Source organism: Crotalus tigris, unplaced genomic scaffold (assembly GCF_016545835.1).
Source record: "Crotalus tigris isolate CLP2741 ecotype Arizona unplaced genomic scaffold, ASM1654583v1 scf7180000017666.379230911805:20528666, whole genome shotgun sequence".
Taxonomy (NCBI): Eukaryota; Metazoa; Chordata; class Lepidosauria; order Squamata; family Viperidae; genus Crotalus; species Crotalus tigris.
Window position 1 is genome coordinate 5,826,991 of NW_024096552.1, and position 128,815 is coordinate 5,955,805.

Consider the following 128,815-nt stretch of genomic DNA (forward strand, 5'->3'; position numbering starts at 1 on the left):
CTAGAAAGATACAGAGAAGAGCAACAAAGATGATTAGGGGACTGGAGGCTAAAACATATAAGGAACGGTTGCTAGAATTGGGTATGTCTAGTTTAACGAAGAGAAGGACAAGGGGGGACATGATAGCAGTATTCCAATATCTCAGGGGCTGCCATAAAGAAGAGGGAATCAAGCTATTTTCCAAAGCACCTGAAGGCAGGACAAGAAGCAACGGGTGGAAACTAATCAAGGAGAGAAGCAACCTAGAACTAAGGAGAAACTTCCTGACAGTGAGAACAATTAATCAGTGGAACAGCTTGCCTCCAGAAGCAGTAAATGCTCCAACACTGGAAGTTTTTAAGAAGAGACTGGACAGCCATTTGTCCGAAATGGTGTAGGGTTTCCTGCCCGAGCAGGGGGTTGGACTAGATGACCTCCAAGGTCCCTTCCAACTTTACTACTATTACTATTACTATTTTTCCCCCTTTTCTTTGGCCACACCCCTGGCACCCAGTGTTGTATAAGTGGTTGGGGGTCACCACAACATGGGGAACTGTATTATGGGGTCGCGGCATTAGAAAGGTTGAGAACCACTGGTTTAAACATCATGCCTCGACACTAGTATTTTTCATACAATGGAATGAAACTGCTACCCTGCCCCCACCTCCAATGCTAATCACTTTAGTGAAAATGTGCAATCAGTTGCCTTCCATGTATAAACTGAATGTAGCTTCCATAATTCTGAATTGGCTAAGCCTTTTTTTCTTTTTTTGGACCTTACAGCAGGGGTCTTCAAAATTGGCCCTTTTATGACTCGTGCACTTCAACTCTCAGAATTCCTCAGCCAGGCACGCTGGGAGTTGAAGTCCACAAGTCATAAAAGGACCAAGTTTGAACAACCCTGCCTTACAGCATCATGTTTAACCTTTCTAACTAAAAGTACTAGACTAGCACGGGTGTCAAACTTGATTGTGTCACGTAATATATCGCGACTTTTTGCCTTTGCGGAGCTGGGATGGGCGTGGCCTGTGCACGAGTTTGACAACCTTACTTGACTAGAGCAGGGCTTTTCAACCTTTTCACCCATTGTACCACTTTTACGATATGGCAATATCCGAGTACTAGTCGCCTAGCAAGGTGTCAAAAACTTCACGATCAAAAAAAAAAAAAGGAAAAAAGTGATGAAGTATAGATAGTCCTCAACTTACAACAGTTCACTTAGTGACTGTTCAAAGTTACAACGGCACTGAAAAAGTGCCCCCCAAGCCACAGCCAAGCAAGACGCCTGCCTGCCTGGCCGCGCTCGTCCTCCTGTCTGACGTTTTCATTGTTGTGAGCATTTCTGTTGAGGATTGGCAGTGGGAATGGGATGGGGGGATGTTTGGTTTTTATTCCCCCATTCTGCTAAGTGGTTGCAGCAGGTTTTGGTCACTTCACATGACCCTGGGACACTGTGACCGTCATAAATATGAATCAGTTGCCAAGCATCTGAATGTAAATCACAAGAGCCTGGAGAGGCTGCAACATTCCAGCTGATCGGCATTTCTTCTGGGCTCAGCAGAAGTGCCAGGATCAGTGCTGCTTTCCAGTTGATCGGTGCGTCTTCTGGGCTCAGCAGAAGCGCCAGGATCAACGCCGAGCTGCAGCTGGAGCTTGCCGCTGATTCTGGTGCTTCCGCTGAGCCCTGACAGCCCTGCAGCTCCAGCCATCTCTTGCTCAGGCTTCTGCGGTGCTGCCACTGGTTCAGCTCATTCCCCTCCCCTGCTACTTTTCTAGGATGGTTGTATACCACCTGCCAGGTTCCAACGTACCACAGGTGGTACCCGTACCACTGGTTGAAAAGCCCTGGACTAGAGCTTATGATATATAAATAAAATGGTATATTCATTGGTAGTGGTTGTTGTATATATTGTGATTTCTGTGCAACTAAAATTATAACAGTTAAAAGGTACCTGCTTAAAAGGAAGGAAAATGAAACTAGTCAGAAGATTGTTTTATGTATATATTTAATTGATTTGCAATACTTTATATAAATTACTAATGCAAAAAAATGATTTTTATACACAACTTATAGAGTTGTACATCACAAATTTCTCAGACCAGAACGATTTCAATTTAAATTTAGAGAAATCCAGCAAAAGTTTTTACAGATAATTCATCCCTTCTTCTTGCCCCATCCCTCAATTTAATACTTAATTACATAATACCAATTCTTAAAACCTGCATCAAGTTATTTTCAGAATCAGTTTATTCATGAGAAACTTAAGGTGTCTTGTAAGATATACTGCATGTATTCAGAAATCAAAACTTCCTATGAACAAGTAAAAGACTAAGGTGGGAAGTATGATCCTTTTCTTCTATCTTCTCCCCACACACTAAATTTGGTGCTGATCTGTTCTGTTTTGGTATTGATACAAAAGCATGTGTTACTGTATAAATCAGTGGTTCTCAACCTTTTTAATGCCGCGACCCCAACCGGTCGTAAGTCGAGGACTACTCAACTGGTGCAGCACCGTTTGCAGAATGGGACTTTTGGCGGGCTCAGCAGGGCAGAGACAGCCTGGACAATTCCTATTGGCTTTTGAAAGCCAATAGAATTAGACTCTATTCAAGAGAGTCTATTCTATTGGCTTTCAAAAGCCAATAGAATAAAAGGGAGTAGCACAGCTAAGGAAAAGGGGAAAAAAATGGCGGACTGCGTTGTTTGGCGACCCCCGTGAAATGGTTGTTCGACCCCAAATGGGGTCCCGACCCACAGGTTGAGAACCACTGGTATAAATAAAAAGAGGCCTCAAATTGTTGAACTCCTTTCCTCCCCCAAGTACGGGTAGTCTTCATCTTACTACAGTAATTGAGCCCCGCATATACAGTACATAAGTCATGATGGTCATAAAATGAGTCACCATATACCAGACTTGGTATTTTTACTTTTTTTTTTGTTAAGCAAAGGTTGTAATTGTTAAGTGAATACCATAGTCATTAAGTGAATGCGGTGGTTTTTAATTGAATCCATGGTTTGCTCTGTTGGGGGGGGGGCTGGGTTTGCCGAAAAATAGAAGTAAATGGTGATTTCCAGCAAAAAATGTCTGCTGCAAATGGCCATAAATGTGGGCTGGTTGATGAGCAGCCAAAATGTGGTTACATGATTGCAAGGAAGGGGAGGATGGACATTGGAACTTTGAATCCAGGTTGTAAGTCCCATTTTTAGGGTCCATTGTAATTTCAGTCCTTAAATGACAGGTTATTAAGTCAAGGTCTACTACCTATAGGGCTGTTGACATAGGGGTCTTTCTTAATGCATTTCAAAATCTTTAGATGCTAGGTAGGAATTATCCACATTTTAAAAAATCAAGTTTATCAAAAAAAAACAAACAAAACCAAAAACGTCAAGGATTACCTGTAGTTTTGGCAGGTCTCACTCTTTGCTTCAGTCCAGCCCTAACGAAGGCTGCAAAAGATTTTCCCAAACTGGGTAATTTGATTAATTCAAAGTCTGCAAGGCCTCACTGCACCATTTGAGTCTTCCTACTCATTCCCGTAATGCAGGCCTGTTCCACAGTTCTGCACTGAATGCAACACAGCAGTTTTCATCAGCCATTGGAAATCCAGTATTGAAGAGATCTATACATGCTTTAAAGAGATTCAGAAGAGCTGGCTGCTTTAAGGATTTGACTCATTAAAATAGCGATGTTTGGTTTGCGGTTCACATGGAAACCTGACAGAAAGGGATGTGACTTATGTTAAAAAGTTACGATGCTTGTCTTCCTAAGCATTTGGAAAGTTCTTGCACACTCCTAGTCATCAGGTGTAAATTCCAAAGGGCGACTGGAGGCTGTTCCAACACAAATACTATGGCATCTGAGGCAGGACAGGAAGTATTAGAAAGCCATCTAAAAAAACCATGTGACCGTTTTGTCTCTTGGCTTTTTTTATGTCTAAAATAGTAAAGGGCAGTGGTGGCGAACCTCTGGCACACGTGCCAGAGACAGCACTCGGAGCCTTCTCTGTGGGCATATGTGCTGTTGCCCCAGCCACGACCCCCTCCTCACCAGCAGCCCCCCTGGAGGAGAGTCACCCCCGAGCGTGGCCCACACGGAGCAGCGCAGCCAAGGACATGGCAGCCAGGCTGCGTAGACAAAACTCTGCCCTCACGCCCCATCCCGCACAGTTGATGCTGCGGGGTGTGGGTAGAGGGCATGGCTGCCATGCGCTTCTGGGCTGCCTGGGCGATCTGCGGCGTGCCCTGGAGGCAGTGAGTAGCCCTGTGGGCAGACGGGGTGGGGGCAGGGCAGGGCCAGTTTTGGGCACTCCGTCTCTAAAAGGTTTGCCATCACTGGTATAGGGTTTCCTGCCTGAGCAGGAGGTTGGACTAGATGACCTCCAAGGTCCCTTCCAACTTTATTATTATTATGGTTGTTTTTGTTATTATTATTATTATTATTATCTTCCCCTGATGCTGCTTTCTCAAGCCAGATATTCAGGGAGGCTCTAAAGCAGGGGCCTTCAAACTTGGCCTTTTTATGACTTGTGGACTTCAACTCCCAGAATTCCTCAGTGAGCTCATGGCAACGCTCACACGACTGGGACTGCAAACATTCGCGGCAATGCTCTTGCGAGTGGGGCTGTGTGCACAGGTGCGCACCAGTCAGCCACTCGCATGGCCTGGTGGCCAGTAGCGGGCCGTGTCCTACAGCTGAGGACCCCTGCTTTAGAACAAGATGATGAATTGGAAGGTTCCCCAATACCTTCCTGTGCCAACTAGTTTCCTTCATAGAAAGTCACCTCCCCCCAAAAAAATTTAGTTCCAATTTAAACCAGGAAAAAGGCCATAGAAAGCACCAGTTCAATAGGACCCACGCAAGGACATTTACACACTTCATTGTTGCTAGCTTTGCTGCTGTTTTGAAACACTTGGGAGTTTGTTATTTCTGTATGATGAAAGATAAAAAACAGACAAGCTGATTAACCCAAAACGTTCTGGGAGGAACAACATATCAATACTACTTTACAATGCCTTGGTAAGGCCACACTTGGAACACTGCATCCAGTTTTGGTCACCACGATGTAAAAAAGATGTTGAGACTCTAGAAAGAGTACAGAGAAGAGCAACAAAGATTATTAGGGGACTGGAGGCTATAAGGAACGGCTGCTGGAATTTGATATGTCTAGTTTAATGAAGAGAAGGACAAGGGGGGACATGAAAGCAGTGTTCCAATATCTCAGGGGTTGCCCCAAAGAAGAGGGAGTCAAGCTATTCTCCAAAGCGCCTGAGGGCAGGACAAGAAGCAACAGATGGAAAATAATCAAGGAGAGAAGCACCCTAGAACTAAGGAGAAACTTCCTGACAGTTAGAACAATTAACCAATGGAACAACCTGCCTCCAGAAGTGGTGAATGCTCCAACACTGGAAGTTTTTAAGAAGAGACTGGACAGCCATTTGTCTGAAATGGTATAGGGTTTCCTGCCTGAGCAGGGGGTTGGACTGGATGACCTCCAAGGTCCCTTCCAACTTTTATTATTATTATTATTATTAAACATGGGCAACTGAGCCAATTGATCGTATAGTGCTAGCAGTAGCATTCAATCTGATATACCGCCCCATAGTGTTTCACCGCACTCTCTGGTTATACAATGTAAGCATTATTTGCATATTGGCCCCTACTATCTCGGTCCTTATTTTACTGACCTCAAAAGAATGGAAGGCTGAGTCAATCTTGACCCTTGTCAGGATCATATTCCTGGCTGTGGGTAGGGATAGCCTACAATATAGATAGTCCTCAACTTACAACAGTTTCCTTAGTGACCATTCAAAGTTACAATAGCACTGAAAAAAGTGAGGTGACCATTTTTCACAGTTATAACCGTTGCTGTATCCCCATGGTCATGTGATTTACATTTGGATGCTTGACAACTGGTTCATGTTTATGATGGTTACAGTGTCCCAGGGTCATGTGACCATCTTTTGTGACCTTCTGACAAGCAGTCAATGGGGAAGCCAGATTCACTTAACAACCGTACTAATTTAACAACTGCAGTGATTTGCTTAACAATTGTGGCGAGAAAAGTCATAAAACGGGACAAAACTCATTTAACACATTTCTCACTTAACAACATCAATTCTGGGCTCAGTTGTGGTCATAAGTCAAGGACTACCTGTATTGCACTTTAACCACTGAGCCACTAGGGCTCCACATGCTACTGCCATTAAAACTCAGTCCTTTCCCATGATCGAGTTGTACCTCAACATTATTTCTGTCATATCTGTCTTCTTCCATCGGCATCAAGGAAGCATTATTTTCCGGAACCTTTTCGTTTTAACTAAATATAAATTATTCAGAATGTATTTCATTTGAGCTCGCCGATCCACACTGAATAACATTTCTTGGCTCTTCAAAGCCATTGTCCCACTTAAGGTCATCACTAGGCTTAACTCTCGAATGAACTCGATGGTGCACGTGAAGATGGGAACGCCGCCTGAAGCATTTCCCACACACTAGGCATTTATAGGGTTTCTCTCCTGTGTGGATTCGCTGGTGTTTCACAAGATTGGATAGCTGAGCAAAACATTTCTTACACTCCAGGCACTTGTACGGCTTTTCTCCCGTGTGGACTCTTTGATGACTGACAAGAGCCGAACGTTGAGCAAAACACTTCCCACATTCCGGGCATTTGTGAGGCTTCTCTCCTGTATGGACCCTCTGGTGATTCACAACATCTGAACGGATCGCAAAAGATTTCCCACATTCTGGGCATTTGTAAGGTCTCTCCCCTGTGTGGATTCTCCTGTGTTTTACAAGATCAGATTGTTGGGCAAAACTTTTTCCACATTTCATGCATTTGTAGGGCTTCTCCCCTGTGTGAATTCTCTGATGGTTGACCAGGTTCGACTGATGAGCAAAGTGTTTGCCACACTCCTGACACTTGTAGGGCTTCTCTCCCGTGTGGACTCTTTGATGGCTCACCAGGACAGATTGACGGGCAAAACATTTGGTACACTGTAAGCACTGGTACGGTTTTTCTCCGGTGTGGACTCTCTGGTGATTGATGAGAACCGAGTGACGGGCAAAACACTTCCCACACTCCAGACATTTATAAGGTTTCTCTCCCGTGTGGACCCTTCGGTGTCGGATGAGCTGTGATCTCTGAGTAAAACATTTCACACACTCCAGGCACCGATAAGGTTTTTCTCCTGTGTGGATCCGGTGATGGTTGACAAGGACAGACTGCCGTGAAAAACATTTTCCACACTCGAAGCATTTAAAGGGTCTCTCTCCTGTATGGACGCGCTGGTGTTTCACAAGCTCGGAGTGATGAACAAAATATTTTGCACAGTCCAGGCATTTAAAAGGTTTCTCTCCCTTGTGAAGTAGTCGATGGATAGCCAGATCCGATTTCTGAAGGAAGCATTTTCCACACTTTCGACAGGAATTTTTTTTCTTCAGTGCCTCTGGGGAGAGAAAAACAAATCTTGATAATAGAAGGGACAACAGATTTTTGAGGATTCCCGAAGAAGCATTTATCTATTTCTCTGCCCGCCTGCCTGCCCCCCCCTCTCTCCACCTACCTACCTACCTACCTATCATTCTACCTTTCTATCTGAAAGCAATAGCCAAATTGATACTGATATTTTGTAATAAATATTACATACATTTAATATAGACAATAAGCTGGGTTGACAAGATCAGAAATGAGGAAGTAATAAGCCACCTGGGAAAGCCAAGGAAAATCATCAAAACAATTAAAAAACGAAAATTAGAATATTTCGGACATGTGATGCGACACCCAGAAAAATACAGCATACTCCATTTAATCCTCCAGGGAAATATTGAAGGCAAACGAGTTCCAGGCAGAAGAAGAACATTGTGGCTTCAAAATCTAAGGGACTGGTTTGGACAAAAGTCAGCAGCACTTTTTCGTGCGGCTGCTGATAAAAACAGGATCGCCAACATGATCACCAACGTCCAATAATGGATATGGCACAACAAGAAGAAGAATATAGACAATTGATTTGGGTTTGGGTTGTTGGTTTTTTACAGGCTTTACACAACCCGTAGCCTCGTTTGATCTGTATAGCTTTATAAATCTCAAAAATAAATAAAGGCATGAAGGCCTTTTTGATTAACTGAAGGCCTTGACAATATCGTATGAACCTTTGCCAGGAGTTTAACAGCATAGTTAATCCATAGGGAACTGGTTGATTCACTTAGGGTCAGCAGTGATTTGCTTAACAACTGTGGCAAAAATAATTGTAAAACGGGGCTCAGTCACGTGATGGCTTAACTGTGAATTTTCTGGCCCCCGGTGTGGTAAGTCGAGGACTACGTGTAATCAATTGGGTGTTTTTAAGCAAGAGTCAAGAATTAGAGGCTAAAGGACATGTTTATCGATAAGGAGCAGTTTGGAATCAAGAAAACCTCACAGAGTCGTAGGGGAGCCAAGGTGGCCTAGAAGCAGAGAAAGTGAGATGGGGTAAGATTCCCCCTGCGATTCACAACGGCTTCAATCAAAGCCAAGGAATGTTTTGGAACCAAATTCTTGTAGCAAGGAGAATTAACAGATTTGCCGTTCAGTCCTAAATTCCTCGCATCAAGGGCAAAACCACATCAAAAAAGACAGAAGAAAGAACTAAAGCAGGGGTAGTCAACCTTGGCTCTTTTATGACTCGTGGACTTCAATTCCCAGAATTCCTGAGCCAGCTAAGCTGGCTCAGGAATTCTGGGAGTTGAAGTCCATGAGTCATAAAAGAGCCCAGGTTGACTACCCCTGAACTAAAGGAAGCAAACACGGTTCAAATTTAAAACGGGAGTCTCGCACTAAGGGACTGGAGGCGAAAACATGCAAAGGACAGTTGCAGGAATTGGGTATGTCTAGTTTAATGAAGAGAAGGACGAGGGGGGACATGATAGCCATCTTCCAATATTTGGGGGGCTGCCACAAGGAAGAGAGGGTCAACTTATTCTCCAAAGCACCTGAAGGCAGGACAAGAAGCAACGGATGGAAACTCATCAAGGAGAGAAGCAACCTAGAACTAAGGAGAAATTTCCTGACAGTCAGGACAATTAACCAGTGGAACAACCTGCCTCCAGAAGTTGTGAATGCTCCAGCACTGGAAGTTTTAAAGAAGAGATTGGACAGCCATTTGTCTGAAATGGTATAGGTCTCCTGCTTGAGCAGGGGGTTGGACTAGATGACCTCCAAGGTCCCTTCCAACTCTGTTATTCTGTTACTCAGAGTTATGCCTCTTCAGAGATTTTAGCTGATACAGATTAACAGTTTGAAATCAAGAAAACCTCACAGAGTTATGCCTCTTCAGAGATTTCAGCTGATTACAGATCAACAAGAGCCAACCAAAGTAAAACATTTAAGGCAGGGGTCTTCAAACTTGGCCTTTTATGACTTGTGGACTTCAACTCCCAGAATTCTGGGAGTTGAAGTCCACGAGTCAAAAAAGAGCCAAGGTTGACTACCCCTGAACTAAAGGAAGCAAACACGATTCAAATTTAACCTCACAGAGTTATGCCTCTTCAGAGATTTCAGCTGATTACAGATCAACAAGAGCCAACCAAAGTAAAACATTTAAGGCAGGGGTCTTCAAACTTGGCCTTTTATGACTTGTGGACTTCAACTCCCAGAATTCCTCAGCCAGTGTGCCTGGCTGAGGAATTCTGGGAGTTGAAGTCCACAAGTCATAAAAGGGCCAAGTTTGAAGACCCCTGATTTAAGCTTTTATTACTTTTATCCTATGTTATTAAGTTTTCTTAGATGTATTTTAATCTGCTTCTACATTTCATGCTTTTTTCCACAACTTTGGAATTTACTGGTTTGAGATTTTTGTTTTAAAAGCCTAGAGTGGGCTCATGGACTCTATAATTGACAATATTTAATTTTTCCTTCCTGGCTGTTTAATTTGGCTTTTTGTGGCACAAAACTCTCTATACAACTCAGGGGATGTTTTGAATGGAAACTGAATTTTTTACATTTGTGCAAGAAACCCGAATGAGAAATTGTGATTGATTAGCAAGGGTTGAATCAATTAACCGTAGCATTTTCCTCCTTTCTGATTTTAAATAAGTGTGCAAATATTGCATCTGACTGTTCCTCCTTGATAGTAACCGAGCATAGAATTATTCTGCTAGTTTCGTTTGAGCTCATTTTACAGCTTCTACATATTAATTATGCTATGTCTAACTACATTTTTCCAGTATGGCAAGTTAATTTTGTCAAGTTCTATGAAGATATTATGCTTGTTACCATAAGAGGAAGCTCCTAAATAAGGAATCATCATTTGGGGCCATTTGGGGGGGGGGGATCTATGTGGTCATTAATGGTCAACACAGACTTGATGTCACATAATCAATCAATTAGAGGACATTAATTAGATGAATTTAAATGAATTTAAATGCAGAGAAACTAACTGAATTTCAATTGTGGCTCTACTTAGTTTTATTTAGTTTTATACATTAGGACCTATTTTAATGTTGCTGATTTTCTGCACTTTAACCTTTATATTTATTTTTTAATTTGTTCAGACTAGTGTAGTATAGTATTCATTCTTAATTGGCACTATTATCATTAGTTCCAACACAAAGAACTGAATGTTATTCTAAAACTGAATAACCTAAACATTGTTTTATTCAAACTTTATTATAAAACATGGTGTTTTAAGCACTTTCTTTATATTTAGTGTATATGATTTTAAAGAAATTGGTAGCATTGAATTCATCTTATGCTTAACATCATAACATTTTCTCAATACGTTTGATGACATTGAGGATCAAATTCTCATTTGTTAACAATGAGCAGCAGAAGGCAGAATAAAAATTTGATAAGGGGAGAAAACTAGTAACAATCAACAGAAGGTACTTCCTCTGTTCTATTACAAATTAGATATTTATTTACATGTGAATTGAATAAGTTTCAACAAAAACTTGATTTCAAATGTAAACATTCAGAATAGAACAGGATTAAGTTGATTCAAATACACACACACACACACACACACACACACACACACACACACACAGTATTTAAGGTTGACACCAGTGATAAATATGCTACAGTGTAGCCCCTAAGCTAGAATGGCAGGATAAATCTACTAAATATATCCCAAGATACAGTCAGAAATAAAAGGTGGAGATGATGCCTTAATTACACATAACAGAAACAGAATTGTGCTGAAACCAAGGTTGGAGAGACATCAGACAATCTGGGGATGGTTTAGAACAGTGGTTCTCAACCTGTGGGTCGGGACCCCATTTGGGGTCGAACGACCATTTCACAGGTGTCGCCAAACAACGCAGTCCGCCATTTTTTTCCCCTTTTCCTTAGCTGTGCTACTCCCTTTTATTCTATTGGCTTTTGAAAGCCAATAGAATAGACTCTCTTGAACAGAGTCTAATTCTATTGGCTTTCAAAAGCCAATAGGAATTGTCCAGGCTGTCTCTGCCATGCTGAGCCCGCCAAAAGTCCCATTCTGCAAATGGTGCTGCACCAGTTGAGTAGTCCTCGACTTACGACCGGTTGAGTAGTCCTCGACTTATGACCGGTTGGGGGTCACGGCATTAAAAAGGTTGAGAACCACTGGTTTAGAAAGAGAAAAGGAACATGTACTCAAATAAATAATATCTAGATCTAAGCAAAGATGAATTGTTACAAATTCAAAAAACCTACAGAATAACTCATGGACAGCATGTAGAAGAATCTTACCATGTGGTATACTCATTAAATTTACAGATTTAAAGCCAAGGGATGCAATAGTGTCATTATGAGAGCCAGTTTTGTCTAATGTTTAAGACACCAGACTAGAAACCAGGAAGCTGTGAGTTTTAGTCCTGCCTTAGCCATAAAAACAGACTGGGTGATTTTGGACCAGCCACGCTTTCTCAGCCCACAACGTCAGGCTCTGGAGACAACCTGGTTAGTCAGTTCTTGTTGCAACCAATGAAATCGGCCCTTGATTTAGCCGGGGGGCGGGGGGGGGAAGGCAGACCCTGAACTTGCAAGAAAACACTAGGAAGAAAAAAATTGTCATTAAAAAGATGTGACATTCCTTTAAAACGTGGAGGTACGACAAGTTGTTTCCTGTTCTGTTTCAGGAAAAGAGGCATTGAGACGAAGCAACGGGTTCCAACAGTTCTCCTTTATTGCAAACACCAACAGAACAGGTTTTAAAATGGTGCGGGGCCCCCTTTTATAGCCCCCCTGCACAATACCTTGCTTGCCAATCATTCCAAAGGATCTTTGGCCAATCATTCCAAAGGATCTTGTGTGCACGCAAGGCTGGGAGCAGCCTTTTTTGTCCCGGGCATCCACATGGTCTGCCCAGGCCAATCGCTGCAACCTGTGCCTGCGGGCCCAGGACATAACATTCCCCCCCCCCCTACACACACACAAACACAATAAACTTTGAAAGCAAAGAGACAGAACATTTGGACATCTCGTCTCTAAGAAAGGAAGATCAAACCCAGGTGGGGTACTTGGTTGCATTTTTAAGGATCTGCTCAAACAAAATACAGGTAGTCCTCAACTTGTAAGAGTTCATTTTGTGACTGTTCAAAGTTACAACGGCCCTGAAAAAAAGTGACCATGACAATTTTGCACACGTCAACTGTTGCAGCATCCCCATGGTCACCTGATCAAAATTCAGACGCTTGGCAACTGGATCATATTTATGACAGTTGCCGTGTCCAGGGATCATGTGATCCTCTTCGGCAACCTTCTGACGGGCAAAGTCAACGAGGAAGCCAGATTCCCTTAACGGCAGTGAATCGCTTAACAACGATGGCAAGAAAGGTCGTAAAATGGGGCAAAATTCATTTAACAAATGTCTCACTTAGCCACATAAATTTTGGGCTCTCCTTGTGGTCTTAAGTTGAGGACTATCTTCTGTGGAGACAAAAGAAGAGAGATTTCCGTGGCTTTATTTGCCAACTGGGATATTTTTTTTTCCATCTCTCACCTGAGCTGTTGGCATCCACCCCTGGAGAGTCTAACAGCCAAGGTTCTTCTCCTCGTTCCAGACGAGAGATGAGATTTGGCTTCGGAGCAGGAAACCCTTGACAGAAAATCAAATTAAAAATCACAGTCCTGAAAATACAAGGGAGAAGCAGAGATTGATCACAGTCCTTTGCATCCGTCTTTAGCTCAACGAAAGAAGGAAGAGACTCGTACCTAAGGAGGCCACGTTCTCATAATTCTCCACCATGACTTCTTTGTATAAAGCTCTCTGGGTTGGATCCAGCAGAGCCCCCTGGCCCTCCGTGAAATACACGGCCACATCTTTAAATGACACCAGCCTCTGAAAGGACAAAGAAAATGGATTCAGCCTCCCTGTCTCTCCAAACTTTCTTCCTGCATCAGTCCCTGGTAGATGCAATCCTTTTAGCCAGAGACCCGTGAAAGGCAAAAGAGAAAGTGGAAATTGACATGAAAGCAATGTTCCAGTATTTGAGGGGCTGCCACGAAGAAGAGGGGGTCAAATTATTCTCCAAAGCAGGGTTGTTAATTTTTGGATGGCATGCCTATCTAATTTTTAATAAAAAGGTTGATAGGGCTTTCAAATCTCATATTATGAGGACCTCCTTACTTCGGGTTTGGAGGAAATATTATAGAAATGATTTTAAAATTCCACTAATGGGCTATTCCATGGCATGCGATTGAAGGGATAAGAAGAGGGGTCAGGATGGATAGCGTTTCTTATGCACAATTACTCAGGTGGGATGGTAAAAATTGGCAGTTAAAATCTATGGAAGATTTAGCATAGGAAAATATTATATATTCATGGTTTCACTACAGACAAATAATGGATAGGTGGAAGATAGATCGGAATGTGGGTTTGCTTAGAGAAGATGAGAATCTGTTTAAACAAATAAAATATCAAAGGCGAACTCACATTAAGAGAATTTATGGGGTCTTAGTAGAATTGAACTCAGAAGCAGAGTTAGTCAAAGAATGTATGATTAAATGGGCACAAAACTTTGGTGAACCGGTACTATTAGATACCTGGGAAATTATTTGGGTGAGGAACGTTAAATTTACACAAGCCCAAAATTTAAGGGAGAACTTTTATAAAATGTTTTATAGATGGCATCTTGATCCACAAAAAATGTCTCGTATGTATCCTGATCTACAGCCTAAATGTTGGAGATGTGGAAGTTTGGATGCTACATATTATCATATTTGGTGGACGTGTAAAAATATAAAAGCTTTTGGGATTAAGATATGGTGGAATATTCAAAGAATTTTTAGAAGGAGGGTAAAATTTACCCCACAATTGTTTTTATTAGGTATTGTTACAGATTGTGATACTAAAGATATCACATTGATGTTAAATTTAATCACAGCTGCAAGGTTGTTAGTAGCACACTGTTGGAAGAAGGAATCTCTGCCTACCTTGCAAGAGTGGCTTTTTAAAGTTTCTTATCTGGCGGAAATGGCAAAGATTTCGGCTTTCCTGAAGGATCAATCTCAAGAGAAGTATGTTGTGGTATGGAGGAAATGGATAGATTTTATACAACACAAGATGGATATTAAAAAATATTATTTAGCTTTTTAATAATTTATATTGAAAAGCCAATTTTCTTGAAAAGCCAAACTTTTTTCCCTTTTTTTCTGTTTATTATTATTATTTTCTTCTTTCCTCTTTTCTATTTTTCTTTATATATATATATATATATATATTACCTTTAATTATTTTATAACTTGTTTAAGTAATGTATTTAGATTTGTTTATAGTTTTATAACTTATATTGAAAAGTTAATTTTTTTTCATTTTTTTATGTATTTTTTTTCCTTCCTTTTTGGTATTTATGTTTTTCTTTTTTTTACATATATATTGTTGTTAATTATTTAGTAATTTGTTTAAGTAATGTATCTAGATTTATTTATATTTTATACTTTTCTTAAGATTTTTTGAAGAAATTCTAATTAAGCCTATATCCAGTTCTGGGATAGTCGGGGGAGGGAAAGGGAGGGTTGGGGAGGGATGGGGAAAACTGTTTTGTTTTTGTATTGTAAAACCTTATAAATTTTCAATTAAAAAAAAAATTATTCTCCAAAGCTCCAGAGAGCAAGACAAGAAACAATGGTTGGAAACGGACCAAAGAGAGAAGCAACCTGGAATTAAGGAGAAGCTTCCTAGCAGTGAGAACAATTAACCCAGTGGAACAGCTTGCCTTCAGAAATCGTGGGCGCTCCATCACTGGAGGTTTCTAAGAAGAGACTGGACAGTCACTTGTCTGAAATGGTATCGGGCCGGGTGGCGAACCTATGGCACGTATGCCACAGGTGACACGCAGAGCTCTCTCTGTGGGCCTGCACGTCGTCGCCCCAGTCCTAGACTTTCAGCTGGGTTTTATAAAACCTTTTCGCTTTGGGCCTCCGCCACTGTGTGCAAAAAAAAAAAAAAAAGGGTTCAATCAATCAATCAATTTCAACTTCTTGTAGGAAAAAAAAGATCTCTCAAAGTTGGAATTGATTGATTGCACTTTTTAGTCCCACCCAGTCTGCTGTTACCAACACAGCCACACCCACCCAATATGGGCCACGCCCACCCAATGGGCCACGCCCACCCAGCACCCAACAATACATAAGTGGATTTTGGGTTGCAGTTTGGGCACTCGGTCTCTAAAAGGTTCGCCCTCACTGGTATAGATTCTCCTGCTTGAGCAAGGGGGCTGGACTAGAAGACCTCCAAGATCCCTTCCAGATTCTATTCTATTCTATTCTATTCTATTCTATTCTATTCTATTCTATATTGGTATCAACGATTGGTGCAGAATAAAACAAACACAGGCAGACCAACACCATTATGCCCAATAGGTTAAGTTTTTTCCAATATTATGTAGGTAGTCCTCAACTTACAGTGGCACTGAAAAGAGTGACTTATGACCATTTTTCACATTAACGACCGCTGCAGCATCCCCATAATCATGTGATCAAAATTTGAACGCTTGTTGGGTAGAATATCTACAATTAAGATGAATATTTTTCCAAGATTACTGTACCTGTTTCAGACAATTCCAATAAGAGTAGAAAAAATACTTTGAAGAATTAAATAAAACGATATTAAAATTTATACGGCAAGGCAAAAAAACGAGAATAAATGTAAAAATGTTACAAGATGCCAAAAATAGAGAGACTTTTAGCCTTCCGGATTGGGAGCTATATCATCAAACATCAGTATTTACGTGGGTAAAAGAATGGATTAATCTGAGAATATAAGATTGTTGACACTGGAGGGTCGTGATCTCCAATTGGGATGGCACGCGTTTTTATGTTATGGGAACAGCGAGCTACATTGCTACTTTCAAAGCTGCACTGGTTGCCTATTGGTCTCCGGGTCCAATTCAAGGTGTTGGTCATTACCTTTAAAGCCCTATATGGCTCAGGGCCAGGCTATTTGCGAGACCGCCTACTACCTCATAGTTCCCTACGTCCGGTTAGATCCCACAGGCTGGGCCTCCTTCGGGCCCCCTTGGCCAAGCAGTGCCATTTGGCAGGGCCGCGGAGGAGGGCCTTCTCTGTGATGGCGCCCACACTTTGGAATCAGCTCCCCCCGGAGATTAGGACCGCTCCCACCCTGTTGGTCTTCCGTAAGCTACTTAAGACCTGGCTTTTCCGGCAGGCCTGGGGTTTATAAAACCTTACCCCTGGATGATTGTTTTTGTATTGTTGTTTGTTATGTTTTATGTGTTTTTTATTGTTAGCCGCCCAGAGTCCTTCGGGAGTGGGGCGGCTTATAAATTTTAAAAACAACAATAATAATAATTATAGTAGGAATGCATTATTGTTAGTATGGACAAAGATTAAACAACAACAGTATTTGAAAATACTAGTCTGATTATCTACAATGGAGGCACCAATACATATATAAACTCCTCCTCCGATATGATATGAAGATAGAATAGGTTTTTTTAAAAAGCATGATAAAATGGATGCAGAACTTTAACGAAACAGTCACAACTCAACAGTGGGAAAAACTATGGACCAAACCCATTAAATTCACTCTAACTTATAATTGGTATAAAATCTTTTACAGATGGTTCCCACCTCCAATACAGATACATAATACAGTAACAAATGTTGGAAATGTCATGAAACAGAAGGGACATTTCACCACATACTGGAAAGATCTACCATGGCTCCATCAGAGAATTTTAGCGATTCAGTCTGAAATGAAATCACATTTTAACTTGGTATAAGTCCAAAATATGTTAATGAGGAAAAAGAACCTACTGAGATAAACGCTCACAGCTACAAGGACAAACTTTGCCAAGCACAGGGAGAAAGATACAGCACCAAAGATGGAAATTAATCAAGGAGAGAAGCAACCTAGAACAAAGGAGAAACTTCCTGATAGTTAGAACAATTAACCAGTGGAACAACCTGCCTCCAGAAGCGGTGAATGCTCCAACAGTGGAAGTTTTTAAGAAGAGACTGGACAGCCATTTGTCCGAAATGGTGTAGGGTTTCCTGCCTGAGCAGGGGGTTGGACTAGATGACCTCCAAGGTCCCTTCCAACTATTATTATTATTATTATTATTATTATTATTATTATATCTGAGTCTGAACTTAAACTTGAAGATTACAGGTAGTCCTTATGACCACAGTTGAACACAAAATTTATGTTGCAAAGTGAAGAATTTGTTAAATGAGTTTTACCCCATTTTACGACTTTTCTTACCACATTTGTTAAGTGAATCACTGCACTTGTTAAGTTAGTAACATGGTCGTTAAGTGAATCTGGCCTCCCTCCCCTTATCAGAAGGTCACAAAAGAGGATCACATGACCTCGGGACACTGCAACCGTCATAAATATGAACCAGTTGTCAAGCATCTGAATGTAAATCACGTTGACCATGGGGATGCTGCAATGGTCATAAGTGTGAAAAACGGTCATAAGTCATTTTTTTCAGTACCCTGGTAATTTTGTGTGGTCACTAAACGAACTGTTGTAAGTTGAGGACTGCCTGTACAAGCAATAATGGTAAAACTAACCACATGCAGGTAGTCCTCAATCTACAACCAGAATTGGGCTTGGAGAATCCATTGAGACTCTAGAACAGGAGTGTCAAATCCGCAACATCACATGATGTGTCATGATGTATCGTGACTTTTTCTCCATTGCCGGCAATGGGGTGGGAGGTGTTTCGCCATGATGCATCTGGCCTGCAGGCTGGCAGTTTGACACCCCTGCTCTAGAAAGAGTGCAGAGAAGAGCAACAAGGATGATCAGGGGACTGGAGGCTAAAACATATAAGGAACGGCTGCTGGAATTGGTACGTCTAGTTTAATGAAAAGAAGGACAAGGGGGGACATGATAGCCGTCTTCCAATATCTCAGGGGCTGCCATAAAGAAGAGGGAGTCAAGCTATTCTCCAAAGCACCTGAAGGCAGGACAAGAAGCAACGGATGGAAACTAATCAAGGAGAGAAGCAACCTAGAACTAAGGAGAAACTTCCTGACAGTTAGAACAATTATCCAGTGGAACCTTCTGCCTCCAGAAGCAGTGAATGCTCCAACACTGGAGGTTTTTAAGAAGAGACTGGACAGCCATTTGTCTGAAATGGTATAGGGTTTCCTGCCTGAGCAGGGGGTTGGACTAGATGACCTCCAAGGTCCCAAGGTCCCTTCCAACTTTATTATTATTGTTGTTGCTGTTATTGTTAAGCAGGTGTTCGTTAAGTCAAGTCTCACCTCACCGCACCCTACAACAGTGGTGGCGAACCTATAGCACATGTGCCAGAGGCGGCACTCAGAGCCCTCTCTGTAGGCATTTCTCTGAACTGCTGGTGGCGGGCTGCGGAGCCCGAGAGTCCGCCGGTCGAGGGGCCGGCAGGCTGTGGCTGCTGACACACACTGTCGGCCCCCATGCGCTCGCTGGCCTCTGTGTGCGGAGGCCAATGGTGTCAGGCAGCAGCGGCCCCGGCCCCTGACTTGCCTTGCCCTGAGATAATGGCACCCCACCCTGCCTCACCCCACCACGCAGGACGAGCCTCCTACCCACCACCTCACCTGCCAGAGACCGCTGGATCTCCCCCAACCCTGCCCGGCCCCCACAGGCGTCCCTCCCCACGAGCACCATCTTGGCCACACCCACCCAGTCTGTCATGACCACCACAGCCACGCCCACCCAGTGGGCCACGCCCACCTGGCACCCAGCAATAAATAAGTGGGTTTTGGGTTGCAGTTTGGGCACTCGGTCTCTAAAAGGTTCACCATCACTGCCCTACAACCTTTTTTTTGCCTTGGTTGTTAAACAAGAGATCACATGACTTTGATTTGCAAGCTTCTCCCAGCTTCCGCACTGAGTCTGCTTGTTGGAAGCCAGCTGGGAAGGCTGCAAGTGACCCCAGGATAAATGCAAATGTCATACATACTTGCTGGTTGCTAAGCACCCTGCATCAGGATCACGTGACTCTAGGGAACACTGCAATGGTCGTAAGTATGAGGACCGCTCATAGGTCACTTTTTTCACTGACACTGTAACTTTGAACAGTCGCTAAATGAATGCTCATAAATTGAAGACTATCTGTATATCCACAACAGAAGCTTAACTAAATATGGGCAAGAATGGCCTTGATGTACCCAGTACATCACTCAGCAAAGAAACTACAAACATTTACAGTATGGGAAGTCCTCGACTTATGACCACAATAAAGCCCAAAATTTCTGTTGCTAAGTGAGATAGTTGTTAAGTGAATTTTGCCCCATGTTATGATCTTTCTTGCCACAGGTGTTAAGTTAATCACTGCAGTTGTTAAGCCACAGGTTGTTAAGTGAATCTGGCTTCCCCACTGTCAGAAGGCCGCAAAAGATGGTCACATGACCCCGGGACACTGCAACTGTCATAAATATGAGGCAGTTACCAAGCGTCCGAATTTTGATCCCGTAACCATCAGGGTGTGCAATGGGTGTAAATGTGAAAAAACTTCATCATAAATCACTTTTGTCAGTGTCATTGTAACCTTGGTCACTAAATGCACTGTTGTAAGTCAAGGACTCTCTGTATAATTTAAGGTGATCTAAATATTTCTAAATACTGCAAATCAGTTGGACTATAGAGAAGAGGTAAATTAGAGACCAAAATTATTATTTGCTCTTCCAAATAGCTCTTTTTTCCCCCTTTCTCTTTCTTTTTTCCTTAACATTTATGAACAATAATAAACAACACAGATCTTAAACTTAACTCAAAGATACAAACCTTGATTACATTATAAAGTACTTACCATATTTTGCAACTGTCTATCAATACCATTCTTCACTTCAGTTGTACAAATCAAGTCACCTTATGTTCATTAACATTTAATGAATTATATTTAACATTGATATCGACTTTGTTTTCCTTATCTTTAAAGGTTTATCTGAACTTTCATAGGGTTAATAATGTATTGCTTATATTGATGATTGATACTCGCCTCTGTACCCAGCAAACATTTGCGTTTTATAATATAAGAAATAAAATAATTACTTAGGCAGGGGAAGAATAGAGAAGATGTTCCCTTTTTCAAATCCTACAGTGGTCGTTCTGGAGAAAAAGATTTAAAGTTTGGGGGGGAAAGAGGATAATAAAATTGGTTGGGGGAAGCACAAGAATATTATAAAAAAGTTTGTTGAAACTTAAGCTTTAAACTTGGGCAAGTTTCAGAAGACAATTCTTAGAATGCTGGCTGGTGAATTCTGGGAATTGAAGTTTACCTATTTTAAACTTGCCCAGGTTGAGAAACACTGTCTTTGAGCTGCTATTTTATTTTAGGCAAGGATAATCCCTTTGCAATTTGCACGCAAGTACAGTTAATCCACAACTTACAACCACGGTTGAGCCCAAAATTTCCATTGCTAAGCAAGATAGTTGTTAAATGAATTTTGCCCTATTTTATGACCTTTCTTGCTACAGTTGTTAAGTGAATCACTGCAGTTGTTAAGTTAGTAACATAGTTGTTAAGTGAATCTGACTTCCCCATTGACTTTGCTTGTCAGAAAGTTGCAAGATGTGATCATATGAACCCGGGACACTACAACCATCATAAATATGAGACAGTTGCCAAGTGTCCGTATTTGGATCACATGACCATGAGAATGCTGCAACAGTTGTAAGTGTAAAAAAAACAATCACGTCACCTTTTTGGGTGCTGTTTTAACTTCAAACGGTCACTAAATGAATGGTTGTAAATCAAGGACAACCTGTACCAAAAACAGCCAATGGGAGAAACTATCTTATGTTTCTTTGTTCTCAATGAGAATTCTGGTGCTCAAAATATTCCTCACTATGGCAACAGCCATAAGTCCCTCAAAATGGTTTCTAAAAACAACATCAGCTTTTATGAAAATGACTTGTATAGAAATAAATCAGAGACCCTTTCTGATTTGGCAATGCTAATGATCCTGTAATATTACATTGGATTAATTTTGCTATTTGAACCAACTTTATTTTAAATAAGTTAAATGTTTCCATAAACTTGCTTTTTAAAAAAATGCAGACAATACCTAACAGCTAAAGATTTAGAGATACATAAAGAGCAACGCCATAACATTTTCTCACCCGTAACAGCCCTATTTTTCTGAGCTCTTCTTTTTAAAACCAGCTTTTAAAAAGGAAACGGAAACGCCATTGGATGGAATAACTACAATTTACTTCTATGCTAAACCATGGCTTGTTCCAGGACAATGATGCAAGAGATGGAAGCAGGCTCGACACTGATTTAATGCAAATATAAAGCAACCCTTTGGAGGAGGGCATTCACAAGTGCAAACAGTGGTCTCTTAAGGCCCTGGCTTCTGTTTTCCTTCATCCGTTCCATAAGTTGAGATACCTGCAACTAAGTTCACCACCGGGGACATTTAATAATTGATATTCAACTCACATTGTCCTTGACTGAAAGAAGAACGGAGTATTATAAACCACAGATGTACAGAAAACCTTTCCGGAAATGGCACCAGGCTGCGTTTATTCTCCCGCACCAACCAAGGGTCCCCTTCGGCACCCCCTCACTTCAAAACGGGCAAGGGATTCGGGTTTGTCAATCTGCCAACTTCCTTAAGAGCAACTTTGCAGCCTGGAGGGGCGCCCCCAAATCTGCGGATCGGTCGATCGGACGATTCCCTGCAGCGAAAGGGCTCCTAACTTGGATCTCCCACGGAGGCCCCCCCCCCGCTTTTCCCCGTCGGAGAAAACAAAGGGGTGCCTGCCCCCCCCCAGTATCCGGCGCCCCTCGCTCGCCTGCTCCCCTTTAGGGCTTCTGCCTCTCTCCGAGGGGTCGGATCGCACAGATGGGTTGAGAAAAGCCCGGACAAAGGGCTGGACGGTCTGCCCAGCCTCTCCCCCTTTCTAGCGGGAGCCCCCGATCCCTCAATCCTGCCGCCGCTGCCGCCGCTGGCCCTCACCCGCATCGGCCAACAGCACCACCGCGGCTCCTCCGGGAGGGTTTCCCGCGGCTTTAGACCCTTCAGAGCGATTTCTCCGTCTCGCTCGCCGCGGAGATCCACGCCTCCTCCATGCCAGATCGCGCAATGTCAGCCGCCAGATCTCTGGCGCGGGGAGCACTCAGGAGCCACCTAGGCTGCTGGGACGTGTAGTCTTCCCGGTGTTTTGCTTGCCGTGCAAAATCCGACATTCCCCTCCAGTCTCTCTCTCTCTCTCTCTCTCTCACACACACACACGCACACACGGGATTCTGGGAGCTGTAGTTCCCCCCCCCCCCACACACAGAACCTTTAGGCATCATCATCATCAGTATTTTATCTGGTAGCCTAGAGTTAAGACACAAGCAAATGACAGTCGCCAGCATTAACCCTGTGACAGATTGTGCACCGGTACAAGAAGATCCAGACTCCGCAGTGTTTCTCAACCTTGACAATTTTAAGGCATGTGGACTTCAACTCCCAGAATTCCACAGCCAGCAATGCTGGCTGTGGAATTCTGAGAGTTGAAGTCCACATGCCTTAAAATTGTCAAGGTTGAGAAATACTAATCCAGAGAGACTCTGAATCCCAAAGCTGCTTTCATTTCTCAACCAAGAAGCTTCTTCAGCTCTGACTGGATGGTGGAGAAATGGAAGGATTTATATTTATATGGCCTCAACGACTCTCTTAAAAAATGCAAATGTCTGCAAGGAATATAAATCCTCCCATTCCCTGCCATATGGTCAGAGCTGAAGCAGCTTCTTGGATGGGAAGCGAAATGTCTTCAAAGAAAAACAAGAAACTTGCCTCATGAAAAAGCACCTCCTGTGGTTTCTTTGGGATTGTGGCGACAGGCAGACAACAACACATATGTATACCTGCCCTTTGTGTTCTGATCAGTGTACACTTGAGGACCTTTTGACAGTGCGACAGAACACAATGTTGCTAGTTTCTGGGCAAGATCAATTTAATTTGTATATTTTAAACTTGTATCTTGCATTTTAAATTTATGTCAGTATAGTATGCCTTATTTTAATTGTCTTGCTTCTGACATGAATAAACCCTGTGACGATTTGCAACTGAGTGTTGAATTTCCACTCCAATTACAAACATGTATAATCATCACCTTGAATTTCCCTCAATAGAATTGGTTCTCGCTACTATAAGCCAAATTTATTTCCAAATTGTCTCTAACATTTTGTCACCTAGGATATTTGAATTCTATACATTGGTTATGCAGTTAATTTCCCATTTTTCTAATGACTTAAAGCTGGTAGTTTGTGTACAGGTAATTCACAACTTACAACCAGAATCAGGACCAGAATTTTCACTGCTAATCAAGGCAATTATGTGAGGGGCATCCAATTTTATGATCTTTTTGTTAAGTGAATCACTGCAGTTGTTAAGTGAATCACATAGCCATTAAAGAAAATCCAGCTTCGTTCACTGACTTTCTTTGTTGGAAACTGATTGGGAAGTTGTAAATGGCAATCATGTGACACTGCAACAACCATTGCAAATACAGGCAGGTTGCCAAGTGCCCAAATTTTGATCACAGGACCATGGAGATGCTGCAACAATCGTAAGACCAAGGGGAGTTGTTAAGTCACTTTTTTCAGTGTCTTTATAACTTGGGTCACTAAATGAATGGTTGTAAGTCAAGGACTACCGGCATTGTGAAATACAGTACATGTCCGTGCATACGTTGTGTATGTATCCAAGATTCAGTCTCATTAGTGCACAGCATGTTTTTTCCCCCTTAATCCAACTCCATTTCATTGCTCTTCACAAAGAATTTTGTCTAAAACCTGACAAAACACCCACTGACATTTTCAGATGTTTGTTCCTGTTTTCCTTCTACAAATGACTACCTTATTTCACCAGTGAAATCCCAAAGCCGGTTTATAACTTTATATTGAGAAAAAAAATCAATGCAGTGACATATTCTCAATGATGGGTACAGTTAAGATAGCTCCTAATTTTGAAAAGAAAAATGCTTTCTGAATATTTAAGGTTTGAAATGTTTTAAACTTAAAGTACCAGAGTCAGGCTGATGTAAAAGCATGTAAGTTTTCCCAGGAGGAATTTTGAAACTGGAGCCGAGTCTTAATCTAGAATCATTATTGGGTCTTCTAACAAATATTTATTGCATGTGTAATGTTGCGGTGCTAATTCATAGCAAAAAAAACCCACCCACAAACACACAAAACACAGTGCTTTGCTTTTGGCTTGTGTCATTTTGCTGTTGGATTATTCGGTTTTGACATTAGAATAAAAAATGACGAGTTAAGTATGAAATTTATTTGTAGCTATTCTTTATTTTTTTTAAAAAAAACCACAATTAGGGAAAATACAAACACACACACACACACACACACAAAAGACCCAGAAGAGCAGGCCTAAGTGCCACCAGAGCAATTTTGAAGAGGACAACATACACACTTCAACATGCTCACCAACTCGCGCTCTCGTTTTTTCGGTCTTTCCCTTTGAGGAAAAGAGAACACTCATCCTTCTTACACTCTCACACTTTCCAGCTCGCACATAGTAGTTGTAGACACCTCTTGTGTCCGTCCCTTATTTCACCCAGCTCTATCTCGGCCTCCCCCACCCCAAGGAGGCCGCACACATGAGCCAGAGGTTTTTTGGGGGCAATGCTGGGGCCCAGGCCTCTGCAGCAGCAACAGCTCAGCACCCCTCCGTTGAGCCCTCTTGGAAGCGGCAGTGGGCGTGGACCAAGGAACATCTTGAGAAAGAGGCTTGAGGGGGTGGGGGAGGAGAGAGTAAAGGCCCCCATTTCTGCCCAATCAGCGTACGGTACATCCATCCGTCGCTTGGGCAGAAATGCCCCGAGGAGCGGGGATATCCAAGTCCCTAGTTGGAAGAATGTCACTTCCAGAATTTCTTCACTTTGTCCAGACTCCAACTAGCCTCCTCCATGCTCCCCAAAGTACAGGGTGCGATGGGAATGCCGCCGAGCTGTGGACAAAGTAGAGCGATGAGACCGCAAAGTTGTACGGGGAGTTTTCCCAGAAAAGGCAGGCGGGGACGGCTGGGTGTGGTTGTCGGACGGGGTGCCTTGGCGTCTCAGGAAAGGGGGCACCGTGGAGCTCTTGATGTGGATGACCCGGGTGTCCATGACCTCGCAGTCGACCTGCATCATGACTTCGTAGCCCAGGGTGGAGCCGTAGAGGCTCTCTGGAGAAAAGAAAAGAGAGGCTGACATGCAGCCGCCCTTGGAAGGAGGGCAGCCGCAGCCCAGCCTCTCCCAAGACTTTGGGTTTCTTTTACCGTTCAGAGCCATGGCGGGCATCACCAGGGACATTTTAGGGCGAGAGGTCTTGTTGTGGCTGATGGCAGGCAGCAGCAAGTGGTCCTAAGGGAACAGGAAACATGTGTCAGGTAAGCAGTGGCCCATCCTTTTGGGCACCAGGGATCGGTTCCATGGAGACAGATTTTTCCACAGACCGGAGGGGGCGTTGTTTCATGAGTTGCCTGCATCCCACAAATGGGGCTTCGCTTGTTTGCGTGGACCGATTTCTGGCATGCCACAGACGGCTGCCGGTCCACAGACTGGGGGTTGGGGACCCCTAAGGTAAGGAACCAGAATACTGATAATTGATCAGAGCAGTATGTTTATTGCTATTGGCCTGTTTACAGGAATCTCACAAGACTTAACTGCACACTCTAGAACAGTGGTTCTCAATCTTTTTATATGGCGACCCTGGTCATAAGGACACGCCGCGCATGCGTGGCGGCGGCCACATGCGCAGCGGAGGCCACATGCGCGGTGCCGCCAGCTAAGAAAAAAGATGGCGGATCGCATTGTTTGGCAACCCCCGTAAAATGGTCGTTCGACCCCAAATGGGGTTGCGACCCACAGGTTGAGAACCGCTGCTCTAGAACAACTAGATAAGTACCCCAAAGTTTATGAGATTCTCTGTCACTTCCTCCCCTTCGGGGATTCCAGGCTAGGCAATCTCTTAACAACTCCCCTCCCCCCACTTCAGCTGTGAGACTTAGCTTTATCATTGACCCAACACCACTGGTCTCCTTGCAGCAGGCAGCTTGTAAAATTGAAGCACGAGGAGACAATTGTGGTGCTTCCTAGAGACTGGAACCGCAACTTCTCCGATTTCCAGCAAGAAGGGGAGAGAAGGACCTAAACGCTAACCCAGATTCTTCACCACTAAACAGACTAGATTTTCTTAAAAGGAATCGTCACTTTTCATCGGCGACTCCAAATTTACCAATAGGCTTGCCTTACTTTCCTTCATTTAAGTTCTTGGCCTTATAAAGGACCTATAATTTATTTTTTACCTCGAGACCGAGACACGGGCAGATTCTCACACTTCAAAGGAATTCCCCGTTTGCTTCCTTCCCTCTGCGTGCTCCCCGTCATCTGTTTTTCAGCACAAGAGTTCTAACCTACTTATTCAGCACGTGAATGCCTCCTCTATTGCTATCTTAAGTTTTCCTTGCAAGGGTTTTTAGGAAAAGCTGGATTCCCACATTTGAACACACTGCCTTGGTCTTCATACAATCAACCCGTACACTTAATAAAACAGCTAGTGTTTACAAACCATTCTTTGCGGCTCAACAGCACAGCTGTAATGGCATGTGGGAATAACCTTGAGAAATGAAGGGAAGAGATACAGGAGGGGTCTCCAAACTGGGCAACTTTAAGACTTGTGGACTTCAACTCCCAGAATTCCTGTGCTGGCTGGGGAATCCTGGGAGCTGAAGTCCACAAGCCTTAAAGTTGTCAAGTTTGGAGACCTCTGGCTTAGAGAACGATCAGATAAAAAGGGGGGGGGAGCCCACAACTGATTAAGGGGCAGAGAAAGAAACTTGGACAAGAACCCACCCTAACTGATCAAGCGGTAAACAAAGACAGCGGGAGATTTGTACTTTCAGACTTGGCAAGATAGTTAATGTAGCTGTACAATTAAGTAGAATTAGCTCATTTTGGGTTTCCTGGTTTACTTGGGAGGCTGACAAATGCAGACAGCTCTTCACTCACCCGACGGAAAGACACAACGTAAAAAGTATCCTCTCGGCGGTCAATGGCATCCATAAAGTCATGCTCTGTATGGTCGGGATGTTGATACACCTGTAACTGTCTCAGAGAATCCCTAAGAGAGAAAAAAAAAAAAAACAAGATACAAAGCATTTTTTCCTGACACAAGCACTTCACCAAAGCCATGGGAACAATGGAGACTGAAATGAAGATGGGCTCAGTGATACGCAGATGAGAGAAGAGATTAACAGGAAACTATTGTAAGAGATGACCAGGCTGAAGGAGAAGTCTTCGTGGCCACAAGTCCAGCCCTCCTTAAATTATGTTGACTCTTGTCTACCATCTATTTACTCTGACTGTTAGTAGTTCAGATTCTTGTAGAGAGCTTAACCTTACAACGAACCTATATATTAATTTGAATGCCCGGACTACTGATTTTCTGCACTTGACAATTATTTCATACCGGAAGGTGTCACAGTAAAGGTTCAGGAGGCCACAGGTGCCATAGTCCAACTAAGCAGGAACCATAATTAAACCTCCTTGAAATAACTGGAAAAGAGGAGATAGGATCTCCCACGCAATGGATCACTGCAATCATTTTCTCGGCTTATGTACGTGAGGGGAACAAGCAACTATGATACTATCGTAAGAAACCTTGCCGGTTTCAACTTAAAGAAGGGGAAAACCCACAAGTGGTAAGAATAGAAGAAACCACAATTTTCCCATTCAGATGGAGAGTCCAAACGAAATTCCCAAAGAGAAGGTAAGAAGATCTGCCACATGAGCCACTTACCCCTCGGGGTATTTGGGGGGGCTGGCTGGAACGTAGCGGGAAGGGCTCGGAGGCTTCTTCTGCGGCTTCTCCTGAAATCCCAAAGACATGGGTTGTAAGTAAGGATGGGAGAGATGCCTGGGAGAGGCACCAGGATTTCTTACATTTTAATTAACCCTCCTTTTTTTTTTTCTTTCGCAAGCTACCAGATATTCCTTTCCCAGCTTTTGGGGGTCCTGCTCAGTGCCCATTTTCCTTCCCCTCAAGACGTTGTCGTGTCCCACCTGGCTGCTCTGAGCTGCTTTGCGAGCTTGTAAGGGTTTCCTCCGGTTGATCTGGTGCCGCCGGACCCAGCCGCTAAGCTCATCTGCCAACCTAGAGGTGGGAGAGAAGTGATGGAGGATTATCTATCGATTTGCAAGCCTCTAAGCCAGTGTTTCTCTACCCTGGCAACTTTGAAGACATATGGAGTTCAACATGCTGGCTGGGGAATTCTGGGGGTTGAAGTCCAGATGTCTTCAAGTTGCCGAGATTGAGAAACGTTGCTCTAAACTAATAGCTAAGGAGTATCAACAACTTCCTCCACAGGACCTACCGGAGCGATTCAGTGCGATTGAACTGCCGGCAATCTGAAGCGAGGAACAGCTCGTCCAGGTCCCTCAACATGAGGTCCTTCATATCTGAGAAGGGAGCTGACAAGTTCCTGAACATGGAAGAGGGAGAAAAAAACAGGTATGGTCAAAATTCTCAGCGACTGAACAAGTAAAGCTGTCCGGTTCGTCACACAGCCGCCATGGACACCTGGGAGATTTGCTCTCTCTCCCCCGTTCAATTTCGCATCGCTGGGGGGCCCTGAAAAGGGCCAAAAGTCGCCCCAAAGAGGCGACCAGCAAAGAGGAGCTTTCGCTGGATCGCAGGAGAGCAGCAACTCTCCCATTAGAGCTGGCAATCCCTCCAAACCGGGCAGACAAAAGGACCGGCCATATTATTGAAGATTTGGGTTCTTTTCCCCCCCCTTAAAATAGAGGGGGGAAAGAAAACTAAAAAGATCTAACTAACTCTGAGATGACATTTGGTGGCTAAATTTGAGACTGTAACCTGCTATTCTTTAAGAGACTTGTTGACATATTTGAAAATAGATCAGATATAAAGCAACCTTGAAGCACCATCTGTAAGAAACTCAGCTCAGCTCCTTACTTGGTGGACTTTCTGATTGTAAGGGTTTTTTTTTCAGTTTAATGTACTACAATGGAAAAAGAACAGGAATGGATTTCTCCTACAGAGGAAGTACAGGAACAAATTCTTTATATGTTAAAAGCAATTATCCAAACTCTCCGTATAAGTCTGGATATGCAAACTCAAACTATGACTTCAACCAAAGAATCATCTATACAGAATTCTATAAAGTGAAACAACCAAATGCTATGATAGAAGACTTAGAGATAGTCAACTAATACAGACAATGGAAAACACAAAAAAGAAACTGATAATAGAGAACAAGGAAAGGACTTTTCTTATAAACCAGAAGGAATTTGAAGCTAAAAAAGAAAAACAGATGAAAGAGAAGATAAATACTTTGGGACAACTGAATCGAATTGGAAAAACAAAGAGATGACCTGCTAAATCAGCTAGCCCTCTTAAGAAAACATCAACTGAACACCTTTATCAATATCAAACAATAGCCACAACAATACAAGGAGACCTTTTTGATGATTTAAAAGCAAAGATGACTTGGCAGAGAAAAAAAGCTAGAATAAGACTGAAAGGGATTGGGGTTTTGATTTACACATGAGATCTAAAATAGAATATATCTAAATGGATAGGATATGTATTCTGAACACAAGATATTGTAACGATTTGAGATAAAGAAAATTTTGGTTATATAAATCTAGAAATATAAATATTGAAATAAGAATATTATATTGTTTTATTAGTTTGTTAAGATAGATGGTAGAATTTATATATAAGGTGTGTATTTTAAATATTAGATTATATGAGGAATTGTAATAAAGGAATTGTGCTTAATTAAAAATTTGGGAAAAAAATAAATATTAAACATTAAATTAAAATATTAAGGGAAAATTAACCATCAGGTCACTGATTGGCTAAAGGTTTGAACGTTTACAAATAAGATTTGAATTTAAGATATTGTTATGAGTTGAGACAAAGGTTAAGTAAAACTTAGAAGTATAAATACTAATAATTAAATTTGTATATTGGTTCGTGGTACAAATGCTGATGGTTTATTTATTTATTTATTTTTTCCTCTGGAAAGGAAGGAAGGAAGGAAGTAGAAGGAAAAAAAAGAAAAAAATTATTAGTCCCAAATAGGAGATAGGAGACTTAGAAATTGGGATCATTTAAAATCCGGAAATGATAAAGATTAAACGTTAAATTTAAATATCAATGGGAAATTAAAGTTAAGAAAAACCTATTAGGTTATTGTCTAAAACAGTGGTTCTCAACCTGTAGGTCGGGACCCCATTTGGGGTCAAACGACCATTTCACGGGGGTCGCCAAACAACGCAGCCCGCCATTTTTTTCCCCCTTTTCCTTAGCTGTGCTACTCCCTTTTATTCTATTGGCTTTTCAAAGCCAATAGAATAGACTCTCTTGAATAGAGTCTAATTCTATTGGCTTTTAAAAGCCAATAGGAATTGTCCAGGCTGTCTCTGCCCTGCTGAGCCCGCCAAAAGTCTCATTCTGCAAACGGTGCTGCACCAGTTGAGTAGTCCTTGACTTACGACTGGTTGAGTAGTCCTCGACTTACGACCGGTTGGGGGGTCATGGCATTAAAAAGGTTGAGAACCACTGGTCTAAAAGATGGAATGTCAAATTAATTAAGACATGTATAGACTGAAGATTATTGATGAATACTAGAAAGATATTTTTTGTCTAATTGATAGAATAAGAACTGTATTGATCTGATTATGACAGTAGATATTATGGGAGAAAGAGAGGGAATTAGTTGTTGTAATACTTTTGAGATTTGCACTGACGATATTCAAATGTAATGGAATTACTGTGCTCAACCGCCACGCTACTTTTCAAATATGTAAATGTAATATTGGAAAATTAATAAAAACTTGGAAAACAAAAACAAGTAAAGCTGGGCAGAAAGAAACCCACACCCCTCGTTTACAAACAAGAACCACTTGCCACAAAGCATGACATCAGTAGCTCTTGAAGCATTCTGTTCTACTAATAAGTCATCGTTTTAAAAAATGTAGATATAAATGCATCACTGTCAGCCCTTCAAGGTAAGCCAGACAAGAAGCACCAACCTCGAGTATTAACACTAACCCTTATGGCAGTGTTTCTCAACCTTGACAATTTTAAGGCATGTGGACTTCAACTCCCAGAATTCCACAGCCAGCATTGCTGGCTGTGGAATTCTGGGAATTGAAGTCCACATGCCTTAAAATTGTCAAGGTTGAGAAACACTGCCTTATGGTAAGGTTACGAGGACAGAATCTTGCAAAATTGAAAGTACCTTTCCCCATTTTCTTATTTTTACTTTCCTCAAAACCAGAGAGGGCCACTTCTGGTGTTTTCTCCATCCTCAACCCTCCTTCCCACATAAAAGTAAAGGTAAAGGTGTCCAGTTGTGCCTGACCCTGGGGGACGGTGCTCATCTCAGTTGCTTAGCAAAGGGAGCCAGCACTGTCCGCAGACTCTTTCCACGACCAGCATGACTATATGCCGAGGGGGACAGAATGCTGTTACCTTCCCACCAAGTGATATTGATGTATCTACTCGCATTTGCAGGTTTTTGGATCTGCTAGGCAGGCAGGAGCTGGGGCAAGTAACACCCCCGTCGTACGGCGCTTGGGTCTCAAACCCAGGCTGTTAGCTTTCCATCTGACAAGCTCAGCATCTTTAACCGGCTGAGCCATCGCGCCCCTTTCCTCCCCACATATCATTACAATGACTTAGATGTCGTTCCTGTGGTTGAGCAGGAAGATACTGCAACTTAAAAAAAAAACCAAAAGAAAACAGGATCATTCCAGCAACAATAGTACTCTAAATCAGGGCTCTTCAACCAGTGGTACGGGTACCACGTGTGGTACATTGGCACCTGGCAGGTGGTATGCAACCATCCTAGAAAACTGATAGCAGGGGAGGGGAATGAGCTGAACCAGTGGTAGCACTGCACCAGCCTGAGTGAGAGATGGCTGGAGCTGCAGGGCTGTCAGGGCTAAGTGGAAGCGCCAGGATCAGCGCTTCTTTGGGGCTGTCGGGGCTCAGCAGAAGCGCCAGGATCAGCGCCAGGCTCCAGCTGGAGCTCGGCACTGATCCTGGTGCTTCTGCTGAGCCCTGAAGAAGCACCAATCAGCTGGAAAGCAGCACTGATCCTGGTGCTTCTGCTGAGCCCTGAAGAAGCGCCGATCAGCTGGAATGTTGCAGCATCTCCAGGGTCTTGTAATTTACTTTCAGATGCTTGGCAACTGATTCAAATTTATGATGGTCACAGTGTCCCAGGGTCATGTGAAGTGACCAAAACCTGCTGCAACCACCCAGCAGATGGGGGGAATAAAAACCAAACATCCCCCCACCCCACTCCCGCTGCGAATCCTCAACAGAAATGCTCACAACAATGAAAGCAGGTGTCTTGCTAAGTTGTGGCTTGGGGGGCACTTTTTTCAGTGCCACTGTAATTTCGAACAGTCACTAAGTGAACTGTTGTAAGTCGAGGACTACCTGTACCTGAACAGTCACTAAGCGAACTGTTGTAAGTCGAGGACTACCTGTACTTTATCACTTTTTTCCTTTTTTGGGGGGGGTCATCAAGTTTTTGACACCTTGCTAGGCGACTGGTGGTACTCGGATATTGCCATATCCTAAAAGTGGTACAATGGGTGAAAAGGTTGAAAAGCCCTGATCTAAATCAACTCTTTCTCCACCTCAGCAATTTTAAGATGGGTAGACTTCGACTCCCAGAAAATCTTTAAAGTTGCCGAAGTTCAGAAACAACGGAGGGAAATTGCGGCCAGCTACTTCTCGCGACACATTATTTCATTTCACACTTTCTGCCTCCAAATTACCGGACTTGAGGCTTGCCTGGCCTTGCCAGGGTCTCCTCTTGCGGTTCCTCTTGTTCCGCCTCTGGCATTTCAAGAGTCTCTGGTGTAATGCTTAGAAGATGCCTCTGGCCTGGGCCAGACTCCTGTTCTTGCTTGGGCTGAGACACATCTGCAACTTTGCGTTCGGTGATGCTGGAGAGATTAAAAAGATGGGTAGACTTCGACTCCCAGAAAATCTTTAAAGTTGCCGAAGTTCAGAAACAACGGAGGGAAATTGCGGCCAGCTACTTCTCGCGACACATTATTTCATTTCACACTTTCTGCCTCCAAATTACCGGAATTGAGGCTTGCCTGGCCTTGCCAGGGTCTCCTCTTGCGGTTCCTCTTGTTCCGCCTCTGGCATTTCAAGAGTCTCTGGTGTAATGCTTAGAAGATGCCTCTGGCCTGGGCCAGACTCCTGTTCTTGCTTGGGCTGAGACACATCTGCAACTTTGCGTTCGGTGATGCTGGAGAGATTAAAAAGTGGAATCAGGTCCCAGCCTCTTCAGATATTTTATACAGAATTATTTCTGGCCCACATAATCTAGTGAACTGATTCCAAACTACCATCCTTTTGCAAAACATCAAGTGCCATGTCCCCGTAACCCCCAAAGAGTGGGCTGGAGTAGATTCTTTCTGAATCTGTCCCAACTGGGGAGGGGGGGGAGATCACGTGAAGAAGATCCAAGATTGTCCAGTACTCTCATAACTATCAAGAAAGTAGCACAGCAGAGAAATAAAATCAATAGCTTTCAGCAGGAGGAGCTTTCAGCAAGGCTACAGAAGACAAAGCAAGCTCTCATAAAGCCACAAATAAAAGTCAGAAAATTATGTACCACTTTAAAGGCCGCACTTTTGGGGGACCAGGGTCCATTTGTCAGAGCATAAAGTGAGCAGAGGGAAGAAGTCAGAGAGAGGGACAATGACTTATTAACAACATGGCTAAGGCATGCTCTTTAAAATGCAGACTTTAAGTCTGCAGCAATGTTTTTCAAACCTGGCAACTTTAAAGATGCGTGGAGTTCAATTTCCAGAATTTCCTGGCGAGCATGCTGACTTGAAAGTCCACACATCTTAAAAGTTACCAACTTTGAAAAACGCTAGTCTACAGACTCCAAAGGCATGATCAGCAATTCAACACAGGATTCTCTAATATGAGAAAAATATTTTTTTAAAGCAAAAAAACTAAGCAGCTTTTAATTTAGAAAGCAAACGAAAACTAAAAAGCAAGCAAGCATTTTTTTAAAAACTCAGGAGTCATCAATATGCTGTAGGCTGTAGGAGATGAGCAGGGAAGGTTAAGCACGCCATCAGTTTAGAGTCCTTATGTTCCCACAAGAAATCTAAGTGTCAACCTCCAGCTCGAATATCAAATAAAGAACAAGATTACCTTCATTTTTGAAAATCTTACTGATCTGGCATAGGCGAAGGAAAACTAACTCTAAAATCCCAAGGCATCTAACCATAGAATATAACAATGATATTCCCAGCCAAAACCCCCAGATGTCCACATAGCTCATGTAAACAAATTCTCTTTGTTATGAGAACCGTCTGCTATCTTCTTCACACCTGCTTAATGTCCTTGAAAAGTTTCCAGACAGCCTTCCCTCAGCAAACCTCCGAAGAAGTGGAGGGGTTTCGTTTCTCTGACTAACCCAGTCGAAAGCATCATGGAGGAGATGCTTACTCTAATGCAGTGGTTCTCAACCTGTGGGTCGGGACCCCATTTGGGGTCAAACGACCATTTCATGGGGGTCACCAAACCAAGCTGTCCGCCATTTTTTTCCCTTTTCCCTAGCTGTCCTACTCCCTCTTATTGGTGGCCACACCCATTTGGGGGTCACCACAACATGGGGAACTGTATTATGGGGTCACGGCATTAGAAAGGTTGAGAACCACTGCTCTAATGGCAAGATGAAAACAAAGAGGCACGTAGCTGCCCAATTTTCACTCTTGACACTAAGTCCAGCTCTCTGTGAATTCCGTTGACTCTTTTACCTAGCCCTAATTTGGTTTGACCATTAATAGATCAGATTCTTGTGTATAGGTAACATGAAATAAACTTTTGCTGCTTTGAACTCTACTCCTGTTCCTGCGCCTGACATGAATGCGATCTACTAATGGTCGACCAAACTGGCACTAGATAAGGGTCAACAGAATTCACAGCGGGCTGGACTTAGATCTCTTGTGGGAACCTTAGAACTCTAAACTTTAACCCCACTCTCATGTCTACTTGCTCATCTCCTACCTAGGCTCCTACATACTCTGTAGAAGTGACTTCAACAGACAGGCAACATTCTTCTCAGAAGCAGGTCAACACAAAAAGAAATCCTTCTGAGCCATTTTACTGAACAAATACGAACAAGTCTGCCCACACACACGCACACCTACAGCAGATGAAGCTGACTATCCAAGCAATGTGACAGCTTCGAAGGGCTTCCAGATGGAGAATGAGGAGCGACACAATCTCACAACCCAAGCTGAGAATGGAGCCCCAAAAGAGCCAGGACATCTCACCTGACAGGCCCAAAATTGAAGGCTATGAAGAGCAGCACAACCATGACACAGATAACTTTTCGGTTCCCGGAGCCAAACTTCAGATCGCTGTTCTATATGGGAAGACAAGCGAGTTATCGGGCATCACGGCGCACCGCATTCAAAATTTACAGCTCCTTCTAATGGAATTGTCTGAGTCAATGTTGCAGCTTTTCCCAACTCCTTGCTACATACAACAACTAATCACTAAGTTATCCTGGCTGAATTTGCACCATCAAGTTGGTCTTGACTCTTAGTGACCATGTGCATAGATTTTCTCCAGGACAATCTATCCCCAGTCTGGTCTTTCAGATCTTTTAATAGTGCACCTAAATTATCAAACTAACACCTATCAGAATTGGAGAAATGAAACCTGCCAGAACAAGAAGGTCATAGTAGCATTTTCCATTGGACTGTAAGATCTCCCAAAATACAGGAAATATTTCAAAATATGAAATATTTTGCCAGCACCTGGCATTCAAGCTTACTAGGAACTGGCCTGTTCAACAGTGAAATAATATTACACTATACCAGGGGTAGGCAACCTTGGCTCTTTTATGACTCATGGACTTCAACTCCCAGAATTCCTGAGCCAGCTATGCTGGCTCAGGAATTCTGGGAGTTGAAGTCCATGAGTCATAAAAGAGCCAAGGTTGCCCACCCCTGCACTATACCCTATAACAGTAGAGGAAAAAATGAGGAATTAAGTAACCGGGCTCCTACTTAATATTAAACTATACCATGGTTTGTTTGGTTAATTTTGTAAATGGTGTTATATTCAAGAAGTCAAAAATACAGTAGTCCTCAACTTACGGCCAGTTGCTTAGGGATCATTTGAAAGCTTACAATGAACTGCAAAAGAGATACTTATGACCCGGATTTGAAGTTCTGGCAGTCAGGCCCCATCCCCATCCATTACCTGATCACATACTGGGCACTCAGCAACCAGTCCTACATTAAGGCCATTTGCAGTGTCCCATGGTCACATGACCACAATTTACCTCATAAATAATTTCCAGCAAAAAAATGTCCATTGTGGACAATAGGGTCACATAACAACGCTGTTGTAAATGATTGCAGATTCGCTTCACAAACACAACAAAAAATGCTGTAAAAAATTAACAAGGTAAGAGCCGAGGTGGCGCAGCAGTTAGAGTGCAGTACTGCAGGCCACTTTAGCTGACTGTGTTCAGCAGGTCAGCGGTTCAAATCTCACCGGCTCAAGGTTGACTCAGCCTTCCATCCTTCTGGGGTAGGTAAAATGAGGACCCAGGTTGTTGGGGGCAAATGTTAAATACTATATATATATATATATATATATATATATATATATATATATATATATATATACATATATATATATATATACATACATACATACATACATACATACATTGCTTACTGGTGTACACCGCTTAAAGAGTGCTTGCACTTAAAAAGCGGTATATAAGTCTCATAAATAAATAAAATAAATAAATAAACAACGCTTAACAACCAGCATGAGTTACAACTGTAATTCTGGGCTCACGTAGGGTCATAACTAGAGATCTACCTGTAAAGAAAGCTCCCCAGCTCAGGGGGAAAAAAAAGGTGGAGAACAAATCAACATGGATTGTCCCAGAGGTACAAGGTAGCTAGCTAATAGCAATATATTGCTTCACAGTGGTTGACAGCCCTCTCTAAGCGGTTTACAGAGTCCGCATATTGCCCCTCAACAACCTGGGTCCTCATTTTACCCACCGCGGAGGGATGGCAGGCTGAGTCAACTTGAGCTGGTGAGACTCGAACTGCCGAACTGCCGGCAGTCGGGAGTCAGCAGAAATAGCCTGCAGTACTGCATTCTAACCACTGCGCCACCAGGACTCTTAATGTTCTGAACTGCAGCATTTCAGTTGGGAGGTAGACGTAATCAATCACAGCGATCTTCTATTGGAGAGGTCCCCAACCTTTTGGACAACAGGGACCGGTGCCGTGGGAAAAGGTTTTTCCACGGACCAGAAGGAGTGTGGTTTTGTGTACTGCCTGCATCCCATGGATGGGGCTTTTTTTTGTTTGTGAGGCCCGGTTGTTTATTTATTTATTTATTTTTGAGACTTATATACCGCTTTAAGTGCAGGCACTCTCTAAGCGGTGTACACCAGTAAGCAATGTATATATATATATTTACATTGCCCCCAACAATCTGGGTCCTCAGTTTACCTACCCCGGAAGGATGGAAGGCTGAGTCAAACTTGAGCCAGTGAGATTTGAACCGCTGACCTGCTGTACACAGTCAGCTAAAGTGGCCTGCAGTACTGCACTCTAACTGCTGCGCCACCTCAGCTCTTGTTGGCATGTTACGGACCGGTGCCGGTCTACAGACCGGGGGTTGGGGACCCCTGTTCTATTGCATACCCCATTTGAAAATCAAACAGTTCTCAGCTAGTGTCCCCATGATTTGGGGGGTAATAATGACAATGTGCTTTCTTAATAAAAGCCACAAGTCTCATTCCTGCTGGAAAGGGCTCACCTCATCCAAGACACCGTCTAGCCGGCGTCGAAGGATAGCATTTTCCCGCCGCAGCCGCTCGTTCTCCGCTAAGGCCTCTCGCAGCCGAGATTCCAATCCTTGGAGGTATTCCTTCTTTTTTCGGCGCGACTGACAAGCCGATTCACGGTTCTTTATCATCCGCTGCTGTCTTTTCAGGACCTTGATCTTGAGCAAATTAGTAAGGAAAATAATATTCATATCCATGGTATACAAGAAAGAAGGGATGAAGTTCAGGATTCTTTGGCATCTACTGTGGAGAACCGATTGACACATATTTTTTTTTCTATACTTGTTTTCTGGAACTCAGTTCTCCATTTTGCATCAAAGGTAGGTCACACAGTTCTTTGCATCCTCCAGATCCTCCGCTGACTTTAGCTCAATATTCTGATTTGTTCACCAGGTAAAACTTACCTTGCTTATCTTATTTTCTCTTCTGCCACAACGATTAGCAGCAATTATAGACTATAAATTTGCAAACTGTTGCTATTGTACTTATTTCTCTTTTTGGAGATGGTTAAAATGTAGGAGATTAACAGAACAGCCTGGCTATTTCTGATGTGTCCTGTCCATGTGAAGTCCTTGGTGCTCCGTGGTTGTTTGCAGACATTTCAATACCTGACTAGGTAACATCATCAGCATTAGTGAGGGCAGGCTTTGCTTTCTGCTTCTGTTTTCTGTTTCAAGCAGAAAACAATGTCCTAATTGAGGAACTGCCAAGGGAAAAAAATACATACCTACCAACATGGGCAAGGCAAAACAATGTCTATAAACAGAAAACAAACTCCATTCCTTTCTAACACTGATGAGGTTACCTAACCGGGTAAGCAAACAACCAAGCCCGGGATTTGAAGTTGCTGGAAGAGAAAAGGCTCTGGAACTAAGGATTTCAAACTTACATCAATCTCTTGGTTGCAGGGTCCTATCTGCGCCGGTGCAGGGATGATAGTTTTAGCTTCTGGCTTGGGGATTGAGGGTGCTGGTTTAGGTGAGAGAACCTCCTTCACTGGAGACTGAACCTTGATCAAACCAGACACTGGGAGATGCAGTAGCTCAGATTGGGAAATCACAACACTCTGTGCTGGAACTGAGGCAAAAAAAAAAAAAAAGCCACAACACTTCTTCACATACACCATAGACTTCATATAGCAGTGGTTCTCAACCTGAGGGTCGGGACCCCATTTGGGGTCAAACAACCATTTCATGGGGGTCGCCAAGCAATGCAGTCTGCCATTTTTTCCCCTTTTCCTTAGCTGTGCTACTCCCTTTTATTCTTTTGGCTTTTGAAAGCCAATAGAATAGACTCTCTTGAATAGAGTCTAATTCTATTGGCTTTCAAAAGCCAATAGGAATTGTCCAGGCTGTCTCTGCCCTGCTGAGCCCGACAAAAGTCCCATTCTGCAAACGGTGCTGCACCAGTTGAGTAGTCCTCGACTTACGACCGGTTGAGTAGTCCTCGACTTATGACCGGTTGGGGGTCGCGGCATTAAAAAGGTTGAGAACCACTGTCATATAAGAAAAGTCCTTTCCTCAGAATGCCTCCCTTCCCCCCCCCCAAAGTAAATAAGCCTGCGTATCATCCCATATGACAGTGATGGCAAACCTTTTAGAGACCGAGTGCCCAAACTGCAACCCAAAACCCACTTATTTATCACTGGGTGCCAGGCGGGCATGGCTGTGGTCATGGCAGACTGGGTGGGTGTGGCCAAGGTGGGCATGGTCACCTCAATGTTGCTCATGGGGTGGGATGCCTGTGGGGGCTGGGCAGGGTTCGGGGAGATGCAGGGGGTCTCTGGCAGGTGGGGCAGTGGGCAGGAGGCTTGTCCTGCGGGGTGAGGTGAGGCAAGGGTGAGGTGAGGCTGGGGTGCCGGGGCAAGGCGAGGTAGGGGCCGGGGCGGCTGCTGCCTGACACCATCGGCCCCCGCACACAGAGGCCAGCGAGCGCATTTGGGCCAACAGTGTCCATCAGCCACAGCCTGCCGGCCCCTTGACCGGCGCACTCCGGGGCTCCGCAGCCCACCACCAGAAGTTAAGAGAAGCCACTTCTGAGCTGGACAGATGGCCGACAGCTGAGGAGGCGATGCATTGGGTCATGCCCGGGAAAAGAGCATGCGAGGCCAGGAGGGATGGGACGGGAGAGGGAAACCAGCCATGCTGGGATGCATCCGGCCACGTGGGACTTGGCGACTGGTTGAATAGGGACGGTTGCCATCTCTGGGGCATGGCGTGCGTGCCCACAGAGAGGGCTCCAAGTGCCATCTCTGGGACATGTCCCATAGGTTCGCCACCACTTCCATATGACATTTTCAGTCTGTACACATTCAGCTACGGAGTAGAGAGTTGGTCTCTGACAGAAGGCCACCTGAAGAGACTAGAAGCATTTGAAATGTGGATTTACAGGCGGCTGTTATGTATAAGCCGGGTTGACAAAATCAGAAATGAGGAGGGGATAAGCCGCCTGGGAAAGCCAAGGGAAATCATCAAAACAATTTAAAAACGAAAATTAGAATATTTCGGACATGTGACACCTAGACAAATATGGCATACTCCATTTAATCCTCCAGGGAAAGACTGAAGGCAAACGAGGTCCAGGCAGAAGAAGAACATCGTGGCTCCAAAATCTAAGGGACTGGTTTGGATAAAACTCAGCAGCACTTTTTTGTGCAGCTGCTGATAAAAACAGGATCGCCAACATGATCGCCAGCATCCGATAATGGATATGGCACAAGAAGAAGACGACACATTCAGCTACTGGAAACTGCTCCATTAACGTCCAAAAATAAGTCCCCAGGGTTGGCTTACCTGAGATTGCAGGGTTGACAGTCTGTGACTGGGTTACAGGTACTGGCTGTAACAAGATGGTCTTACTGGAAGAGGTTGCTGGCTGTCCTGGGACAGTGGTCACCACCACAGGTTTTGGTTGAATGGGGGGTTTCCGGCTCAGAATGCTCTCTGTTTTATTGGGAACGGCTGGTTTTCCTAAAGCAGAAGTTCAAACAACCTATAAGAATCTGTTACAGTTCTTAAGAGTCTTACTCAATTAATTGTACTGAAGAAGCCACCTTGATCTGGGAAGTCAGCTATTACCGTCTTGAAGAAGGAAAAAAAAAACAGAATAGGAAATAAATAAGAGATCATATATTTATTGCTCCCTTTCTTCATTGAGTTCAGTTCTGACACTATTTATGCCTGTATTATTTATCTACTTCAAATGAGGCCATTTGATACTTTTCCTTTTAACCAAAAAAAATGAAGAAAAAGAATACACAAACTTACAAAAGAAGAAACATTAAAAAGGAAAAAAAACACGTATCAAATGTAGATGTGCAAATATATATATATAACATTTATTCAATATGTTATCAGAAGTACTTAACACGGTAAGTAAAAAAAAATATAGTCTACACTGAAAATTAGATTCTTGCTAACAAATCATGAACATTCACTAACGATCTAACAACTACTGTGGATGAGGTGTCAACTCTTAGGATTTAAATTATAAAAGCTGATGTGCAAAATACAAAATGTTGGTTTGGTTCAGAAAACTAAATACATGACCAAGAACTGGAAGGGCAACACAGAGAATGTGAAAAATCTGCAGGGGATATCAAGGCTCACCTTGTACACTATGAAAAAACAGAACATGTGTTCTAATACCTATAAGGCAGTGGTTCTCAACCTTTTTAATGCCGCGACCCCCCAACCGGTCGTAAGTTGAGGACTACTCAACCGGTCGTAAGTCGAGGACTACTCAACTGGTGCAGCACCGTTTGCAGAATGGGACGTTTGGCGGGCTCAGCAGGGTAGAGACAGCCTGGACAATTCCTATTGGCTTTTGAAAGCCAATAGAATTAGACTCTATTCAAGAGAGTCTATTCTATTGGCTTTCAAAAGCCAATAGAATAAAAGGGAGTAGCACAGCTAAGGAAAAGGGGGAAAAAATGGCGGACTGCGTTGTTTGGCGACCCCCGTGAAATGGTTGTTCGACCCCAAATGGGGTCCCGACCCACAGGTTGAGAACCGCTGCTATAAGGTGTTTCTTTCTATTTAAAGAAAATACATTAACATTTGTGCTTGTTTGTATGTCACTTTCTTTCCAAAAATAAACTAAGAGAAGCTTTAAAAAATAATAATCTTGAACACAATTTCTTGGAACAACATGGAAAGTATTTTCCTTTGACTTTTTCTTGGATTTCCCCCCCCCTTTTTTTCCCCCCTGATGTGTTCTATAGATCTGGAATATTTTCTGGCAGTTTCTCTTGTTCGTGCAAATGCAATTAATCAAACTCCTTCTAAACTGTTGAGAATGAATGTCAGGGACATGGGCAGCTCACATACAAAGTGCCCATCAATAAAAACATCATCTCCTCAAAGGTCTCATCCCCACCCAGAAAGAAAAACTAAGGAGAAGAGGATATATAATATCTGGACACAACATGCTGAGAGACAAACAGAAAATGTCTGATTATTTCGTTATACTTAATTTACTTCCCAATCCATTCACCGACCCGATACTCAGGAAGATTTTTTTATTGCACAGGACACCACTGCTCCAGAAGGTGTATCTTCTTCATTGGTTATGAGCACCAATGCAAGCTCTGAAGTCATTCCACAGTTACTAAGTTCAGTGCAGAAGCAAGAAATAAATACTTGCTGCTACACGATTCTTCTACAGCATACCTGTCTCAGAAGCTGGGACTACATTTATGTGTACCGTTCCAAAGGGAGGTAAAAGGACGTCTCCAAACATGCACGGAGGGGTGGGAGGATGCTCTGTCTTCACTCCAATCACATCACCTAGTCCAGCAACCTGAAAGAAAAATGGAAAGCTCAACGGAGGAATTAAGTTTCTCCATTTTGATGCCTCTCAAGCATCTATATATATATATATATATAAAAGCCCACTTTTTTTTTAAACAAAGGCATTTATATGCTTTACAGGATGGTTTTTATTTACTATTTCTGGCAATTTTTGATGACAACTATTACATCTTACCGGTTATATGGAGTAAAGGAGGCGTTTCTTCACTATCATGGTGCCTTTGTAAAATAAATAGAGGTACTTTGATTTACTATTATTCGTTTGTCAACTATTGTTAGTGGTTACAGTGTACTGACAGGGTCATGAAATTAAAATCTGGGCACCTGGCAAACTGGCATGTGACCCTTCCTCTCCAGCAGCCCCCCTGAAGGAGAGTCGCCCCTGACCATGGCCCACAAGGAGCAGCGCAGCCAAGGACATGGCAGCCAGGCAGCGTAGACAAGATTCTGCCCCCACGCCCCATCATGCACAGTTGATGCTGCAGGGCGTGATCACCATAGCGCTGCTGGGCTGCCTGGGCGATCTGTGGCGGGCCCTGGAGGCGGTGAGTGGCCCTGCGGGCAGGTGGGGCAGGGGATGGGGGGTGGAGTGGGGGTGGGGCAGAGGGTGGAGTAGGGGCGAGGCCAGTTTTTGGGCACTCAGTCTCTAAAAGGTTCGCCATCACTGGTATAGGGTTTCCTGCCTGAACAGGGGGTTGGATTAGACGACCTCCAAGGTTCCTCCCAATAATAATAATAATAATAATAATAATAATAATAATAATAATAATAATAGTAGTAGTAGTAGTAGTAGTAGTAGTAGTAGTAGTAGTAGTAGTAATGGATCATCGCACAGTCAGCCAGATGTTCAGATTGGATTTGGCATTTTGTCTACCTATCAAGTACCCAGGACCTGGGATAGGCAGATGTGGATGTTTGATGGTATTACAGGTATCGTCACAGGATGGAAGCAGTTCCTAGTAAGGCCGCCTTTTGCAATTGACTAATAGCGAATTTGTCAATGCCAATGGTGTTCAAGTGGTGCTCCAGTTGTTTTTGGATTGCACCCAAGGAGCCTATCACTATTGGTACTATCCTTGCTTGCTTTTGCCACAGTCTTTCTATTTCTATTTGTAGGTCTTTGTATTTTGTTATCTTCTCCAGTTCTTTCTCATCTATTCTGCTGTCTCCAGGGACTGCCACGTCCACTATCCAGACTTTTTTGTCTTTCTTATCGACAGTTGTTAAATCTGGGGTGTTATGTTGCAGGTGCTTGTCTGTTTGAATTCTGAAGTCCCAGAGCACTTTAATTTTATCATTTTCTATGACTTTCTCTATTTTATGATCCCACCAGTTTTTGCTTATAGGCAAATGATATTTTTTGCAAATCTTCCAATGCACCATTGTTGCTACTTTGTCATGTTGTTGTTATCATTATCATTATCCTTATTATAGTTGCAGCATCCCCGGGTCATGTGATCACCGCTTGCAATCTTCCCAGCCAGCTTCCAACAAGCAAAGTCCATGGGGGAAAGTTAGATTCACTTAACGACCGCAGGATTCATTTGACCGCAGTGATCCGCTTAACCACCATGGCAAAAAAAAAAACTAACAACATAAAATCGGGTGCAACTCGCTTAGCCGCCTTGCTTGGCAACGGAAGTTCTGATCCCAACTGTGGTCTTTTTCTTCCAGGAGTACAGTTCCGACGCTATTTATGCCCAAGTATTATTTATCTATTTCAAATGAGGCCATTTTGAAGGACTACCTTTACGTGGATTAACGTTTGGGCACTGTGCTTTGTCTACAAAGGGATCTCTGAGGAGACCTACCTGCTCTGAGAGTTCGGCGGAAGAGGAGCCTGTCGCAGAAGAATCGGAGGAGGCCACCGACGAATCGGAGCAGTGAGACGAAGCAGGGGAGACTGGCTCAGATTTTACTTGCAACTCTAAAAAAGGGGGAAAAAAAATACTTAGGCACTTCCCCTGCCAGCCTGCTGATCCAAGACAAAAGGAAACTGTGTTTCCTCTCTGCCTCTCATACATATTATCCTTTCCCACCTACCTGTCCTCCCCACTTGCCATTTCTACAGTCAGCTCTAAGGGCTGAATCCCAAGGAAACCACCTTTATGGACTTCGCACCCCATTCAGCTTCAACTACCGTGCCACCAGTTCCCTCCAGCTGGGCCAACAGAAGAAGCAGATCTCTCATTCTTGCCCACCTGAAAGCTGTAACGCTCTGAAGGCATGATGAGGCAGCTATACTTTCCTGCCTATAACACCTAAAGGACAAACAAAACCCCCAACAGCAAGCCCAGAACCCTAGAGCTGAAGAGTTATCAGGTCCAAAAATTACCTTCTCCTCAACCCTAAGGCCATTTCCCCCCTCTTGAATGATAAAAGAATCTGATTATCCAATGCAGATTCACATTTCTTATGTCTTAATTCAAAAACCAAGGCATGGAAGAAATCAACAAGTAACCTTGTCATCAGAAGTTAACCACTCTGCAGAATTGCTCATACCACAGCTGCACACTGCTACTTGTAAATTTAACCTTTAAGACACAGGAGGATCTGGACAGACTTGAACACTGGGTGCTATCTAACAAAATGAAATTCAATGATGAAAAAAGGGAGGTTCTACATTTAGGCAAGAAAAACCAAATGCACAGGTATAGTATAGGTGGCACCATGCTCAATAGTAGTAACTGTGAGAGGGACCTTGGAGTCCTAGTGGACAATACTTAAATATAAGCCATCAGTGTGCTGCAGCTGCCAAAAAGGCCAACACAGTGCTAGGCTGCATTAACAGAGGGATAGAATCAAGATCACGTGAAGTGTTAATACCACTTTACAATGCCTTGGTAAGGCCACATTTGGAATACTGCATCCAGTTTTGGTCACCACGATGTAAAAAAGATGTTGAGACTCTAGAAAGAGTACAGAGAAGAGCAGCAAAGATGATTAGGGGACTGGAGACTAAAACATATAAGGAACGGTTGCTGGAATTGGATATGTCTAGTCTAATGAAGAGAGGGATGAGGGGGGACATAATAGCAGTATTCCAATATCTCAGGGGCTGCCACAAAGAAGAGGGAGTCAAGCTAGTCTCCATAGCACCTGAAGGCAGGACAAGAAGCAACGAATGGAAACTAATCAAAGGAGAGAAGCAACCTAGAACTAAGGAGAAACTTCCTGACAGTTAGAACAATTAACCTGCCTCCAGAAGCGGTGAATGCTCCAACACTGGAAGTGTTTAAGAAGAAACTGGACAGCCATTTGTCCAAAATGGTATAGGGTTGGACTAGATGACCTCCAAGGTCCCTTCCAACTTTATTATTATTATTATTAACCTTTAACTTTTTCAGACATACACTGCTACCTACCACAAATACTGTCTGCAATAGACCTTGCCCAACTAATCCTTTCCCAGAGCAGTTCCTATCACGCCTAAATATTTGATTTTGCAGTTTAACTATGCCACTTGAAGAACAGCTGGGAATGTGCCCCCATAGATTTGCAGTAATAATTAAATTTGCATAGGTACAGAATTCTAATTAAGAGGAAAGTGACTTGCAGTTCATGGACTTTTAATGGGTCCTGCAGCGCATCTACTCTTTAAGCAATATACCGCAGCCAAGATAATATCCAGACAACAGGACAAACTGTCAAGTCACAAGTTGCATGCAGCTTTCAGCCTCAATCAGGAAGGAAGTTAGACATGGGGAGGCGGGCAGAGGACAGGGAAGAGGAAAAAGTCTCTTATCTCCTCTGCTCTGCCTTCAAGGAGTTTAACTGTCAATCTGTTAGAAAAACTTGCTCCAGTTTTGTGATGCAAGACAGACACAACCTTATCTTTGCTCATTACAACTCTTACTGCACAAAAACTACTCCTAGGCAAATTATTGCACTGCCTAAACCAATTCTAGGAAGCAGAAATAAAAACTATTTTGCTGGATCAGATCAAAACCTCATGTGGGCAATGATCTAACGCGGTGCTTCTGGGAAGGCAGAAGGCCACAAAGACAAAATACATTTTTTCCCTCCCACTCAAAAGAATTTTGCTACTAAATATAGATACCTTGTCCAGCATTGTCTATTCCTGCTGGCAATGACTCACCAAAGTCTTCCTAAAGGTATATTTTTTAATAGGAGGTATCAGAGATAAAATCTAGGATTTCTAACATGTAAAATACTCGTCTCTGATCCTGTTTGCCAAATAGCAGTGAGTAGATAGGTATACATACATTTGTATTTAGCTGAGATGGTAGGATAGCCTAACATAAACCTCTTCCTTATGAATATCCTCCTACTCTTATCATTTCCAGAATGATACCATCTTTATTTTTTTTGCAGAAAATACAATCTTGCAACAATCATCTTAAAAATCAATGGCTCTTATAAAAACCTTTCTGAATTACAGCCTACTTAATCAGGTTCACCAGATCCCACAGAGCAGGGGTGTGAAACTGCCAGCCCAAGGGCTGATTGCATCATACGAATGCTGCGCCCACCCCAGCTCCGGAAATGCAAAAAAAAAAGTCGCGATACGTCATGACACGTCACGTGACGCGGTGAGTTTGACACCCATGCCACAGAGTATTCTCAGTTCTACAACAGGTTCTCAACAGCCTGCCTAGCCACAGCTTCATGAAAGTACTCACCTGGGAACAGAGATTCTTGCAAAGGATCCCAAAGTGGGTCTGGAGGCATAGTTTCCATGTCCAGATCAAACCCATCACCAAACTGCTGGTATAGAAAGGAAGATATAGAAAATAAAGCTTTTCATGTGTGGGAAACAATAAGCCTGATTCCTTTTAAAGAACAGAGTGTGATGGCAGTGAGTGGATATGTAACTGAGAAGGTATACAGGTAGTCCTCGACTTACAAGTTCATTTAGCGACTGTTCAAAGTTACATCGTCACTGAAAAAAGTGACTTATCACTATTTTTCACACTTAACTACCATTGCAGCACCCCCATGATCATCTGATGAAAATTCAGACAATTGGCAACTGACACATATTTATGACAACTGCAGTGTCCTGGGATCATGTGACCACCTTCTGCAACCTTCTGACCACCAAAGTCAATGGAAAAACCAGATTCACTTAACAACCATGTTACTAACGACAGCAATGATTCACTTAACAAAAGAAGCAAAGTTGTAAAATGGGGCAAAATTCACTTAACAAATGTCTCTCTTAGTAACATAAATTTCGGGCTCAATTGTGGTCATAAGTCGAGGACTTCCTGTAGTTTGGAGTTCCAGTTCAATCAGACTTTCAGGGCTAGAGATAATCTCCTTGGAAATGCAATCTAAAATTATACACATGGCATGCCAGTCATTGTAACTGGGAATATAATCCCCACAATATATTCTAATATGTAGGCCATATTGAGAACAAATAAAAAAACCCAAGTGACAGGGATGGGAGTGAACAAGAGGTTAAAGTATATTGAATTCAATTTTTTATAATGTTATAGAGGTGGGGATAGAAATAGAGACTTCAAATTGCTGAGAAGTGTATCCTACCATGGAGGCATACTGGAAAGCAAATAATATTCTTCTAAAAGCAAAGGTATTCTCACCGCAGAACAGGTACCATTATGGTCCATAATGCTGTGTTCAAGACAAGGGAAAAGTTCAGCTGCCACATCTCCATCATTATCCAAACAGCTGTAAAGACCTGCATCTGTAGGAAGAGCAGCACAGTGCAATTGGGTGAGGAATTAGCTGATTCAACCATGGGTTATCTCTAAATAATAATAATCAAACAATATCTGCTTATCCCAGGTCCTTGTGAAGGACCCAGTAGTGCAGGGGTCTTCAAACTTGGCCCTTTTATGACTTGTGGACTTCAACTCCCAGAATTCCTCAGCCAGTGTGCCTGGGAGTTGAAGTCCACAAGTCATAAAAGGGCCAAGTTTGAAGATCCCTGCAATAGTGGATAAAAATGTCAAATCCGGTTTAAACATCTAACCACAACCAGCGGTGCATTACACGGTTACATTTTTCCTCTCCCAATTTTATTTCCTTGTTCTTAGTTAAGCTGCCACCCAAGCCAGAACAAAACTGGAAATACAACTTATAGAAACCAGTTACAAAGAAGCATATGTTGCCATCTAATATAGTAACGCCACATAAAACGTGCACTTTCCAGGTGAATACCTTATAAGACCATGTGAATCTCTACTTGTTTTGCAGTGTATAAAATTGTTGCTATCATTTATACAATGCACCCTATTGTGTATAATAAAAACACAAAAAGACCACCTCCTCCTTCATCCATATGAGATCTCTTCCGTTTTGATAACCCTAGGCTAGTAAAAAAACAACAACATCTATACTGCAACACCTTAAAGATGAATAGCAATGCGCATTGAAAGAACATCCTGTTTAAAAAAGTTAATTTCTTATGCAATAATCTTTAACAGCCAAGAATCTGACAGACAGAAATGCAACAGGCGAAGCTCCTGCTTGGCGGAAAGTTATACCCCATTGCATACCGGCCTGATATCATCTGTTAAAGTCATAGAGTTTTCAACAGAGTATTTTTATATGTTAGCGGGGCCCCTCCGCAACCCCAGCCTTGAAACCCATGCATAGCCCAGGCCTATCGGCCCTGCCCCGTCCTTCGCCCCAGTATTGCCCCTCCTTCTTCTACTCACCCCAGTCCTCGCTGCTCAGCAGGTTATCTGCTCGGAAGCGGCTTGAATCGCTCAAAAGCAGCAACTCCGAAGCCAGCGCCGCCATCTTCCTTCCGCTTTTCCTATCCTATACCAACACCGACTTCCACCCAGTCGATTATTGCCATAGCAACACCGCGACCCAATAGAAATCCTCTTCTTTCCTCTTCTGCCCAACCATAAGAGAGATGAGGCGGGACCCGACCGGTATGCCCACCAACGGAACGGAATGGTATAGCGGAAGCGCATCGAAAAAGAAACGCGCATGCGTAAGTTCCGTCATGCGGCAAACTAGTGCCTCGAGGAGGAGTTTATAAGGGATTGTCAACGTTGAACGGAAGTGCGCGTGCGTAAACCAGACGGGGTTAGGCGCTTCTAGTGATGCCTTGAATTCTAGCACTACGGACAGATCTTGCTTCGCTGTGCGCCAACGAATTCTGTGAAGGTGGGGAACCAGGTAAGTCCGATCCCGACCACGCGCGATGGAGTATTTAAACGTGACGCGCGCATGCGTACGAAAAGCGTTTTCAAGGCTGAGAAGCGGCGCATGCGTCTGCTGCTTCTTTCGCTGTGATCCTGGGAATTGTAGTTTTTTGTTTTCACATTAAGATTTTTTTTTTTTTACAGTGTTGAGTGGGCTGTCTTAAAACCTATCTTTTTTAAATTCACGCCATTCAGAAAGAATACATTCTATTAGTGGTCAAATCAGTAATTTTAGTATTCTTATCTATAAAATTGAATTAATTAGCATTTTCTCTTAATTTCAATCCATTCAGTACTGTAACCAAATCTCACTGTGATTTACAGTGAATAAGCTGAGAATAAAAATGTAAACATTATAGATCTACCAGTTCCCCCATCCCCACTTTTGTGCTGTTGCAAAATCCAATTTTATGGATAATTAGGGTGTCGCTCTATTAAAGGATGGGTAAAATATTTGTGGAAATTCTCAATCATCCAGGTCATAGTTGTTTCAAAGGTGTTTTTTAAAAGGCAACTAGACTTTTTTCCCCCTGAGGAAGAAGTAGTTTCCTTTATCTACCTCCCCCCCCCACTCCACCTTGGGTTGCACAAAATAATGGAAGGCATAAAATGAATCTATCTGCCACCACATGCACAAGCATTTAAAAATGCACATAAACTTGCAGCTTTTGATTAAGATTCCAGCCAATTCAATTTTGCTGTACCTTAAAATAGTTCATCCAAAGAGATTCTTTCAGATTTCCTCATAAACCTGAAAAAAAATCATAGTGTGGCTGGTTTGTGGATCACTTCAAACAAAGGTCCAAAAGATTTTTGCTCAGTCCTAAAATGATCAGACTTTGTGAAAGTTAAAGCTTGATTTTTTTTAAATACTCTTACAATTCAGTGTCTAGATAATAGCAGAACCTTCATGGGTTCAGCACAGATCAAATTGTGTGTTAAAATTGTTTAAAGCAAATTAGAAATGGTATCTATGTGGAAAATCAACAGCTGCAGAATACAGGAATACATCTGTATCTGTTTGGGTCTTACATATTATTCTTCCATCTTTTTATGAATGAAATTCTTGCTTTTCTTTTCCTGGCTGCAATACTGTACAGTATTTGTCCTGTATTTATGTAACAAGCTTCTTTGGTTGGAGACTATTTTATTGTAGATACATGATTTTCTTAAAAAAATAAATGTTGCATAGTGGGTGAACATGTATTGCCTAACCGGAAAGATATAGTTTCTCAGTTTGTTGCAGCCATATTTTTATATTTACTTCCTTTTGTCAGGTGCTGAGTAGGTGGGATGTTGAATGATCCCTATATATTACTAAGCGCTTGATCCCACAACGAGAAAAAGCATTTTTTGGCTTAAGCATTCAAAAAAGAACACTCTAAAATGAAAAGAATCTGCCTAGTAACTGAATATTTTTGGATAGATAACATAATTCAAACACTAAAGATCTGGAAAATATTTTTAAAAAGAAAAACAGTAAACAGTTATGACAAAAATGCAACAAACCCTTGTTGCACTAAATAATGTATGTTCATGTGTATTTGTATAAATGTAAAAATAACAATATGCTATGAATAACAGATTATTAAATAACACAAGTAACAAAATAAGAAACGTAAGGTTCATGAAGATACAATTCACTATAACAATATAAAGCAGCATTTAAAACAAAACTGAATATGAAAACTTTAACAAACTTTATAATGTCAATCCACCAGTTTTTCCTCAAACCTGCTTGGTAAATCTCAAGTTATATTAAATAACAAATTAGATCCCTTAAACTTGTGATCCTTTTGCAAGACCAAATTTTTTTTATCTCCTGAGGGAGAGAAAACGTACAATTCCATTCCATTACAACAATTTGCCAAGTGAAATCTCTGTATCTACCAATCTCAGATTGCTCATTATTACTGTCAAAAAGAAATTAATGTGAATTCTACATTGCAAGATCAACCCCTCATCAGCAGCCAAAACACCTTTTGTAAACACTCTTTTTTTTTTTAATGCATGAAACACTTCTTTATTTAAGTTTGTTTTCATAGTGGAACAAGGAGAGAAGGACAGAATGGGGTTTTCTCGGGTCTGTTTCCTCCCTGCATCTGCAGGATTTTGTTAAACAAACCGTCATTCTCCGCTTTGCTGTCCTTTTTATTTTATTTCATCAAGATTTGGGTTCTTGAGTCCTATCTTTGGAAGCAGTCTCATGGGGTGGCTGGCTGGCTGAGGGAGGAATGGATGGAGACCCAACTGTTTTTTGGGGAATGCCTACAAGAAAAGACAGCAATGAGATACATCAGGGCCATCCAGCACCTAGCATAGCCTTTTCTTTTTTCTTTTTCATAGCTCTTCTGCAAAATTCCCATTATTCCCAACTCTTTTCACCTAAGCAGACTTTGCCAACTGACCGAGGTTGGCCATTGGAAAGGGAGTTATATCTATCTCACCAGTTTGTCATGTCTTGTTCTTGGAGGCCAACCTGCTCTCTGCCAGATCTCCATGGCGCAGGAACGATGCTATTCTGCTAGCCACATATCGGCAAGCTGAATTGGAAAGGAGAAAAAAAAAATTAAGAATGTCCTCCAAGATCTGGACCACCCGGACACCTTTTTGTAGTTGTTTTGGGGAATCTGATCTCTAGATGATGTTTGGGACAATCCTCCTCTTGTTCCTTCCAGCCTTAGAGATTCGTCTTCCCAGCTTTCTGCTTTTACCTGCCAGATTCCCTTCCTTTCCCCTCCCCCAGCCCCAACGTTGTGGCTTTCTGCCTTTTCCTTTCTGCAATCCTTCACCTACCACCAATTATGCGTCACACCATCCTTTTGAAGAAACGGGGTGCCGGTCAGCTAGGAAAGCTCCACTTTGTGCGGCAGAAATGGCTTTGACAAAAGGGAGGAGGCAGACGCGAAGGGTGGAGAGAAGCATTGTGGGAAATGTAGTTTTATTATCCCTGCAGGTTCAGGTCCAAAGATAGCACACTTTGATTAATGTCGGCAGCACTGCTGCTGTCTTTAATAATATCATGTGTTTGTGAGTGTGCGTGTGTGTGTAGTTATTTTTTTTTAAGGAGATAAAATTAACAACTAATATAAAGTGAAGAAAATAAAGGAAAAGTTCAACGTGCAAAAACCAGTTCTTCAAGTACGTACAACAAATCTTGATCTCATCTATAAGGTTTTAATTTTGCTCCTTCTTGGGATTAATTTTAAGACTGGAAAAAAAATCTGTGTTATTAATTTTCTGGCTTTCTCGTTCTATAGATTTTTCTCTCTAAATGTGTATGGTTTGTGCATGTAATTTATCCCACATTTCTGGATTTCTTTTTTTTCCCTCTCCCTCTAGTCTAGGATCCTCCAAAATGATCAACATTGAGTCACAAGGGTCGATGAGAGGATCCTTTAATATTAGGAATAGTAGTAATTGTATTTGTAGTACTCTTAGTTAAAATGGTATTTATTGAATTATTTTTTGTATAAAGTTTGGGGGATGATAAACAATTTGAAACTTCATGAAGGGTTTATTGAGCTGAAATTATTGTCATGCAAAGTTTGAACAGAGATCTGAGGCTTATCTCAAAATGAAAACGTCCTCCAAACTTGGTTGGGTTGCCATGTCTAGTTCACACAGATTTGAATATGGAATCATCAGTTAACTTTGTTTACATGCTAACCCAAAAGAACAGCGCTTAATCCAAAGGAAATTTTGGAGCATGGTTGAAAGGCAGTAAAATCAACTGTCTTTCATCAGAAATGGAAGGGACCTTGCATGTCATTTGCTCCAAGTACTGTTCAGGGCAAGATCTGCTACAGCATTTTGAACAGGTGTTTTAAAGCTTCCAGTGAAGGTGATTATACTGGTTCAGGAGGCAACCTACTGTATTCCATTGGTTGGTAAGTGTTACTGTCAGGAAATTCTTCCTCATATCCAACCTGAATCTGCTCCCTGTGGTCCCAACCCATGTTCTATTTCTGCCCTCTGTAGCCAAAAAAAGCAATTTTAGTCCCTCCTTTATATGACAACAACTCGTCACACAGTCTTCAATGCATTTACTTTTTTGCAGGTGCACTACACTGTTAGCACATATTCAACTCGTGATGTACTAGAACATCCAGATCTTTTATGAACCATAATTGAGGAAACATAATTCCTGAAAATAATACTGTAATAATAATAATAGCAATAATAAAAAAGTTGGAAGGAACCCCTGCTCAGGCAGGAAACCCTATACCATTTAAGACCAATGGTTGTCCAGTCTCTTCTAAAAAACGTCCAGTGTTGGAGATTCACCGCTTCTGGAGGCAGGTTGTTCCATTGGTTAATTGTTCTAACTGTCAGGAAGTTAGGTTGCTTTTCTCCTTGATTAGTTTCCACCCATTGCTTCTTCTCCTGCCTAACATTGCAACTGATCATAAGTCTCTTGCTAATTATTCTAATGTTGATGTTTGTACTCTTAACATAGAAACCATAGAACATAGGACAAGAACCTATATTTATGTAACAATTTTATTTAGTGGGAAACTGTATTTTATTATATATACATGAGGTTTTTTTTAAATGTGGTCTAATAGGTTAGCACGTATTGCCTAACAGGAAAGATATAAATAGTTTCTCAAATTATTGCCGCCATATTGATCTATTTACTTTCTTTCCTCAAGTGCCGAGTTGGTGGGATATTGAATGACTACTATACATTAATAAGCACTTGACCCCAGAGCAATAAGAAAAAAATCTTTTTTGGGGGGGCTTAAGCATTTAAAAATGAACATTTTAAAAGAAAAGATCTACCCAGTAAGAAGATTTTTGGATGCAAAGCAACATGTCAAACACTAATGTTTTGTAAATTTTTTAAAAAGAAAACAGTAACAAATTATGACAAAAATGCTGATGGAGTTTTGTTGTACTGCTTTTTTGTCCTTTTTCTCTTTGTTCTGGGGCATTAAAGTGATAGATGAACATATATGTATGTGTGTATATGTAAAAAAAGAATAAACTATTAATAAACAGATTAAATAATATAAGTAACATAAATAACTAAAATAACAAATGTAGGCTATCATGTAGATAAAATTCATTGTAATAGCATAAAGCAGCACTTAACAAAAATAAATATGAAATCTTTAAGAATCTTTAGTCTATGTCAATACATTTCTGTTTCTCATCCAACCTGCTTGGTAAATTTAAAGCTTTATTAAATAACAAACTAGATCCCTTAAACTTTGCTTCTTTTCTTGCAAGACAGAACTTCTTTATCTTCTGAGGGAGAGAAACTGAGGTAGAGTACTGTGTTTCCATTCCATCACCACAATTTGCAAACCCTTTCTCTGAAAGTGCCAATCTCAGATCGCTTCACATTGCCGTGGAAAAGAAATCAATGTGAATTCTACATTGGAAGATCAACCCCCTCATCAGCCACCAAATCACCTTTTGTAAACACTCACTCTGGTTGTTTTTTTTTTTTTAAAGCACGAAACACTTCTTTATTTAAGTTTATTTTCATAATGGAACAATGAGAGAAGGGACAGAATAAGGGATTCTCAGGTCTGTTAATTTCCTACAGCCGAAGGATTTTGTTAAACAAACCGTCATTTTCCGTTTTGCAGTCCTGTTTATTTTATTTCATCAGGAGTTTGGTTCCTGGGGTCTGACTTCAGAAGTAGCCACATGAGGATATTTTTTACTGGCTGAGCAAGGAGTGGATTGAGACCCTGCTGGCTTTTTGGGGATACCTGGCAAGAAAAAAATAGCAGTGAGATACATCAGGGTCATCTAGTTCCTAGCATAGTTTTTAACTCTTCCCCCCCCCCCCCCGCCCAGGAAACTTTGCCAACTGACTGGGGCTGGCCATTGGGAGAGAGGAGAGAGGGTAATCTCTATCTCACCAGCTACAGCTGTCCGGTTCTTGCAAGCCAACATGGTCTCTCCCACATCCTCAGGGCGCAGGAACGATGCTATTTTCCTAGCCACATAACGGCAGGCTGAATTGGAAAGGGGAAAAAAAAAATCAGGAATGTCTTTCAAGATCTGGACTATCTGGGCCCAGATTATTACCTTATGTAAGTTGGTTTGGGGAGTTTGATTTCCAAACGCTGTTTAAGTTAAACCCATTCCTTCCGAGATTTGTCTCCCCAGCTTTCTGTTTTCACCTACCAGGTTTCCCTGCTCCTCCCCCCTCCCCCCCCCCCCAGAAAGCAACTGCTGGCTCAGTTGCTTTCTTTTCCTTTTGAATTCTTCACCTACCGCCAATTACGAGTCACACCATCTTCTGGAAGAAATGCAGCCGCAATTAGCCTGGAAAACTCCACTTTGTACGGCAGAAATGGCTTTATCAAAAGGAAGGAAGGAGGAAGCAGATGGGCAGGATGGAGAGAAGCATTGTGGGAGACGTAGTTTTATTAACCATGCCGCTTCAGATCCACAGATGGCACACTTTGATTATTGTAGGCAGCAGCCACCAGGTCTGGTGCTGTTGTCTTTAATAACGTTGTATTAACTATTTATATTTTTTTTTTAAAAAAATTAAAAGTAGTTTAAAAACTAACGAGCCAGCTGGGGAATTCTGAGAGTTGCAGTCCACCCATCTGAAAACTGCCAAGGTGGAGGAACACGGAGCCACTATATTCCATTGGTTGACAGGTCTTACATCAGGAAATTCTTTCTCATATCCAACCTGAATTTGCTTCCCTGCAGTCCCAACCCATGTTCTATTCCTGCCCTCTGTGGCCAGAGAAAACAAATTTAATCCCTCCTTTATATGACATCAACTCTTCAAATATCTGAAGACAGCTTTGTCACAGTCTTCCATCAAAGCTTATTTATTTCTGCGAACTGCACTTCTATTCCTCTTAATACACCCCCAAATAGCATTTAACTTTTTGCAACTGCATTCCATTGTTGGTTTAATGTTCAGCTTGTGATCTGCTAGAACATCCAGATCTTTTACGAACCACAATTGAGGAAACATAATGCTTGTCTTAACACAAGGTTGCATCTGATCAATAGCCTCTTGCTAATTATTCTAACTTTGGTTGATATTTATACTCTAACATGGAAACCATAGCATTAGGACAAAAAGCTCCTAGACTTCAGGAACATTGTGACTTACAATAAGAAAGGAAATAAGATAGAAATCCGCATACTTTCCTCATTGTATTATTGATTTCAGAGTAACAGAGTTGGAAGGGACTTTAGAGGTTTTCTAGTCCAACCCCCTGCATGAGCAGGAGACCCTATACCAGGCGTGTCAAACTCAATTTCACTGAGGGCCGCATCAGCATTGCGGTTGCCCTTGGAGGACCGGGTGGGTGTGGCTAGAGAGGGTGCAGTCTACTGGGTGGGCATGGATGGAGTAGGTGTGGCCTACTGGGTGGGCGTGGCCAGTTCTACATCATTCGTGTCAAGGGTGCCTGTGGGGGCCTGGGCAGGAGTGGGACAGATCTGAAGGTCTCTGGCAGAAGGGGGTGGGACCGGGGCAAGTGCCAAGGCATGGTCCACCGGGGCAACTGCCAAGGTGGCCACCACAAAATTGTACATTGGCTCCCGGCTGGTCTGGGCCAGGGCCAGGGCCATGGCAATAGGGGCCGTTCCCTCACTGTTTCCAGGATGGCTTTGCGGGCCACATGAAACCACTTCACGGGCCGCATCTGGCCCCTGGGCCTTGTGTTTGACATGTCTGCCCTATACCATTCAAGACAAATGGCTGCCAGTCTCTTCTTAAAACCTCCAGTGATGGAGCGCTCACAATCTCTGAAAGCAAAGCTGTTCCACTGGTTAATTGTTCTCATTGTTAGGAAGTTTCTCCTTAATTCCAGGTTGTTTCTCTCCATGATTAGTTTCCATCATTAAACACATAATCATTAAACAGATTTATTAAACATGAATCGTTAAACAGAGGCATTGTCTCTCTTTAACATCCACAGTGAATCTATTATGACAAGATTAAGGAAGGATTGGAAGAGATGACCCATCAAATTTGAACTCATCAAGTTTGCAGACGACACCAAGCTGGCAGGAATGGCCAACACTCCAGAAGACAGGCTTAAGATACAGGAGGATCTGGACAGACTTGAACACTGGGCACTATCTAACAAAATGAAATTCAGTGGTGAAAAAAGTAAGGTTCTACATTTAGGCAAGAAAAACCAAATGTACAGGTATATTATAGGGGGGGGTACCTTTCTCAATAGTAGTAACTGTGAGAGGGATCTCGGAATCCTAGTGGACAATCACTTAAATATAAGCCAGCAGTTGCCAAAAGGGCCAACACAGTGCTAGGCTGCATTAACAGAGGAATAGAATCAAGATCACATGGAGTGTCAATACCACTTTACAATGCCTTGGTAATACTGCATCCAGTTTTGGTCACCACAGTGTAAAAAAGATGTTGAGACTCTAGAAAGAGTACAGAGAAGAGCAACAAAGATGATTAGGGGACTGGAGGGTAAAGCATATAAGGAACGGTTGCTGGAATTGGGTATGTCTAGTTTAATGAAGAGAAGGATGAGGGGGGACATGATAGCAGTGTTCCAATATCTCAGGGGCTGCCACAAAGAAAAGGGAGTCAGGCTATTCTCCAAAGCACCTGAAGGCAGGACAAGAAGCAACGGATGTAAAACAATCAAGGAGAGAAGCAACCTAGAACTAAGGAGAAACCTCCTGACAGTTAGAACAATTAACCAGTGGAACAACCTGCCTCCAGAAGCGGTGAATGCTCCAACACTGGAAGTTTTTAAGAAGAGACTGGACAGCCATTTGTCCGAAATGGCATAGGGTTTCCTGCCTGAGCAGGGGATTGGACTAGATGACCTCCAAGGTCCCTTCCAACTTTTTATTATTATTACTATTATTATTACTATTATTATTATTATTATTATCATCATCATCATCATCATCACTGAAATCATATTGAGGTTGACATGCTCCCATCTGAAAAGAGCAAACATAATCTCTTTGTTGGGTGAAAGTAGAGAAGGCTTAGCCTTAGGCTTACAAGACTTTCTCTTATAAAAAGGGAAAGAGAAAATAATAGAGGCAATTTTGTCCATTGTACTTGGTGAACTTCAGGTTGATGATGGTGAAAAAGGAAGGCCATTTTGATTTCTGGGGCTCAAATATAGATAAATCTGAACATATGCTGGAGGAATACAAACATTAAACCTAGAGAGGAAGGAAATGGCAAATTTAGGCAATAAGTACAGGTAGTCCTTGACTTGCAGGCACAACTGGGACCAGAATTTCCATTGTTAAGTGAGACAGTTGTTAAGTGAAGCACACTCTATATTACACCCTTTTTCTTACCCACAGTTGTTGCTATGGAAAATCACTGCGGTTAAGTCCATCACACAGTCATTAAACAAGTCCAGCCACTCCCTTTGATTTTGCTTCTTAGGAGCTGGCTAGGAAGATCACAAATGGTGATGCTACAGTTGTTGTAAATATATGCTGGTTGTCCAGTGCTTGAATTTTGATCATGTGACTGTGGGGATGTGACAGCCGTAAGTGTGAGGAATGGTCATAAATAATAAAAGGACTACTGGTATATTCCAGCCTTTATGGCAATTGTACATAAGAAGACCATTGACAACTATAACCCTGTGCTGTCAAATTTTTCTTGATATTATTTTGCACTCGCCTTGACAAAATTCTAGTACATAAGTATTCTAAGCATCTAAAAAAAAATACACAATAAGACTTTAGAGAGGACAAAAGCAACATTCAGTCTGAGACATTCTAATAGCTGTCAGCTGAGCTTTGGGAAGTGCTTGTTCTGAAAGAGGGCATGAAATTATTTAATTTCATTTTCAGCAGATAGGATACATCTAACAAACAAAAATAAAATATGTAATAGAGAATATATTGTAACTAGGAAGCAGCTGTCCCATCCCTATGAAAAATGAACATCAATTAATTGATTTAACCAGTTTGGGTTATGCAATATATTTACTTGAATATATTTATAAACATATGGGTATGCACATCTGCTGTATGTTCATACATGTTCATAAAGATAGGGAGGGAGGGAGGGAGGGAGGGAGGGAGAGAGGCTATTACTGGATGAAATAAAGATTGACAATTGTCTTAAGACCATAATCAGGAAGTTGAAATTCATATACTTTTTAAGCGTGGTATGAGTAGATGAAGGACTAGAAATATTGCTGTACTTGTCAAGGCTGAGTAAAAAAAAAAAAAGGATAATCAATAAAATGGATAGAGGAAAAGAGATGGCTGGAATGTCCTTGAAAGAGTTACAAATTATTACTGAAGATGGGTTGGAATTGTAAAGAAGTTCCTAGTTCAGACCTTAGATCAGTCCGAACCCCTAACAATAATAATAATAATAAAGTTGGAAGGGACCTTGGAGGTCATCTAGTCCAACCCCCTGCTCAGGCAGGAAACCCTATACCATTTTGGACAAATGGCTGCCCAGTCTCTTCTTAAAAACTTCCAGTGTTGGAGCATTCACGGCTTCTGGAGGCAGGTTGTTCCACTGGTTAATTGTTCTGACTGTCAGGAAGTTTCTCCTTAGTTCTAGGTTGCTTCTCTCCTTGATTAGTTTCCACCTGTTGCTTCTTGTCCTGTCTTCAGGTGCTTTGGAGAATAGCTTGACTCCCTCTTCTTTGTGGCAGCCCCTGAGATACTGGAACATGGCTATCATGTCCCCCCTCATCCTTCTCTTCATTAAACTAGACATTCTTACTTATCCACCAACTACTTAAGCTCTGTTATCTTCATCAGACCTTTCTCCTGGATAACAATGTCCCAGAATTTAAACAAATCACAAAATGATGGGAATCTCGGGGACTTTTTGAACTCATCTATCAGATCTTGCCTTCTTAAAAATAATTGCTAAACCTCAGTTGCTGGATGCCTTGACCAGAAGCTCCCTGTTGAGCCTTCAAGATCAAGAGAAGACCATAAATGATGGAGGATCCTCATACTCTTCTTATGAAGAGTATTATAGTCTCCTTATGACTATAACTTTATTGCTTGTATCTTACAATTTATATTGCTTTCAGTATCCTAGTATGATTTATGTTGTTTGCTGAGCTAGTATTCAATGACTATCACGAAGTGTTGCACCTTACGATGCGTGAAGTGTTGTATTTTATGATTTATGATTAATGTTTTGCTTTACGTTGTTTATGATCATGATTTATCACTCTGTACTTGTATGTACACCAAGAGCTTATGCACTGGAGACAGATTCCTTGTGTATCCAACCACACTTGGCCAATAAAGAATTCTATTCTATTCAAAATGAAGGAGGAGAGGGAGGATCAGAAAGCGTTTCCCTACTTTTTTCCAGGTTTTTCTTCCTGCCTGCCTCTAACCTGACTTCTTCTGAGGGATAGTCTAAACATACAATAGTTGCTAGGACAGGTGGTTGCTGAGGAAATGACGTTCCAGGGAGAAAGAAAGGGGGAAGGTGGATTGAAATTAGAGGACGTAATAGAGCCAGAAGCTAAATTGCACCATCTCTCCCCACAGCGGGTCTTCTCCATCCTGCGCCGAGAATGAAGCCTAAGAGAAAGGAGATGTGAGGTAAATCTTAATGGTGGATGGAAGATGGGTTTTAGGGTTTATCGGACTTTCACACACTCACTACTATGGGTGTAGGAGTGATCTGTTGGAAAAGCACATGCAAGGCAAGTGGACAGAGGATGAATGGGGACTGCCTGTTACTGGGTGTGTAAGATGTACATGTTAGTGTGTGTAATGTAGAAAAGACAGAGAAAATAAGCTAAAAATGCGCTCCCAGATACCAGTATTATGAAGCCACTGGTGAATGTGAGTATTATTGAAAGAGAATGATTTTTGTTTGTTTGTTTGTTTGCCTGCAGCAAATGTTAACAAACCCCACAGGGACAAATGCTTTAATAAAATGGAGAGGACAAGTAGAGAGCTCCATACAGTAACAACTGGATTAATTTATCCTTTTTAGGGTTTTTTATTTCTTCCTATAATCCATTCCGAGGCTTCATCGTCTTTGTTTTTCTTCATGACAATTGGTATGATTTAAAGCTGATGTTATTCCTGTTTTACAGGCATGGACTGAATGAGAAGCATTGTTTTATAGTTTTGAGATCACACAGTGAAACTTTACCTTAAGGCAGTGGTTCTCAACCTGTGGGTTGGGACCCCATTTGGGGTCGAACGACCATTTCATGGGGGTCGCCAAACAACGCAGTCCGCCATTTTTTCCCCCTTTTCCTTAACTGTGCTACTCCCTTTTATTCTATTGGCTTTTGAAAGCCAATAGAATAGACTCTCTTGCATAGAGTCTAATTCTATTGGCTTTCAAAAGCCAATAGGAATTGTCCAGGCTGTCTCTGCCCTGCTGAGCCCGCCAAAAGTCCCATTCTGCAAACGGTGCTGCACCAGTTGAGTAGTCCTCGATTTACGACGGGTTGAGTAGTCCTCGACTTACAACCGGTTGGTGGTCACGGCATTAAAAAGTTTGAGAACCACTGCCTTAAGGTGAGGTTTGGGGAAAAAAAGAAAAAGCAACTGGATTTGCATCCACCCCTCTAGCCACCAAATTATTTTGGTTTGATTCTCTCAGTTTATTTATACCGCTCCAATTTATAATGTGATTTGTTTGGTTCTGGTGTAATGCTGTGTAAATGCAACTTTGGCAATTCGTGAACCATGTTTTGTGGCTTACTATGTTTCACAAATCCAGTTGGCTTTTTTCAACAAACCATGGTTTAGTATGATACAAAGGGCTGAGTCAGAGAAGGATCTGGGTTGTTTGTAGGGTTGCAGGGAATAAAACTTCTATATGTCAACATCTGTATGTCAAATCCTGACATTGAGAACAATCAAATGGAATAACTTGCCTTTAGAAGCTATGGATCTCCATCACTGGAAGTTTTTAAGAAGAGATTAGACAACCATTTGTCCAGAATGGTATAGGATCTCCTGCTTGAGCAGGGGGTTGGACTAGAAGACCTCCAAGGTCCCTTCCAGCTCTATTATTCTGTATTCTATTCTGTATTCTTTAGAGAGAACTAACCTAGTACCAAGGAGAAATTTCCAGACAGAACAATTAACCAGTGGAACGACTTGCCTCCAGAGGTTGTAGGTGCTCCAACACTGGAGGTTTTTCCAAATAGATTGGACAACCATTGGTCTGGAATGATATAGGGTTTCCTACTTGAGCAGGGGGTTGGACTAGAAGACCTCCAAGGTCCCTTCCAGCTCTGTTATTGTGTTATTCTTTCCATGGTCTTCTTAATAATTCAACATTAGAATAAATCTCATTCTCTCTCTTGATGGGACCCAGGGCTTTCTCGTCACTCGACGTGGAACCTCCGGTTGAAGGAGAAAGGAATGGCAAGCTCAGAGAAAGCTTGTCTGAAGAGCCAGACTGCTGGAGAACAGGAAGCGGGCAAGAAGCCAGACCAGAGAATCCCCATCTGTGACGAAAGTATCCGAGGTGCATCCGTTGGGAATGAAAAAAAGGACCTTGGGTACCAGGTAAAAGAGAACCAACCGCTTCCTATCCAGTCCCAGCCAGGGATGTGCTGGGCTTGCCCAGATGGCACCTTTGTCAAGCTGATCCTAAAGGCTGGGACAGGTTTAGATAAACCAAAGGAAGGGTCCCTCTGCCAAGTCTTCATTGAGGCCAATCATGAAGGTCCCTTGAGCTACCCATCTTGCAGGTGGGCCGAAGTAGAGCTGGGTGGGGGTGACGCCGAATGGGACGGTGTGGTGGACCGTGGTTTGGAAACCATGCTGGCAGGGGAGCAGGCTGAACTGAGGTTGACAGCCGGCAGCACCATCACTGTCCAGTTGGCAAGCTTCACGGAAGCCAAAGACTCTTGGGAGATGAGCGCAAGTGAGAAGTGGGACTTGGTCCTCAGCAATAAAGAGCGCGGCAGTGAGCTGTACAGGGCGGGAGCCATTGAGGCAGCTGCCAGGCGCTACGCTAGGGCCTTGCGCCTGCTCGTGGTGGCTGCTCCTCCCCCGGATTATGACCAGATCAAGGCGGAGCTTCACACCAACTTGGCTGCCTGTCAGCTACGGTTGCACCAGCCGGCCAATGCCGCTCAAAACTGTTCCAAGACTCTTGTGCTCCAACCGGCCAACCCCAAGGCCTTGTTTCGTCGGGGCTTGGCCTACGATGCGATGAATGACCTGGAGGGGGCAGCGCAAGACCTAAAGGGCGTTTTGCGAGTTGAGCCAGGAAACCGAGCAGCTCGCCGGGAATTAGAAAGGGTTACTGAGCGGATCCGGGTGCGGGATGCTAGATTGGCTCAGGCCATGCAGAAAATGTTTGCTTGAATAAAATTATTTTACCACGTCAGTGTTGGGGGATTGCATTTTTCTTGTGATTCAGGTGAGCAACCGAAAAGAGGAACTGGTACTTGACATTATGAAGTTGATGGCTGGGCAGGATTAGCCTTTGGTGTCTTTGCACCAAACCGAACACCAGTTGCCTTTAACACACTTTCTTACTTATGGAAAAATCGACTGAATACAGATAGTATTCGACTTACGACCTACAAACTGACCCCAAAATGTATGTTGCTAAGTGAAACATTTGTTAAGTGAGTCTTGGCCCACTGTACGACTTTTCTTGCCACTGTTGTTAAATGAATCACCACAGTTATTAAGTTAGTAACACAGTAGTTAAGTGAATCTGGCTTCCCCATTCATTTTGCTAGTCAGAAGGTTGCAAAAGCGGGACTCTGCAACCGTCATAGATATGAACCAGTTGTCAAGCATTTTAATTTTGATCATGTGACCGTGGGGATGTGGCAACAGTCGTTAAGTGTGAAAAAACGGTCCTAAGTCCCTTTTTTCAGTGCTGTTGTAACTTTGAACGGTCTCTAAGTGAGCTGTTGTAAGTCAAGGACTACTTGTACATCACAGGATATCACACACAGGCTTGCTATGTAAATATGAAATTGGCTTTTGGCGTTCCAGTTCCTATAACTTTAAAAACAACACCTTTTTAACCCTAATGAGAAATATGTGAGTTGCACTTAATGGACTTTCAGCAATTCAAGTGATTTTTATAAGACGGTCACTTTTGAATCATGGCTTTTGTGTAGAACCATTAATCGTTTGCTTTGTGTGTATATGGTAGGAAATCAGGAGGGCGGAATGACAGGTGAGAAGGACCAGAGCAATTGGATCCTGTTTGTACCAGCATCCCGTGGCCAGGCACCCTGAGAAATATAAGATTACTCCCAAACATCTCAAGAGTTCTCAAAACATCTTGGCGAGCTCCGGTTGGCTGGAAGCGGATTGGTCACAGGGGGAGGGATGGGCTGTGGACAAACGTATAACTTTTTTTGTATCTAGAGAGCGCAGGGAGATTTCAGAGCTGGCTTTACTTTCCTGCAACCAGCATCCTTAGTAAAAGAACCCTTTGCTTTAACCGAATGGAGCTAGTGATGGCGAACCTTTTAGAGACCAAGTGCCCCAAAACTGGCCCCGCCCCCACTCCACCCCCTGCCCTGCCCCCGCTCTGCTCCACCCCGCCTGCCCGCAGGGTCACTCACTGCCTCCAGCGCCCACTGCAGATCACCTAGGCAGCCCAGCAGTGCCATGGCGGCCATGTCCTTTCCCCGCACCCTGCAGCATCAACTGTGCGTGATGGGGCATGAGAGCAGAGTCTTGTCTACGCTGCCTGGCTGCCATATCCTTCGCTCCGCTACTCTGCATGGGCCACGCTTGGGGGTAACTCTCCACTGGGGGGGGCTGCTGGTGAGGAGGGGGTCGCGGGGAGAGGCAAGGCTGGGGCAACAGCATGTATGCCCACAGAGAGGGCTCCGAGTGCTGCTTCTGGCACCTGTGCCATAGGTTCACCACCACTGGGCTAATCTTTCCTAAGGGATTGGACCATTAATAAGACCAATGGAATTTAAGTCAGGGAAGACAGATGACATTTCCCTTATTCCTTCCCTACACAACTCATGCTCAAAGCTTCACGCACAATACATTGTGACTCTAGGTTCAAGCTGCACAAGTACAAATGGGGAATTTTGGGGGAGACTTTGTATAGAAGCCACAGTCCTCAAAGTAGGAGCCTTTATAATAATACGGGGTTTTTTTCCCCCAGACAAATTTCTAACCGTTTCAGTTGTGAAGATTAACAAGAAAAAACTTTGCTTTGATAAAATTACAGGAAGAGCAGAAAAAAAAAAAGATCAGGCTTAAAAGTTTGATGGGGATTTGGGAACCTATCAGTTGGGCAAATTAGACTAAATTACTCCATTTTTAGCAAAGAAACAGCATTTTCAGAGCTGCTTTAAATCACCTTTTGTGGCCCATTAGAGCAGGGCTTTTTAACCTTTTCACCCACTATCACTTTTAGGATATTGCAATATCCGAGTACCACCAGTCGCCTAGCAAGATGTCAAAAACTTGATGACCAAAAAAAGGAAAAAAGTGATAAAGTACAGGTAGTTCTCGACTTACAACCGTTTGCTTAGTGACTGTTCGAAGTTACAATGGCACTGAAAAAAGTGCCCCCAAAGCCACAGCTGAGCAAGACACCTGCCTACTCACCCAGCCGCGCTCTTCCTCCTGTCTGAGGTTTTCATTGTTGTGAGCATTTCTGTTGAGGATTGGCAGCAAGGGTGGGGTAGGGGGGTATTTAGTTTTTATCCTCCCCGTCTGCTGGGTGGTTGCAGCAGGTTTTGGTCACTTCACATGACCCTGGGACACTGTGACCGTCATAAATATGAATCAGTTGCCAAGCATCTGAATGTAAATCACAAGAGCCTGGAGAGGCTGCAACATTCCAGCTGATCGGCGCTTCTTCTGGGCTCAGCAGAAGTGCCAGGATCAGTGCTGTTTTCCAGCTGATTGGTGCTTCTTCAGGGCTCAACAGAAGCACCAGGATCAGCGCAGAGCTCTAGCTGGAGCCTGGTGCTGATCCTGGTGCTTCCACTGAGCACTGACAGCCCCAAAGAAGTGCCGATCAGCTGGAAAGCAGCACTGATCCTGGCGCTTCCGCTGAGCCCTGACAGCCCTGCAGCTCCAGCCATCTCTCGCTCAGGCTTGTGCGGTGCTGCCACCGGTTCAGCTCATTCCCCTCCCCCGCTACCACTTTTTCTAGGATCATCACGTATCACCTGCCAGGTGCCAATGTACCACAGGTGGGACCCGTACCACTGGTTGAGAAGCCCTGCATTAGAGCACAGTCCTCGTATCATTTGGGGAAGGAGGAAGAAATGGTACAGGTAGTCCTTGACTTACAACACAGCTCATTTGGTGACTGAAGTTGCAGCAGCACTGAAAAAGGTGGCTTATGACTTTTTTACACTTAACCTGTTGCAACATCCCCATGGTCACATGATCAAAATTCAGATGCTTCACAACTGACTCATATTTATGACAGTTGCAGTGTCCTGGGGTCATGTGATCCCCTTTGGTGAACTTCTGACAAGCAAAGTCAATGGGGAGGCCAGGTTCACTTAACAACCACGTGACTAGCTTAACAACTGCAGTTATTTACTTAACCACTCTGGAAAGAAAGGTCACAAAATGGGGCAAAACTACTTAACAACTGTCTCACTTAGCAGCAGAAATTTTGTCAGAAGTCAAGGACTACCTGTATTTTGAAAACTTGCACGTTGGAAAGCAAAAGTAGCAAACTATATGCAAATTTATAACACAGGCAGAATTTTGGGTGGGGCACTTGTTTACATAGCAGTGAAGAAATCTGATTACAGAATTCATATTTAAAAAACAAACAAACAAACAAACAAACAAACTTGAAGATGTGATGCTCAGCTGGAGAGTCTGCTGTAATGGAGGAAAGTCAAAATCTCCCACCTTCCTTACTATTATCATAGTTTTTCCCAGTTTCCTCCTTGCTCTTCTGGGGCTGTTACATGCCCAGCGAATTGCTTTAAATCCATACATATCCCTTTTTGCTGTTTCTAAGCAACCATCTCCTAAGAGACCGCAGAACTTGGGGATGGTAAGCCAGTGGGGGGGGTGAGAAAAAAATTCACTGGAGTGAAAGAAAGGATATCGAACCTTCTCATTATAAATACAATTACATCAGATGCTGGGAATCAAATGTCTTTATTAACAGAGATTCTGTAACCATGTCACTTGCAAACAGAGATAGAGTATAGAGTCTAACATCCAAGGGGGGGGGAAGGGGAAATGAATGGGAAGTTCATATGACAATATGAGATTTGGCACAGAGACGACGGGAGGCCTTAAAAATGCAAAATAATGCAATTTTTTTTCTATACTGAAGCCTCCCCATGCCTGATCCCTGAAACGCACAATGTTGAGTGTCCATTAAATCATCCGACCAATTTTGGTCGATGCAACTTAGCAATGGTCTACTTATTAATCAGAATGAGGCACGTGTCAAAGTCTCAGTCGTCTCATGTCCATTTGTAAATTAAAGGAGCTGTTTCTGTAAATTGTTCTGTTTATATCAAACTACTTGCATGTAATAAACCAGCACCTCAAAAAGGACAGTATTGGTATTTCTTCTATGCTAATTTACTACCTGCAGGATCATTCATAGAAAAGAGTATTCAAAAATATCCCACATTCACTTCCAGATTGAAATAAGGTAAGATTCTGTCACCACATCTAGTGGGCATCATATAGAATATCTCCAGAATCAATTTGCACATCCCAAAAGGAGTGGATTAGAGACCATTGTCTGATTACGGACCATAGGTGTGGGTTGCAATTTTGAGTATTTTTCCCAAATCCTCCCTGAAAAACTAGTTAGTAGCAATAGCCGGAATAGTTCGGTCCTTCTCTTAGCTTACTACAGGTAATCCTGAAGTTATGACCGTAATGGACCCTACCCACCATGGCCATAAAGCAGGTCAGTCACACGACTAACCCAACTTTATGAACTTTTTTGTAAGCCGTAATTTGAGGACTATCTGAATTAAGCTGTTCTGTTGATTACGTTTTTTTAAAGTAAGCCTGAGGTAGGTTAGGGTGACAGATGATCAGACAACTAAATGTGGTAGCCAAATAAGGGTGTAAAAACTTTGTCTAACTCCAGTTATCTAACGTGCTACCTTGGCGCTACTTGCTGGTTAATATTTAAAGTTGGGGGATATATATGTATGTATGTATGTATGTATATGTATGTATGTATGTATATGTATGTATGTATGTATATGTATGTATGTATGTGTGTGTGTGTGTGTGTGTGTATGTGTATATATATATAGTATATATATATATATATATATATATATATATATATATATATATATAGGGAGGGGGGTTGCTAACAAAGAATTAAGAGAGACTGGAATAGCTATTTCAAGCTAATTAGTTCTCATCAGCCAGACATACCCTTCTGAGATTCGAACCTGGGCTGCTTGCACGTTAGGCAGTTGTTTGACCTCTAGGCCACAGGCTCTTTCTCAGTTTGTCAGCTGTGTGAGGGAGGGAAGAGACAGGGGAGGAGAATTACCTTGAAGGTTTTTTGATGCACCCTGTCGGCCCAAATATTTTTGATGCACCCTGTTGGCCCAAATATTCCTTTCTCCCGTATTTGGGCTGACAGGGTGCCACTTTCTGTAATGGTGCAGCCCATCCTATTGTCTCATCATCACATTCAGGACCAGACATCACTGTGTAATTTAGCATAGGATGCTATAAAAGCATCTTTTCTGAAATCCTCTGGATTTTCCTCTAGGTTGGACATTATCTGCTTCCTGGAAATGGCCACATTGGACCGCCCCGCCCCCCTCCACTGATGGACAGTTGGATTTTTTTGCTGCATCTTTCCTCTTCCAGTTACTTATCATCTCCTCACCCCCTCTGTCTTCTAGATCAGTTAGATCTTGCAATTTTTCTGATGCCATTGTGCTGGCTGCTCTCCAAAGTATTGATACGATCAAAGAATTGTCTAGCAGTTCTTATTACCCCCCCCACACACACACACACTTTCCCTATCTTTTTTTCTTCCTTGGCTTGAAGCTTAATGTAATGTATGCCTTTGCCTAAGCCAGCCTGGACATCAGCTAGTAGGAAAAGAGTTGGCTTGTTGAATACATGTCTAAAAGGCAACCAGACTCTCTAAGCCCATCTGTTAAGAATATTGTGAAGATATCGTAAGTATGTGGATTGCAGAATTTGGAGCCAGATGGGAAGAAATCAAACTAAGTACAAAGTTTTTTTTTTTTAAAAAAACCAAACGTTTCACAGTCCTCTCCAAGGAAGAAATGAAGAACGACAGTGTGAAATGAAAGGTATAAAAAGAACGATGCTTTAAGCTCTACGAAACGGAACTTTTAAAAAAAAAGCCTGTATTAAAAAAAAAGCACTTGCATGCTTACCAAATGCAACATCTCTAAACAGCGTATGAAAATATATGCCTTCCTAATTACAGATGGTGATTTGTTTCACTTAGCATGGAAGCAGCGGTTCCTTTGCACCGCAAATAAAACAGGGAAGTAGCCAATCAGGCTCTCCAAATGTTGGGTGCTTCTCCATCTATTGCAGTGGTTCTCAACCTTTCTAATGCCGCGACCCCATAATACAGTTCCCCATGTTGTGGTGACCCCCAACCACTTATACATCACCGGGTGCCAGGGGCGTGGCCAAAGAAAAGGGGAAAATGGCGGACAGCCTTGTTTGGCGACCCCCGTGAAATGGTCGTTCGACCCCAAATGGGGTCCCGACCCACAGGTTGAGAACCACTGATCTATTGCAAAGGTGGAGAAAGGGAAGCAGCTGATGAAAAAGAACAATGGGGGCAGAGAGACAGGGCTTTACTGAGACTGCACTGGCGCCCCGGGTCCATACAAGGGCAGCACTAGGCATGCAAACACAGCGGGAGGAAGATGGTTATTTCTTGGTTACAGAAGGCGGAGCCTACTCCTCAGGAAGGAAGGAAGCAAGCAACGTATTCTGGGAAAGGAACGAACAGAGAACAAGCATTTCGCTAGGAGCCTTAGCTTATGGAGCACGTCTGAATGGCGTCACTTGGAAGTCATTCTGCTGAGTCGGTGCAGCTAGCAAGGCCAACAACAGCCAAGGATGAAAGTGGGCGGAGAGTAGGGTGGAGAAGGGTTGCCAAGCATTCTGAGTGTCGTTGGCAAGGGTGAAGACAGAGGAGAAGGAGGGGTGGCTGTTGCCAAGGACCATCCCCGGGGGTGGCTGTTGCCAGGGCGGTTGTGACCAGTTGTCAGGGTGCAGGAGTAGGCCGAAGAGAGGCGATTGGTCACTAGCGGTCCCAGTCGTTGTCGTGGTGCTGAGCGGCAATGATGATCACCACCGTAAGGATGGTGCACAGGACCATGGCGGCGATGCCCACCGCCAGGCTAATGAAGGAGAAGTTGCGGGCCTCCCGGGAGGCAATTTCTGCCGATACAATGTCGCCACGGGCAACAGCAGTCCGCACCTGATGGAGAGAACAAAGCGTGGGAACAGGAGGAGAACACAGGCGCTGCAGCTGTAAAACACGTCCGGCACATGACACAATATATGCCTCCCCATTCACTGTATCTTAACACTCTCTTCAATAAACAGTAAAAGCTGGAGTATAAGAGATGAACAATCATTTATAGACTACAGGGAAAGGAATATATTCTTCTGTGCCTTCCTCTTAAGTGTGAGACCCTCTCCCTACTTATAAAAATTAATTTTTATTTTATTATTTATTTTTATAAATAACTCAAGGCAGCAAACATATCTAATACTCCTTCCTCCTCCTGTTGTACCTACAACAACAAATCTGTGAGGTGGGTCGGGCTGAGAGAGGATAACTGGCCCAAAGTCACCCAGCTGGCTTTCATGCCTAAAATAGGACTAGAATTCACAATCCCCCAGATTCTAGCCTGGTGCCTTAACCGCTACAGCAAACTGGTCTATTAATTTCAATTAATCATATGAATGAATCTTCTACTCTGGAAATTCTTGCTGCCATGTTAGTTTTCCTTATGGAAGCGCGTGAGGGAAGAGGACAGTCAGTTTCTTGATTATTATTATTATTATTAATAATAATAATAATAATAATAATAATAATAGTAAAGTTGGAAGGGACCTTGGAGGTCATCTAGTCCAACCCCCTGCTCGGGCAGGAAACCCTACACCATTTCGGACAAATGGCTGTCCAGTCTCTTCTTAAAAACTTCAAGGGTTGGAGCATTTACTGCTTCTGGAGGCAAGCTGTTCCACTGATTAATTGTTCTCACTGTCAGGAAGTTTCTCCTTAGTTCTAGGTTGCTTCTCTCCTTGATTAGTTTCACATTCCTCAGCATACATAACCCTCCCTCCTTTTTTTTTTTTTCCTACCGCAATCTTTTTCAACTAGGGTGACTTGAAGATATCTGGACTTCACATCCCAGAATTCCCCAGCTGGCATGCTGGCTTTGGGGATCCTGGGAGTTGAAGTCCAGACATCTTCATGCTGACAACATTGAGAAACACTGTTGTAAAATACGTTCAGCGGAAAGGGAAGGACCAAAACTTGGGTTTCCCTATTCCAGCACAAGCACCTTCATCACTGAGGATGAGGAGGGACTGGCCCAAAGCCCCTCAGGGAACGCTGATGGCTCTCCCCACTTCTAATCTAGCACTTTCATCGTTTTTTCAGCTCCAGGTGTGGGAGAAAGGGACTGGCTGAAAATCCCCAGGAAACATCCATGGCTCAAGAGGAATTAGAAACTGTGTCTTTCCAATCTTAGTCCTTCACCACTTCCTCACGCTCAGAGTTGTGTGAAAGTGCCCGTTGTCATATGGGTAGCCCAGAACTTTCTCTTAAGGCAGTGATGGCAAACCTTTTAGAAACTGAGTGCCCAAAAACCACCCTGCCCCCCACCGGGACACCCACTGCCTCCATGTCCTGCCGCAGATTACCCAGGTGGCCCTGCAGCACCATGGTGACCACACCCTTCACCCATAGCCCGCAACATCATCTGCGTGCGACGGGGGTGAGGGTGGAGTCTTGTCCCTGTTGCCCGGCTGCCATGTCCTTGGCTGCGCTGCTCCGCACAGGCCACGCATGGGGGCGACCCTCCAGGGGGGGCTGCTGGTGAAGAGGGGGCTACAGAAGGAGGCGGGGCTGGGACAATGGCACACATGGCCACAGGACTATGCGTGCCACCTCTGGCATGCATGCCATAGGTTCATCACCACTGTCTTAAAGCCTCAGTTCTATGCCTTTGTTATGAGAACCAGATATGTGGCGTTCAGTTGATGATTAGCTATGGGTACTCCTCAACTTACAATAGTTCATTTAGTGACTATTCGAAGTTCCAATGGTACTGAAAAAAGTGATAGGATCATTTTTCACATTTACAACTGTTGCAGCATCTTCATGGTCACGTGATCAAAATTCAGATGCTTTGGCAACTGGTTCACATTTATGAGTTGCGATGTCTTGGGGTCATGTGATCAGTTTTTGCGACCTTCTGACAAGCAAAGTCAATGGGGAAGTCACATTCACTTAACAACCATGTTACTAACGTAACAACTGCAGTGATTCACTTAACACTGGAACATCATTCCCTCAGAGATTAGATTGGCCCCCACTCTAACACTCTTTCGGAAGGCGCTGAAGACTTGGTTCTGCCAATGGGCCTGGTGAACTCAAAATGGGATAGAGCCCATCAAATGGCTAGTTCAGGGGTAGACAACCTTGGCTCTTTTATGACTCGTGGACTTCAACTCCCAGAATTCCTGGCTCAGGAATTCTGGGAGTTGAAGGCCACGAGTCATAAAAGAGCCAAGTTTGCCTACCCCTGGGCTAGTTGAATGTGTGTTGTCACTGGGATGGGGGGGGGTTTATTACATTATTTTATTATGTTTCGTCTTGTTACTATTATTTTTTTATAGGGTGTTTTTCTATTTATGGAAGCTGCCTTGAGTTGCCTGTGAAAGTAGGTGGCAATACAGATTTTCTAAATAAATAAATAAATAACATAAAATGGGTCAAAATTCACTTCACATTTTGGCCTCCATTGTAGTCGTAAGTTGAGGACAACCTGTGTGAAGGACTGCACGTTTAAGCGGGCAGCCTAAACCAGTCTGTCGCTTGCCGATGCCCTTTGAAATCGTTTTTCTTTTCCACCATTGCAATCCTCTGACACTCAAGTGTAATCTTTTTTAATGTTACTGTCTTTTCATGTGGCTTCTCCATGTCCCCTGAGCAAGTGTTCTCGGCAGCTGTCAAGCACCCGTTTGACATGTTACTCATCCTTTTTTGGCAGACAAACAAGAGGTGAGTGGAACACTTCAGATGGAGGCAGGCACATTACGGCCGTCTACTGTGACAAAATGGTTGCCTGGCTCCTCAGAGCCATGGATTATTTTCAGAACGAAGCTATTTGACTCTACAAAATGTGTACTGTGTACATGTGTGGGAGGTGAGGAATGCCAGCCAGACGTGAACAGGGAGTGCACGCGGCATCTGTTCAATCCAATTTCCTTTGCTGTGCCGTAGATTACTTCCATCTCGTGACGTTTCTAGATCTAGAAAGGGGGCTCCCTTCTCCAGAAGGATTTCCTCAATCACTCTGGTACTTTAAAGATGCTTGGATTCCAGTGCAGCTGCAACACAGTATTATTTTAGGTTGTAGTCCTGCTCACTGCACCATCCTCACAGGCAGCTACGGGACCAAAGCCTCAATCCAGAGATCAGCGTTTCTCAACCTTAGCCACATTATGATGCGTGGACTTCAACTCCCAGAATTCCCTAGTCAGTATGCTGGCTGAGGACTTCTGGGAGTTGAAGTCCATGCATCATAATGTGGCTAAGATTAAAAAAACACTGGTCCAGATGCTTGCAATGTAGAAAGCAGCAATGAGAAACCTGATTAGGGTCATATCTGGTTTCCATTCCTCTTTTTTGTGTCACCTAGCCCCGTCAAGATTGGAAATCTAGTTTTTAAAAATAACAACAGATTCCCAGAATTTGGCTACCTCTGTTGTAAGACTCAACCTTTGGCAAGTCTAGCAACAGCATCAGCTCCCTTCTGCCCCCAGCTGCAGCTCTACCTAGCAACACAACACATTTTCACTCCCCATTACGTCTCTGAGTCTTTGTTAATCTGCAGGAAATTAGCACTATGGAAAATGAAAAAGGCTGCTGTCAACGCTGCAAATATTGTATATTCTTGCTTTTGACAATATGCAGAATTGTCTGGTAAATATGGGGTTAATAAAGAGCAGAAGGGGCGTTGGGGGTAAAGCCCAGGAAAGAAAGAGGAAGAAAACATTTGACCTTCACACTAATTGGATAGTGTGAGATATGACGGCTAATTTAGGGAGGGAACATGCTGATAATTTAATTGCTCAGAGGAAGAGAACTTAGATCCTAGCATCCCTCCATTGTGCCTGTGCCGACATTTTGTAACAATAAAAGACTTTTAGGAAAATAAATGCCTGGAAGTTCTTTGGAATGTTTCATTAGCCGGAACCACATCAGCTGCCCACTGCTGCCATCCTCAATTTGGGGCCTGCAAGGTAGGACAGGGTGCATCTTAACACAAGCAACAATTGTTGTGATTCCCTGCCAGCCTGTGCTCCCAACAGCTGAGTCTGAGGAATCTGAGAAGGAGGTGGAGGAGGCATTTGAAGGGCCATCAGGGGCAGAGGGAGACTCTGATGAATTACAGGACTCAGGGTTTGATGAGGAGCCTGGGCCCTCCAGTCATGTTCCTGATGAAGCTCAGCTGTGTGAGGAGAATGAGTCAGACTCAGAGGACTCACACCTGATGGACATGCTAATTGATGCACGCACACGTCGTCAATTAGCGAGAGTAAATCAGCAGCAGTCAATATGGCAACTCCAGAGTAAAAGGAGAAGGCACTGAGAGGCAACGCCTTGGGACTGCTATATAAAAAGAGGAGGTGTGGGCAGTGCTGGTTGCTGAAGGCAACCGTTTGCAAAGTGCTTCTCTGAATCCTGGTCTGTTCGTCTTGCTTGTGACTACTCTTCTATTTGCATTGTGTTTTCCTGTGGACTAGTTCCTTCATTTGGATTGAGTTTTGCTGTTTGTGTTTTGGACTATTTGGCAGGTTTGTCACCCATATTAAAAGGGGTTTGTTTTGTTTTAAAGTCTCCAGTCTATGTTATCAACAGGAGTTTGGTCCTTGTGCCGTTAACAAAGACGGCTATAGGCTGGGATAGAACAACAATGGGGGGGGGAAACCTTTTCAGAGGGAGATCCAACCTGGAAATAAGGACAATTCTAACCGGGAGAACAATTAATCAGTGGAACAGCTTGTCTCCTGGAGTTGTGGGTGCTCCATCACTGGAGGTTTTTAAGAAAAGATCGGACAACCATTTGTCCGGGATGGTATAAGGAATCATGCCTTGGGCAGGGGCTGCTGTTGTTAAGTGAGGTTTTTTTTGCCATGGTTGTAAAGTGAATTATTACAGTCGTTAAGTGAATCATAGGGTCATTTAACGAATCCAGCTTCCCCCATAGATTTAGCTTGTTGGAAGCTGGCTGGGAAGGTCTAAGTTAGTGCAACTCTCATAAATACAGGCTGGTTGCCAAGTACCCAAATTTTGATAACGTGATTGTGGGGATGTGTGACAGTCATCAGTGCAAGTACCGATCGTAAGTTAATTTTTTCAGTGCTGTTGTAATTTTGAACAATCATTAAAATGAATGGTTATATAAGTCAAGGACTACTCATAAGAGGTACATGGAAGAAACCATATCTCTGCCCATAAACAAGGTTAGAAATTATTTGGGGGACGAATGTTAGGTTCACCACATTCCATGCTCCTCAAATTAGCTGTAGAAATTGGACTGAACGTAGAATAAATGTGCAAGAGTCACAGGAACACTCCAATTCCTGTATCTATTTATAGCAGCGGTCCCCAACCTTTCCACCTTGGTGGCCACGGTGGGGAGAGGGAGTGTGAGTGTAGACAAACGTGCATGTGCACAGTTCCATTGGTGCAAGCGGCGGCGCAGGTGCCCTTCATTCATATGAATGAGCTTCGTGCACAAGTACAAGCACTCTTCGCTCAAACGCTCTCCACTTGTGCGAGTGGAGCTTCGCGCATGAGCACAAGTGCCCACCACTCTCATGAGTGGAGCTTTGCATGCATGCTTGCCCTGTGCTCGTGTAGTCCAGTTTGAAACATGCTGTGACCTGGTAGTGGGCCGCAGCCTGGTGGTTGGGGGCCTCTGATTTATAGATGGAAAAATTCTGGCTCTTCAATTTGGACCTTAGCTCCGATACTTGTCCAACAAAACCAGCTATCAAAAAAAAAAAGAGATAGCTTCCAGAATCCCTACTACATTCAACTGGTGTCCTAGACAATGCACTTCCTGAAAAACAAACAGCTTTGAATGTCTAGCCTGACGAATAAATACAGTTGTTGTACTCAGAAAACCTTCTCCTGTACCTCACCTGCTGGATTGAGGCATACACCACTCACCTGCACAGCCTTGATGATAGCAATGATGCCAGTGGGCCAGAAACAGCAGATGGTGGTGAGGACAGCGATGGGAAGATAATCGTGTGGTGGGCGCCGGGGTTCCAAAATGGCAATGCCAGGCGTCATCTGTGTTGGGGAGAGAGCTGGTGGTGGAGGTTGGTTGGCCTGAGGGTAGGACTGGAAAAAAGAATCGAAAACCTAAAGAAACCATTCGTTCATTTGTTCATTCATTCATTCATTTAATTTAACATCAAGGAAAACAATTTTCAGCAAGTAGAAGAATACTTTATGGAATGTACCACTTGAAGCTGCAGGTGGAGTGTTGCAATCTTGAATATTTCCCCATCCCCCCCCCCAAAAAATAGTTCAGTGGTACATTCTGCAGGTAAAAGATTGCAGGTTCCAATTCTGATATCTCTAAGGTAGGGAAAGATATTAGAAATGGAATTCTCCGATCAGCCTGGGCAACAGTTGGAGAGTCTAGGAGTTGTAGTCCCAACACATTGGAAGAGCACAAGTTTGGGGAAAGTGGGGAAAGCAACTAAGATTAGATTATTATTTAAAAATAGTTTGCTGAATAGACCACAGTTGGCTGACCACAACTGGAGTGGATGCTCCAACACTGGAGGTTTTTAAGAAGAGATTGGACAACCATTTGTCTCAAATGGTGTAAGTTTTCCTGCTTTCCTCCGCTAAGCAAATCTTGTTCACATGACTGTGGGAAATGCTGCAATGGTCGTAAGTGCAAAGACCAGTCATACGTCAATGCCATTGTAATTCTGAACAGTACCTAAACAAATGGTTGTAAGTCAAGGATTACCTGTACTAATGTTTTTAATCTCTGTTCCCACAATCACTTGTACAAATTGGGTGGCCATTTGAATCGAATCAAATCAAATTAAATTGAATTTGAGGTTTTAAATATGGAGGCACTCAAAAAAAGAAATCCCAATTGAATGTCCTAATGATCAGAACCATGTTACAAATGTTTAACACTGCAGTAAATAAGTCAAATGGGAATAATTAATGGATATGAGAAGTAAGCAAGGAAAAATTGCAAAATTCTCTGTCTGCAGCTTCCGATCGTAGCAAGGATAGCGAAAAAGAACTCAAATGGTGCTTTGCTGCTAACGGCGAGAAACTCCATCGCCTTCTAAAATTCTGGTCAATGAAAGGCAAGCAATGAGTGGCATTTTAAATATTAGTAGTAAAAAATCATCCATCCACTTTTCAGTGCAATCCAGCTGCCTGCATTTATTCTCTGGGCTCCTCCTCCCCCACCCCACCCCCATTTCTGACTGTGGGCCTGATAAAAGAAGACAAATTAGCTGTTCTTTTAAGGAAGCTTGTTTGCTCTGCATGCAAAAAACGACAAAAACACCACCTACAAAGAGCACATAATTAATACGTGTCAGGAGTGATACAAAGGCCTAGCCGCATAAACAAGATTAACATGGTTTTCAGTTCTAAGGGTACATGAATTCTCAGATGAGAAGCTGAACTGGGTGCTCCCAAACAAACCCCAGCCTACAGGCCTGCTTATATCCATACATTGTTTTTAGCTGCAGTTTTTTAAAAAAAAAAATAGAAATAGGTGGATTCACATAGTCCACTCAGGCTGTTTTGACTTAACAGGATGTCTGCATCCAACTGCAGGGGTTTCTAAAGGAAACAGTAGCTTATGGTTTGGTGTTATGCATCAAACAAGTCCCTTTTAATTATAGCAGGGGTGTCAAACTTAATTTCATTGAGGGCCGCATCAGCATTGTGGTTGCCCTGGGAGGGGTGCGGCCTACTGGGTGGGCATGGATGGAGTGGGTGTAACCTACTGGGTGGGCGTGGCCAGCTCTACATCATTTGCATCAAGGGTGCCTGTGGGGGCCTGGGCAGGAGTGGGACAGATCTGAGGTCTCACAAAGGGTGACACCTCCCCAACATGCACCCAGGGGATGGGGCCGACGCGGCAGGGGCTGGTTCCTCGCTGGTTCCAGACAACCTTGTGGAGTTAAGACTGAATGCGTTTCAGCATACATGGCCACCACAAAATTGAACATTGTCTCCTGCCTGGCCTGGGCCAGGGCCAAGGCAGCGGGGGCCGTTCCCTCACTGTTTCCAGGATGGCTTCACGGGCCACATGAAACCACTTCGTGGGCCGCATCCAGCCCCCGGGCCTTGTGTTTGACGTGTCTGAATTATAGCAAAAGGAACACAATTGAAAGAAATAATGGTTTTGCATAAAGGACAAATTATAGTTTCTTTAAACTAACGTTAGTAAGAGGGTAAGGTTATTTCTCTAAAACATAATGGCTATATTTTAGAGGAAGCTTGTCCTTTACTAATCAAACTGCTGGGAAATATAAAAACAAAAAAAATCATATTGCCTTGGGTTGTTATATGCTCAAAGATTGGAAGAGGAATATTATGAAAGCTAATCAAGGAGACAATCCACCTAGAACTAAGGAGAAACTTCCTGACAGTGAGAAGAATTAACCAGTGGAACAGCTTTGCCTTCAGAAGTTGTGGATGCTCCATCCCTGGAGGTTTTTAAGAAGAGACTGGACAGCCACTTGTCTCAAATTGTATAGGGTCTCCTGCTTGAGCAAAGGGTTGGACTAGATGACCTCCAAGGCCCCTTCCAACTCTGTTATTCTGTAATTACGGTGGAAGAATGGATTTTGAAACTAACGAAGCAAGCCAAGATAGCAAGCCAAAATTGACCACTTTGCTTAGAGACAATAATTGGACTAAATTTCTTGCAACTTGAGGACCACGGTTTAATTTCTTAGAAGATAAAGAGAAAAAATCAACTTTGGAATTTGAAGATTAGTTTGGATTGGATTAGAGAACTATCACTGCTTTTTAAACATAAGGTTATTCAGATTTAACAATTTAATAATTGTTAGATTAAAGACAAGAATATTTTGTGAATACTGAATGCTGATTACTATTTAAATTTAGAGAAAGGTTGCTGTATGGTTATTTTCGTTGGAGTAAAAGAAAGTCGTAGTCTATCTTTATTATAAATATGTTTGTTATACTGTTTTTTTCCCTGTCACTTTTAATCTGTATCATTATTCCTTTTCCCTGTCTTTTCTAATAAAGGGCATATTACAGTCATACCTCTAGAAATCATGGTTCTCGTTACATCTGCACTAACTCATATCTGCAGGGTAAAGAGGCAGTCCTTGACTTGCAACCGTTCATTCAGTGGCTTTTCAAAGTTGCAAAGGCATTGGAAAAGGTCACTTACAGGCGGTCCTCACATTTACAACCATTGCAGCATCCACAGAGTCACCTAATCAAAATTCAGCTCCTTGGCAACTGGCACATCCAGGTAGTCCTCATCTTACAACAGTTCATTTAGTGACCATTCAAAGTTACAACGGCACTGAAAAAAGTGACTTAAGACTGTTTTTCACACTTATGACCATTGCAGCATCCCCATGGTCGTGTGATCGAAATTCACACACTTGGCAATTGACTCATATTTATGACGGTTTTGCAGTGTCCTGGGGAGGGTCATGTGATCCCCTTTTGCAACCTGCTGTCAATGGGGAAGCCAGGTTCGCTTAACAACCACATTACTAAGTTAAGAACTGCAGTGATTCACTTAACAACTGTGGCAAGAAAGGTCGTAAAATGGGGCAAAATTCACCAGTGTCTTGCTTAGCAACAGAAATGTGGGGCTCCATTGTGGTCGTAAGTCAAGGACTACCTGTATTTATGACAACTGCAATGTCCCTGGATCACGTGATTGCCATGTGTGACCTTCTCAACTGGCTCCTGACAGGCAAAGTCAATGGGGGAAGCCAGTTTCACTTAATGACATGATTCAATTAACAACTGCAGTGATTTGCCTAACCACTATAAACAGAAATTCTGATCCCAGCCGTGGTCTTAAGACAAGGACTACGAGTGAGAAAGTCCCAAACTAATACAGGTAGTCCTCGACCTACGACCACAACCGAACCCAAAATTTTGGTTGCTAAGTGAGACAGTGGTGTTTTGTCCCATTTTACGATCTTTCTTTACATAGTTGTTAAGTGAATCATGGCAGTTGTTAAGTTAGTTCCACAGTCGTGAAGTGACTCTGGCTTGACTTTGCTTGTCAGAGGTTGCAAGAAGGGATCACATGACCCCCTCTGGGGACACTTTAACCGTCATAAATATGAGTCAGTGGCCAAGCGTCTAAATTTTGACCACAAGACCCTGGAAATGCTGCAACGGTCTTAAGTGTGAAAAACGGTCATAAGTCACTTTTTTCCATGCGTCTTGTAACTTCGAATGGTTACTAAATGAGGCTAAATGAGGCTATAACATAAGGAACGGCTGCTGGAATTGGGCATGTCTAGTTTAATTAAGAGAGAAGGATGAGGGGGGACATGATAGCAGTGTTCCAGTATCTCAGGGGCTGCCACAAAGAAGAAGGAGTCAAGCTATTCTCCAAAGTGCCTGAAGGTAGGACAAGAAGCAACGGATGGAAACTAATCAAGGAGAGAAGCAACCTAGAACTAAGGAGAAACTTCCTGACAGTTAGAACAATTAATCAGTGGAACAACCTGCCTCCAGAATTGGTGAATGCTCCAACACTGGAAGTTTTTAAGAAGAGACTGCACAGCCATATGTCTAAAATGGTATAGGGCAGTGATGGCAAACCTTTTAGAGACCGAGTGCCCAAACTGCAACCCAAAACCCACTTACGTGTTGTCGGGTGCCGGGTGGGTGTGGCCCATTGGCTCAGTGTGGCTCATTGAGTGGGTGTGGCCCATTGGGTGGGCGTGGCTGCAGTGGTAATGGCAGACTGGGTGGGACTAAAAAGTTCAATCTATCAATCAATTCCAACTTTGCAAGATCTTTTTTTTTCCCGCGAGAAGTTGAAATTGACTGATTGATTGAACCTTTTTTTTTTTTTTTTGCACATGGCAGCAGAGGTCTAAAGCGAAAAGGTTTTATAAAACCCAGCTGAAGGCCTAGGACTGGGGTGACGGCACGCGTGCCCACAGAGAGGGCTCTGAGTGCCACCTCTGGCACCGTGCCATAGGTTCGCCACCACTGGTATAGGGTTTCCTGCCTGAGCAGGGGGTTGGACTAGATGACCTCCAAGGTCCCTTCCAACTTTATTATTATTATTATTATTACTACTACTACTACTACTACTACTACCACTATTGTAAGTGGAGGACTACCTGTAAGAAAGTCCCAAACTAACACAACCCCAAGAAGTTCTCTGGTTATCCAACTGAGCATAAATACTCACCGTCCCTACAGGGTAGACCGGCACATATGCCGTACAAGGCTGTAGCTGGACTGGGTACCCCGGGTGCATGTAGCCTCCAATGGGGAGGGTCCCGACAGGCGGATGCGTCTGCACGACATAGCCCTGGGCGGCTCCGTTGAACTGAGTTTCCTGCATGTAGGGGTCAGGGGGGAGGCGGGGGAGGGTGGCGGAATGGTGGCGGGGCGGGCGCGGGAGGGTGGCTGATGTGGGGGGAGGCCGGGGGAGAGTAGCAGCCCCTCCAAGCCGGGGCAAAGTGGCTGTTCCCGAATGCACGACCGTCGCAGAGGAATCACTGTATCCCGGGATGGGGGCATCCTGGGGAGGGGGAGGGGGAGGTTGCAAAGGGTTGTTGTAGGGTGGCGGAGAGGTGTGTGGGGCAGAATCAGGAAGTCCTGAAAGGGGAGGAAAAAAAGAGAAAGGAGTCAAGATAAAAGAAAACACCAGAAGTTACATGTCAGCGACGAAATGTTCTCAGCGAAGGAAAAGCCAGGGAGAACTTGGTCAAAAGCCATGTGGTTATATTGTTCCTGTTCTGTCGACACTCGGTTTCCCTGCAGGATCTATTCTGCATCCAAAACACAAATGTACCCATTCAAATAGATATTTTAAAACCCAACTCCTGAATTCTCCCAAACATTAGCAGCAGACTCTACAGGCAGCTTGCAATCTGCTGCGCCATTCCAGCGTTCAAAATGCAGATAAAAACAGCAACCGAGACAGATTCTGTGCTAAGGTTAGCTCAGCCCACATCTTCTCTCTCAGTTTAAGCGTCGGACGCGCCCCCACCCAAACCTCAAAGTCTGTTACAGAAATGCAACGTGACACCACCGTCCCATGTTGCTTTCCAACTGACCAATGGTCCAGAAACAGAGAGACCTAATTCTGTCACACTGACAACTGCAGAGAAATGGATGTTCAATCTTTCTGGTTGTCTCATAAGGGTGGAACTCCCATTAGAAAAAGGTTTGCCTGCATAAATCAGAACGTGGCATTCACGCCAATTTCTCCTATGGGCTTTGATATTAGCCCTTCAAGATAGACCAGGTCAGGAAACAGGGATGATCAAAAATACAGGGAGTCCTCAACTTACAATTGAGCCCCACATTTCTGTTGCTAAGCAAGACAGTTGTTAAGTGAATTTTGCTCCCTTTCGCAACTTTTCTTGCCATGGTTGCTAAGTGAACAACTTACAATTACTAGGTTAGTAACACAGTTGCTAAATTAATCTGGCTTTCTATAAGGACCTGCCTCAACTAGATCTCCCAAGGAAGCAGAACTCTTGAAACAGGCATTGTTTCAAAAGGAACTTTTATTGAGAGTTAGTGATAGCAGGAAGGCAAAGCAAAGTCTGAAGATTTCGCACATGAAAGGTTACATCATAATGCCCATTCAGTTCTCCTCCCCCCCAATGTCCAACTGTCCGTTTGAAATCCAGCCAATCCATAGGTGCTAGGTTGTTTTGAGAACCTAGTGATTTAGCACCCTTCTCAAGCTCCCTCTCAGTTTTGTTTCTCAATGGTCCCAGGCTCCATTGTCTGGAGATAAGGTAGAAATTTTTAGGCCACATTCCTTTCACATGGAGGGAGGGCAAAGCAGAGCAAGGCAATTACATTTCCCAACGAAGAAGCCCCCCTCCCTCCCCAAAAATGAATACATAAGCAGAAGCAGTAAGCAATACGCAAATCCATTTGAGGGGTCCTGATACTTCCCCAGTGATTTTGTTTGTCAGAAGGTTGCAAAAGGTGATCACATGACTTTGGGACACAGCAACCATCATAAATTCATGCCGGTTCCAACGTCTGGATTTTGATCACGTGACCACGGAGGTGCTGCAACAGTTGTAAATGTGAAAAATGTGCTAAGTCACTTTTTCCAGTACCGTTGTAACTTTGAACAGTCCCTAAATGGATGGTTGTAAATCAAGGACTACCTGTATAGAACCGATGTAGGCTGTGATTTTAAAAGCCTGGCAGATCCTTTCCCTCACCATTTATAGAAATGAGAAATTCATAGAAATTTATTAAAGAGAATCAAGATCTGGCAATCTTGAGTTTCTTTCTTACTCTTTCCTCTTTTCCCAAGCTAAGTTTGTGTTTTACTGCTGCATTTTTTCTCTCCAAAGTTGTTTCAGTGCTCCTTTGCATTGGCACATCATATCTGTTTTGCCTCTCCCTGCAGCCTCAAAGCTTGCCCAAATCATTCATATTGTCAAACTAATTTTTAGGCTACAAAATCTTCTTTTCCTTTCTGGACCTATCTCCTCTGGAATCACCTGTTTCTGGTGGTGGTAGCAAAGAAGTCCGATAAACAAAAAATGATTAAAAAAACATAAGCTTTTTAATGGCTGCTGCTCTTTCCATTTGATAAAATTTGTTTGTTGGAAAAGGTGTTACCAGGCTTCTGTTTTTTTATTTTTTTTTTTTATTTTTTTGCCTCTAAAAAGTGACATGGCCCTTTTCCTGCAATCTGTACGAAGTTTCTTAAATTGGGATCCACAAATCCCTTGAGGGTCCTAGATAGATTTTCAGAGAGATCCATGATCTTGGATGAGGAAAAAGTTACAACTTTATTTTCACTTAAACCTATAGCTTTTCATTCAATAAAGAAAGTAGGCAACACTGTAATTTATGGCTTCCGAACTTCAAAAATGTGGCTAATTCTAATAAATCTCACTATTTTAGATTATTATGCCCTGAAAAAGCAAAAAGCAGTATATTCCCAGATTGTGGGAAGTTCCTTTTTCTCTGAAAAAGTGTAGCTGACAGCAGCCCACACAGTTTGACTTTCAAAGATGCTTTGGTCCCTAAAATTCTATGCAAGCCGTTCATATGAGCATAAGTGCATTTGAGCTCATTTTCTGCGTGATGCAATCTTATAACCATATAATTCTTTTTATGCATTTAAAATCTTTCCAAAAAGTGATCTATAGGTTTCACCAGGCACTCAAAGAGGTCCATGTCACAGAGATTAAGAATCTGTGCTTTACAGCAGAGGTCCTCAACCTTTTGGGCACCAGGGACTGGTTCCTTGGAGAAAGGTTTTTCCACAGACCAGAGAGTGACTGGTTTTGTGTGCTGCCTGCATCCCACGGGTAAGGCTTGCTTGTTTGTACGGACTGGTTGCTGGCATGCCACAGCCCGGTACCAGTCCACAGACCGGGGGTTGGGAACCCCTGCTTTACAGGACCTGAAGTTAAGGAGCCATTTTTCCATGGCTCATAACAATCCCCAACCTTAGCTTTGTATATCAGCTGAACTGGAAATTAATCAACTCAGCTAACACTAACATTATAACAACCTCAAAATTCAGAGCTGTTTTCAAACAGGTACAAAATTCTTGCATGAAAATACAATATACAGTATATATATACATACACATATATACATATACATATACATACACATATACATATACATACATACACATATACATACATACATACATACATACATATATAGGTCTTTGGTTATTCGGGTTTTCTCCCACATAAAATTGGAAGTGTCTTGGTGATGTTTCGACGAAGTCTCATTCGTCATCTTCAGGCTGGTGTTTTCAGCTTTGTGCTCCTCGAAGCACGAAGCTGAAAACACCAGCCTGAAGATGACGAATGGGACTTCGTCGAAACGTCACCAAGACACTTCCAATTTTACGCGGGAGAAAACCCGAATAACCAAAGACCTACATACAAACATCTGCGAAAACCTCAGAAAACATATATATACAGGAAGTTTTTCAGACAGACCAGTCTGATTGATTATACCTTGACATTTTTTAAACTGCTATACTGCAGTTATACTTTTTTTTTACAACCTCTTTTGCCTTGCAGCCCCCCAACTAGCGGCGTTAAGCAGGCTCAAGTCGCAACTGCGAAACATTTACAAATCCAAATTTCTTTTTCTGACAAAGAGTTCAAGAATTAAATTGGGAGATTAACTGAAGTGTGTGGCTAACTGAAGAGAGTAGAATGAGCTCGAAATGGCCATCTTAGTCTCCCAATTTAATTTTTTAACTCTTTGTCAGAAAAAGAAATTTGTATATATATATATTTATATGTATGTATGTTTTCTGAGGTTTTCACGGGTGTTTGTATGTAGGTCTTTGGTTATTCGGGTTTTCTCCTACGTAAAATTGGAAGTGTCTTGGCAACGTTTCGACGAAGTCCCATTCGTCATCTTCAGGCTGGTGCTTTCAGCTTCGTGCTTCTAGGAGCAATGTGTGATCGTAGCTGTTTCTTCCTTTTAACTGCCAGTGGGGGTATGAACTGATTGGGTGGGAGCTTGGCTGTGTTCTGACTGGGTGGAGGTGTGTTCTGATTGGTTAGGGGCTTGGCTGTGTTCTGATTGGATCATTTTTCTATCGAGATAGAAAAATGCCCACACAGCATGAAGAAATGAGATGATACCTCCCACCTACCAGCCATTTGGAAACCCGCCCTTATTGACAAACAAGTCCCTAACACAAAGAATGATACCAGACCCACACTCACGAAAACCACACAGGATGTCACCACCACACATCCACACAAAAAGCAAAGCCAAACCACAAACCAGAAGCCAGACCACAGCTGCATCATTAGCCACTTTAAACCCCTCCAATCCATACATGAAGCAAACTGACACCCACCATGAAGATGAGGCATGACCACGAACACGAAACCAAACAACAGCAACGCAGCTCACCATCTCAAATCCCCCAGGTTCGAATCTCAGAAGGGTATGTCTGGTTGAAAAGAACTAAAAAGTTTGAAATAGCTATTCCAGTTCTCCCTTAATTCTTTGCTAGCAATCCAAATTTTAGAAATATATATGATGTCGCAGTTGCAACTGCTGCCTGTGGATGGCTCTAGTTTGAGCTGATACAAGGCAAAAGATTTCTCTCTCCCATATTTGGGTCAACAGGGTGTAGCATACAGCACTCTAGATAATTCTCCTCCCCTGTTTCTTCCCTCCCTAACACAGCTGGCAAAAGTGAGAAAGAGCCTGTGGCCTAGAGGTTAACACAGCTGCCTAACATGCAGACGGCCCAGGTTCGAACCTCAGAAGGGTATGTCTGGTTGAAAAGAACTAAAAAGTTTGAAATAGCTATTCCAGTTCTCCCTTAATTCTTTGCTAGCAATCCATACACACACACACACACACACACACACACACACACACACACACACTTATTTATTTCAGCAAAATTTTTGTTATCCAAAGAGAGAAGAAAATTGCATTCACATAACGTGTGTATCCATAGTTAAGTTAAATGCAATTGATTAAATTAACCCAATGACCTTGGTTTATAAAACTTATATGTAAATTGGATTCAAGTAACATGCTAGACTGGAGTTTTTCAAGCTTGGTAGCTTTAAGACGGGTAGACTTCAAATCCCAGAATTCCCCAGCCAGTATAGCGCAGTGGCTGGGAAATTGAAGTCCATGTATCTCAAAACTGCAAAAGTTGAGAAATACTGACTTGGACATTAAGCCTAAACCCTGGGCCAAAAATCAGAGGACTCTTGGCTGGGGAATTCTGGGAGCTGAAATCCATATCTCAAAGTTGCCAAGGATGAAAAAAAAATGCTGTGTTAGACTAAAATGTGGTTAGACAGTTTGTGAAGCTGTGTTATTATGCAAACGTAGCTCGAATATAAGTGGGGGGAAAAAGCCTACAGTAGTGATGACGAAACTTTTAGAGATCGAGTGCCCAAACTGCAACCCAAAACCCACTTATTTATCGCAAAGTGCCAGGGCTGCATCAGCATTGTGGTGCCCTCAGGGCAGTGGGGGGGGGCATGGCACACTGGGTGGGCATGGCTGCAGTGGTCATGGCAAACTGGGTGAGTGTGGCTGGGACCAGTCCCTCGCCATCTCTGAGGCATCCCCGTGGGGGGGCAATGCCGCTTGCATGCTCAGTTCCTGCCCTGTCACTTCCAAACGCCATGTGCTCGCTATTCCGGTGAACTCTGCTGGGGCAACAGCTCGCGTGCCCACAGAGAGGGCTCTGAGTGCCACCCCTGGCACGCATGCCACAGGTTCACCACCACTGGCCTACAGCATAAAACGATGCTCTGCAGGATTAAATTTTCCTTCCTATTTTTCCTTTCTCCGCTTGAGGAAAGACATCCCATGCTGATGGATCATGGGCTTCCTCAATCTTAATACTCATCCATTATCTTTTATTTTTTGTGTATTTCGGACTTCCCCGACCATTTTGACATGCACAGAAGTGGGAAATAAGAATTCTGGAGGAAAAATACGATTTTTCCAACTGTGCAACTAGGCCCTTTTCTTGAACTGGAAGATTCCTTTAGAGCAGTGGTTCTCAACCTTTCTAATGCCGTGACCCCATAATACAGTTCCCCATGTTGTGGTGACCTCCAACCACTTATACATCACCGGGTGCCAGGGGCGTGGCCAAAGAAAAGGGGGAAAAAATGGCGGACAGCCTTGTTTGGCGACCCCCGTGAAATGGTGGTTCGACCCCAAATGGGGTCCCAACCCACAGGTTGAGAACCACTGCTTTAGAGGTCCAGCGTGAAAGATGAAAATGTTACTTAGCAGCTAAACACCCTTATTTTTTAAAAAAACGAAACAAAACAATCCACATATGAATAATATGGTAGCTAATCTGTTTTAATTGCACAATTGTTTTATACTATATGGCTCAAATTCTGGACATATATTGGGGAGGGAATAAGTGGGTTTAACGAGGCTTCTGTTTAATTAGGCTTCTGTTAATCACATGGTCCAGGAAGTCCTATTGCATTACGTCTGAATGGGGAAGCATGTGGTGTGATTTTGGTTACATAAACTATTTCCCTTCCAGTCTGAACATATCAAAATTGATTTCTGGAGAGCAAACGAAGCATAAAAATGTCAACAGCAGAAAAAGGCATAGAGCTGAAACAGTGTATAGCCTTCCTGTAAATCAGCATTTCTCCCCTCTGCCATAACCACTTACAGCCAGCACCATGCATCACGCACCGCCCTGTGATGGCAATCCAGAAGACAATTGCTCGATTGTGGTAAAAGCCCACACTTAACACAGACTGGACTCAATACAGCATTCTTTCTCTGTCTGAGCTAAGCAGGCCAGTGCATGGCTCCTTCACTTAGCGGTGTTGGGGGAGGTCAAAAAAGTCAACATGGCATCCCCAATTGTGCGATCCAAGTCCCTATCCTTTCCTATGTGCAATACATAGGGGGGGGGAAAGGTCAAGGATTTGATTGCTGCCATCTTGACTTATAGAATAACAGAACTGAAAGGGACCTTGGAGGTCATCTAGTCTGACCCCTGCTCCAGCAGGAGACCCTGTACCAGTGGTTCTCAACCTTTTTAATGCCGCGACCCCCCAACCGGTCATAAGTCGAGGACTACTCAACCGGTCGTAAGTCGAGGACTACTCAACTGGTGCAGCACCGTTTGCAGAACGGGACTTTTGGCGGGCTCAGCAGGGCAGAGACCGCCTGGACAATTCCTATTGGCTTTTGAAAGCCAATAGAATTAGACTCTATTCAAGAGAGTCTATTCTATTGGCTTTCAAAAGCCAATAGAATAAAAGGTAGTAGCACAGCTAAGGAAAAGGGGAAAAAATGGCGGACTGCGTTGTTTGGCGACCCCCGTGAAATGGTCGTTCGACCCCAAATGGGGTCCTGACCCACAGGTTGAGAACCACTGCCCTATACCATTTCAGACAACATTGTGTTTTGCCTTTATTTTGAATTAAGGGCTCAGTACGAAATGAATCACTGGAGCAACAGAACAGAATTAGTTAATTTGGTTCAAATCATCCTTCAGAAACCCCTTTTGCTCATAAAAAAATAAAAAATAAAAGAAGAAAAGGAGTTAAACCGCATTATGGACTTGGTTATTTATATAGTTGGTTAATGTTAGTTAGAGTTTGATTATTATATTTGTAACCCTGTACTCAGCTCTGGGAAGTGGGGGAGGGAGAGGGGGGGTTTAGGGTGGGTGGGTTTTGGGGCGTATACTGTAATTTTTATAAAACTTTTCAATAAAAAAAAAGAAACCCCTTTTGCTCAAGGAAGTTAAAGGGAGGGGGGGGAGAATATTGCACCAGCCCTGCTCATTCTCTCAACCTCGCCTACCTTGCAGGGCTGTTGGGAAGATAAAATATCATTGCACTGGATTATAAAAGTAAGGAGCATACAGTCTTCAAGAATCAACTCTTTAAATCTGTGCATAAATACAGCAGTCCTCGACTTACAACAGTTCATTTAGTGACCGTTCAAAGTTACAACAGGATTGAAAAAAATGACTTAGCACCATTTTTCACACCTACAGCTCTTGCAGCATCCCCATGGTCACATGGTCAAAATTCAGCCACTTGGCAACTGACTCCTATTTATGACGATTCCAGTGTCCTGGGTGGGGGGGGGGGTTCCGACAAGCAAAGTCAATGGGGAAGCCAGTTTCACTTCACAACTGTGCTACTAACTTAACAACTGCAGTGATTCACTCAACAACTGTGGCAAGAAAGGTCGTAAAATGGGACAACAATCCCTTAACAAATGTCTCACCTAGCAACATAAATTTTGGGCTCCATTGTGGTCGTGAAGTCGAGGACTACCTGCACAAGGCAGGTTTTCTGAGCTCTAAAAAGGACAAAGCTCTTCACGCTGGCATACAGTACGGTGATACAGAAGTAGGCCTGTAGTTTCTCTCCCCATGAGGAATCATTAAATAAATAATTTAGACACAGAGCTAGGGCAGAGAGGACACAGAATTACTCCAGCACAAATGCAGTTATGCAATCTCTCTCTCTCTCTCTCTCTCTCTCTCTCTCTCTCTCTCTCTCTCTTGATCTCCCAGGAACCTCGTTTTATTTCAGCCTATTAGCATTTCCTTAATAAATACAACAGCCAATTTGGTATCAGGGTTAAGGCAGCAGGCTAGAAACCCAAGAGATGGTGAATTCTAGTTCTGCCTTAGGGACAAAAGCAGCTGGGTGATCTTGGGCCAGTCATTAGAATAGAATAGAGTTGGAAGGGACCTTGGAGGTCTTCTAGTCCAGCCCCCTGCTCAAGCAGGAGAAACTATACCATTTCAGACACGTGACTGTCTAGCCCAGTCGTTCTCAACCTGTGGGTCGGGACCCCATTTGGGGTCGAATGACCATTTCACAGGGGTCGCCAAACAACGCAGTCCACCATTTTTTCCCCCTTTTCCTTAGCTGTGCTACTCCCTTTTATTCTATTGGCTTTTGAAAGCCAATAAAATAGATTCTCTTGAATGGAGTCTAATTCTATTGGCTTTCGACCAACTGGTCGTAAGTCGAGGACTACTCAACCGGTCGTAAGTCGAGGACTACTCAACTGGTGCAGCACCGTTTGCAGAATGGGACTTTTCGCGGGCTCAGCAGGGCAGAGACAGCCTGGACAATTCCTATTGGCTTCTGAAAGCCAATAGAATTAGACTCTATTCAAGAGAGTTTATTCTATTGGCTTTCAAAAGCCAATAGAATAAAAGGGAGTAGCACAGCTAAGGAAAAGGGGGAAAAAAATGGCGGACTGCGTTGTTTGGCGACCCCCGTGAAATGGTCGTTCGACCCCAAATGGGGTCCTGACCCACAGGTTGAGAACCACTGCCCTATACCATTTCAGACAACATTGTGTTTTGCCTTTATTTTGAATTAAGGGCTCAGTACGAAATGAATCACTGGAGCAACAGAACAGAATTAGTTAATTTGGTTCAAATCATCCTTCAGAAACCCCTTTTGCTCATAAAAAAATAAAAAATAAAAGAAGAAAAGGAGTTAAACCGCATTATGGACTTGGTTATTTATATAGTTGGTTAATGTTAGTTAGAGTTTGATTATTATATTTGTAACCCTGTACTCAGCTCTGGGAAGTGGGGGAGGGAGAGGGGGGGTTTAGGGTGGGTGGGTTTTGGGGCGTATACTGTAATTTTTATAAAACTTTTCAATAAAAAAAAAGAAACCCCTTTTGCTCAAGGAAGTTAAAGGGAGGGGGGGGAGAATATTGCACCAGCCCTGCTCATTCTCTCAACCTCGCCTACCTTGCAGGGCTGTTGGGAAGATAAAATATCATTGCACTGGATTATAAAAGTAAGGAGCATACAGTCTTCAAGAATCAACTCTTTAAATCTGTGCATAAATACAGCAGTCCTCGACTTACAACAGTTCATTTAGTGACCGTTCAAAGTTTACAACAGGATTGAAAAAAATGACTTAGCACCATTTTTCACACCTACAGCTCTTGCAGCATCCCATGGTCACATGGTCAAAATTCAGCCACTTGGCAACTGACTCCTATTTATGACGATTCCAGTGTCCTGGGGGGGGGGGGGGTTCCGACAAGCAAAGTCACTGGGGAAGCCAGTTTCACTTCACAACTGTGCTACTAACTTAACAACTGCAGTGATTCACTCAACAACTGTGGCAAGAAAGGTCGTAAAATGGGACAACAATCCCTTAACAAATGTCTCACCTAGCAACATAAATTTTGGGCTCCATTGTGGTCGTGAAGTCGAGGACTACCTGCACAAGGCAGGTTTTCTGAGCTCTAAAAAGGACAAAGCTCTTCACGCTGGCATACAGTACGGTGATACAGAAGTAGGCCTGTAGTTTCTCTCCCCATGAGGAATCATTAAATAAATAATTTAGACACAGAGCTAGGGCAGAGAGGACACAGAATTACTCCAGCACAAATGCAGTTATGCAATCTCTCTCTCTCTCTCTCTCTCTCTCTCTCTCTCTCTCTCTCTCTCTTGATCTCCCAGGAACCTCGTTTTATTTCAGCCTATTAGCATTTCCTTAATAAATACAACAGCCAATTTGGTATCAGGGTTAAGGCAGCAGGCTAGAAACCCAAGAGATGGTGAATTCTAGTTCTGCCTTAGGGACAAAAGCAGCTGGGTGATCTTGGGCCAGTCATTAGAATAGAATAGAGTTGGAAGGGACCTTGGAGGTCTTCTAGTCCAGCCCCCTGCTCAAGCAGGAGAAACTATACCATTTCAGACACGTGACTGTCTAGCCCAGTCGTTCTCAACCTGTGGGTCGGGACCCCATTTGGGGTCGAATGACCATTTCACAGGGGTCGCCAAACAACGCAGTCCACCATTTTTTCCCCCTTTTCCTTAGCTGTGCTACTCCCTTTTATTCTATTGGCTTTTGAAAGCCAATAAAATAGATTCTCTTGAATGGAGTCTAATTCTATTGGCTTTCGACCAACTGGTCGTAAGTCGAGGACTACTCAACCGGTCGTAAGTCGAGGACTACTCAACTGGTGCAGCACCGTTTGCAGAATGGGATTTTTGGTGGGCTCAGCAGGGCAGAGACAGCCTGGACAATTCCTATTGGCTTTTGAAAGCCAATAGAATTAGACTCTATTCAAGAGAGTCTATTCTATTGGCTTTCAAAAGCCAATAGAATAAAAGGGAGTAGCACAGCTAAGGAAAAGGGGGAAAAAAATGGCGGACTGCGTTGTTTGGCGACCCACGTGAAATGGTTGTTTGACCCCAAATGGGGTCCCGACCCACAGGTTGAGAACCACTGTTCTAATCCCTCAGGAAATGGGGGAAAACTCAACTTAAAAACTGTCTCTCTTAACAACTGACATTTCAGGCTCAATTTTGGTCATATGTGGAGGACTACCTGTACAAGCCAACTTCTCCCCTCGACCAAGGCAAATTTTTGGCCTCAGGGAGTTGTTTAGACCCTGGTTGTTAGGCCCATCCAGGTGGTGAAACAGGAGAAGTAAAAATCGGGAATCTGTTTTCACTATGTTCGATCAATCAGATTGAAAGGGACCTTGGAGGTCTTCTAGTCCAACCCCTTGCTCAAGCAGGACACCCTATACTCGTGGTGGCGAACCTATGGCACGGGTGCCAGAGGCGGCACTCAGAGCCCTCTCTGTGGGCATGCGTGCCGTCACCCCACTCCTAGGCCTTCAGCTGGGTTTTATAAAACCTTTTCGCTTTAGGCCTCCGCCGCCGTGTGCAAAAAAAAAAAAAAAAAGGTTCAATCAATCAGTCAATTTCAACTTCTCGCAGGGAAAAAAAAAGATCTCGCAAAGTTGGAATTGATTGATTGAACTTTTTAGTCTGCACCCAGTCTGCCGTTACCACCGTAGCCACGCCCACCCAATGGGTCACACCCAATTGGCCGTACCCACCCAAGGGGCCACACCCACCCAATGGGCCACACCACCCAGTACCCGACGATACATAAGTGGGTTTTAGGTTGCAGTTTGGGCACTCGGTCTCTAAAAGGTTCGCCATCACTGCCCTATACTATTTCAGACAGGTGGCTGTCCAGTCTCTTTTTAAAAACCTCCAGCAGTGAAGCACCCACGACATCTGAAAGCAAGCCGTTTCACTGGTTAATTGTTCTCACCATCTAGAAGTTTCTCCTTAATTCCAGATGGCTTCTCTCCATTGCTTCTTGTCTTGCCTTCTGGTGCTTTGGAAAATAAGTTGAGCGCCATCTTTTTCGTGGCAGCCCCTCAGATACTGAAATACTGCTATCATGTCACCCCTAGTCCTTCCGTTCTGTAGATTAGCCAAACCCAAATCCTGCCACCGTTCTTCATATGTTTTAGTCTCCAGGTATTTAATCATCTTAGTTGCGCTTTTTCCAAAGCCTCAACATCTTTTTTTGTAACGTGGTGATCAAAACTGGATGCAATATTCCAGGTGTGGCCTTACTAAGGTTTTATAAGGCAGTATTAATACGTCACGTGATTTTGATTACTAATACTTCAGGGGATTTTGATTTAATACCTCACATGAGTCCCTTCCCCTTCTGAACCACAAAGGGGCTCAATGTAGCAGGGGGAAGGGCACTACCCCAGCAGAAAATTGTTTTCCCAAATACCTGTTTTTCCAAACATCCACGTGCTGGAAAACAAACCTTCATGACTAAGAGGGCACTGAGGTGCCAGTTCTTAAGTGCTCGATCAATGCAAAGAGGTTGGCACTGTGCTGGGTGTGGGTGGCATGTTCTGAAATGAATGCTGGATTGCTTTGCTGGCAATAGCAAGTAGCTTTCTGCGGATTTTTTCCCCCTTTTTTGTCAGCTCCTGCCTATATTTACTTCACCTCTTATAAAGCAGAAGATAATTTTATACACTTCCATTCTGACAATGAGTCCCGGGCTTTGCGGCCTGCGTTCAATTAATTCATTCCTTTCCCCTTTTCGGGTCCTCAGCTCAGCACTTTAAGCCATTGTGTGTCAAGCTCAGCTTAGTTGCCAGCTAACAATGCCACTGATGCAAGTGCAACCACATACCTGAGAGTGCCATTACACAGTTTTATTTAATGAGAAGGTTAATTGGATTCAGCTTAACATTGCAAACAGGAGAGCTTAACTGTACTTTCAGACTCTCTTTGCCTTTTGGCTGAGTGCAATAGCAACACGTTTTCCGGTCCTACATTTAGGCAAGAAAATCCAAATGCACGGGTATAGTATAGGTGATACCTCGCTCAATAGTAGTAACTGTGAGAGGGATCTTGGAATCCTAGTGGACAATCACTTAAATATGAGCCAGCAATGTGCTGCAGCTGCCAAAAAAGCCAACACAGTGCTGGGCTGCATTAACAGAGGGATAGAATCAAGATCACGTATTAATACCACTTTACAATGCCTTGGTAAGGCCACACTTGGAATACTGCATCCAGTTTTGGCCACCACGATGTAAAAAAGATGTTGAGACTCTAGGAAGAGTACAGAGAAGAGCAACAAAGATGATTAGGGGACTGGATGCTAAAATATATAAGGAACGGTTGCTGGAATTGAGTATGTCCAGTTTAATGAAAAGAAGGACTGGTGTGTATGTCTGTGTGTGTGTGTGTGTGTGTGTGTGTGTGTGTGACATGATAGCAGTGTTCCAATTTCTAAGGGGCTACCATAAAGAAGAGGGAGTCAAGCTATTCTCCAAAGCACCTGAAGGCAGGATAAGAAGCAGTGGATGGAAACTAATCAAGGAGAAAAGCAACCTAGCACTAAGGAGAAATTTCCTGACATTATAGCCCAACATACAAAAAAAAAAAAAAAAACCTACTGCAAAAGACAAACTAAAAACAAAAATTAAAATAAGCAAGAAAATGGTAAGAAAACACCTATCCGACCTTGACAATTGTAAATCACCAGGACTTGACAGATTACGTCCCAGGGTTGTGAAGGAGCTGGCAGATGTTATCTCAGAACCATTGTACCATATCTTTCAAAAATCCTGGAGCACCGAAGAAGTACCTGAGGATTGGAAAAGGGCTCCTGTGGTTCCCATCTTTGAGAAAAGAATAAAGAAACAGACCCAGGAACTACAGACCAATCAGTCTAACATCAATACCTGGGAAAATCCTGGAAAAGATAATCAAAAAACAGATTTGCGAACAACTAGAAGCAAACAAAGTTATAACCGGTAGCCAGCACGGATTTGTCAAAAATAGATTGGTGGACTGGAAGAAATACGTTGGTATTACTTTAGAGAATGTGAATTTGGTAAAACAGATTAAAGATCAAAGTCGAGCTCATATAAAAAGAATTTATAGTGCCTTAATAGAATTGGACTCTGAAACGGAGTTAGTTAAAGATTGTATGGTCAAATGGGCTCAAAATATTCAAGATACGATTTTATTGGATACATGGGAGACAATTTGGGTTAGAAATGTAAAATTTACTCAAGCACAAAATTTAAGAGAATATTTTTATAAAATGTTTTATAGATGGCATTTGGATCCCCAAAAGTTGTCTTGCATTTACAGCCCAAATGTTGGAGATGTGGAAATTTAGATGCAACTTATTTTCATATCTGGTGGACCTGTAGAGATATTAAAGCTTTTTGGATTAAGATTTGGTGGAATATTCAAAAGATTTTTAAGAGAAAGATAAAGTTTACTCCGCAATTATTTTTGTTGGGCATTATTGTAGATTTTGATGTTAAAGAAATCAATTTGATGTTGAATCTTATAACAGCTGCAAGATTATTGGTGGGGCAATATTGGAAGAAAAACTCACTGCCTACTTTGGAAGAATGGATACTTAAGATGTCTAATTTAGCAGAAATGGCGAAAATCTCCGCCTACTTGAAGGACCATTCACAAGAAAGATACATTATGGTTTGGAGAAGATGGATTGATTATATTCAAAAGAAATATGAAACTGAAAAGTATTACCTTGCTTTTGAGTAGATTTTAGATAATTATTAATAGTTTTAATTATATTATTATTTTTGTTTTAATTTGTTAATGTTTGTTTTGAGAAGGAATTAAAGTGTGTTATGGTTTTGATTGATAGTATAGTTGGTTTATGTTAGTTAGATTATGTTTGTTTATTTGTTACCCTGTAATCAGCTCTGGGAAGTGGGGGAGGGGGGAAGGGGTGGGGGGGTTTATATTGTAATAAATTTGTAAAACTTTTAATAAAAAAAAAATAAAAAAATAAAAAAATAGATCATGCCAAACCAATCTTATTTCATTCTTTGATAAAATGACTAAATTAGTAAGGCATTTGACAAAGTAGACCACAACCTGCTGCTTAGATAGCTAGAAAAAGGTGGGATAGACCAGGGGTCCCCAATCCCCCGGTCATGGACCGATTCCGGGCCATGGCATGCTAGCAACTGGGCCGCACAAAGACCCATCCACAGAATGTAGGCAGCACACAAAACCACGCTCCCTTCGGTCCACAGAAAAATCTCTCTCCACGTAACCGGTCCCTGGTGCCCAAAAGGTTGGAGACCTCTGGGATAGACAACATCACCACCAGATGGATCTGTAGCTGGCTGACAAACCATACTCAGCGAGTAGTCCTCAATGGTACTACATCCACATACAGCCCTTCCAGCTCTGTTCTGTTCTGTTCTATCCTATCCTATCCTATCCTATCCTATCCTATCCTATCCTATCCTATCCTATCCTATGAACAACTTGCCTCCAGAAATTGTGGATGCTCTATCACTGAAGGCTTTAACAAAGAAACTGGACAGCCACTTGTCTGAAATACCATAGTATGCTCCAACATTGAAAGTTTTTAAGAAGAGACTGGACAATATTTGTCTGAAATGGTATAGGGTTTCCTGCCTGAACAGGGGGGTTGGACTAGATGACCTCCCAGGTCCCTTCCAGCTCTGTTATACTGTCACATTCAAATTGTTTTCGTTGCCTCTGGAGACTGATACAGCTCATTGTTTCTTATTTCATGGAGGATCCAGCACAATGTCTTGGAAATGTTTGCTTCCACCATTCGTAGTGACAACTTTGAACCCAGTCTTTCAATCAACCACAGTTTTGTCAAGAAAAGGAAAAGTGATGGAAAACCACAAAGTGATGGAAAACCGGCATTCTCAGGAAGCAAATCTTTAGAAAGCACATGTAGGCCTGTCAAATGCTTCCTGGAAGCGGGAAAGAGGCTGATGAGACAATTTCTGGAAAAATCTTTTACAGGGCAGACAAGGCCACAGAAAGATACCCAGCCAGAAAAAAACAAAACCAAGAAAATAATGAGAAGACTTCTATCAAAACTCACTTTGTGCAACTAATGTATTAGGCATGATAATAAACCCAGAAAAGGTTCATTATCATTATTTCATGCAGGCTGAATCCAACTTGCTGAACCCAAAACATCATTTGGCTTTATCCATATTTGCTCCTTTACAGTTCTCTCTTATTGCAGCCAAGTAGGCAGATTAAATTAAAATTTGGAATTCAGTGTTCTAAAACAGGGGTCCGCAATCCCCAGGCTGTGGCCCGTTCGGAACCGGGCCACAGAAGGAGGGAGTGAGCAGGCATGCAGCTCTACTTGTGCGAGCAGCGGGCAAGTGCCCCGCGAAGCTTCATTTGTGCACGTGAGACATTTGTCAAATGAACTTTTCCCCATTTTACGACCTTTCTTGCCACGCTTGTTCAGTGAATTGCTGCAGTTGTTAAATTAGTAACACGGCTGTTAAGCGAATCCAGCTTCCCCATTGATCTTGCTTGTCAAAAGGTCGCAAAAGGCGAACACATGACCCCCCCAGGACACAGTGACGGTCATAAGTATGAACCAGTTGCCAAGCATCTGAATTTTGATCACATGATCAAGGGGATGCTACAGAGGTCTTAAGTGTGAAAAATGGTCGTTAAGTCACTTTTTTCAGTGTTGTAACTTTGAACGGTCACTAAACGAACTGTTTTAAATCAAGGACTATCTGTATAACACATATTAAAAGCTGTGCTTCTAATGCTCACCAGGAGGTGCTGTTGCTTATATACATAATCCTCAATTTACCACTGTTGAAGAACAGTTCAAAGTTTTGATGACTTCAGGAAAAGTAATTTATGCACATTTGCAACCATTACACTTATCCCCTGTGGTCACATGATCGCAATTCGGACGCTTGGCAACCGGCTCGCATTTATGACTGGCGGCAGCATCCTGCAGTTGCGTGATCATCATCTGTGACCTTCCAGCTGGTTTCTGACCAAAAAAAATGTTAATAAGGGAAGCTGGATTCGCTTCGTGACCATGTGATTCAGTTCGCAACCACAGTAAAAATAGTTGTAAAATGGAACCCAGTTACTTTAGAACTGCACCGAGTTACGGTGGAAATTTCTGTTCCAATTTTAGTTCACTGAATATAGTATAGATCAGTGATGGCGAACCTTTTAGAGACCGAGTGCCCAAACTGCAACCCAAAACCCACTTATGCATCATCGAGTGCCGAGTGGGTGTGGCCCATTGGGTGGGTGTGGCCCATTGGGTGGGCGTGGCTGCGGTGGTAAAGGTAGACTGGATGGGACTAAAAAGTTCAAATCAATTCCAACTTTACAAGATCTTTTTTTTTCCTGCGAGAAGTTGAAATTGACTTATTGATTGAACCTTTTTTATTTTTGCACATGGCGGTAGAGGCCTAAAGCGAAAAGATTTTATAAAACCCAGCTGAAGGCCTAGGACTGGGACGACGGTCCACGTGCCCACAGAGAGGGCTCTGAGTGCCACCTCTGGCACCCGTGCCATAGGTTCACCACCACTGGTATAGATAGACACAGATAGCAGATTCCTCAGTCTGGCAAGATTTGCCTATAGCTGGGAAGCCAGCTTGGAAGAAATGTCACCTGTCATTCTTGTTTGTAAGCCCAACACTGCTTTATGCAGGAAACAGTGTGACTGAGCACCCAGAACATGGATCCAATCCCATACAGGTAGTCCTCGACTTACGACCACAATGGAGCCCAAACTTTTTGTGACTAAGCCAGAGAGTTAAGTGACTTTTGCTCCATTTTTATGACCTTTCTTGCCACAGTTGTTAAGTGAATCACTGCAATTGTTAAATTAGTAATCCGGTTGTTAAGTGAATCTGGCTTCCCCATTGACTTTGCTTGTCAGGAGGTCGCAAAAGGGGATCACGTGATCTTGGGCCACAGCAACAGTCATAAATATGAACCAGTGGCCAAGCATCTGAATTTGGATCGTTGTGATGGTGGTGGTGGGGGTGCTGCAATGGTCGTAAGTGTGAAAACGATCGTTGTAACTTTGAACGGTCATTAAGTGAATGTTGTAAGTTGAGGACTACCTTGTACCATATTAGGGTTGCAGATGAGTAACAATAAATGATGGCCCATAATGATGACACCAAATCCTCCAGCTTCAGACTTCCGGTCCTACGCGCAACACAGCAGTCGAGGGGTTGAGGACTCCGGGCCCTCCAGCTGAGTTTCTTCCTGTTAGGGGACCCTAAATGGGCCAGAAACCGCCCTGGAGAAGTGGCAATGAAGGAAGTAAGTCCCGGGGACCTTGGAGAGACGGCGGTCGACCCGATCGGTCCAGGAGAAGCCTTCCAGAAACCAACAGGAGAAAGGCTACCCTAACTTCAGAGTCTAGCCCAGTGGTGGTGAACCTATGGCACGCATGCCAGAGGCGGCACTCAGAGCTCTCTCTGTGGGCACACGCCATTGCCCCAGCCCCGCCTCCCGCCACGGCCCCCTCCTCACTAGTAGCCCCCCTCAGAGAGTTGCCCTCAGGCACAGCCTGCGCGGAGCAGCGCAGCCAAGAACATGGCAGCCAGACAGCAGGGACAAGACTCCGCCTTCGCGTCCTGATGCATGCAGATGATGCTGCTGGGTGCGGGTGGAGGGTGTGGCTGCCATGGCGCTACAGGGCCGCCTAGGCGATCTGCAGTGGGCCGTGGAGGTGGTGAGTGACCCTGCGAGTGGGTGGAGGCGGAGTGGGAATGGAGCAGGGGCAGGCGGCGGAGCAGGCAAGCGGGGCGGTTTTTGGGCACTCGGTCTCTAAAAGGTTCACCATCACTGGTCCAGCCCAAGCTGCAAGCAACCGAAGTCAAAAGCACTACTTTAAGCTGATCGTAAACAGTGTGCTTGAATCTTTTTTTTTTTAAATACAATTAACCATTGGTACCGCCTGCCCATTCCCCCCAGGCTGCGTCCACCCTCTCTAAACCTTCCCTACTTCCCTCCTCTTTCTCTCCTCCCCTCCTACTCTCTTCCCCTCCCCTTCTCCTCTAACCATCCTACTTCCTCCCTACTCCTTCCTCCCCTCTCATCCCTCTCACACACATGAACGCAGCATAGGGGAAATGCCCAAGCATTTGCCATAACTATATTATCATTACCCACCCACTCACCCACCCACCCACCCTCAACCCTCCCCCCCTCACTTCCCAGAGCAGAATACAGGGTTATTAATAAGAAGGTTAACAATAATAAAAAAAGGAAAAAAAAGGAAAGAAAAAAGAAAAAAGTTAACCTTTAACTCCCCTTAAATTAAGTCATATAAACAAATCTCTACAACAGTTACTATAAAATTTACTCATAAAATAAATGAAACTTTATAATCCCATATTTTTTCTGAATATAATCTATCCATCTTCTCCATACAATAATATATCTTTCTTGTGTATGATCCTTCAAATAAGCAGAAATTTTTGCCATTTCTGCAAAGTTAGAAACTTTAAATATCCATTCTTCTAAAGTAGGCAACTTCTTCCAATACGAGCCTACTAATAACCTTGCTGCAGTTAATAAATTCAACATTAAAGTAGTTTCTTTGTCATTTAAATCCACAAAGATACCCAATAGGAATAATTGAGGGGTGAACTTCATCTTCCTTTTAAAAATCTTTTGATTTTTAAAGATTTTTAGTGTGCTTGAATCTTGAACATCGATTTTCTCTATCCTATCTATCAATTTTCCTGAAGGGGAGAAAAAAAAATTCCCAAGAAGGAAAAAAAAACCCTCCAAAAGTGAAGGAGGCGGGGGTTTGCCCCACCCTTTTGCAAATCCTCCAGCTTCAACACAGCAGAACCTTAAATACTGTCCTTGAGAAGAGGCCGTGATTGAGGAACTTTGACTCACAACTCTGGAGGTTGCTGTTTTTAAAGGCTGAGACTTCTGGAGGCTGGACTAAGTGAGCATTTAATCTTTTGCCGGGAAGCTCTCTTTCCTGTGATATTGCCGTGATAGAAGGAACTGCCTCACATCAATGGGGTCAATTTGTCTCCTAGGTGCATTTTCATTTCATTTTCAGGACAAGAACCTGGAATTGGAGCAATCCCATCAGGGCCATCCAAGAAGCTCCCTCCCTGTGCAGCAATTTCATTCTCCTTTTTCAACCCGATGCAAATGGAAAGACATGCCAGATGCTGGGCAGAGGCAAGCAAAACCGGTAGATAAAACCTACCTCAGGTAGCTTACAACCATTCATTTAGCGACCGTTTGAAATTACAATGGCACTGGAAAAAAATTACTTATGACCAGACCTCACACTTACGACCGTCGCAGCATTCCCGTAGTCATGTGATAGAAATTCAGGCACTTGGCAACCGGCAAGTATTTATGACGGTTTGCAGTGTCCTGGGGTCACGTGATCACATGTTGCAACCTTCTGATAAGCAAAGTCAATGGGGAAGCCAGATTTACTTAACAACCGCATTACTGACTTAACAACTGCAGTGATTTCACTTAAGTTGGGATGTAGTTTTTGTCCTTGGTAGTTCCTTGATTTGGGTGTTATTTTTTGCTTGATTGTTTGGTGTTAATCCTTGCTTATTAGTTGCAGGAGAGGATTTGTTCTGGTCCTCCCGTTTCCTGCTAAGCTTTTTATGGCCTCTTTTTGAATGGTGTGTAAATGTGGTTTATCTCTATGTATCTACTGATGGCAGACTGGTCTGAAATCACACCCTGAACAACGCTGGCAGGACAAACTACTGTACATAAACAGGAAGCAAACCTCATGCGCCTTCGCACTGATGATGTTATTTAGTTGAGTAATGAAACCTTTGCAAGAAACTCAGAGCACGTCATCACAGTCCAATCTGAGCTACAGAGATTCTTTTCTACTGAGAGTTTATTCTCATCAATGCAAGGAAAAACCCAAACTTCCTTAGGTTATGGACTGTTCCTGGGTCGAGGAATGTCCATGTGTAGCTCCAGGTAAGTTCCAAAATGCCAAACATCAAGGTACGAATTTTTAGGTTGATCATATAAAGCAGGGGTCCCCAACCCCCGGTCCGTGGACCAGTACTGGGCTGCGACATACCAGCAACCGGTCCGCACAAACAAGCAATGCCCCATCTGCGGGATGCAGGCAGCACACAAAATCACGCACCCTCCGGTCCACGGAAAAACCCCCCTCCACGTAACTGTTCCCTGGAGCCCAAAAGGTTGGAGACCTCTGGTATAAAGTATATGCTATGCCAAACCATGCTTTTTTTTTTTTGCCTTCAGTCATTATTATAGGACAGTGGTGGCGAACCTATGGCACGCGTGCCAGAGGCAGCACTCAGAGCGCTCTCTGTTGGCATGCGTGCCACCAGCAGCAGTAGCAGGTCCATCAGGCCGCCACCGCCACCCAGAGCAGGAGACTCGCCCAGCACAAAGGAGACGAAGCGGCCGACTAGCAAGATCAAGTAGAGATGGTAGAGCAAAGGTCACCAACCATTGTCGATTGGTGGACTGGAAGAAAAGGGAGGGGAAAGCATTTTACATGCATGCATGCGCGCACGGGGCTGTGAGCACGCATGCACTGCAGATGGGGCGGGGCTAGGGCCTGCGTGATACTCACTAGCCCTGCTTTGTTCTTGTATCTGCACCCCACGGTGTGGTGGCGGCCGTTTTTGCATCTTGCAACACAATGGCCTATTTTTGCACCCCCGGTTTTTGCGTGCCAGAGGCAGCACTCAGAGGCGCCTCCCTGCCCCCCCCCCAGGGCACCACAATGCTGATGTGGCCCTGGCACTTTGCGATAAATAAATGGGTTTTGGGTTGCGGTTTGGGCACTCGGTCTCTAAATGGTTCGCCATCACTGTTATAGGATATAAGGACCCATCCACCAAACCCAATTCTGTGACAATTAATCATCATTTGTGCTAGAGATGTCACTAGTTTGCTTCCAATCATCTCCAGGTCAACTGTTTCCCCTTCCTCATGTCAAGATTTAAGTTGAATTTTCGGTGAACTGTTCATCCTAAATGATACATCCCGTCGCTTACTATTACAATGTCTGCCAGACAACTCCCTCGCTGCTTCCCAAAAGCAGCACGGACATATCCATGAAATCAGCAGCAGCTGAGCTCAACTCAAGCAAGACTTTCTATTTGGTGTTAAAATATTAATTAACGATAGGAGGCTTGATATATAAATATCAAGCATGGACAAATTAACATAGCTGGGGAGCCTTCTCTTCTACACTGCAGCTTCTGCAAACATCAACCGCACATTATCTAAATTAAGATATGACTTGAAAAAAAACCCACCACATTATTGATTCATATTTTCTCTCTCTCTCTCTCTCTCTCTCTCTCCCCCCCCCCTCTCTCTCTCTCACACACACAGAGAGAGAGAGAGAGAGAGAGAGAGAGAGAGAGATAGGAGCTGCTATATGGCAACCCACATTCCCAAGACATTTGGACCCCCTTTTTCTCCAAAATAGGACCCCCCCCTACTGAGTGAATTCATTTTGGTCAACTGGTTTGGTGGGGGTTTTATTTTTTAGGTCATCTTGCTTGATTCTGCCTGCTTTCTATTTCTAGAGAGAAAGGAAGTGTCCTGAGAGAGAAGAGAAGGGGGAGGGAGGGAGGAAGGACGTGTAAATGGATCTGCTCATTTTTAAAAAAGTTACATATAATACAGTGATGGCAAACCTTTTAGAGACCGAGTGCCCAAACTGTAACCCAAAACCCGCTTATGCATCATTGGGTGCTGGGTGGGTGTGGCCCATTGGCTGGGCGTGGCTACGGTGGTAATGGCAGACTTGTTGTTGTTGTTAATTGCGAAGTCGTGTCCGACCCATTGCGACCCCATGGACAACGTTCCTCCAGGTCTTCCTGTCCTCTACCATCTTCTGGAGTCCATTTAAGTTCACACCTACTGCTTCAGTGACTCCATCCAGCCATCTCATTCTCTGTCGTCTCCTTCTTCTATTGCCCTCAATCTTTCCCAGCATTAGGCCCTTCTCCAGTGAGTCCTTCCTTCTCATTAGGTGGCCAAAGTATTTGAATTTCAACTTCAGGATCTGGCCTTCTAAAGAGCAGTCGGGGTTGATCTCTTCTAGGACTGACCGGTGACCGGTTTGAACGCCTTGCAGTCCAAGAGACTCGCAGGAGTCTTCTCCAGCACCCTAGTTCAAAGGCCTCAATTCTTTGGCGCTCAGCCTTTCTTATGGTCCAACTTTCACAGCCATACACTGCAACTGGGAAAACCATGGCCTGGACTATACGTACTTTTGTTGGCAGGGTGATGTCTCTACTTTTTAGTATGCTGTCTAGATTTGCCATAGCTTTCCTCCCCAGGAGCAAGCGTGTTTTAATTTCTTGGCTGCAGTCCCCATCTGAGGTGATCTTTGAGCCCAGAAAAATAAAATCTGTCACTACCTCCATTTCTTCCCCATCTATTTGCCAAGAATTGAGAGGGCCGGATGCCATGATTTTGGTTTTCTTAATGTTGAGTTTCAAGCCAACTTTTGCACTCTCCTCCTTCACCCGCATCAAGAGGCTCTTTAGTTCCTCTTCACTTTCTGCCATTAGAGTGGTATCATCTGCATATCTTAGGTTGTTGATATTTCTCCCGGCAATCTTAATTCCAACTTTTGATTCATCTAGCCCTGCCTTTCTCATGATGTACTCTGCATATAAGTTAAATAGGCAGGGCGACAGTATACAGCCTTGCCGGACTCCTTTTCCAATTTTGAACCAATCAGTGGTTCCGTGTCCAGTTCTCACTGTTGCTTCTTAACCCGCATATAGGTTTCTTAAGAGACAAATGAGATGGTCTGGTACTCCCATCCCTTTAAGAACTTGCCATAATTTGTTGTGATCCACATAATCAAAGGCTTTTGCATAGTCAATGAAGCAGAAGTAGATATTTTTCTGGAACTCCCTAGCTTTCTCCATGATCCAGCGTATGTTGTGCAGGGCCACCCAAGACGGACAGGTTATAGCAGAGAGTTCTGACAAAATGTGATCCACTGGAGAAGGAAATGGCAAACCACTCCAGTATCTTTGCCATGAAAACCCCATGGACAGTACTAAAAGGCAATGGCAGACTGGGTGGGACTAAAAAATTCAATCAATTCCAACTTTGAGAGATCTTCCCCCCTCCCCACGAAAAGTTGAAATTGACTGATTGAACCTTTTTTTTTTTTTTTTTTTTGCACACGGCAGTGGAGGCCTAAAGCGAAAAGGTTTTATAAAACCCAGCTGAAGGCCTAGGACTGGGGCGACGGAGCACGTGCTCACAGAGAGGGCTCTGAGTGCTGCCTCTGGCACCCGTGCCATAGGTTCGCCACCACTGATATAATACAAGAAGACTGGTTGGGTGGAGGAGGGGGTGTGTGAGCTCAAGCAAATACAAAACCCATAAGGATTCCAGGGATTAAAGTGGCCCCTTGTGGAAAATGTTCCGGAATAAAACGGTCTTATCCGAAAAGTATTAAAATGATGCAGTGGGTAAATAATTGAAAGATGACTCAATACAGGGCCAACACTTATGAAATCCGTGTTATTTCCCATCCTCGCCCTTTTCTCATTTATCCTCTGCTACCACAAAAACTGTTACAGTTTAGAAAGCACAATCCAAGAAAAGTGAATCTCTTTATATATCCCATCCATTTAAATAGAATCTTAAGTTTGTGTTTAAATCTTTTATATTCAAGCTCATTAACTCTTCCAGATCTGTCTGTCCATCCGTCCGTCCATCCATCCATCCATCCATCCATCCATCCATCCATCCATCCATCCATCCATCCATCTATCTATCTATCTATCTATCTATCTATCTATCTATCTATCTATCTATCTATCTATCTACCTATCTATCTCAGGGGTGTCAAACTCAATTTCCCTGAGGGCCGCATCAGCATTGCAGTTGCCCTGGGGGGGGGGGCGGATGGGTGTGGCCAGAGTGGGTGCAGCCTACTGGGTGGGCGTGGCCAGTTCTACATCATTCACGTCAAGGATGCCTGTGGGGGCCTGGGCAGGAGTGGGACAGATCTGAGGGTTTCTGGCAGGAGGGGGTGGGACCGGGGCAAGTGCCAAGGCATGGTCCACCGGGGCAAGTGCCAAGATGGCCACCACAAAATTGAACATTGGCTCCTGGCTGGCCTGGGCCAGGGCCAAGGCAGCGGGGGCCGTTCCTTCATTGTTTCCAGGATGGCTTCGCGGGCCACATGAAACCTAAAGTAGGACTAGAAGTTATGGTTTCCTGGTTTCTAGCCTGGTGCATAACCACTAGACCAGGGGTAGGCAACCTTGGCTGTTTTATGACTCATGGACTTCAACTCCCAGAATTCCTGAGCCAGCATGGCTCAGCTTGGAAACCTCTCCCTTTCCCCTCAGCATGGCTGCCTCAGGACTTCTGGGAGTTGAAGTCCACGAGTCATAAAAGAGCCAAGGTTGCCTACCACTGCACTAGACCAAACTAAAGAGCTGTTGTGGCAGAGTGGTTAGAACACAGTATTGCAGGCTAATTCTGCCCATTGACAGGAGTTCGATCCTGACCAGCTCAAGGTTGACTCAGCCTTCCATCCTTCTGAGATCAGGAAAATGAGGACACAGATTGTTGGGGGGGGGCAATATGCTGACTCTGTAAACCGCTTAGAAAGGCTGTAAAGCTCTATGAAGCGGTATATAAGTCTAATTGCTATTGCTATAGCTAAACTGGCTTTTGTATTTAATAATGTAGCTCTTTTCCTTCCCCAGCAACATAAATGATCTCTATAGTTGATTCTCTGAGATCTTGAATATATCTTTGAAAGGTACAGGATTCCAATAATGGATCAGTCTTGAAAACCTTTTAATAGGTTTACTGCATGTTAAGTGTGGCTTCTGGAAAATGCATCTGGGGTTTCTTAGTGTGATGGCTAACCATGGATTGCTTCAATTTTTCCAAGTGTCAAAAAGTTTAATCCAATATGACAAATACCAAGGACAGTTCATGTGCTACAGATACACACACTCAAATCTTTTAAAGATTTTAATTCCAATTAATAAAATATTATTCCAATTAGTAAGATATTAATGATATTATTCCAATTAATCAGTGGAACAACCTGCCTCCAGAAGCGGTGAATGCTGCAACACTGGAACTTTTAAGAAGAGACTGGACAGCCATTTGTCTGAAATGGTATAGGGTTTCCTGCCTGAGCAGGGGGTTGGACTAGATGACCTCCAAGGTCCCTTCCAACTTTATTATTATTATTATTACCTCCAAGGTCCCTTCCAAAACTATATTATTATTATTATTATTATTATTATTATTATTATTATTATATTGTGCAATTGTTACACTTATGCAAGAAATAGGAGCTCAAGGATGTTGAGTTGCAGAGTAGTGTATTGTTTGTGTAAACCCTGAACTTCATGTGTGATTATTCAAAAACTATCTTGACTTAGCAACAGCAATAGCACTTAGACTTATATACCACTTCATAGTGCTTTACAGCAGTGGTTCTCAACCTGTGGGTCGGGACCCCATTTGGGGTCGAACGACCACTTCACGGGGGTTGCCAAACAATGCAGTCCACCATTTTTTCCCCCTTTTCCTTAGCTGTGCTACTCCCTTTTATTCTATTGGCTTTTGAAAGCCAATAGAATAAACTCTCTTGAATAGAGTCTAATTCTATTGGCTTTTAAAAGCCAATAGGAATTGTCCAGGCTGTCTCTGCCCTGCTGAGCCCGCCAAAAGTCCCATTCTGCAAACGGTGCTGCACCAGTTGAGTAGTCCTCGACTTACGATCGGTTGAGTAGTCCTCGACTTACGACCGGTTGGGGGTCGCGGCATTAAAAAGATTGAGAACCACTGCTTTACAGCCATCTCTAAGCAGTTTACAGAGTCAGCATACTGTCTCCAACAATCTGGATCCTCTTTTTACCGACCTCAGAAGGATGGAAGGGTGAGACAACCTTGAGCCCCATCAGGATCAAACTGCTGGCCGTGGGCAGAGTCAGCCTGCAATACTGCATTCCAACCACTGTGCCACCACAGCACCTATTTCTGTAGATCAGACATGTCTACAGTTTTGGGACAGTTTCGCCATTGCTGGCAATGGGGTGGGTGCGGCTTCCGGATGACGCATCCGGCCTGTGGGCCGGCAGTTTGACACCCCTGCTGTAGATGGACAGGCTGAGCCAGAGAGCAGGTCAAACACATCATCAGTCTGGCGTCTCTGTGCCCCTGAAAGAGACCAAAGTCATCTCCCTTTGAAGTCCGTAGACTCTTATCTGACACCAATTTATATTGACAGTTAATATAGCACAGTGATGGCGAACCTTTTAGAGACCGAGTGCCCAAACTGCAACCCAAAACCCACTTATGCATTGTCGGGTGCTGGATGGGTGTGGCCCATTGGCTGGGTGTGGCCCATTGGCTGGATGTGGCCAATTGGGTGGGCGTGGTAATGGCAGACTGGGTGGGACTAAAAAGTTCAATCAATCAATTCCAACTTTGCAAAATCTTTTTTTTCCCCGCGAGAAGTTGAAATTGACTGATTGATTGAACCTTTTTTTTTTTTTTGCACACGGCAGCGGAGGCCTAAAGCGAAAAGGTTTTATAAAACCCAGCTGAAGGCCTAGGACTGGGGCGACGGCGCCCGTGCCCTCAGAGAGGGCTCTGAGTGCCGCTTCTGGCACCCATGCCATAGGTTCGCCACCACTGGTATAGCAGATTCTTGTGAACAGGTTGCACGGAATACACTCACAGTGCTTTTGAACTCTGTCCTGGTTCATGGTTTCTTGCATCTGACAATTTCACGAGAGACACCATTTTGGGCAATAAAGCTCACAAGCGATCGCAAAAGATCTCTATAAACTACGGTTAGTGAGCGGACCAGCAAATGACAATTGCCATTCAGTTTCAGGAAAATGATAAGAATTAGGTCCCCAAATCTTAATCCACATTGTGTAGTCTATAATGAATTAGGAAAAGAAACTTGAAGTCATAGAGGATAGCACATTGACAAAGTCAAATCCCCCTATCCAAGCTGTTTTATTTATTAAATTTATATGCCACCCATCTGTCTGATAAGGTGATTCTTAGGTTATGCAAACCTAGGGTAGGGTTTTGGTGGTCACTTCCTTAAAAAAAGAATGTAATAGAGCTGGAAGAAGTTCAGAAAAGGGCAACCAAAATTACTGGGAGGAATTGAAATATCTCCTCTATGAGAAAATACCTTGAATATATGGGACAATTTGATTGGGGGAAAAAAGATGATCAAGGCTAGAACATGGCCCAGATGTACAAAATCACCTCTGATCTGGAGAAAGTTTTCAGTCCCTTAAAACAGGAGAGGCGGAAGCTTGGAAGGAGATTAAGAAGGGATCAAAGGAAACAGCACATCTTCACACAGAACATAATTAACTTGTAGCAATCATTACAAGACTTGATGGTGACAATTAAATTGGATCTCTTTGAAAAAGACCCTGGATAAATTCATAGACAATTGGGACTACCAAGGACCTACAATAATACTTACCAATCTTGGCAATTTTAAGACATGTGGATCTCAACTCTCAGCCTTCCGTAGCTGGCTACGGAATTATGGAATTTGAAGTCCACAGATCTTAAAGTTGCCAAGGTTGAGAAACACTGGTCTATAGGATGGAAAGTTGGGGTTAGATTCAAATATCAGTTGCAAGAGAACATGTCTGGAAGTGGAAACCTCTACTTGGCCCCAGGGAAAAACACGGTGTGGACTAATCCAGCAAGGTTGCCTGAGCCAGCAAGGTTCTTCCCAACATTCACAAGTTTTGTTCTCTCTTCAACAATATCCCCTCATAAGGCACTTAGATGCATGGATTCCCAATTCTTTAGGCTGACTTAAGATCCTCTCCCTCACTCTCTTCTTATGTGCACACTTATTTGCACATCCCAAATGCATAGTGAACCCAGATATGTGTGGCAAACATTGAACCAGATTGGCTTGTTCACTTAGCCCCAGTTGTTCAGGTTCTCACATAGAGTCTGAGTCTGCATACACATTGAACCAAGAACTCACCAACTACAGTTTAGCTTATCATGTTTGCAAACCCAGGCAGACTTTCCACAAATGTTTCCACGCTGCCAGATGTCCTCAACAACTCCCCTCAGTCCCTTCAACATCCACGTTCTCACAACAACATCCAAACTGCAACACACACAGGACACTTCAGCGCCCACTTGCTTGAAATCCCAATCCTATACAAACAGACGGTCCTACCCAATTCCTCATACACAGCCTCAGCCAAGTGCCATCTGCTTCCCACTCCAAAGCGTAGTGTCTGCATATTTCAACCCCGGTTCTCCAGACGACAATCAAGGATACGACAATTTCCTATGAAACCTCCGAAGCTTAAACCAAATGCTCCAGGGTTTTTTTTTTTCCAGGCCTCTGTCTATCATGACATCATCCCACTGTCACTCTCCCCTACCTGCATAATCTCATACACAACTGCACATGCTTTAACGACACATCCCAAGCAACCCTCCCATTCACCTGGACGGTAGAGTCACACCTTGGGATCTGCCCAGGTAGTAAACATGGTTTGGTTTTGGTTTTTGCCACAGAAAGTGTCACCTACACACAGAGAACGTTGCATCTCTTTCTCTCCCTCCCTCTCTCTCTCTCTCCCACGTACATGCACACATGTGCTAGCCCTTGTATCCATGACATCCCCGCAAACATCTGACTAGGCTGTCACCTCTTCGCCTCGCAACACACCTTGTGGTGCATAACCCCGCGGACCCGCAAAACCCGGGCCTTATCCCATTTCGCAGACCCTGCTGGGACGCTGTTTTTTTGGGGGGGGCGGGCAATATTCTGCACTCCACCCCAAACACTTTCCCAGGGGTGGCATCTGCTGCACGCCACGTGCGGCAGATCCTTGCAGAGACACAACCGCTCCCCCCCTCCGCTCCCCTACCCCCGTATTAGATTTCCAGATGAAGACCTAAGGCCGTCTGCGGACCGGGAGCCGGTCCCTGACACGGGGCATCGCAGCGGGCCCTCTTCCTGATAACCCTGAAAATGCACCCTTTGCTTTCTCATCCCCACCACCGATCCCGTGCATGCCACCGCTTCTCTCCTGCCTCCCTCGCCAATGCGCACCTCCGGACTGCGTGGGAATACATGCGTGGCATTTGCTAGCCCAGGGCGCTCCGGCTTGTTTTGCCCGGGCTTGGGGGGGGGGGAAGGAGGGGGGAGTCTCCGCGGCAGACACGCACGCGCGATCCCCCGCGCTTTTTCCCCCTTCCCCTCCCCCCATGTCTCCGCCGCGCGAGAGAGGGGCTTCACCTGTTTTCTCGGAGGACATCGCGGCTGCTTGGCGAAGCGGCTGCCACCGAGGGTGGATTTGGGGAGCGGAGAGGTGGGGTGGGGAAGAGACCCGAGAAGGGAGGGAGAATTTCTGCGTCAGCCCCCCTCCCGAAGCGGCCACCCCCCTCCGCCGAGAGAACCACGCGGTCTTGCTTGCGAAGATGCGGTTTCCAAGTATGGAGCGAGGAGGAACGGAGCAAATTAAAGGAACAGGCGGCTCTCCTCGGCCGCCCCACCCGTTAGATTGGGCTCAAACCGCCTCTTCCACCAGCACCGCCGGTGTTGCTCTCCTCCCCTCCCTCAGCTAGGTCGCCGGAGGGTCAGACTGCGTTTGCGCTGGCCCGACGCGACACACCCGCACGCTCACAAGACCTCCTGGGTGTCCGCGGGTAAGGACGACAGAGCGTGGGAAAGTGACGAGGACAGCTGTTTGTCCAGAAGGGTGTCAGATTCCTTGCACTGGGCGGGGGTGGGGGGGAGACTGGGGGTGGACTAGAAGACCTTCAGGGTCCCCTTCAAACTCAGCCATTTGTCTGAAATGGTATAGGTTTCCTGCCTGAGCAGGGACTTGGAATAGATGATCTTCAAGGTCCCTTCCAATTTTTTTTTATATTATTATTATTATCGATCATCGCACAGTCAGCCAGATGTTCAGACTGGATTTGGCATTTTGTCTACCTATCGAGTCCTTACCCAGGACCTGGGATAGGCAGATGTGGATGTTTGATGGTATTACAGATATCGTCGCAAGATGGAAGCAGTTCCTAATAAGGCCGCCTTTTGCAATTGACTAATAGCGAATTTGTCAATGCCAATTGTGTTCAAGTGGTGCTCCAGTTGTTTTGGGATTGCACCCAAGGAGCCTATGACTATCATTATTATTATCATTATTATTATCATTATTATTATTATTATTATTATTATTATTATTATTATTATTATTATTATTATTATGGATCATCGCACAGTCAGCCAGATGTTCAGACTGAATTTGGCATTTTGTCTACCTATCGAGTCCTTACCCAGGACCTGGGATAGGCAGATGTGGATGTTTGATGGTATGACAGATATCGTCGCAAGATGGAAGCAGTTCCTAGTAAGGCTGCCTATTGCAATTGACTAATAGCGAATTTGTCAATGCCAATTGTGTTCAAGTGGTGCTCCAGTTGTTTTGGGATTGCACCCAAGGCGCCTATGACTATTGGTACTACCCTTGCTTGCTTTTGCCACAGTCTTTCTATTTCTATTTGAAGGTCTTTGTATTTTGTTATCTTCTCCAGTTCTTTCTCATCTATTCTGCTGTCTCCAGGCACTGCCACATCCACTATCCAGACTTTTTTGTCATTATTATTACTGTTATTGTTGTTGTTGTTGTTATTATTATTACTCTGGGATTCTGCTACCCATGTTGGCCTGGGGCGCTCCAGGATTGCAGGAGCTGCTGCTACTGCTGCTGCTGATCTCATGGTGGTTAGGCTTTCAATTAATGCTTCCCAAACAGGAACGGATCAATATTATCTCAAGAAATTAACAGGTGGCTGGGAAGGAAAGGATCCTGCGTGTTGCATCTACTTTGCTGATTCATGTGGCTGGCACTGGTTAACACCAGATTAACTTTTTTTTTTTAATCTTGCAAGAGACCTTCTGTTCCACACTTTTAAATTGGTTTCTGAGGTTGCACCTGTGTGTTCAAATTAAAGAGAAGCATTCAAACACATCGATGGAAAGCTGCCATCGCATTTTTATTCCATGAGGGGAAGAGATCAATGGCAAAATACATGCCCAGCATAAAAGTAGTCCTCAATTTACAACAGTTCAAATTAGTGGCCATTCAAAGTTACAACAGCACTCAAAAAAGTGACATAGAATAGAACAGAACAGAACAGAATAGAATAGAAAGGGATCTTAGAGGTCTTCTAGTCCAGCCCCCTGCCCAAGCAGGAGAAGCTGTTCCACTGGTTAATTGTCCTCACTGTCAGGAAGTTTTTCCTTAATTCCAGGTTGCTTCTGTCTTTGATCAGTATCCAACCATTGTTTCTTGTCCTGCCCTCTGGTGCTTTGGAGAATAACGTGACCCCCTCTTCTTTGTGGCAGCCCCTCAAATACTGGAACACTGCTATCATGTCTCCCCTATTTCTTCTTTTCTTTAGAGCAGGGGTAGGCAACCCAAAACACTCAAAGAGCCACTTGGACCCGTTTCCCACCAAAAACAAAACACCGGGAGCCGCAAAACCCTTTTGACATCTAAAATGAAGATAACACTGCATATATCCTTTTTTACCTTTATTATAGGTGTGTGTGTGTGTGTGTGTGTGTGTGTGTGTGTATGTATGTGTGTGTATGTATATATGTGTGTGTGTGTATGTATATATATATATATACATACACACACACACACACACAGAGAGGTTAAAAAAAAGGATATATGCAGTGTTATCTTCATTTTAGATGTCAAAAGGGTCTCTCTCTGTCTCTCTCTCTCCCTCCCTCTCTCTCTATCTGCCCTTGGTCTGCCACTCCTCTTCCCCCACTCTTTCTTTCTCTCTCTCTCTTTCCTCTCTCTCTCCCTCCCTCCCTCCCTCTCTCTCTCTCTCTCCCCCCCCTCCTATCTGCTGCTCACCTGGCAAGTTTCAAGCTGTTGTCCAACAAGCTCAGGGGTAGGCAACCTCGTCTCTTTTATGACTCATGGACTTCAACTCCCAGAATTCCTGAATCAACCTAGCTGGGCTAGCTAGCTCTCTCCTGCCCTTCCTGCTTCCTGCTTCCTGCAGAGACGCAGCAAAGGGAGGAGCTCCACCCAGTAAGCTTTTCAGCTACTCGGAGAACACTGTGAGTACACTCTCTTTTACACACACACACACACACACACACACACACACACACACCGAGAGAGAGAGAGAGAGAGAGAGAGAGAGAGAAGCAGGGAAGCGCAATTGCCTCTGTCTGTCTCTGTCTCTCTCTGCAAAGGCAGAGGAGGCTGGGAGCCACAGGGGAAGGCTCAAAGAGCCGCATGTGGCTCTGGAGCCGCAGGTTGCTGACCTGTGCTTTAGAGTGACTAACCAAATCCAAGTCCTGCAGCCGTTCTTCGTATGTTTTAGTCTTCAAGCCTTTGATCTTAGTTTCTCTTCTCTGAATTTTTTCCAGACTCTCAACATCTTTTTTGTGATACGGTGACCAAAATTGGCTGCAGTATGACAGGCGTGGTCTTACCAGGGTTTTATAAAGTGGTACTAATACTTCGCGTGTTCTTGATTCTATGCCTGTTTATACGGGATTTTATTAGCTTTTTTGGCTGCTGCTGCATACTGCTGGCTCATAGTTAAGTGATTGTCCACGAGATGCCAAGGTTCTGACAGACAAGAGACAAATAAAGTAGAACTCGGAGGCTTGGAAATTCCTCAAAGAGCATGTTTATTAGTTACAAAGTATCGGCATGTCAAAAGTGAAACCAAGTCTGAAGACACACGTAACAATTCCTCCATACAAAGTTAAGAAATCCCACCCCTAAGCCTATGCAAACAACTACGTTCCCCAATACATCTTCTTGGCGGGCTTTTTATGCAACGCCCAGCCTGCAGTCTTGGGAGCAGCCGATGACCTTGGTTCCCACAGGACAAAAGTTTATTTAGTCTAGCAAAGAAGCACCTGGCAATCCCACCTCCCTCCTTTCAATGTGTCAACCGAAAATGAATAAGGAAGATGGCCGCAGCTATGCTCAAGGTCCCTCTCACAATTACTGTTTTACTTATGACTGTTTTTTCACACCTACAACCATTGCAACATGCACAAGGTCATGTGATCAAAATTCAGAGGATTGGCAACTGGTTCGTATCTTATGACGGTTGCAGGGTCCTGGGGTCATGTAATCATCTTTTGTGCAACCATCTGACAAGCAAAGTCTATGGGGGGAAGCCAGATTGACATCAGCTGTGTTACTAACTTAACAACTGCAGTGATTCACTTAACAACTGTGGCAAGGAAGGTCGTAGAACGGGGCAAGCTTCACCTTAACAAATGTCTCACTTAACGGAGATTTTGGGCTCAAATGTGGTCGTAAGTGGAGGACTACCTGTACAAGAAATGCCACTTTCTGCATTACCACCTCCCAGCAGGGCTTTATGGAAGATTGTAGTCCAGTGATGGCAAATCTTTTAGAGACCGAGTGCCCAAAAACTGGCCCTGCCCCCGCTTCACCCCTACCCTGCCCTTGCTCCGCCCTCCCATTCCCTGTCCTGCCTGCCCGCAGGGCCACTCACCGCCTCCAGGGCCCGCCAATCACCCAGGCAGCCTCATAGCCCTATGGTGGTCACGCCCTCTGCCCCTGCCCTGCAGCATCAGCTGTGCACAATGGGGTGTGAGGGCACAGTCTTTTTTTATTATTAATTATTTTTTCATCAACATATGTTAATTTTTCCAATCAACAAGTTGTCTGGAGTTTGCTAAGCTAATACATGTTCAATTCCTAATCCTTCATTCTTTTCTCTAACCAAGAATAAAATAAATTCCAAATTTGATAGTAGTCTCTATCTTCTTTGTCTTTCAACCTCATAGTTAATCTGTCGATCTCTGCACATTCCAATATTTTCCTGATTATTTCTTCCTCTGATGGCAATCCTTCGTTCTTCCAGTATTGTGCAAAAATTATTCTCGCTGCTGTGGTGATGTGTAAAGTTAAATATAATTTCTGCTTATTAGTTTTTTCAGGCATAATGCCTGGTAGAAAAAGTTCAGGTTTAAAATCCACTTGTTTGCCCAATATTTTTTCTAACCACATATGTATATTTTTCCAATAAGCCTTTGCCTTCCCACATGTCCACCAAATATGATAATACGTGGAGGGCACAGTCTTGTCTACGCTGCCTGGCTGCCATGTCCTTGGCTGCGCTGCTCTGCGTGGGCCATGCTCAGGGGCGACTCTCCTTTGGGGGGCTGCTGGAGAAGAGAGGGTCACGGGGGGAGGCGAGGCTAGGGCAACGTCACGTGTGACCACAGAGAGGGCTCCGAGTGCCGCCTCTGGCACACGTGCCATAGGTTCACACCACTGCTGTAGTCCAAACTCCAGAAAAATCATCTCTTCTTTGAGCTACCACCACATCTGGTTTATAAAAATGTGTCAGAGAAGGGCAGAACTTCTGTTGTCAGTTGATGGTCATTTCCATCTTGCCAGTCCATTCTGATAGTTCTCCATTCCTTGTGGCAGGGTTTTGCAAATGTCCCACTTGGCCTGGGATGGCCCTTGTTTGATACTTGGACTGGCCTACCTAGAGACCTGCACAGGGAGAGGACCGAACTGACTGAGCCATCGGTGGCAACACACGTGTTCTTTCTTTACCCAAGTCCCTTGATCATCTCTTTTGTCTTGGTTGAGCTACTTGGAAATGCAGTCTGATTTCCTTTTGAATGGCCTGATTTCCCCATGGCTTTGTCTCCAGGCACCAATTAGTCAGAGTTAATTCCTTTAAGTCACCCGGCTCTCTGTCCCCACTTGACTTTGTTCCTTGTTTAAAAAACATGGCTTCAATTAAAACAATGATAATGAATGGGAAGCGAACGTGTTGTAAAGAAAGCTGTAATCAATGGCCAAGAAGAGGATCCGTCTTTGCCTAAGGAGCTGACAACCTCCAAGCTGAGGGTAGGCAGAGAGGTAGGTGAGCCAAGATGGCAAAATCATTCTGTTTCCATTGAAACAAAGCTATAATTAATAGAATGGTTTATTTCCTGTGTAGGTAAGAATTTCCTCCATGTGCTGTGTTTAAAGGTACCAGTGAGGGAGTGATACTGAAGGAGCTGGACTGTGTGACCCAGCTTCTAGTCCACTTTCAATCACTGGAAACAGAATGACAGAGTTGGAAGGTCTTCTAGTCCAACCCCCTGCTCAAGCAGGAGACCCTATTACATTTCAGACAAATAGCTGTCCAATATCTTCTTAAAAGCTTCCAGTGATGGAACAACCACAGCCTCTGAAGGCAAGCCATTCCATTGGTTAATTGTTCTCACTGTTAAGAAATTTCTCCTTAGTTCTTGGTTGCTTCTCTCCTAGAATAGAATAGAATAGAATAGAATAGAATAGAATAGAATAGAATAGAATAGAATAGAATAGAATAGAATAGAGCTGGAAGGGACCTTGGAGGTCTTCTACTCCATCCCCCTGTTGAAGCAGGAGAACCTATACCAGTGATGGCGAACCTTTTAGAGACCGAGTGCCCAAACTGCAACCCAAAACCCACTTATGTATCGTCGGGTGCTGGGTGGGCGTGGCCCATTTGGGTGGGCATGGCTGCAGTGGTAACGGCAGACTGGGTGGGACTAAAAAGTTCAATCAATCAATTCCAACTTTGCTAGATTTTTTTTTCCCTCAAGAAGTTGAAATTGATTGATTGATTGTACCTTTTTTTTTTGGCACACGGCGGCGGAGGCCTAAAGCAACAAGATTTTATAAAACCTAGCTGAAGGCCTAGAACTGGGGCAAAGGCGTGTGTGCCCACAGAGAGGGCTCTGAGTGCCGCCTCTGGCACCCATGCCATAGGTTTGCCACTACTGACTTATACTGTCTCAGATAGGTGAATGTCCAATCTCCTCTTAAAAATCTCCAGTGATGGAGCGCCCACAATTTCTGGGGGGCTAAGCTGTTCCACTGGTTGATTGTTCTCACTGTCAGGAAATTTCTCCTCAATTCCAACTTGCTTCTCTCTTCGATCAGTTTCCAAACGTTGTTTCTCATCCTTCCATCTGGTGCTTTGGTGAACAACCTGGCCCCCTCTGCCTTGTGGCAGCCTCTCAGATACTGGAACACTGCTATCATGTCTCCCCTATTTCTTCTTTTCTTTAGACTAGCCAAACCCAAGTCCCGTAGCCGTTCTTCATATGTTTTAGTCTCCAGGCCCCTGATCATCTTAGTTGCTCTTCTCTGAATTTTTTCCAAGCTCTCAACATCTTTTTTTGTGACATGGTGATCAAAATTGGCTGCAGTATTCCAGGTGTGGTCTTACTAGGGCTTTATAAAGCAGTAATATTACTTCGTGTGATCTTGATTCTGTGCCTCTGTTTATACAACCCAGGATAGTTTCCATCCGTTGCTTCTTGTCCTGCCTTCAGGCCCTTTGGAGAATAGCTTGACTCCCTCTTCTTTGTGGCAGCCCCTGAGATATTGGAACATGGCTATCATGTCCCCCCTAGTCCTTCTTTTCACTAGACTGGACGTACCCAACTCTTCCAACCATTCTTCGTATATTTCATAAACCTATTGGATCTACTTTATAAATCTTCTGGGTGATGTGTGACCAGTCCCCCTCTTAGCCCAAAGGTGGATGATGGTGAAGTTACTATAACAGTGAGGTGACTCTGGACCTCCTGCAGACACAGATGCTTATGTACACTCAACAGATGCATGAACTTTAGAGGCTGGTGGCCAAGTTAGCAATTCTGGACAAGTTTCCAGAGGTTATAGACCAGTGTTTCTCAACCTTGACAATTTTAAGGCATGTGAACTTCAACTCCCAGAATTCCACAGCCAGCGATGCTGGCTGTGGAATTCTGGGAGTTGAAGTCCACATGCCTTAAAATTATCAAGGTTGAGAAACACTGTTATAGACACTTGTGCACAATTTCTGTGGGGGGGGATTTCCTTTCTTTAAAAAGTGGCTGCCAATGGAACTAGTTGCAATTATGGGAGGCTAGTCTGTACTCCCTAGCCCCCTATATTTTTGTCTGGTTTGGGGACAAATGATGATTGTGTGCCGTCAAGTCATTCTCAGTTCCTAGCAACCACATAAATAGTTTTTCTTAATGTTGATCTGCTCCTAACCTGGTCTTTCAGCTGGCCAGCTCACCACGGCCAACTTGCCTCGGCCAATTCACTGCTGGACAATTCAGCACGGCCAACTCGTCACTGTACAACTAGCTGCGGCACAAGAGTTACACTAATATCAAAGAAATGCAGAATAGAATCATTAAAGAAAGGATGCCAAAAGAGGGACAGCATTAAATATGAAGGACAAAAATTAATATATTTTTTTATTCATTTTAAATAATTATATTGAATTGTTAAATTGCCCCAAGGCAAGCTGTCCCACAGTGAATTGTTGCGTGGCAAGTTGTCCTGTGATGAGTTGGCTGCGTCAAGTTGTCCCGTTCCACTTCCAGAGGCCCCCATCCCCACTGTAATTGAAACTCTACACTTGCTACTGATCTTCTCTTGCTTCCACCATTCCCAGCATTTGAACCTTCTCCAGACAGCTGGGTCTTCAGAGAACATGTCCAAATTAGAATAATTTGGAGCCTGGTCATTTATGCTCAAGGTCATTTGCAGACGTCAGCCTTTTGAGATCTCATGAACCACACAGCTGGAGCATCATTCCCAGCCTCTCATTCTGACTTTCACCCCCATTTGAAATATAGCACCAAAAGCTGTCCATCTGATGTCATGGTTTAATATAATTTCTCAGTACCAAGAGATGTTCTCTTCCTTGGCTCTCAGATATGTTGCAGTCTGTCTTCCCTCTCCCATTTTTCCTTTGGTTTTTATTTTTTTTTTGGGGGGGGAGGTTGTAGAGCAGTGTTTCTCAACCTTGACAATTTTAAGGCATGTGGACTTCAACTCCCAGAATTCCACAGCCAGCACTGCTGGCTGTGGAATTCTGGGAGTTGAAGTCCACATGCTTTAAAATTGTCAAGGTTGAGAAACACTGTTGTAGAGGATCCAACAGCCCATGAGATATTTTAAATGCAGGCTCTGATGAACAAGCCACTTTAACATTAGGGGTCCTTGGTGCTCTCTGAGCTAGCTTGTTTTCTTGCATTACCCTAACTAGGTAACATCATCAGTGCCAATAAGGAGCGCTGTTTACTATCAGTTTTATATTCTGGTGACTTGCCTGTCTGGGTGGGTGGGGGGTGTTCTTAGGGATTCTTTGGTTGGGCTGTTTACTAATGGCTCTTTGGCAGTTTCTTGATTGGGGTATTGCTTGAGTATTACTTACAATCAAGTACTACTTACAATCAAGTAAGCAATACCCCAATCAAGAAACTGCCAAAGAGCCATTAATAAACAGCGCAATCAAAGAATCCCTAGAACGCCTCCACCCATCCAGACAGGCAAGACACCAGAATATAAACCGACAGCAAGCCCCACTCCTTACTAGCACTGATGACGTTACCTAATTAGGTAATGAAACGTCTGCAAGAAAACAAGCCAGCTCAGAGAGCACCAAGGACCCCTCATTTCAACCCTGAGCTACCAATATTCTCCTTCATTGGTACTTTAACATTAGTTGCTTTGCCTGCTGGCCTGTTTCAGACTGCTGCTGCTTTGTCATCCCTCCTGTGCTCTTACTCCTACGGCGCCATCTTGTTTCATTCTCCTTTGAGGAATGTTCTGCTGCCTTAATAGGTTAGTGGAAGCTCCGATTCTCTCCACTTTAACTTTGCTCAGTGAGGTGCGTGAGAATCAGGATGTGGTAGTGGTGAAGCTGCTGAATGAGGAGTGGGGAGCCAACCTCTCAGCCCAAGAGGCAGAATGCTCTGCAGGTAGTCCTTGACTTATGACAATACAGATAGTCCTCGACTTACAATCACAATTTCTTTTCTTTTTTTTCCACTCAATTTTTATTTTTTTCAACTCTCCCCCATATGTATCAACAAATATAGCGTAATATTTTATCAAGTATTAACATACATTCTTTTTACATTCTTATCTATCAGATACTCTTAATAAAATAAATACATACATATAAATTTTTGGTGTTGCTCGCCCATTTCCCCTTTCACTGTATTCACACTTCTTCTTCTCTAGCTTCTTTCTTCCTTTCTTCTCTTCTTCCTCTCCTCTCCTCTCCTCTTTCCTTCACCACTCTCCTTCCCTTTCTCCCCACTTCTCCTCCTCTTCTCCTCCAACCTTCCTACTTCCTTTCCCCCTCCTTTACTCTCTTCTCTCTCTCCTCTCCTTTTTTCCCTCTCATCCCTCTTCAGATACAATTCAGGGGTAATGTCTGAGCAACTCCTCCCTCTAAATTTTCCTATCTATATTAAATATAATAAGATTGATTTTCTATTACATTAATACTTCTCGGTATGTACTTCAATAAATATTTATACGACCTTCTCGGTATGTACTTCAATAAATATTTATACGACCTCCGATTATTCAATACTGTGTTGCCTGGGTCTCCCTCCTTATCTCCTCCTTCTTCTTCCATCTAAATCAGTGGTTCTCAACCTGCGGGTCAGGACCCCATTTGGGGTCGAACGACCATTTCACGGGGGTCGCCAAACAATGCAGTCCGCCATTTTTTCCCCCCTTTTCCTTAGCTGTGCTACTCCCTTTTATTCTATTGGCTTTTGAAAGCCAATAGATAGACTCTCTTGAATAGAATCTAATTCTATTGGTTTTCAAAAGCCAATAGGAATTGTCCAGGCTGTCTCTGCCCTGCTGAGCCCGCCAAAAGTCCCATTCTGCAAACGGTGCTGCACCAGTTGAGTAGTCCTTGACTTACAATCGGTTGAGTAGTCTTCAACTTACGACTGGTTGGGGGTCGTGGCATTAAAAAGGTTGAGAATCACTGATCTAAATTGATGTTAACTATCTTTTAACTGTATTCTCTTTTCACCCAATCATTAAAAAATTCCCCAAATTTCATAGTACTCTGACTCTGTCTTATCTTTAATTGTCATTGTTAATCTATTCATTTCCGCACATTCCAATATTTTTCCAATCACCTCTCCCTCGGGGGGGGGGGGGCTTTCGGTGCTTTCCAATTTTGTGCAAACACAATCCTATCTGCAGTAATTATATGAATAATCAAATATGTTTTTTCTTTATTATATTTCTCTGGTAAAATACCCAGCAGGAATATTTCTGACACCAACATTTCTGTTGCTAAGCGAGACAGTTAAGTGAATTTTGCCCCATCTTATGACCTTTCCTGCCACAATTGTTCAGTGAATCACTGCAGTTGTTAGTAATATTGTTGTTAAGTGAATCTGGCTTCCCCATTGACTTCGCTTGTCAGAAGGTTGCAAAAGATAATCCACATGACCCTGGGACACTGCAACCGTCATAAATATGAATCAGTTGCTAAGTGTCTAAATTTTGATCACGTGACCATGAGGATACTGCAATGGTCGTAATTGTGAAAAATGGTCATGTCACTTTTTTCAGTACCATTGGAACTTCGAATGGTCACTAAATGATCACTAAATGAACTATTGTAAGTTGAGGAGTACCCATGGTCACTAAATGAACTATTATTTAAGTTGAGGAGTACCCATAGCTAATCATCAACTGAACGCCACATATCTGATTTTCATATCAAAGGCATAGAACTGAGGCCTTAAGACAGTGGTGGTGAACCTATGGCACTCGTGCCAGAGGCAGCACTCATAGCCCTCTCTGTGAAAAACGGTGATAAGTACTTTTTTCAGTGCTGTTGTAACTTCAAATGGTCACTAAATGAATTGCTGTAAGATAAGACAAGGTTAATTCTGGGCAGCTTACAATATTAAATTGGGACGTTCCATTACAGGGAGTCCTCAACTTACAACCACAACTGAACCCAAAGTTTATGTTGCTAAGGAGGGCAGCTGTTAAGTGAGTTTTGCCCCGTTTCATGACCTTTCTTGCCACCGTTATTAAGTGAACCACTGCAGTTGTTACATTAGTTGTACATTTGGGTTGTAAAAGGTGATTGTATGATCCCGGGACACTGCAACCATCATAAATACATGCCATTTGCCAAGCGTCCAAATTTTGATCACGTGACTATGTGGGGATGCTGCCACGGTCGTGTGAAAAACAGTCCTAAGCCATTTTTTTCAGTGTCGTTGTAACTTCAAATGGACACTAAACAAATGGCTGTAAGCTGAGGACGACTTGTATTAAGCAATGGGGTCAGTAAGTGAGTTGTACCCCAATGTTACAACCTGGCTTGCTGTAGTTGATAAGTGAGTCAAGCAGATTTGGCTTCCCCCACTGATTTTGCTCATCCAAAGCCCCCTGTGGAAGGTGTCATGTCTCCCTTGAATGATTCCCCAGATAACACCTCAGATGTCAGCTCAGGGGAGGATGAGCTGATTCCTTGCACATCAGGAACTGAGTTGATTGATGGCTCTGAATGGCCAGCCTAAAGAGAATTGATGGAGGCTCCAACTGGAGAAAGCTTGCAGTGGCAGAGAGCCAGCGAAAAGGAGGAGACACTGCCTTCTGCACCTGTTCTGAGAACATGTAGGTCAGAGAAAAGGCAGGAGCAGAGGAGGTCAGCCAGACTACTCAAGAGGAGAGGGCCCTGCTTGTCTTGATGGGCTGCACCAGAAGCTAGCTATTTATCCCAGCAGACAGACGGAGGTGTTGCTGGGAACAATGTATTTGTTTTCTAGCTGTGTGTTTGGTTATCATGATTCCTGCTTCACTCTGGATTGATACAGTGTTTGGAATTGTGCCTCGGAGACTCTGAGCTTTTCTTGCCCAGTGGAGCTCTCTTGTGGGTGGATTTAAGTTTTGCCTGGTGGATTTAAGTTTGTCTGGTGGAGTTATTTTGTTTGAGCAACTTTCAAGTGCGTGGTCAACTATTGGGCCATTGGCACAGTGGTTAAAATGCAGTACTGCAGGCTACCTCTGCTGGCTGCCAGCAGTTTGGCAGTTCGATTCTCATCGGCTCAAGGTTGATTCAGCCTTTCATCCTTCAGAGATCAATAAAATGAGGACCCAGATTGTTGGGGGCAATATGCTGATTCTGTAAACCAATTAGAGAGGGCTGTAAAGCACTATGAAGCGGTATGTAAATCTAAGCGCTATTGCTAGTGGTATTGCTCTGTGGACTAAACTTGGTCTACTCATGGCTGGACTTGATTGGGATACTTCTGGGGTTTTAGTGAGGGGAATTGCTGGAGAATATTAATAAACTCACTAAACCACAGTTACATATGTGTGTGTGAGTGAGAGGGGCAGCACAGAAGGTTAAAATGGCAATAATCTGAGCCCAGGAGAATGCAGCCATCATGAATACATACCAGTTGCCAAGTGCCTGAAATTTTGATCATGTGACTGCAGGGATGCTACAACCATCATGTGAGGACCAGTTGAAAGCCTGTCTTAACTTTGAACAATCGTTAAATGGTCATAAATCCAGAATTACGGCTCAAGAGCCTTGGTGGCGCAGTGGTTAGAATGCAGTATTGCAGGCTAACTTGCCAAATGCCAGGAGTTCGATACTGACCGGCTCAAGGTTGACTCAGCCTTCCATCCTTCCGAGGTGGGTAAAATGAGAACCAGGGATGTTGGGGGGCAATGTGCTGACTTTGTAAACTGCTTAGAGAGGGCTGTAAAGCACTGTGGAGTGGCATATAAGTTTAAATGTTGTTGCTATTATATATATTTGCGAATCTGATGGCCTAAGAGCAGTGAGACTGACCGTTTAGCCATGGGAGTCAGCTGGGGGACTCTGGGCATTCACCAACTCTCAGTTCTAATCTAAGAAGTAAATATATATAGAAGAAAAGAAAGGCAAACTACTTATGCAATGTTACCAAGGAAACGGCATGAACCTCTCCATGAAATTGCCAAGAATCAAGATTGACTTGAACACACACACACACACACACACACACACACACACACACACAAAAAAAAAAAAAATCTGATTCTACATCTATCAGTATCTCAATTCCAGCAAGTTTTCCCAGCAAAAGAGACAGGCTCAACATCTCTTCAAGAGTTTTGGGTTAGTCTAGGATTGCTTGTTTCTCTCTCTCTCTCTTTCTTCTAAGAAACACAGCAGAAAATCTCAGGACAAACACCTTAGAAAGAAGAAGCCCTAAATTGAACCAAGGCTCTGTTTATCAGAGCAGAAAACAGGAACGACACAGGCCAGTTCCTTTCAGATATCCCAGGATGGTGCCTGTGCATTTCTGTAATAAAAAATTGGGGGAAAAAAACATTTTAAATCATTCAAATTCTCTCAACCTTGCTAAATCTCATGCAATTTCTTTGCCCTCACTGGAGCCTTCTTTCTCCTTCAGATGTGAATGCTGAAATCTTGCAGAATTTCAAACAACAAGGTCCAATAGGGAAAAGCTTTGCCAAGTCATAATTTACATCAGACACAGGACAGGATATTATTATAACCCAGCTCCTAATTGCCATCCCGTGAGGGTCAGAACTACACCCCCACGTCCCGGATAGAAATAGCACTTAGACTTATATACCGCTTTATAGTGCTTTACAGCAGGGGTCCCTAATCACTGGTCTGTGGACCGGCACCGGGCCGTGACAGGCCAGAAAGCGGGTCACGCAAACAAGTGAAGCCCCATCCATGGGATGCAAGCAGCACATGAAACCATGTCCCCTCAGGTCTGCAGAAAAACCACTGTTCACAAAACCGGTCCCTGGTACCCAAAAGGTTGGGGGCCACTGCTTTACAGCCTTCTCTAAGCAGTTTGCCCCCAGCAATCTGGGTCCTCATTTTACCCACCTTGGAAGGATGGAAGGCTGAGTCAACGTTGAGCCAGTCAGGATTGAACTCCTGGCAGCAGGCAGAGTTTGCCTGCAATACTGCATTGTAACCACTGCACCACATCTCTGTTGATGGTTCCATGGGCATTTCTACCATTTAGTCTAGGACAAGGGCAGAATTGAAGTTGAAGTCATAAAAGAGCCAAGGTGGCCTACCCCTGGTCTAGGAGATGATGATGATGATGATGATGATAATAATAATAATAGCAGCAGCCTTGGGTGCAATCCCAAAACAACTGGAGCACCACTTGAACACCATTGGCATTGACAAATTTGCTATTAGTCAATTGCAAAAGGCAGCCTTACTAGGAACTGCTTCCATCCTGCGACGATATCTGTAATACCATCAAACATCCACATCTGCCTATCACAGGTCCTGGGTAAGGACTCGATAGGTAGACAAAATGCCAAATCCAGTCTGAACATCTGGCTGACTGTGCGATGATCGATAATAATAATAATAATAATAAAGTTGGAAGGGACCTTGGAGGTCATCGAATCCAACCCCCTGCTCAGGCAGGAACCCTACACCATTTCAGACAAATGGCTGTCCAGTCTCTTCTTAAAAACCTCGTGTTGGAGCATTCACCGCTTCTGGAGGCAGGTTGTTCCATTGGTTAATTGTTCTGTCAGGAAGTTTCTCCTTAGTTCTAAGTTGCTTC

General features: G+C 43.5%; 4 protein-coding genes and 1 long non-coding RNA gene across 10 annotated transcripts; 1 reads left to right on the forward strand and 4 right to left on the reverse strand.

Annotated features, from left to right (window-relative positions):
• Window positions 1-6,039: 6,039 nt before the first annotated feature.
• LOC120305193 (zinc finger protein 501-like) lies at window positions 6,040-22,596 on the reverse strand. Of its 2 annotated transcripts, none has more exons than XM_039336640.1 (4): window positions 22,363-22,596; window positions 13,150-13,276; window positions 12,938-13,033; window positions 6,040-7,426 (listed from the first exon to the last, which is right to left on the reverse strand). In XM_039336640.1, the coding sequence occupies exons 1-4, from the start codon at window positions 22,366-22,368 to the stop codon at window positions 6,309-6,311; spliced, it is 1,347 nt and encodes a 448-aa protein (XP_039192574.1). In that variant the 5' UTR covers window positions 22,369-22,596; the 3' UTR covers window positions 6,040-6,308. The 2 variants fall into 2 exon arrangements, with proteins under 2 accessions (XP_039192574.1, XP_039192573.1); XM_039336639.1 differs by lacking the exon at window positions 22,363-22,596 and adding an exon at window positions 15,153-15,212.
• Window positions 22,597-24,673: 2,077 nt separating this feature from the next.
• On the reverse strand, window positions 24,674-50,242 carry ATF6B (activating transcription factor 6 beta). Of its 2 annotated transcripts, none has more exons than XM_039336631.1 (16): window positions 49,769-50,242; window positions 48,689-48,792; window positions 47,762-47,846; window positions 44,930-45,045; window positions 42,978-43,107; window positions 41,100-41,276; window positions 39,197-39,384; window positions 38,280-38,465; window positions 35,753-35,844; window positions 33,532-33,702; window positions 28,768-28,875; window positions 28,457-28,547; window positions 28,194-28,264; window positions 27,404-27,515; window positions 25,672-25,756; window positions 24,674-25,578 (listed from the first exon to the last, which is right to left on the reverse strand). In XM_039336631.1, exons 1-16 carry the CDS (start codon window positions 49,851-49,853, stop codon window positions 25,307-25,309), a joined length of 2,073 nt encoding a protein of 690 aa, XP_039192565.1. In that variant the 5' UTR covers window positions 49,854-50,242; the 3' UTR covers window positions 24,674-25,306. The 2 variants fall into 2 exon arrangements, with proteins under 2 accessions (XP_039192565.1, XP_039192566.1); XM_039336632.1 differs by having other exon boundaries at window positions 47,762-47,843; window positions 49,769-50,223.
• Window positions 50,041-64,574, forward strand: FKBPL (FKBP prolyl isomerase like). 4 transcript variants are annotated; one of them, XM_039336645.1, is made up of 4 exons: window positions 50,042-50,243; window positions 58,186-58,379; window positions 61,754-61,807; window positions 63,552-64,574. In XM_039336645.1, exon 4 carries the CDS (start codon window positions 63,599-63,601, stop codon window positions 64,550-64,552), a length of 954 nt encoding a protein of 317 aa, XP_039192579.1. In that variant the 5' UTR covers window positions 50,042-50,243; window positions 58,186-58,379; window positions 61,754-61,807; window positions 63,552-63,598; the 3' UTR covers window positions 64,553-64,574. The 4 variants fall into 4 exon arrangements, with proteins under 4 accessions (XP_039192582.1, XP_039192579.1, XP_039192580.1 ...); XM_039336646.1 differs by lacking the exon at window positions 58,186-58,379; XM_039336648.1 differs by lacking the exons at window positions 58,186-58,379; window positions 61,754-61,807 and having other exon boundaries at window positions 50,041-50,243.
• Window positions 55,716-56,646, reverse strand: LOC120305198. The gene is made up of 3 exons (XR_005555950.1): window positions 56,507-56,646; window positions 56,149-56,244; window positions 55,716-55,995 (listed from the first exon to the last, which is right to left on the reverse strand). It is a non-coding gene; the product is annotated as an uncharacterized LOC120305198 (long non-coding RNA).
• Window positions 64,575-69,664: 5,090 nt separating the features above from the next.
• On the reverse strand, window positions 69,665-114,005 carry PRRT1 (proline rich transmembrane protein 1). Its single transcript, XM_039336649.1, has 4 exons — window positions 113,630-114,005; window positions 82,885-83,297; window positions 77,628-77,804; window positions 69,665-71,627 (listed from the first exon to the last, which is right to left on the reverse strand). Exons 1-4 carry the CDS (start codon window positions 113,646-113,648, stop codon window positions 71,451-71,453), a joined length of 786 nt encoding a protein of 261 aa, XP_039192583.1. The 5' UTR covers window positions 113,649-114,005; the 3' UTR covers window positions 69,665-71,450.
• Between the last annotated feature and the right edge of the window lie 14,810 nt (window positions 114,006-128,815).

What these genes read in the sequence shown, in the direction of transcription:
- LOC120305193 (XM_039336639.1), bottom strand. Translation starts at nt 15,176, where the DNA reads ATGGAGCGCCCACGATTTCTGAAG. An exon ending in TGAGAACGTGGCCTCCTTAG is followed by an intron (nt 13,034 to 13,149) that starts GTACGAGTCTCT and finishes TTTTCTGTCAAG; the next exon opens with GGTTTCCTGCTCCGAAGCCA. An exon ending in GGTGGATGCCAACAGCTCAG is followed by an intron (nt 7,427 to 12,937) that starts GTGAGAGATGGA and finishes TTCTCTCCCCAG; the next exon opens with AGGCACTGAAGAAAAAAAAT.
- ATF6B (XM_039336631.1), bottom strand. Translation starts at nt 49,853, where the DNA reads ATGGCGGCGCTGGCTTCGGAGTTGCTGCTTTTGAGCGATTCAAGCCGC. An exon ending in TAGACGGTGTCTTGGATGAG is followed by an intron (nt 35,845 to 38,279) that starts GTGAGCCCTTTC and finishes CTTCCCATATAG; the next exon opens with AACAGCGATCTGAAGTTTGG. An exon ending in CCAGGCAAGCCTCAATTCCG is followed by an intron (nt 28,876 to 33,531) that starts GTAATTTGGAGG and finishes TTCCATGTTCAG; the next exon opens with GAACTTGTCAGCTCCCTTCT.
- FKBPL (XM_039336648.1), top strand. Translation starts at nt 63,599, where the DNA reads ATGGCAAGCTCAGAGAAAGCTTGTCTGAAGAGCCAGACTGCTGGAGAA.
- PRRT1 (XM_039336649.1), bottom strand. An exon ending in CGGTCTACCCTGTAGGGACG is followed by an intron (nt 77,805 to 82,884) that starts GTGAGTATTTAT and finishes TCTTTTTTCCAG; the next exon opens with TCCTACCCTCAGGCCAACCA. An exon ending in CTATCATCAAGGCTGTGCAG is followed by an intron (nt 71,628 to 77,627) that starts GTGAGTGGTGTA and finishes TCTCTCCATCAG; the next exon opens with GTGCGGACTGCTGTTGCCCG.